The 135,786-nt window shown below is 62.3% G+C and overlaps 8 protein-coding genes across 19 annotated transcripts; 4 read left to right on the top strand and 4 right to left on the bottom strand.

Moving 5' to 3' along the window:
- Window positions 1–12,246: 12,246 nt before the first annotated feature.
- Window positions 12,247–14,620, top strand: LINGO3 (leucine rich repeat and Ig domain containing 3). Its single transcript, XM_047849367.1, has one exon. It carries the CDS (start codon window positions 12,628–12,630, stop codon window positions 14,404–14,406), a length of 1,779 nt encoding a protein of 592 aa, XP_047705323.1. The 5' UTR covers window positions 12,247–12,627; the 3' UTR covers window positions 14,407–14,620.
- Window positions 14,621–20,738: 6,118 nt separating this feature from the next.
- On the top strand, window positions 20,739–25,255 carry PEAK3 (PEAK family member 3). Its single transcript, XM_047850114.1, is given in 5 exon segments — window positions 20,739–20,873; window positions 21,383–21,465; window positions 21,942–22,483; window positions 23,806–24,160; window positions 24,163–25,255. Coding segments are annotated over 4 exon segments (1,404 nt in total). The 5' UTR covers window positions 20,739–20,873; window position 21,383; the 3' UTR covers window positions 24,588–25,255.
- A 1,916-nt stretch (window positions 25,256–27,171) lies between these two features.
- Window positions 27,172–29,665, bottom strand: OAZ1 (ornithine decarboxylase antizyme 1). Its single transcript, XM_047850115.1, is given in 6 exon segments — window positions 27,172–27,588; window positions 27,763–27,848; window positions 27,938–28,110; window positions 28,349–28,435; window positions 28,437–28,503; window positions 29,427–29,665. Coding segments are annotated over 6 exon segments (693 nt in total). The 5' UTR covers window positions 29,573–29,665; the 3' UTR covers window positions 27,172–27,454.
- A 7,517-nt stretch (window positions 29,666–37,182) lies between these two features.
- Window positions 37,183–41,425, top strand: JSRP1 (junctional sarcoplasmic reticulum protein 1). 4 transcript variants are annotated; one of them, XM_047850102.1, is made up of 8 exons: window positions 37,183–37,277; window positions 37,624–37,736; window positions 38,666–38,896; window positions 39,281–39,318; window positions 39,478–39,607; window positions 39,958–40,134; window positions 40,691–40,791; window positions 40,894–41,425. In XM_047850102.1, the coding sequence occupies exons 1-8, from the start codon at window positions 37,267–37,269 to the stop codon at window positions 41,341–41,343; spliced, it is 1,251 nt and encodes a 416-aa protein (XP_047706058.1). In that variant the 5' UTR covers window positions 37,183–37,266; the 3' UTR covers window positions 41,344–41,425. The 4 variants fall into 4 exon arrangements, with proteins under 4 accessions (XP_047706058.1, XP_047706057.1, XP_047706056.1 ...); XM_047850101.1 differs by having other exon boundaries at window positions 37,194–37,736; window positions 38,762–38,896; XM_047850100.1 differs by having other exon boundaries at window positions 37,194–37,736.
- A 252-nt stretch (window positions 41,426–41,677) lies between these two features.
- On the bottom strand, window positions 41,678–45,166 carry AMH (anti-Mullerian hormone). The gene is made up of 5 exons (XM_047850099.1): window positions 44,059–45,166; window positions 43,337–43,479; window positions 43,011–43,119; window positions 42,761–42,920; window positions 41,678–42,684 (listed from the first exon to the last, which is right to left on the bottom strand). The coding sequence occupies exons 1-5, from the start codon at window positions 44,495–44,497 to the stop codon at window positions 41,760–41,762; spliced, it is 1,776 nt and encodes a 591-aa protein (XP_047706055.1). The 5' UTR covers window positions 44,498–45,166; the 3' UTR covers window positions 41,678–41,759.
- Window positions 45,167–45,239: 73 nt separating this feature from the next.
- Window positions 45,240–55,861, bottom strand: SF3A2 (splicing factor 3a subunit 2). Of its 7 annotated transcripts, none has more exons than XM_047850111.1 (10): window positions 55,624–55,861; window positions 51,486–51,545; window positions 50,954–51,117; window positions 49,645–49,716; window positions 48,627–48,673; window positions 48,089–48,198; window positions 46,882–46,931; window positions 46,653–46,793; window positions 46,259–46,327; window positions 45,240–46,154 (listed from the first exon to the last, which is right to left on the bottom strand). In XM_047850111.1, exons 3-10 carry the CDS (start codon window positions 51,077–51,079, stop codon window positions 45,354–45,356), a joined length of 1,416 nt encoding a protein of 471 aa, XP_047706067.1. In that variant the 5' UTR covers window positions 51,080–51,117; window positions 51,486–51,545; window positions 55,624–55,861; the 3' UTR covers window positions 45,240–45,353. The 7 variants fall into 7 exon arrangements, with proteins under 7 accessions (XP_047706067.1, XP_047706064.1, XP_047706066.1 ...); XM_047850108.1 differs by having other exon boundaries at window positions 51,462–51,545; window positions 55,624–55,859; XM_047850110.1 differs by lacking the exon at window positions 55,624–55,861 and adding an exon at window positions 55,408–55,530 and having other exon boundaries at window positions 51,486–51,548.
- A 141-nt stretch (window positions 55,862–56,002) lies between these two features.
- On the top strand, window positions 56,003–58,238 carry PLEKHJ1 (pleckstrin homology domain containing J1). The gene is given in 7 exon segments (XM_047850112.1): window positions 56,003–56,033; window positions 56,036–56,095; window positions 56,208–56,275; window positions 56,369–56,435; window positions 57,303–57,393; window positions 57,487–57,550; window positions 57,632–58,238. Coding segments are annotated over 7 exon segments (447 nt in total). The 3' UTR covers window positions 57,698–58,238.
- Window positions 58,239–58,801: 563 nt separating this feature from the next.
- Window positions 58,802–122,709, bottom strand: DOT1L (DOT1 like histone lysine methyltransferase). 3 transcript variants are annotated; one of them, XM_047850096.1, is made up of 29 exons: window positions 122,386–122,709; window positions 105,323–105,366; window positions 96,813–96,887; window positions 94,733–94,796; window positions 93,185–93,413; window positions 92,291–92,385; window positions 91,870–91,932; window positions 84,993–85,048; window positions 82,847–82,926; window positions 79,070–79,138; window positions 78,330–78,436; window positions 78,037–78,078; window positions 77,051–77,161; window positions 76,667–76,901; window positions 76,155–76,268; window positions 75,434–75,525; window positions 75,017–75,118; window positions 74,615–74,752; window positions 73,798–73,923; window positions 72,343–72,827; window positions 72,030–72,165; window positions 71,487–71,633; window positions 70,263–70,377; window positions 68,749–69,311; window positions 68,305–68,507; window positions 65,898–65,962; window positions 64,494–65,417; window positions 63,175–63,727; window positions 58,802–61,692 (listed from the first exon to the last, which is right to left on the bottom strand). In XM_047850096.1, the coding sequence occupies exons 1-28, from the start codon at window positions 122,464–122,466 to the stop codon at window positions 63,210–63,212; spliced, it is 5,079 nt and encodes a 1,692-aa protein (XP_047706052.1). In that variant the 5' UTR covers window positions 122,467–122,709; the 3' UTR covers window positions 58,802–61,692; window positions 63,175–63,209. The 3 variants fall into 3 exon arrangements, with proteins under 3 accessions (XP_047706052.1, XP_047706053.1, XP_047706054.1); XM_047850097.1 differs by having other exon boundaries at window positions 68,305–68,426; XM_047850098.1 differs by lacking the exon at window positions 63,175–63,727.
- Between the last annotated feature and the right edge of the window lie 13,077 nt (window positions 122,710–135,786).

The following is a 135,786-nucleotide window of genomic DNA, read 5'->3' as shown; positions in this document are numbered from 1 at the left end:
GTGCAGGCAGAGGAGCAGCCGTGCAAAGGTCCTGAGCTGCGTGTGGGCGAGGCCTGCCCCTGCCCTTCAGCCAGGCTTGGGAGCAGTGCCCACACACCGGGCAGAGCAGCCAGCACCCTGGTGTGCCCTCTGTCATTGGGAGTGGCGTCTGTGCGGGTCTAGAAGATGGGGACTGTTCTGACTCCCGCGTTACAGGTGTGGAAACTGAGGCTGGAGGGGCGTCTCCCACAGCCCCATCGCCAGGCAGTGGTGGCAGGATCTAGACTGGAAGCCTGGCCCCCACTCCAGGTCACCTCTCAGCCTGCTGGACTCATATCCAGTGCCCTTCCTCGGGGAAGCGTCCCTGTCCCCCACCCGGGTTGGGCACTGGGTGTCTCTGCTGATATTTCCACCCCGCTTCATGGCTATTCCGTGACTCCGCTTCCCCCGCCAGTCTTGGTGAGCCCCCTAGTTTCTCTGAGGGTCTCCTCCCTCCAGCACTTTGCCTGGTATACAATAGGTGCTCAGTAATGCTTTCCGCCGAGAGCACTGAGAAGCAGGTATCAGGAGAAGCAGGCATCAAAGGGAGACACAGAAGCTCAGAGAAGGGAAGTGACCTCCCCGAGGTCACACAGCACATACGCGGTGATGACTCCTCTGTGCAGTGTCCTAGGCTGGTCGTGGGGGTGGGGAACCATGAGGGACGGCCGCCCACATCCCCCTTCCGGACCTCTCTGTGGCCAGGAAAGGAGCCATCCCCCCACCCCCCGTCCTGTGGCGGGGGGCGGGGGGGGCCTGGCCTGCAGCCTCCTGAGATGCGGTTTCTGGGCCTCCAGCCAACGCGACAGTCTGGGAACGGAGCCTGCTTGAGTCACAGGTGGCTGAGCTGACAGCAAGCTGCCATCGGAGCAGCTGGGTGGATGCAGAGGGCAGGGAGGGCTGGGGTGCCGTCTCTGAGCCTCACTTTGCTCATCTGGGAAATGGGGATGGTAGAAGGGTCCACCTTGGGACAGCGAGCGCAGCAAGTAGCAAAGGGCCTACGATTGAAATGAGCTGGGCACTGGCGTTATTAGCCAGATGGGGAAGAGGACGCCCCCAACCCCGTCCTCTGCCCCCGGGGCCCCCGACCTGCAGAGATGTCCACCTCCCAGTGAGCGAGCCCTAGACAGGGAGGCCCCCCTCCTACCCGGAGGCTCCCAAGCACAGGGGCACCCACTGGTCCCCAAACTGTTCGCGGTAGTGACAGTGAAAGGCTCTGAGCACGCTGCCTCCGCCAGGCCGAGGGTGTCGGTGGGAGAGCCCTGGTACTCAAACACACACAGGTGACTGCAGACTAGCCAAAGGAAGGATGAAGGGAACGGCATTGAAGGCAGAGGGAACAGCAAATGCAGAGGCCCTGAGGCTGGCAGCAGCTCGGGTGCTTGAGGAAGAGCAGGAAGGGGAGGGTGGGAAGAAAGGGGGTGCCGCGGATCCAGAAACACACCCTCAGTTTAGACACGATCCTGAGGGCAATAAGGAGCCACGGTCGGTTCTGGAGCACAGTGGTTCGGTTGCCTCTGGGGCCCATGTGGGGAGCCGGCTTGAGCGGAAGAGGCTGGGGCAGGTGAACACGTGCCAGGTGGCGGAGGCCCGGACGGAGGAGGAGGCCTCGAGGAGGGGGCAGGTCCCCGAGCGGCCCAGCCGGGGCGCCCCTGCGTTTCCTGCGCCACCGCCTCAGCAGGCCCACCAAGGCCACGGCTCCAGGGGTCCTCGGACTGGCGCCAACGCGGGCAGCGCGCACACTGACCGCACGCGCCCCGAGGCCTGCTCGCGTCCCCGCCCTGCGCCCCGGCGCGCGTCCTGGCACCTGCGCGCACGTGGTCCCGCGCACCCCGCACACCTGCGGCCCCGGCGCCGTGCACCCCGCGAGCGGGCGGCGCGCACGGCCCGGCGCAGCCCCGCGCGCCCCCGCCCCGCCAGCCGGGGAGAGCGGCGGGCGCGCGCGGCGGGGGCGCGCACGGCGGCCCGGGAGGCGGCGGCGGCGGCGGCGGCTCGTGTCGGCTCCGGGCGGCCCTCGCGCCGCAGCCCGCGCCGTGTCCGCGGCGGAGCCGCCCAGGTGAGTGGCCGCGCGGGCCGGCGACCCCGCTCCGCCCGCGCGCCGCAGCCCCCCACCCCACCCCCGCGCGCCCCCGTCCTCGCCCCGGGGCACTCGCCCTGCGCCGCCCCTCCTGGGCGCATCGCTCCCCGCCAGACCCCCGGCGCTCCCCCTGGAAACTTTGGGGGCCACTCCCCACGCTGGGGTCCCCTCGTCCCTCCCCTGGGGCGCTGAGGAGCGCGGAGCCGGGTGGGCGTCTCTCTGGGGCGGCGAGGACACCAGGAAGGATGCGCTCCCTTCCAGGGGGGAAGAAGGGAGCACTGTCAGGGTCCTGGGGTCGGGGGGGGGGGGGGGGTGCTGTTGGAAGACGGCGCGGATAGGGGCTTCACCCCTGCAGCGAGGTCTGGGCCAGCCTGGAGGTGCTGAGATGCCAGGACGGAGAAGGGGGCGTTTGGGGTCCACACCAGACAGGCTCCCTCTCTTGGGCTGGGGACAGCTCAGCCCGGTGGGGAGGCATTTGGGGGTGCAGGGCTGAGCCCTCTGCGCTGTGGGCCTGTGTCCAGACAACACCAAGGATGGGGCGGAAAGCTTCTTTCTATCCCCTGAGTTTGGGCCTGGGTGCCCCCTGGGCCGTGGGGCCTGGCCGGTGAGCCCCATTCAACAAGTTGGGGCGAGGGGGGACAGTGCCCTGTGCCTCGGTCTGGGCCCAAGAAGAGACCCGGTCCTTACTTGCAAACCGCTTTAGTAACTGGTTTCCTCAAAGCGTGCTCTGGGCGCGAAAGACCCAGGCACCGCAGCCCCCCAGTTCTGAGGTTCGGGCCCCGACGCTGCATTACGAACAAGGGGAGTGGGAAGGGGGTGTCTGGTGTGACGTGACATCGGGCCAAGGGACCGTCTGGGACTTGATGGGTGAGGGGACCTCTGGACCGGCAGGGCTGTGAGACCCGGAGCAACCCAGGAGGCCTCCCTGGACGGGGTGTGAAGGCTGCAAAGAGCGTGGTATTTGAGGGACAGAAGGCAGGGGACACAGGGTCTCAGTGTGGATGAGGCGGTGGGCAAGGAGGGGCTTGTCTGTGTCAGGAGTATCGGCCGAGGCGCGCTACGGGCACCTCTGAGCCAAAGCAGCTGCCGTCTGGGGCAGGTTGTGAACTGGGAGATCCCAGAGACGTCCTGCACTCCACCTGGACGGCACGGGGTGACGGCCCAGCCCCGGGACGGGGGTTCGGAAGGACCAGAGCCAGCCTCCCGCACCCGGGCTTTCCTTCCGTTCCCCGTCCCGTCTGGTGACTTCCGGCATAGGATGGCCCCTCTCTGAGCTCCAGCTCTGAGGCTGACCTAACAGACGGGTGCGCGCCGGGCCCGGTGGCTGCTGGGTCCCCACAGCTCTGCCTGGTGTCTGCTCAGCCTCAGTGTGCTCTTCTGTACAATGGGGGTGGCTCCTAGCCGCCCCCAGACGGAGCCCGGGATCTGAAGGTGCCTCGCCGAGTGGGCACGGAAGGCAGATGTGAGCCAGCAGCCCTGCTGCTCTTCCCACAGTGCTGTCATTCCTGGGCACCCCTGAGTCACCACGTCGTCACCAGGTAGACAGCCTCTCGGGGAACTCTCCAGGCAAAGCTCGCCCCAGGTGGGCCTGAGTGAGCCGTCGTCATCTTCCCGTGTCAGTCCCGGGCCTCAGAAGAGCGTCCTCTGCCCTCCAGTGGGGCTCTCGCACTTAACGGAAAGGAGCTGGCACGTCCAGACGTTGACTCTTAAGCTTAGTGAGGCTAGATGCGCCAGGGATCACTCTGACCCTCAGTCTCCTTTTCTCCGAATGGGCTTCATTACTGCCACCCTCGCGGCTGGGCTGGCGGGTGAGCGGCCACGGTCTATGGTGAGCATTTCAAAAAGTAGTTCCGATCTAGAAGCCTCACCTGTAGAGGGCAGTTGACAGTGCTCGTGCACAGGCTGCAAGGAAAGTGGGTCGGGAGGCCCCCAGCCCCCCAAGGGGTTAAGGGACTGTCGGCAGACGGGAGACTAATTAGAGCTTAATGAATTGTCATGGATGAAAGCCCCAGGAGGGTGTGGATCTAGGACGCACGGCTCACCAAACGGCAGCGGGGGGGTCGGCCGTGTGTCCCCAAAAGCAGGGCCTCCGAGGGCCGGGTGCTGCTGCGGCTGGGCCCCCACCTTCCGAGTCTGTCTAGAAGCTTAAGTGGGGGACGTTTCTAGACCCTGCCAAAGCAAACTCCCCGTGCTCCCTCCTGCCCCCATTGTGGGGGGGGCAGGGGGTCCAGCTGCCAGCTTCCACCGTCTCCACCGCCCCCCCCGCCGCCAGCTGCCCCGTGGGTTCAGCTGTGGCCTCCAGGGGGACCTTGCCCGGCCTTGCCCTAGGCAGTCCTCAGCATCCCCTGGCCTGGCAGGTGGATGGGTGGGAGGATGTGTCTCCTGTGGCCTGGACGGGGAGCAGGCTCACTCAGAACAGAGGAGGTGGGTGGAAGGTTCTGGGGGCCTGGCCAGGCCGCCTCTGTCCCAGGGGAGGGGCGCGGGTACCCCAGCCACACTCTCCTCCTCCTTGGCCTCAGAGCTTGATGGCAAATTAGTCCCCGGACAGTTTGGGGGTGGGGGGGTGGGGGGGTGGGGGGAGGGCTCTGCAATTGCCCAGGTCCCGCCATGATGGACAGATCTCAGGGCCCCTCCCCGTGGGCCCCCCCACCCGTGAGCTGGTGCTGAGGCACCCCGTGGGGAGCTCAGCCGCTTGCTCTCCCCAGCCCCTGGAAGGAGGCCCACAGCTCCGCAGGGGACCTCCGCCCACCTCTTCAAGACCACACGCCTCTCCCGGGCCACTGTCACAAACGGCCACCAACCTAGGGCTTAAAACCATACACACTGGTTCTCTGACAGCTCTGGGCTCAGAAGTCCTAAGACCCAGGCGTGGGCAGGGCCGGTTGCCCCCGGGACCCCAGGGAGCCCTGTCTCCCCCCTTTTCCGGCTTCCAGAGGCGCCGCATCCTGGGCCCACGGCCCCTCCTTCCTCACGGCCGGCGGCATGGGGTCCGCCCGGCTCTCTGCCTCGCTCTCGTGGGGACCTCATGGGGATGCTGGGCCCCCCCACCCCAGTCGTCTGGGACAGTCTCCCCATCTTGAGGTCAGCTCAACAGTATCCTTAAGGTCATTGGCAAACGGGATCCTGGTGGCCACCTAGGGCGACATTCAGGGGTTCCAGGGAGTAGGGCGACATTCAGGGGTTCCAGGGAGCAGGATATAGGCATCGTAGGAGTGGCCGTTCCGCCAGCCCTCCCATTCAGGTCAACTCGGCGAGGCCTCCCCAGGCCTTGTGGGACCAAGCAGCAGACCGTAACAGACCCCCCCACTTTTCCCAAACCATCCTGCTGCCGGTAACCATTTTCACGATTCCTGTCTGCTTGCCTCCCCCCACACGACGCCCCGGGAGGGAACCGGACACGAGAGGCCACACGGGGTGTGAGTCCACGTGTGCGAAACGTGGGGGCTGGGGAGGGGGGCGGAGGTGATGGCTGATGAGGACGGGGATTCCTTTTGGGGAGATGGAATGTCCTGGAATTGCAGAGAGGTGATGGTTGCACGACACCGTGAGGGAACTAAAGACGCTGAGTTAAAAACTTGAAACGGGACACATGCGGCCACAAAGGCCCAGCCCCGGTCGGGACCTGCCACACAGTAGGTTTCAGGAGGAGAAATGGACACACAGGGTGACTGGCTAGCTGGGTGTCTCCACGCCCCAGACCCCCGTCCGCGGTGACCGCAGCCGCCCTGCAGAGGGCCTGGTCATGGCAGTGACACTCTGTCCTTGCAACACAAGTCACCTGCCCACTGGACACGGGGCCGGGATGGCTCGGCCCCCGAGGGATTTGCATTTAGGTGGGAAGAAGGGCGGGGAGGTTCCGGCGACCAGCCCCTGAGTGCTCGCCCGGCTGGAAAACGAGGTGGCAGAGGCCCTAGGTCTGCAGCGGGGAGGGGCTCCCGTCACCTGGCCACAGCAGGGAGGAAATGCCCTTTGGCCCTCATCCCGGCGCCCAGGCTTGCCGACCCCAAAGCTTTGTGGGGTGTGGGAGGAGGGGCTGCGGTCCCGGGGGCCCCACCGTCCTGCCCGGCTGGCTCAGGGCAGGCCCCTGGGTCTGCGGAGCTGACAGAGGTCATGGTTCTGTGGAGGACGGGGGTCCCCTGACCCTGGGAGAGCCGTGGAGAACGGGGCGTGGGCTCGAGTCTTGGATCTGCTTGTCACCTGCTCTGTGGCCCTGGCCGGGTGGCTTCCCCTCTCTGGGCCTCTGCTCTCCCGTCTGTAACACAGGCTGATAATCAGCTCACTTCCTCCTGGGGCGTCAAGTGCGCGCCTGCCGTGTGCTGCGCATCCGTAGATGGGGCTGTCACCTGGGGTGGTCCTGCCTCCCCGTCTGGGGACATCTGTGGTTGTCATGACTGGCGATGCCCCTGGCGTCGAGCGGGTGGGGGCCGGGGACGCTGCTGAACACCCCGCAGTGCCTGGGACGGCCCCCCGGAGAATGACGTCACCCCTCAGTGGTGACGGCTGTCATCCAACCCTCCCACATCCCCCGGTGTCATTGTGCAGATGGGAACCCTGAGGCCGCAGAGGACGTCTGTTGAGAGCTCAGGTGTGAGCTGGCCTGCAGTGGGTTGGCGGTGGCCCAGCAGTGACAGGAGATCCAGAGCGAGGGGGAGCTGGGATGTGCTCGGAGGTGGGGCTCACGGCACCTGCTGACGGACTGGCTGGGGGCGGGGGGGTTGCCACGATCCCAGCCTGTGCGGGAGGCGGGGCGGGGGGGTGGAGCGGGGACGGCTCCCCGTTGCCTGGGTGCTGCACCTCCCCCCCAGGAGAGGTCGGGCATGCGGCCGGGTCCCCAGGACTGGAGCTCAGGGGAGACGTGCTGCCCGAGACACAAAACCAGGGTCATCAGCTAACAGTGGCAGTTAGTCTGGGCAGCCGGGAGGAGGGGCCCCAGGTGGGTGCCAGGTGCTGGGCAGGGCGGGGACGCAGGGTCTGGGCACAGGTGGGCGTCACCTCCCCCAGGGCCGCGGCCCCAGGGGGCAGAGAATGGTGAAGCGGTCCCCCCCCCCCCCCCCCGCCCCGCCTGTGCCCTGGCCCGCCCTCCCTGCAGCATCTGCTCTGCTGACCCTCTCGCCTCCCGCAGGGAACGGGCCCCGGGCTCTAACGACCCCGCAGAGGCAGGACCCGAATCCGGACCTCTACCGGAGAGGGAACCCAGGGTCCCGGCCTCCTGACGCCGCCCTGAGGCCCCGGGAGAGGAAACCGGTCTGCAGAGGGGCCCTTCCTTCCCGGGGTGCCCAGCCCCTCGACCATCCGAGAGCGACAGACACAGGGGGTACCCAGGACCTCCGGGGGAGGCGTCAGAAGCTCCGGCCCCCCCGCGCCCCCGCGCCCCCACCCCCGAGGAGGCGACGAGGCCCCGCCTGAGAGGAGGTTTCGGGTGACGAGCTGGGTCCCAGCCTGCGCTGCCCCGCTCCTGTGACAGGCAAGGCACAGAGAGGGTGCACTGCTCATCACAGGTCACAAGGGGCGGGGACGGACAGCACCTGCTGTACCGTAGAAGCCGGGCCGACCTCTCGTCGCCTGATGCCTCCTTCCAGATTTCGTCCTTACCCATATCCTGTGCCGGCTAATTTTTGAGAATTCTTTCCAACTTGAAAACAACTTAAAATTTTTAAACAGTCCGCCCTCCTCTCTGGCCTCAGCGCCTTGCCTGGACCGCGCGGCCCCCGCTCGCGGCGTTTGCCCCTGATGTGCCCTCCACCCGACCGCCCCCCCTGAGCCATCTGCTCGGTCTCTGATGGAACATTCCTCTCTCGGTAGATTAGATCTTCGCAGCCCCCTCGCCACGCCGTCCCTTCCCTGGATATACGTTTCTCCGCCGGCGGCCCCGGGAGGCGGGAGAGGGCGCGTGCATTTACCTCCTTTGATATCGTTCGGCTCCGAGAAAGCGAGCTCTCGGTCTTCCGTGCTCCGTGTCCCCCGGACCTGGAAGATGTTCCCCACATGGTAGGTGTTTGTTGACTGACTGGTGGACAGAGGCAGTGAATGAGGGGAAACAGCGTTATGGTGTCTCCAGAGGTGACAGCAGAAGTCATTCTTAAGGACATCCCCGAAGCTAAGGTAACGTTGTGTGTCAACTATACTCAATTAAAAAATTCTTAAAAACCAGGACCAGGAGAGCCGTGTTGCAAATCGTAGCCGGCTTCACCCGAGACCGTCCCCTGTCACCTCTGATGTGCTGTGTGGACCAGAGCAGGTGACTTAGCTTGCTTTGAGCCTCAGTGTTCCTGTCTGTAAAGTTAAGGTGACAGCAGCGTGTCCCCCCTCCCCATGCGGTTGTTGTGGGACCATCCAGGTGGAGCCCTGACCCCAGGGCTGGCACAGAGCAGAGGCCTTTGCCCTGAGGAGGAGGAGGGGGAGGTTCACAGTCCGGCTGACGGTAGACCAGCAATAAACAAGGGTTTAACAGCATTTAGAGAGACTAGGAAGGGGGCACCTGGCTGGCTCCGTCAGTGGAGCGTGCAACTCTTGAGTTTGAGCCCCGCTTTGGGTGTGGAGCGTGCTTAAAAAAAATAGACGAGGATGGGGACTGTAGTACAGAGAGTCACCAGGGGAGTGACATTAGGGGTGAGACCCAAATAAAGTCAGGGAGAGAGCCACGCAGGGAAGGTGTTCCAGGCAGAGGGAACGTCGTGTGCAAAGGTCCTGGGGCAGGACCTGTCTGGCGTGTTGGAGGGACAGCACGAAGGCCCGTGTGGCTGGAGCAGAGTGAGCAAGGGGGAGAGAGGGAGGAGGGGAGGGCAGAGAGGGGACGGGGGCAGGTCGTGCAGGGCCTTGGGGGCCTCAGGGAGGACTGAATTATACTCGAGGGGGCTGAAATTCTCTGCTGCAGAAAGAACCAAGCAGGCAGTTCTGCCCGCACAAGGAATCTGTTTGGGAGCTGAGCCATACCGCCCATTTCCTCGTTGGGGCAAAGCCAGAGAGGCCCCAAGTCCTTACAGTCAGAGGCCCTGTCCCCAGTTCCCCGGGGAGAGGACAGTTACCCCTTGACCACAGGGAACAGCACAGGCTGGGACAGGGACCTAGGAGTAACCTCACACTCAGGGACTAGTTTAAGGTAGGAAGTTGCCGGAATTGTGAGTCGGGCAGCTGAACAGGGGACCGTCCGTTCTGGCTCTCTTGTCCCCTCCTGGGACACGGCCTCTCCGTGTGCTGTTCAGGGCAACGACATGGGGAGAATGACCTAGAAAACAGCCTCAGAAGGAAGTTTGCCTTGGGGAAAGACCGTGTCCCTGCAATGCCCAGGTCAGAATTAAGGACAGCTGCCGGGGGAGGGCACAACCAGCCAGCGCTCCCTCCCTCCCACAGCCTCCCCACGTCCGCCAGCCGGGGGCAGGGAGCGGGGACCCGTGACATCCCGGACACCGGATGATGCTCGCTTTCCTCGCCGTGTGAGCTGAGAGTGAGCAACCCCCTTCCCACCGCTCACGGTGCTGTCCCGTGCGGTGTGCGAGTCCCCAGGCGTTTTGGGGGGGCACCGGCCCACGGATTCACGCGTCCGCCCGAGTCGAGAATTCCGTTTGCTGTTCTGTGTTCCCGTATTTTGCCATGAACAGGGCTATGCTGTCTGTAATTGCTTGGCAAGCCGGTTTGTCTCTAAGCCCCGTCTGACTGCACCCCAGCTGCCTTTCTCTGCGGGTCCATCCGTGTCTCCCAGAGCCCCGCCACAACCGGGGGTCACAGCTTACTTCCTCCCCCGCTGATGGACACGTAGGTTAGCCCCAGTCCGCGCTTTCACGCGACAGGCAGCAAACCTGCCTGGCCACGGCGTCTGCTCCCGCGCGGTCTTTGTCAGGGGTCCACGGCCCCTCTTGAAGTCTCGCGCCAGTGCCCCGAGGCCTCCTTCGCAAAACGCCACAATCGCGGTGGCTGAAAACGACAGGACTGTGTTCTCTCTGTGTTCCGGAGGCCAGAAGCGCAAACTCAAGGGACCCCCCCGGGCTGGGCCCCCGCTCAGGGTTCTGGGGGAGGATCCTCCCTTCCCTCTTCCAGCTCTTGGGGATGACCGGTGACCTGCGGTGTCCCGTGGCTCGCGGGTGCACCCTCCAATCCGCCAACACGGAGCCGTCTTGCCCACGCGTCTGCGTCCGAATCTCCGCTCTTCATCAAATCGCCAGTGGCTGGACGAGGGCCGCCTTGCCCCAGGGTGACCCCATCTTCACTGGATGGCACCTGCAGAGCGCAGACTCTCCCCCCGTTACGTGACTCACCCCCAGCGTTCGGTGGCAGTTACTCGGGGGCTCCGTGTGTACCTTCCCCAAAGGGCCCAGGAAGGCAGGCGCTGGCCTCACAGATGTTGAGCCGACAAGGATCTGCTGCCTGAGCCCCTGCCGAGCCGGGCCTCTGGGGACAGCGCGGAAACTGGCAGCCTCTCCTGGGACGAGGGGAGGTCGGGGGGAGCCTTGGGGGGCTGCAGCTGCTAAGATGCCGAAAATAGCGGACCGGCTAACGGGACAGCCCCCATCCCTGCCATCTGGCTGGAGCCTCCCCACCCACACCCCACCTTGACCCCCGGGATCTGGGCTGCAGCCCAGAAGAGTGGGGGGAGGGGTAAGGGGTGGCGGGGCCAGCAGGCGAGATGGGCAGGCCCGGGGCCCTGCACGCCCCACACCATCTGGCCTCCCTCCCCCAACCCCTTCACTCACTCCTTCTGCCTCAGGGCCTTTGCACTGGCTGCTCCCCCAGCCCGGCCCTCCCTTCCCCGGACACCGTGGGCACTTCCCTGACCATCCTTTGTGTCTGCGTTAGCTTCCCGTGGCCGTCACAACAGACTATCACAAACGGAGTGGCTTAAAACAACAGAAATCTATTCTCTCTCAGCCCCGGAGGCCGAGTCTGAAGTCAGTGTGTTGTGGGGCCCCGTCCCCTCCGAAGGAAGGCTCCACGGGAGGATCCTCTCTGCCCCGTCCAGCTTTCGGGGGCTCCCCACAACCCTTGGCTTACTGACCCATCACTTCAACCCCTACCTCGGTCTTCACGTGGCCTCACTCCCTGGGCGCATCCGTGTGTGTCAAGTTTCCCTCTTATGATAGGACAGCGGTCAGTGGAACAAGGTCCCGTTCACAGGTACCGGGGGTTAAGCCCCGCATGTGTCTTTTGGGGGGGGGGACACAGGTCCACCCACATCTGGGTCTCAGCTCACGTGTCACCTTCCCAGCTGCACCTCCTTCCCCCCGGGATCACCGACTCTTCCTTTCAGGGCACCCGGGGCACATTCTCTGGTCTTGCTGCTTGTGTTGACTGAGCCCCGAAGGTCATCAAGCAGGTGCGGGGTCTAGGCTCTGAGAAACCGGAAGTGATGAAGACAAGTGCCTTGGAGAGGTTACAATCCACAGGGAGCAGACAACGAACAGGGCTTTAACCTGTAATTTCATGTGCTGGTTGGACCGGTGTAGACACAGGGAACCGAGGAAGGGCAAGACGGGTGGAGGGGGGGCCTGGTAAGGCCTCCGGGGGGGAGGGCAGGGGGGAATATTTAGACCACCTGTATCCCCACAGGGTGGATGTGAACCCCAGGAGGGCAGGGCCTACATCTGCCTTGTTCATCAGTGTGTTTGGAGACTGGTATACAGTAGGCAGTCAGTAAGTGTTCTGGGGGGCTGTACCCCAAAATTTAACCTATATTTGTGAAGTTCTTCAGTTCAATAAATGTTTCCTCTTGCGATTTATTTATTTTGATAAAATTCACATAACACAAACTTGCCCTTTTAAAGTATACATTTCAGGGGCGCCTGGGTGGCTCAGTCCGTTAAGCGTCTGACTTCCGCTCAGGTCATGATCTCGTGGTTAGTGAGTTCAAGCCCCACATCGGGCTCTGTGCTGACAGCTCAGAGCCTGGAGCCTGTTTCGGATTCTGTGTCTCCCTCTCTCTCTCTGCCCTTCCCCCGCTTACACTCCTTTCTCTCTCAAAAATAAACATTAAGAAAATTTAAAGTATACATTTCAGCGGCTTTTAGTATATTCACAGAGCTGTGCAACCATCAGCACCATCTAAATCCAGAACATTCCATAACCCCCAAAAGAAGTCTCGTCCCAGTGAGCTGTCACCCCTCACCCCCTCCCCAGCCCCCAGCCCCCACGAGCCCCTTTCCCGTCGGTGGATGAGCCTGTTCTGGACGTTTCACACCCGCGGACTCACACGCCGCGTGGCCTCTCGTGTCCGTTCCCACCCTGAGCGCCGTGTGTTCGGGGTGGTCCGCGGGGCGACGGGGGCAGGCGCCTCGCTCCTGCTGGGGACCGAGTGACGTTCCGTGTGGATGGAGCACATTTTTGTTCTTCTGTTGATGGGCGTTTGGGTGGTTTGCACCTGTTGGCTGTGGTGGGTACTGCGGGCACAGGTTTTGTGGGGGCGCGCCCAGGGGCGGGACTGCGGGCCCCACGGCGGATAACCGCGCCTTGCGCACGCGTGCTAACGCTGCCCCCCCCCCCCCCCCGCAACCCTCAGGTGCCCACGAGGATGGTGGCGCGGCCCTAGGCCCAGGCTCCGCACCATGACCTGCTGGCTGTGCGTCCTGAGCCTGCAGCTCCTGCTCCTGCCCGCGGCACCGCCCCCGGCCGGCGGCTGCCCCGCCCGCTGCGAGTGCACGGCGCAGACGCGCGCGGTGGCCTGTCCCCGGCGCCGGCTGACCGCCGTGCCCGACGGCATCCCGGCCGAGACGCGCCTGCTGGAGCTCAGCCGCAACCGCATCCGCTGCCTGAACCCGGGCGACCTGGCCGCGCTGCCGCTGCTGGAGGAGCTGGACCTGAGCGAGAACGTGATCGCGCACGTGGAGCCGGGCGCCTTCGCCAACCTGCCGCGCCTGCGCGTCCTGCGCCTCCGGGGCAACCTGCTCAAGCTCATCCCGCCCGGCGTCTTCACGCGCCTGGACAACCTCACGCTGCTGGACCTGAGCGAGAACAAGCTGGTCATCCTCCTGGACTACACCTTCCAGGACCTGCGCAGCCTCCGCCGGCTGGAGGTGGGCGACAACCACCTGGTGTTCATCTCGCGCCGGGCCTTCGCGGGGCTGCTGGCGCTCGAGGAGCTGACCCTGGAGCGCTGCAACCTCACGGCGCTGTCGGGCGAGTCCCTGGGCCACCTGCGGGGCCTGGGCGCCCTGCGGCTGCGCCACCTGGCCATCGCCGCCCTGGAGGACCAGAACTTCCGCAGGCTGCCCGGCCTGCTGCACCTGGAGATCGACAACTGGCCGCTGCTGGAGGAGGTGGCCGCGGGCAGCCTGCAGGGCCTCAACCTGACCTCGCTGTCCGTCACGCACACCAACATCACCGCCGTGCCGGCGGCCGCGCTCCGCCACCAGGCCCACCTCACCTGCCTCAACCTGTCCCACAACCCCATCAGCACGGTGCCGCGCGGCTCCTTCCGCGACCTGGTCCGCCTGCGCGAGCTGCACCTGGCCGGCGCCCTGCTGGCCGTGGTGGAGCCGCAGGCCTTCCTGGGGCTGCGGCAGATCCGCCTGCTCAACCTCTCCAACAACCTGCTGTCCACGCTGGAGGAGAGCACCTTCCACTCGGTCAACACGCTGGAGACGCTGCGCGTGGACGGGAACCCGCTGGCCTGCGACTGTCGCCTGCTCTGGATCGTGCAGCGCCGCAAGACCCTCAACTTCGACGGGCGGCTCCCGGCCTGCGCCACCCCCGCCGAGGTCCGCGGCGACGCGCTGCGCAACCTGCCCGACTCCGTGCTCTTCGAGTACTTCGTGTGCCGCAAGCCCAAGATCCGCGAGCGGCGGCTGCAGCGCGTCACGGCCGCCGCGGGCGACGACGTGCGCTTCCAGTGCCGCGCCGAGGGCGAGCCCGCGCCCACCGTGGCCTGGGTGACGCCGCGCCACCGCGCCGTGACCGCCGCCAGCGCCGGGCGCGCGCGCGTGCTGCCGGGGGGCACGCTGGAGATCCGCGGCGCGCGCCCGCAGGACAGCGGCACGTACACGTGCGTGGCCAGCAACGCGGGCGGCAACGACACCTACTTCGCCACGCTGGCCGTGCAGCCCGAGCCCGCCGCCAACCGGACCCCGGGCGAGGGCCGCAACGACACGCAGGCGGCCGCGCGCTTCCCGCTGGACCTCACCAGCATCCTGGTGTCCACCGCCATGGGCTGCATCACCTTCCTGGGCGTCGTCCTCTTCTGCTTCCTGCTGCTGTTCGTGTGGAGCCGCGGCCGCGGGCAGCATAAGAACAGCTTCTCGGTGGAGTATTCCTTCCGCAAGGTGGACGGGCCGGCCGCCGCCGCGGGCCAGGGTGGGGCGCGCAAGTTCACCATGAAGATGATCTGAGGGTCCGGGCGCCCCCACGCGGGCGCGGCTGGCACCACCTATGCATTTCCCGGAGCGGGGAGGGGGAGGGGCCTCCCTCCCTCCCCGCGGCCGCCTCCTGGCGGAACTTCCCCTTTTTTTGTAGAGACCCGACCACAGGACTTTTTTCATCAGGACGCATCTTTGCATTGTTTCGCAAAGCATTTTCTAAAGGTTTCACCCCGTCTTCCTGCCCCCGCCGGGGTCCCGAGCTGGGCGGGGTGGGAGTTCGGAGCCGCGCCCCCCCCCCCCCCCCAGCCGCAGAGCAAGTCGTTCACACGGGGGGGGGGAGATGGTCCAGCGCGCGGAGGGCAACCCGGCCCCCGGGGGGAGGCCCGCGAAAGCCCATACGGGCCACACCCGGATGCCCCACACCGCACCTCACATCCAGCGGCTCACACGCGTTCACACCAAGGACACACAACCGACACCCAGCTCCGAGACCGAGCGCTCACACCTCCGACCCGGCTGATCCTGAACAGGTGCGCCCGGCCGCTGAGCTCCCGGCGGGCCTGCCCGGCTCTCGGCTCTCGGGAGACCACCGCTCACACCTGGGACACACCCCACTCGCACTCAGGACACTCGCAGCTGACACACGGCCCACCCGAGACACACAGCTCACCCTTGGGACGTGCCCGGCCTACGCTGGGAACACAGTCGGCTCCTAGCCAGGACTCGCTCGGCTCACACCCAGCTCCTGATCCACCGGGCATCTGGGGCCGGAGGAAAGTCTGGCTGAGCACGTAAATGCTCCCCCCAGGGGCCCAGCACATGGCATGCTAGCCCCCCGTCTCCGCCCCCAGACTCCCTCCCACCAGGACCCCTGGCCCAGCAGGGCGGGCTGCCCACTAGAAGCCATTTCCCTAGCGCCCTCCGGCACCCCTAACGGCTGCCACCTGCTTCCTGTGCCCATGCCACACGGGAGGCACAGCTGCCCTGGCCCCTGGCTCGGGAGCATGGCCTCTGGAGTGACCCTTCACCCTGAGTTCACACGACCGCTGAGCCAGCCTCAGATGAGCCCCGAGGGTGGCCCTCCTGTGCCCAGCCCTGTGACCCACCACCGGTGTGGGGAGCGAGGCCAGAGAGTGTGGGAGGTCCTTGGGGTCCCCGTTAGGTGCGCTACAGGGGCAGCCATGGGGAACGAGGCCAGGACAGGGTGCAGGCTGCAGGGAGGGTCTGGACCCGGCTGGTGGGAGCAGAGGTCCCTCGGTGTCTGCCTCTTTGGGGCAGAACTCGCGCTAAAGATCAAGGGAGCCGAGGGCCGACTACAGCTCAGGCTGAGGAAGAGCTTGCCCAAGGTCACTGCCCCTTTACTCTTCAGATAGCGAGTTCCCCGTCACTGGGGGTAAGCAACAGGAACTGAGGTTTTGCAGAAATATTCAGACACCACACTGGCTCCATCCATGACCCTGCCTCTCCCAGGCTGATTATTGCCCCCACCCTCCACCCGGGCCAGATGACAGGGCATCATCGGAGGAAGGGGCGCGGGAAATGTTGTGGGACCCCTCGACTAGTCAGGAGCTTGGCCGCCCGCCAGGAGGTCGGGACAGTATTCTTAAGGACCTTATAGGAAGGCTCGAAACCAGCCCTCTTCCTGCCCACGTGGGTAATTTCATCTGGTGACTGCGAACCACCTGGACTACAGTGTCCTCATCTGTAAAATGGGTCTGGCATATACAGAGGCCAGGCCCATGGATGGGCTTCACGGTTGACTGGGATCCTGGATCCTTCAAGATCTTTCCGAGAGGAGCCAGAGACAAAGCTGGGTGAACGCTGGGGGTTTTGGGCAAAGGATTCACACGGAACTCGGAAGAGGGTATGGGCCGTTCTCCCTGGGCTGTGTGGCTGGAAGCGTCGGGACGCCCCGGTCTTTCTCCCACGGCCGCAAACGGGCCAGCGGGGCCGGGTGACGGGCCGCTGACCCCGCCTCAACCTCACTCGTGGCGGACATAGTGACGGCCGAAGGGGGTGTCCTGCGACCCCAAACCCCACCCGAGTTGGGCAGAACTGACTAGTTTTCCCCCTTCACATCCTCCTAACCTTGGTTGCCATAACAACCCCAAGGGCCCCTCAAAATGACATCCAAGTGCCTTTACCATCATCAAAGATGGGAGGGGTGTGTTCTCACAGCAGCATTAGGACTTGACCGAAAGTCAGCAAAGTGGGATCTCCCACCCCCTCTGCCCAACCCCCATCCCAACATGAACCGAGACCCCCCCAGCCCCCCATCCTAACAGGAACCAAGACCCCCAGCCCCCCAGCACCCCCCAGCCCCCTAGCCCCGCAGCCCCCTCCTGCTGTATTTGGTTGGAATCTAATAAAATGAAGCTGATTTAATAACAGACTCAGTTTTTTTGTTTTGAATTCTCATGGGAGGAGTGAGGGCAGGAAGCAGTGGCTTCTGGGGTCCCCAGGGGGAACTGTCTCGTTCCAGCCCCGGAGCTGGCCCCAGAGCTGGCCTTGAGCCACAGGTGTTTGTGGAGTGACAGCGGCCTGCTGAGATGACGTTACAGTAGCACTGCGGGAGTGCCCGAGCTGTTCCTGCGTGCTGTTCCCCAGCTCCTGCCATGCAGGTGACACCCTGGGAGCCGGGTCCTGTCATGACCTCACTTTACAGAGAGGCACAGGGAGGGCCAGAGGATGGAGGGCATCTGCCCAGAGCCCCCAGCTAAGGGGAGGTGGGGCACTCCTGCTGTGCCCTCACAGCTGGCAGCTTCCTCCAGGCCGGGGGTGGGGGTGGGGGTGTCTCTCCTCTTCTAAGGGGTCCCATCAGTTTCCCTGTTTCTGAGGCCTCTGAGAGAAAGCAGGCAGCTTTTTTTTTTTTTTAAGATTTATTTATTTAAGTATGTTATGTTCAAGGTGGGGCTCGAACCCACGACCCCGAAATCAAGAGCCACGGGCCCTTCCGACGGAGCCAGCCAGGCGCCTCCAAGAGCAGGCAGCTTTATCCGCACTGCAGAGTGGGGAAACTCAGCTCCCGAGAGCCTGCGCTCTTTCTGGAAAGAGGCAGGCCGAGTCAGAGTGGTCAGCAGACTCTGACCTGGGCGAGGTGGCCAGGGGCAGTTCTCAAATGCCACTCGGTGTCACTCCGGGTCTCAGTTCCCCATTTGAAGCTGGGGACATGTCAGGGCTGTGGGATGCACCCCCCCCCCCCATGCCTGATTTAAAAGGAGCCGGGAGGGGCGCCTGGGTGGCGCAGTCGGTTAAGCGTCCGACTTCAGCCAGGTCACGATCTCGCGGTCCGGGAGTTCGAGCCCCGCGTCGGGCTCTGGGCTGATGGCTCAGAGCCTGGAGCCTGCTTCCGATTCTGTGTCTCCCTCTCTCTCTGCCCCTCCCCTGTTCATGCTCTGTCTCTGTCTCAAAAATAAATAAACGTTTAAAAAAAAATTTTTTTTTAAAAAAAAGGAGCCGGGAGGCGAGGGTGCTGGGCCACAGGACCCTCCCTCAGAGCCTCCCTTCCCCTCGAACCGGGTTCAAGGCCCACGATTTCCTGAATCCCGTCTTATTCCGGGGCCGTGGCTGAGGGGTCCTCCTTCCTGGGGCAGCCTAGGCCCAGCTAAAGAGGACCCGGCCTGTTGGTGGCTGGAAACCGGGGAGGGGCCCCTCAGAGGGTGTCCGTGGGGTCCCCCAAAACACAGGACACAGGTCCAGGTAGCACACGTGGGCCCGGGGCAGGGACGCTGAACATCCCTGTCTCGATTTCCCCTCCCAGATGGAGTTAGGAAGGAGGGCAGTTTCCTCCAGCCAGCACCCTCTCCGGGGAGTCCCGGAGCTGTGACCCCTCGTGACAAAACTTAGGGGCTTAAAACAACTGAGATTCATTAGTCCTGGAGCTCAAACCTGTAAAATGCGTCAGCAGGGCCGGCTTCCCCCGGGGCCCCGTCTCCCCCCTTTTCCGGCTTCTGGAGGCACCGCATCCTTGGCCGTCGGCCCCTCCTCCACCCTCACAGCCAGCAGCACGGGGTCCGCCCCGTCTCTCCGCCTCCCTCTTGTGAGGACCTGTGAGGACGCTGGGCCCCCAGGAACCCAGGGTCGTCACCCTCTCGTCTAACAAGCAGAGCCTCAGTCACACCTGCAGCCTCAGTTTCCCTGCCACGACACATAGCAGGTTCATAGGGTCCGGACATCTGGACCTGGACATCCTGGGGGGCCGTGACCCTGCCCACCGCAAAAACTAGAGCGTTTTTCTCGGGAAGGCCAGCGTCACGTGAAATCGTGAGCACTTAGCATCCCACGGCCACGCTGGGCCACGCCAGACGCGCAGAGCCTGGCTTGGGCTCCCGGTGACTGCTTGTCAGACGGAAGATGACAGTCCCCAGAAGGCCCGACACGGAGGCCGAGCGGCTGGCGGGGGCGGGCACGGGACGACTCACAGGCGGATGGCCAGTTTCGTGGTGAGCCGAGGCAAGCGGTCCCCGTTCCCGAGCCTCGGGGGAGGCCTGCCCAGTGGGGCTCAGGGGGGTGCCGGCAGTAGGCCCTGTGCTCCCCCCTCCCGCGGAGGGTCGGGGGGGGGGGCACTGCGGGCACAGGCCGGCTCGAGGCAGGCAGGGGATCCCCATGCGTCACCTGCTTGTCACCCTGCCCCGTCCTGGTGGAGAAGCCCCTGGAGATCTCACCCCTGTCCCAGGCTGGCCATCTGCTCGCCCCTCCCCCATGCCACCCCCGGCCTGGCCACACGGCTGTCACAGCAGGGCTGGGACCGGGGCGGGGTGGGTGAACTGCTCACCTCGGGCACCGCATCTAAGGGGCGCCCAGAACACTCATCAGGACCAACATTTCATAAACAAAATTAGTTCATGTCCCGTATGCACAGTGACCAAAACGGTCATCTTTTATTATTTTTTTTTCAACGTTTATTTATTTTTGGGACAGAGAGAGACAGAGCATGAACGGGGGAGGGGCAGAGAGAGAGGGAGATACAGAATCGGAAACAGGCTCCAGGCTCTGAGCCATCAGCCCAGAGCCCGACGCGGGGCTCGAACTCCCGGACCGCGAGATCGTGACCTGGCTGAAGTCGGATGTTTAACCGACTGCGCCACCCAGGCGCCCCCCGAAACAGTCATCTTTTAGATAAAAACAGGATCTGCCCTGGCATGACCCCGCCCGGCCCCGGTTCTTAATAAAACTTCATTCACGAAAACAGACCGCCAGCCCGTGGCCAGAGCCAACGAGGCTTCGTAAATATGACGGTAAAATGTTCTCCGGATTGCCACGCGGGGTTGTTTTGGCCTCGCCTTAAATCCTGCGCCTGAGGGGAGAGTGTGGCACGGCCCCCCTCCCCCCTGTCGTCGTGGCTCAGAGCCGTGACCTGGCTGCTGGCCCCCAGGGTCTCGTGAAGGGAAGGACGAGAACCCGCGATCAGGGTTTGGGCAGTGAGGAGGCCGCCTGCTCAGCCCCGCTGGTCCCAGCTGGGACAGCCCAGGACTCGTGGGATCCGGCCCCGAGGTTCCTGGAGCCCACACCCCGCCTCCCGCCGCCGGTTTCGAGGCCCACCCAAATCGCAGCTGGGTGTGGCAGGGGACCCGCGAGGAAGGGGTTCACGGAGCGGCTTCATCTGCTTCCGGTGGGGAGTGAGATGATTCCGGCTTTTAAAAGTTTTTAAAAATATTTGTTTACGTTTGAGGCAGAGAGAGACAGAGCACGAGTGGGGGAGGGGCAGAGAGAGGGGGAGACCCGGAATCCGAAGCAGGCGCCAGGCTCCCAGCGGTCAGCACAGAGCCCGACGCGGGGCTCGAACCCATGAACCGCGAGATCACGCCCTGAGCCGAAGTCGGGCGCTTAACCTCCTGGGCCACCCAGACGCCCCTTTGTTTTTTAAGGAAGAATCCAGCTGGTGTGACTGTCGTGAGGCAGCACAAGAGAACTGCTCTCCTTTATTCCCCGGAACAGAGAGGGGTGGCGATTTGCCCAACGTCACACAGCGAGTCAGAACAGAGCCGGGTTCGGTGGAGCTGGCACGGGTGGGGGGCTGGTGCGCTGGGGGCTTCTCAGCCACCCTGCACAAGGGACAGTGACAGCAGAGAGAGAGGAAAGAGCCACCCTGATGTCGGTGGTGTTTCTCGCTGCCCCAGTGCTGCCGGGGCTCTCTGCCCTCCCGAAGGCGGGGAGCCTAACTTGTCTGGCCGCCGGCCCCCTGGGGTGACCCCTTGGACCTTGCCCATGTCACCCCCCCCCGCTCGCAGCCCTGGGGCCCCCCTTCCTGGCCCAGGCGGCGCCCTCTGCCTGGAATGCCCTCCCCACCTTTGAGGGAGGTGTCCTGGGAGGGCGGGCGGGGCGCCAGCCTGGGGAAGTGGCACAGAGGCCCCCACACCGGCCTGCGGTCTGACAGTTGCACAGCACTTCCGGACCACAGCGGCCGCAGGCACACTGTCCGGGCAGGCCGGGGTGGCGGCTGCCCGGAGTTTGTCCCCAAGGCCCACCCCCTGCCCCTGGTCACTCCAGTTCTGCAGGTAGGGGCTCCTGGAGGGGTGCTCGGCAGGGAGGGGGCAGATGCTGCACCTTGCAGAGGTTCGGGTGACCAGGAATCTGGGGGGGGGGGGGCAGCCGCTGCCCACTGCCTGGCTCGAGGGGGCTAGAGGAGCTGAGCTCTGGGACGGAAGCCCGAGCGGGTCCCTGGCTACTGTCCCCCCCCACCACCAATGGCCCGCATTCGAAGCTGGACATTCTATTCTGTCCGTGTCACAGAGGCACAGGGTCCTTCCCCCTGCCCTGAAAAGTCGATGGGTGACTTTCCTACCTGCCCCATGAGGACAGGAGTCCAGAGAGGGCGACAAACCCTCCCAGAGAGAGCCACACAGCAGGTCAAGGCCAGGCAAGAAGACCAAGACCGCCCCTCTTGCCTGGGTCCCTGCACCCCCACCAACGCCATGGAACCCTCCTGACTCCCGCATGGGCCCGCCCGCGCACGCCCCCTGGAGTCCTCCTCCCGCCCACGCACGCCCCCAACTCTGACCTTCAGCATGAGCAGCCCCCCGCCGCCCACAGAGACCCCTGCACCTGACGCCCCCACCTGGACGACTCAGCCTACCTACGGCAACCTCGGTGAGCCACCCTGGGGCCCTGGCTGGGGGACACGGGCTGGCAGGGGCGGGTGGCTGAGCTGAAGGGCTGAGTCTCTCGTCACCCTCGAGGGAGCCCCCTGCCCGTTGGCGGCTGAGCTCACTCAGAGTGGTTGTTTCCACATCTTTCATAAAACTTTGTTAAGAAAAGGCTGGGATCATCAGCTTGTAAAAATAAGGAAGCTGGAATTCACGGCGGGGGGGGGGGGGGGGGCGATCATCTGGCCAGAGCCATGAGGCAAAGGGGACCACCTGCTGTGGGCTGGACACTTCTCGACCGCTGATCTGTCACTCCTCTGGGCCTCGGTTTCCTCCTTTGTAAACTGGGGGTAGTGTTCGTACCCCCACGGGGCACCGGACGTTGTTGAGGCAGTCGAGGCTGAGGGGTGGAGTCAGGTTCCCGAGGCCCCAGACTCTGCGAGGCCTCACCCCCTCCCCGCTCCCCCTCCCTCCCCCCAGGTGAGGTCCGCGCCCACCTGCTGCCCTCCAAGGCCTGCCGGCCCCCCCGGAAATCTGGGTCCTCCTCAGCTGACCCGCAGCCCCTGCCCCCACCCCTGCCCAAGAAGACCCTGTCCAGGACCCAGTCTCTGCCCAGCCACAGGGCCCCCAGCCGCAGCCCTGCTCCGGAAAGGCAGCCCCGGAGGCCCTTTCTGGGGTCCCACAGTGTGGACGAGCGCCAGGCGGATGACGGCCAAGCTCGGCCAGCCTGTCCCCTTGCAGAGCCGCCCTTCAGCTCCCTCGACACCTCACTGGGCCTCTCCTGGCACGACCTGAATTGCCCCGAGGCCACGCGCGCCGTCCTGGAGGCCCGGCAGCTGGAGGGTCTCCGCACTGTGCACTCCCGGCTCGAGGCCCGGCTCCTGGGGGGCCACCCGGGCCCCTGCCACCCCGGCCACGACTTCCGCCTCCTGGACAGCTCGCCCTACGTGGAGAGTGGGGACGCCCTCTACTACCGCGTGGTGCGGGTGGGCGACGAGTCGTGGCACCTCCTGGCGGCCAAGGTGAGCCCTGCCCCCACCCCACCTCCTCCGAAGTTTCCAGTTTTCCATCTTAGGCACAACCCAGGACACGCACGGAGGGGGCTCAGCTGCCTAGTCTGCAGCGAGCATGGCCTCACACAGCCCTCAGCGCCACGTTTCTCAAGCGTGGGGCCACTGACATGCAAATGGCTGGGGGTCTTGTCTGCCGCCCCCCCCATGCCCCTCAGGAGCCTAGGAATCTGCATTGTAACCAGTCTCGGACGAACCCTGCAGCTAGAAAGCTGCTGGGTTCACCGCACTGAATAATCCTCGTCAGGAGCTGCCCAAACGTATGGAGCGTTTCCTTTGTGCCTTGAGCATTTGCGGGGAGTCCCGGACTCCTGGGTGATGCGAGTATCACCACATTTGTCCTAAGGGCGCGTCTGTCTTTTATGCGCCACTCAGGAAAAAACAAAAACAAAAACAAAAACAAGATTCCTGTTAAACCACACCACCAGGGAACCTCACCCATTTGACAAAACGGGCTAGTGCAGGCCCGGAATTTTTACAGACTGGAGCGTCGTGGGGAGAAGGTTCTCGCTGCTGTGTGTTCAGTTGACGGTTGGATCCTGGATCCACAAACAAACACAAAAACCCTCCCCTGGCGATTCGAATCTCATTCCCGGAGCTGATGCTCTCCTGACCTGCTAGAAAGAGCCGTGTGCTGGCCGGTCCTGCAGCCACCGGCCACGTAGGACTTATGAGCACTTGAAACGGGGCTGGTCCGGCCCGGGATGTGCTCTGAGGGCCAACCATACACCAGATCTCCAAGGCTTAGTATCTAAAAATTACTGTCATGTAAACCCCCTCGTTCATAGATTTGATGTTGATGACCGGCCCGTGGTAACATCTTGGATATATCCGGTCAAATAAAAACTACTGTGAACATTACGTTCACATCTCTTATCGCTTTTTAAAAATGAGGCTTCTGGAAAGTTTTAATTATACCGTGGCCGCAGTTGCGTTTCTACTGCAGGCCCATCCCTGGCGCCTTTGCCGCCCCTGCCCCTGCCCCTGCCCCTGCCCCTGCCCGTGCCCTTGCCCTTGCCCTTGCCCGGAGCGATAAGAAACCGCGCCTTTGGCAGGCCGCACAGCCTGACCCCTAAACACCACCCTCCTTAGCCTCACTCTCTCTAAAATCACGTGGGCCACGAACATCCCAATTCACATTGAACCCCTGCTTCCGGAGGCCAGGCAACCCACCTCCGCCACCGGAAACCGCAGCGGGGGCAGGGCGGGCAGGTGGAGGCGCTCCGCCGGGGTCTCGGCGGTCAGGCCCTGACGGCCCCCCTTTGCCCCCGCAGGTGTCCAAGTCGGGAGCGGAGGAGCCTCGCCCGTGGGGCCTGGAGCTGCAGGCCTCACTGCCCCCACACTTCAACCTCCAGGGGCTGTGCGGCCTGGTGCCCGAGGGCGCACTGCCCGGGGTGCCCTGGACGGGCCCCGTGGTGCTGGCGGCCGAGGTGCCGGAGCGCACGCTGACCCAGTGGCTGGCAGAGGTGGGCACGCGGCGGCGGCCGGCGGAGTTGGCCTGGACGGCGGCCCTGCTCCTGCTGCAGCTGAGCGCGGCCCTGGAGCAGCTGGAGGCGCGCGGCGCGGCCCTGGCGGAGCTGCGGCCCGAGAACCTGCTGCTGGCGGCGCCCCGGGGCTGTGCGGCCGCCGGGCCCCGCGCCTGCTGCTGGCCGACTTCGGCCGCGTCCGCCCGCAGCCGCCGGGAGCCCCGGGCGCCCACGCGCCGCAGCTGGGCCGCCTGCTCCGCACGCTCCTCGGCCTCGCCGCGCCCTCAGCCACGCCCTTGGCCCACGGCCTGGAGACTCTGGCGGCCCGGCTGGCCCGCTCCCGGCCCTCGGCGGCCCAGACGCGCGGCGCGCTGCAGGCGCTGCTCTGGGGGCCCGGGCCCGATCTGCACCGCCAGGGGGCGCTGCTGGGGCCCTGGCTGCAGGTGCGCCGCGCGCTGCTGGTCCTGCACCTGGCCGAGTGGGCCTCGGGTGGGGAACTGCCCGGCCTGGAGGACTGGCTGTGCTGTGAGTACCTGGCCGAGGCCACGGAGGCCTCGCTGAGCCACGCCCTGGCACTGCTGTGGGACTGACGCCTCCAAGGGCCGCGTGCCTGTCTGTTCGGGGGGGGGGGGGGGGGGGGGGGGGCAGGCACACAGGGGACCTGGGCCGGAAGGCCAGGCGACAGTGAGGGAATGTGGACGCCTCTTCTGGGGTGCCTGCCCCCTGCCGTGCTGGGGACTTAGGCCCAAGTCGTCCCCAGGAAGGCAGGGGGCTAATGGCCGGCGCCTCCCGAAGCTTCCTGATGCTGGACGGCCCAGCCCTCCCCCAGCTGTGAACACTCCCTATCAACCGTCTCTGTGAGAGGGTGGGACCCCTCCGCCCACCTCCCGGCAGAGGCGAGGAGGATGCCCTTCTAGTGCTGGAGTCTGATGGTCACTGTCTTCATGAGAAGGTGCCCACGGTCCCTCCGTCGCCGGTAGCAGAGGCATCTCTGGCCCTGGAGCACCCCCTTGTGCTGAGGACGGCCAGTGATCCTGAGTGTGAACGTCCTTGTCAAGAATGGCTTAAAAAAAAAAAAAAAATGGCTTGGGGTCTCCAGGGGGGAGGGAAAGCTCCCCAGAACCTGAGACACCAGCCCACCCGGCAGAGCCCCCCCCAGAGGAGTCTGAACTCACCTGCCCCAATGCCACCCTGCCAGTCTCTGCACCCGCCGTGGCCCCCTCCCTGGTGCTCCGTGAAATTAAATTTTGTCCAGCCACCAAGCCTTTCCATGGGCTGTTCCCTCTGCCAGACCGTCCAAATCTCACCTGCTCCAAACAAAGTTTCCCCTCCTGGGCCCACCTTCGCCCCTCACTCTGCTCCCACCTCCTCCCAGAGCACCTGTCGCCACCTGGAAGTATTTATGTCATTATCTGTCACCTAAGAACTTCACCCATCAGGCTGGGAGCACCCTGAGGGCAGAAAGCCAGGCTTAACACACAGTAGGTGTTTTTAATTTTTTTTAACGTTTATTTATTTTTGAGACAGAGAGAGACAGAGCATGAACGGGGGAAGGGTCAAAGAGAGAGGGAGACACAGAATCTGAAACAGGCTCCGGGCTCTGAGCGGTCAGCACAGAGCCCGACGCGGGGCTTGAACCCACGGACCGTGAGATCATGACCTGAGCCAAAGTTGGACGCTTAACCGACTGAGCCACCCAGGCGCCCCCATAGTAGGAGTTTAATTAATAGCATAGGATGATGCAATCACCTGGCAAGAAGACTCATCAGGGAACCTAAGGAAAAGAACAGAGTATCTCTGAAAAATGAACACAGAAGCCCCGAGGGGGTCCCACTGCCCTTGCCTGGGGACTCCAGTCATGCCCCTCACTTCCCTTCCCCCACCACAGCTAATCCCCCGGTATGACCAGGGTCTTCTCCCGCTCAAGCATCTCCCATGGCTCCCTAATACCCTCAGAATACAGTGGGGCTCCTTCCAACATTCCACGAGCTCTCTTTGGCCAACCCCTCCTGCCACATTGCCTATCCTCGGAGCTTTCTGGCCACCAGACCTTGCCCAAGTTGTTTCCTCCCCTGGATCGTTCTCCCCTCAAGGCCTGTGCTTGACTCCTACTCATCCTTCATTCAGTACCCCAGCTCGAGCCCCTTGTCCACACTCGCACTCCCCGCACTGGAGTGTTGTCCAGCTTTGTCCCTTCACGCCTCTGAAGAGCGGCCGCACCCTCAGGTAGCTGAACATCCCTCTCCAGCCCCAGAGACGCTCCAGTCCCTCCAAGTACCTGTCCTGCTCCGTAAAAGATGCCCCCCTTTTCCAGCCTGTCTCCCAGCCAAGGCCTGGATGTGAATCCCTGGGCCACGCTCCCAGACGCAGCCAGCAGGTGGCACTGCGGTCCCGCCGATCTAATGCCTCAGGGCCCCTCCCCCTAGCCCGCCTACTGCTGGCCCCTCCGGCTTCCCCACCTCTGCCCCCCACCCCCACCCCCACCCCCACCTGCCAGGACCGGGCAGGCCGCAGTCCGGCCCCAGCACAGCCCAGCCCAGCACGCAGGGCCTCTCCAACGGGTACTGGTGCACTCGGGGTCCGCACCGGTGCTAAGGTGGGGCCACGTCCCAGACACTCCCCAACACCTTAGCCTGGACAGTCCCCTGGGGGCCGGCCTGGGAGCCCTGGCCACACCTCACCGGGGCCGCGCGCCAAGCCACCATAATAAGCCCAGCCTCAGGCAGAGGGAACACTTCAGGGCCAGCCAGCATCCCAGCAAAGGGCACCTAAGGTTCAAGGGTGGGGCTGCTGGGAAGGACTGAGAGCGCGTGGGGTTCAGAGACGGCCCAAGCAGGGCCCGGGAAGGGTCTCCCGGCCCACAGGAACCCGGCCATAGCCCGGAGGGCGAGACCTCAGCCTTGGCTCCCCCCCAGCCCCCCGGAACAAGGGTCACTCAGCTCAGGACACACTACGCCCGCCGCCCCAAGTCGCAGGCGGCGGGGACAGTGGCCGGCTGAACACCACTGAGCCAACACGGGTCTTGGAGGCGTCATCACTTTTATTCAGGTTTTCGAGCACTGGAAGAGCAGTAACACCTATCTTCTCAAGATCAGAGACCGAAGATTTCCAAAAGCCTTCAAATAAACTCCTTCTCCAAGTACAGGGACAATTGGAATCATCTTAAACCAGCAATAAAAAAGTAAAATATAAACTTTTATTTAGAATTAAAGCAAATACTTCAGTATCACAAACACAATATTAAACTTCAGGAAATATACTGCTAATTTGGAGTGAGCATTTATTTGCACAATCACAACATGCGGACACACCCAGCAGAGGCGAGCACCCTGCCGCCTGCGCCCTCGGCCAAGCAGTCGGTCACGCCGGCCACGCAAAGCAAAACACGCAAAGGGACCGCAGCGAAGGCCCCGAGGGCTCCGGCGGCAGAGCGCCAGGGCGGCGGGCGGCGCTGCCACTACTCCTCCTCCCCCGAAGACTCTCTCTCAAACGTGTAGGCCATGAAGCAAGCGTCGGGTCTCTTGGGGACAAGGGGATGCCCCGGTCTCACAATCTCAAAGCCCAAAAAGCTGAAGGTCCGGAGCAAGGCAGCTGCGGGGGAGACACCGTCAGAGACCCGGCCGCCCTGGGGCCGCGCGCGCCCATCACCAGACGCCCGGAGGCCCCGGTGCCTGGCGGCAGCGACACCCTCCCCCATCACCTCTGCAGACCCAGTCGCGCCCCCCGCCCCCCACCCCCCACCCCCACCCCGGGGAGGACCCCCACCTCTGTCATCGCGGTTCTTGTGGAAGCAAATGAAGACGTGGTCGGCGTGGAGCTGCTCCTCCGCGAACTCCAGAAGAACTGCGAAGCTGAAGGGCCCGCGTGAGCCCGCTGGCCACGCCCCCGCCCCTCCCCCCCCCACCCGGGGGGGGGGGGGGACACAGCCCGGGGCCCCTACCTGTCTTTGCTCCCCTCGGGCAGGGCCCCGCCTGGGATCTCGATGTAGAGGCAGCCGCCACTCAGCACCGCTCTCCAGTCGATGTGCTTGGAGCCCGTGAGCCTGGTCTGGACGCTCAGGACCCTCGTCTTGTTGTTAGACGTTAGTTCCTCTGTTACATTCAGCCGATTATCCTGCCGGGCGCCCCAAGTCCGCACCTGGTGTCTGCGCAGCAGCCAACCCGGAGAAGGCCCCGCCCCCCCACCGCCCCCCTCCCCCGGGGGCGCGCGGACATCTGGACGCGGTTGGGGGAAGGGGGAAGGGGCAAGTGGCTCGGGGACCTCGGCTCCCAGCAGGCACCGCGCGGGGAAGCAGGTGCGCCCCCTCTCCCCACCCCCCACCCACCCCCCCCGGCGGCGCGAGCATACTCACGGAGTAAAATAAATTAGCTGAAAGATTGTGATCCCTCTGACTATTCCCTCGCCCACCTGGGATCTTCAGGGGTGGGTGAGGGACATCAGGAGCACCACCGAGGCCCCGGACCCAGGTGACTACAGCAGTTAGAAGCGGTGACGGAGGCCCTGGAACTGCAGCCCACGGCGCCGGTGAGCCGCGCCGCGGTGACACCGGCGCCACTTCCGCCTGTCAGGGCGGCGCCGGCACAGCGACCCCGCCGCCGCCGCCGCCCCCGCCCGGCTCCCGTCCCCCACCCCCGAGGGCCTCAGACCCGGACTCGGCCCCCGCCGCCACTTCCCGTTTCTTCCTCAACCCGCTCCACTTCCCCTTCTCCCTCCGTCGTCGGCCGGCCCCGCCGGGCTCGTGGGGCCCGGGCAGCACCCCGGGCGGCCAGCGGGGCGCCCCCACCCCACCACGCCCCCCCGCCGGCCCCGGGGTTGCGTCATCTCGCCGCCGCGGCCCTCGGCCCCGAGGGAGATTTTCACAATCGGCGCAGCCCGAGCGCCAGCAGCCATTTGCTGCGCGGCGTAAACAGGCTCCGTGGTCGCCTCCATCTTGCGCGGCTCCCATCCGGGGCCCCCCGAACCGCGGCCGTCTACGTGGCGGGGTCCCGGGGGTGGGGGTGTTTCGAGGGCAGCCGCGCGGCGGGGGAGGGGGGGGGGTCCCGCGGTCAACGACAGCCGGCCGCGCCCGCACAGCACGCACTCGCGCGGGCCTGACTCGGCCTCGGGCCAGCCCGCCCCCGACCCGCCCCCCCCCCCCCCCCCGGCCCCTGACACCGCGCCCGCCCCCCAGATCAGCGCACAGCGCCCCGCGTCCCAGGGACTCTCGCGCCCCCCAAATCCGATCGCCGCCGGGCCCCGGGGACCCCTAGGGGCCGCCGGGAGTAGCGGGGGGGGGGGGCGGAGGACAGTGGGCACCCGCCCCGCCCCCCGCCGCGATTATGGCCTCGACAAAGGGGCGGACCTCGGGCTCCCCGGACTTCCGTGGCCGGCGCCCCGCGGGCCTGCGCGGCCGCGCTTCTGGAAGCTTCGGGCGGGGGCGGGGCGCTCACCTCTCGCTGCTGCGGCCGCCGCGGCTGTGCAGGCTGAGGAGCGGCATGGTGCGGCTGGCGTGGACGGTGGCGCTGGGTTTATCCCCCTCCTTCTCTCTGGCGAAGCAGTGGCTGTTGAGGATCCGCTGCAGGGAGGATTTCACCATCCGGCCGCTGGGGTCCGAAACCAGAAAACCTCCGCTGCGCTTCTCCGCGCCGCCGCCGCTGCTCGCCGTTCGCAAAATGGCGCCGCCGCCGCCGCCCGCCTTTATAGGCGCTGTGTCCGGGCCACGCCCCCTCGCCGTCGGGAGCGCGGCCGCGCGAGGGGGCGGGGCCACGGGGGCCCCCAGAAACGCAGGCGTGCCCGCCCCTCTCGGCGTCTGATTGGCGGGAGGCCGGGGTTGGGGCGGGGCCTCCTTGGGCCCTGCCCCCGCTGCTGACGACGCTCTGCGGGCTCTCGGGGGGCGGGGCGCCGTGGCCCGGAGAACGCATTGCGCGTCCCCCCCGCCCGCGTCAGCTGGGCCTGGGGGCGGGGCACCTCGCTCAGTGCGACTTCGGGAGGCGGGAGGCTGCGTCTCCGCCCTGGTTCCCCGTTCCTCGTCCCTTCCCTCAGCGGGGCCCCTCCCCCGGCCGGCACGGGCGACGACAGAGGCCCCCGGTATTTGCGGGAGGGGTCCCAGAGCCACCCCCCCCCCCCCCCGGGCAGGATTACCTGCAGGAATCACCCCGAAAGGATCGGGCCTAACGAGGGTTTTCTGCTTTCGTGTTTCACGTTTTAAGACGGCTGCAATTAGAAAGCGAAGCTTCAGGGTTAGAGACGCATTTGGCGGACTCGGACGGAGCCTTACCCTCGGGAGCTCCGATGCGGGGCGTCCCCGCGGGGAAACTCTTCGTTTGACGCGTGCACCAGGCCCGCCGCGGGCAGAAGTGCCGCTCCCCGCGCTTAAATGCAGGAGCGCACTCTCTGCGAGCTAACTCTGGGACTTATCAGGGAAAATGCTGATTTTTGCAGGTCCTGCTTCGTTTCATGGTCTTGGGTTTCCGGCACATTTACATAGAGGCTCCGAACGAAGCGTTACGTAGCATTGAAGCCGCTCCTATTTGGTTTTTGTCTTCACAATTCCTGCCTCTCGTTTTAATTTCATTCTACTATGTCCATTTGGGTTAGAGCCACAAACTTTTCCCCAAAGGGACCTTGAATGATTGCCAGACCAGCAGGAGCTCACTCTCCAGAGCACGTACGCTGAACCCCTGTGTGTTTCCGAATTCCTTTCCATGCCCATCGCACTGTTAGTTATACAGTAACTCCCAAGGAAAACAATGTCCAATTTACAGCTTCCCTCCATGCATCATCAAGACTCCCTCTAAACTGTTAAGGATTGCATGTAGTGGGCCAACCAAAGAATTTTCCTGGGAAAGAATATTTAAGCCATGACTTCGTTTGGAGTTGCAGCTCCCAGTGAAAATTAAAAGCAGGTGGATTGCTGATCGTGAACTTTCTAATCGTTTTCCATTGTTATGCAGAGACGCGTGCTTTGGTTGTGAGGGCTCCCTCCCACCCACCCTGGGGTGCTGCTTCAATATTCTCACTATTTGTAGGGTTAGTATCTTTGTTCTAACGAAGGTCCTGTTTTCTTGACGCCAGAAGAGCCCCTGAGCTTTGAAATCTTTTTTCTTCCTTTTTTTTTTTTTTTTTTTTTTTTTTGGTCTCTTGATGGCTCTCCAGTGTTTTGCACTGACGAGTGATTCTGGGCCAAGAGTCCGGAATCCAGACCTGCCACTGGTCACTGGGTCACATGGTGTTTACTCCCCATGCCTGAGGCCAGAAAGTGACAGAGGTCACAGTTGAGCCTCAGCCCCATGGGTGACTGTCTTGTGCCGGGGCTGAGTCTGGGGAATAAGATTTAGCCCTCTTCAGCCCACAGGGAACCAGCAGGAGCCTCGAGAGGAGAGACCCAACACCCAGGTGGGGAGGGTCCCTTCTTCATTGACAGGTTTTGTGCCCTTGCTGGCCAAAGCACTCTTCTAATTCGGAATCGTTGTGGGTGGAAAGCTGGGGCGGGGGCTCTTAAAAAACAAGTTGCAGCACCTTGCAAAAGAGTGGAGCTTGGAGAGAAAAGGGGGTACGTGTGGGGTGGGGTAGGACAGGCCAGGGAGAGCCAGGGAGAGTAGCCGCAGGGGGCAGGGCATCCTAAGGCCTCCCAGCGCCGTGGCGGGGATATGGGAGCAGTGTCACTCACCCTCTCGGGTCTGGATCTGGGGGACAGCTCCCTCTGCATGCTGTCAGGGAGGTAGGGGTGCCCGGGATGAGGAACATGTTCATCAGCCTCACTGACTGTGGTGGGGGAGGGGACCCAGGCGCCTGCCTCCACCAAGACTGCAAACACTGAGGCCGGGTCAGAACATCCTCCCAGATCTCATCTGGCACGAAAAGGCTTGCTTGCTGTCAGATCTTGGTCACCGCCCGCGGCATTCAGGTGCCGAGGCAGAAATTGATTCCCACTATGCACAGTAGGGCCGGTCACGCCTGGGGGTGTCCCAGGCACTGGCGGGGGGAGGGGGTTGAGCATACCCCCGGTCCCCACCACTCGATGCCGGGAACCCCTTCAGTTGTGACAGCCACAGATGTCCCCCGAGACACCACCCCGTGTCTCGCAAATGTCATGTTTTCCTTTCTGTCTACTCTGGGCGCACCTGCAAATGTTGTCTGTGAGGGAGGAAACTCCTCTGTCAGAAGAGCACGGTGGAGGAGAGCTCCCGATCAGCACAGGTGCTCAAGGCAGCCCCCCACCCCGGGCTGGGCTTGCTGGGGACCAAGACGGAAATCAGACTGTGGGAGCCTGTGAGAGGCGAGGGACCCCCAGACTGCAGGGTAGGAAAGAGGCATATCAGGGAGGGCCTCGTGGAGGTGGTGAGAGCAGAGCTGCTGGTAAGGACAGCAGAGGATGTGGTGCCCGATGGCGAGCCCAGGCTTCATGTCCCCATGAGATCAGTGTGGCGAAGTCCGATATCTGGGGGCGCCAGGGAATCTGAGGGTCTCACTCTGATTTTTAAAAAGGATGTGTAGAGTATAGTTGGCTGATTAACAACCTCCCCTTCAACATCCTCGTCCTAAAAAGGGGAACAAGGCAAGGCCCCCGAGGCGGGGGTGGCCCTGGGGCCCCAGGGGGGACCAGCCCTGCCCAGGCCTGGACATTAGGACTTCTGACCCCAGAGCTGTCAGAGAATCGATGTGTGTGGTTTTAAGCCCTCAGTTGGTGGCGATTTGTCACATTGGCCCCGAGGGACTCCCACTTAGAATGATGTCAAGGTTCAGTATGTGGGTCAGTGACGTGGGGCGTGTGGCCATGTAAATTCCGTCCAAACGCACGGATCTCTGGCTCATGCTGAAGCATTTCAATATCCGCAACCGACTTTGCAATAAAAATTCAGGGGGCGCCTGGGTGGCGCAGTCGGTTAAGCGTCCAACTTCAGCCAGGTCACGATCTCGCGGTCCGTGAGTTCGAGCCCCGCGTCGGGCTCTGGGCTGATGGCTCGGAGACTGGAGCCTGTTTCGGATTCTGTGTCTCCCTCTCTCTCTGCCCCTCCCCCGTTCATGCTCTGTCTCTCTCTGTCCCAAAAATAAGTAAACGTTGAAAAAAAAATTAAAAAAAAAAAAATAGAAAGAAAATGATCCACAGGCTGCCACCCGAACGTAACGGTGGCACCGTTCTTGGTCCCGCCCCGTGTGGCCCACACCTCTGTTTTTACCACGCTTTATCTTCGTTTCTGTAGAATTTCTGTTGCTAAATACAAGAGCAGCCGGTGGGCGTGACTCTTGATCTCGGGGTGTTGAGTTTTTTTTAACTTTTTTTTTTTTTTAATTTTTTTATTTTTGGGACAGAGAGAGACAGAGCATGAACGGGCGAGGGGCAGAGAGAGAGGGAGACACAGAATCGGAAACAGGCTCCAGGCTCTGAGCCATCAGCCCAGAGCCCGACGCGGGGCTCGAACTCATGGACCGCGAGATCGTGACCTGGCTGAAGTCGGACGCTTAACCGACTGCGCCACCCAGGCGCCCCACGGGGTGTTGCGTTTGAGCCCCACGTTGGACCTAGAGATTACTTAAAAAGGAATAAATACAAGAGCAGAGGAAACTAAATACATACAGGCGTGTTTCTTACAGACATTTCTTTATCTATATGTACATATATGTTTTTTTAATTTTTTTAATGTGTATTTATTTTTGAGAGAGAGAGAGAGAGCGCGTGAGCTAGGGGAGGGGCAGAGAGAGGGAGACACGGAATCCGAAACAGGCTCCAAGCTCCGAGCGGTCAGCCCAGAGCCCGACGCGGGGCTGGAACCCATGAACCGTGAGATCGTGACCTGAGCCGAAGTCAGTCAGCTTCACCGACTGAGCCCCCCAGGCGCCCCAAACCATAACATGCTCCTAAGAGAAAAGAAAGCGTAGTTTATTAAACAAGATGTTCAGATCCTCACGGATGATGCTGGTTTTTAAAAAGTGAACACGTAAGTGACGTCACCACGGAGGGTCACGGAAACAGCGAGGAAAGAATCCTCAGATGTTGACAGTGTCTGGGTTGGGACGGGAGTATGCTGAGCTTGCTAAACGTTGTCCTCGCCGAGCTCGTCTACGTTTTCTAAATGTTCGGGCTTTGTCGTGTAATAGGAAGAATGTGCTCTGTTTGGGGGGCGCGGGGGGCCGCTGGCCTCAGCTATGCGGGTGGGCACATTTGTCAGCTTTCACGGTGGCTCCTGGGGGGAACTTACTCGCTCAGGGTTTATGCTGCTGGTGACCCACTGCTCCAATCCACCCCCCCTTAGGGTCCCAAAGGGGCTCTCGCTTTCCAGCTGCAAACCCCTGGGTCCAGGTCTCAGGATGAGCCTTCGAATATGGAGAAGAGAGCCTAGAGCCCCCCAGAGCAGGGGACCCCTGCTTCTCTGCACGGTCACGTGGAGAGAAGGAAGTTTGGGGATGTAGGTGTTTCTTGCAGCTGCCGTAACTAATAACCACAAAATGAGGGACTTTAGTCTGGGGGCAACTTCTGGGGGCAGAGTCTGGAACCCAGGCATCCGCAGGGCGCCCTCCCCCTCTCTCCCCTAGAGGTGGGGAGGGAAGGGGGAGGGTCCTTCCTGCAGCTCCTGGTGGCTCAGACATTCCACCGGTGGCCGCGTCCCTCCGTGTCTGCCCCCCCACCCCCCGCGTGTATCTACATCATCTCCTCCCCGCGCGTGTCTGTTTCCAAAGTCCCTTCTCCTTACAAGAGCCCCATCCTGAGAATGTCACAGACCGGGGGGTTTGTAAACAACAGAAATTTATTTCTCGGTTTCGGAGGCTGGGAGTCCAAGGCCCAGGCGTCGGTAGATTTGGTGTCCGGTGGGGGGATCCCATTCCTGGTTCGTGGACGGCTGTCTCCTCCCTGTGTCGTCATGTGGGGAAGGGATGGGGAGGGTTCTCTGGGGTCTCCTTCATGAGGGCATTGATCCCATCCGCGGGGGCGCCAGCCTCACGACCCAATCACCACAAAGGCCCCACCTCCAAATACCGTCACGCTGGAGATTAGGTTTCAACATACAAATTGGGGGTGGGGGGGAGACACACGCCTTTAATCTGCAGCGGACCCCAATTCCCAAGTAAGGCCACGTCCTGAGGTTCTGGGTGTTAGGACTCGAGCATGTGTTTTGGGGGGGGGGTACAGTGAACCCAGTACCGGGGTCAGAGGCGTGTCCCAAAGATCAACCTTCGTCAAGGGGCCTCATGTGAGCCGTGGGGGAAATGTAGGGACGGGTCCCGTAGGGCGAGGGCCCTCCTGACTGAGTGCAGGCATATTTCCCACAAGTGGATGACTTTTACAGCAACCATGGGAGCCCGGCTGTGTGAAAATTGATTGGGATTCCACGCGGGGGCTCTCTGAGCCCAGAGACCCCTGTCCCAAGTCCTGATGCTCCTGCTCCCATGCTGTCTCCCGGGAGACCTGTTTACACTGGGAAATTACTATGACAACCAACGTGTGTCTGGGGTGGAACCCACTCACCAGGCTCTGTTCTGATGGCGCGATATATTCCACCGTGTTTTGACAGTTTATATTCAACAGGGTCTCCTCCCGGTGCCGCTGATGTGGGGGCGGGTCACTCTGGGGGCAGAGCAGCGTCCCCGGCCCCACCAGCCACAGATGTCCCCCCCCCCCACACACACACATGGCTCAGCATGGGGCAGAGTCACCCCGGCCGAGAACCACAGACCTACGGTTACAGAAATCGTGTCTTTTCACACATTTTAAAATATATGGCTCATCTACGGTATTTAAAAGGTTTTGGAGGCTTTCAAAATAAGCTTATGACTTTTTTACTCTGACAGTTCACGTTAGTTACTCAGTTAGGGTTCCGTTTATCCAGACAGCTCCTGTGGAAGGTGGGGACATTTTTTTTTTTTTTTTTTTTTTTTTACAGGTGATGAGTCTGGCATTAAGAAAAAAAGACTTCAAAGCAGGGACTCCAACAGGTATTTGCACCCCCGTGTTCATAGCAGCATGACTGCCGTCCTTCGGTGGATGAAGGACAAACACGCTGTGTCCACTTACACCCCGGAGTATGACCCAGTCCCAGGAAGGAAGAACGTCCTCCCACCTGCCACCGCGTGGAGGGACCCGGAGGCCACTGTGCGCAGTGACAGGAGCCAGACACAGAAGGACACGTCCCGCGTGACCCCACGCACAGGGGGTCCCCAGAGGAGTCCCGTCCCCAGGGACAGAGAGTGGGTGGTGGGAGCCAGGGCTGGGGCAGGGGGCGGGCAGTCCGTGCTTCCTGGGGGCAGGGTCTCAGTCTGGGGAGATGGAAAGTTCTGGAGACGGGTGGCAGGGGCGGGTGCAGGACAGCGTGAGTGCCTGACGCCGCTGAGCTGTGCACTTAGAGAGGGTTACGATGGTGAATTTCAGGTTGTGTGTTTTTTACCACAATAAAAAAATCAACGTATAAAAATCCACGATGAACATGATCTTGACCTTTTCTTTCAACGTTTATTTATTTTTGGGACAGAGAGAGACAGAGCATGAACGGGGGAGGGGCAGAGAGAGAGAAGGAGACACAGAATCGGAAACAGGCTCCAGGCTCCGAGCCATCAGCCCAGAGCCCGACGCGGGGCTCGAACTCCCGGACCGCGAGATCATGACCTGCTGAAGTCGGACGCCCAACCGACTGCGCCACCCAGGCGCCCCATCTCGACCTTTTCTTTTCTTTTTTTTTTTTTTTTAATTTTTTTTTCAACGTTTATTTATTTTTGGGACAGAGAGAGACAGAGCATGAACGGGGGAGGGGCAGAGAGAGAGGGAGACACAGAATCGGAAACAGGCTCCAGGCTCCGAGCCATCAGCCCAGAGCCCGACGCGGGGCTCGAACTCCCGGACTGCGAGATCATGACCTGCTGAAGTCGGACGCCCAACCGACTGCGCCACCCAGGCGCCCCATCTCGACCTTTTCTAAAGACGGGATCTGACCCGGGGCTTGACCACCCAGCACCTCTTCTCCTTTCCCTAATCTCACCCTGTTGGATGCCAGTGAGCGGATACACGCGGCGGGTCCGCCACCGCGAGCAGGAGCGAGGCGCCCGCCCCCGCCGCCCGGCGGACGGACCCGAACACGCGGCGCCCAGCGAGGGAACCCGACAGAGCGGCCACGCGGAGTGTGAGTCCGCGTGTGTGAAACGTCCGGAACGGGCTCATCCACGGACCGGGAAGGGGCTCGTGGGGGCCGGGGGAGGGGCGGTGACGGTTAACGGGGAGGGGGTTGCTGTTGGGGAGACAGAATGTTCTGGAGTTGGTGGTGGTAGCGCCACCGCGCCCATGGTTGTGAGCGGTGATTTCATATGGATTCCAGGTGCGGAAACAGAGGCCTCCCAGCTGGCGACGTGCCCTCACGCCCCTGGCCCCACAGGCCCCAGGAGCAGGGGTGCAGCTGAGCCCCGCACGTAATCGGTGCTCCGCATGCCTGCTGATGGAATTCGAGGGACCCTCCCTGGGTGCTCCCGCCTCCGGGACCTCCCTTCCTGGGCTCCGGGACGGCAAGCAGCTTTCCCAGGCCACCGTGGCCAGCCCAGCAGCGGCTCTGTGCTGCAGCGGGGGTGGGGTCACCCTTGGGCCAATGCCCAGTCCTGCTCTGAGCGTGGGGGCCACCCCAGCAGCAACCTCGTGGCCGGGCCTCCCCCCCCCCCCCCTCCCTGCAGACTGCTGAGCTCATTGGCCCAGGCCGCGGCCTCCAGGCACCTGTTGCTGTCTGTCTGGGGGCCACCCTCCCGGTGCTCCATCTGTCCAGCGGGCTCACTGTGGCGGCTGTGCCGTAAGTAGGGCAGGGGGCGGCCTGGGCAGAGGTGGGGGGTCCCCTGGGTCTGGGGGAGGCCATCTCGGAGGTCCGCGGGAGTCCCCAGCTCTCGTGGCGGCCCCCCGACATACCTGAGGGCACATACCTGCGGCCTGGCCTGTCGGGGCCCCTCCCCCAATGCCCTGCTCCAGCCCCAGGGAAGGGTCACTTTTCTGGCCGGAGACGTGACACAATGGTGCTGGCAGCCAGGGGCGCTGGAGACCCCAAAGGCTTGGGGAAATCGGCAGGTCTGGGTTCGACCACAAGCTCCCTCCAACCTCTGGCTGACGGCTGTCTCCAGAGACTCAGTTTCCTCATCTGCCCTATGGGAGCAGAGGCAGTGGGAGGAGGCAGGGGCCCCAGCATTGGGGTCAGGAAGCTCCCGGGGGGCCCCTGCCCCTCCCTGCCTGTAGTGGCCAGAGTGAGGCTGGTCCTGACTGCTGCAGCGTGAGCTTCTAGATTTAGGGGTGGGGGGGGGGTGCAGCAATGGCAGACGAGGATGGTCCGGAGACCCCATGTGGACAACAGCCTGGGAGGGGCTGGCACCACGTTGGCCTGTCGCGCTGGCTTCCGGCGCCGGATAAAAATAGTCCCTGCTCTCAGAGAACATGAGTCGACCCTGGGGCCAAGGGTTCTGGTCTGGGCTCTGTCTCATCTCCGTGTGACCTTGGTGGGGGGTGGGTCCCAGCCCTCTCTGGGCCCCAGCAGCCTCCTTGTGCTCAGGGAGGGTGGGCTATGGGGAGGGGTCCCAAGGCGGGGGGGGGGGGGGGCCATGAGGGCAAGGCTGTCCCGCCACGCCAGCCTGAGTGTGAACTTGCCAGGTGAAGGGGGTTCCGGGCAGAGGGACCAGTAATGGCTGAGGTGAGAGGCGGGGGCCAGTCGATTCGTGTACACGGGGCGCCCCCCAGGTCAGGCCCACAGCAGGGCCTCAGCAAGTGCAAGCCGCCTCTCTCGGGGGAGACGCCTTTTCTGCAGCCCTCCTCCCGCCCAACTCCGGATCCCAGGCTTCTCAGACGTCTCCATGACAACCAGGGCCTTGCAGGAGCTGGATGGGGGCCTGGGCAGCTGCCAAGCAGGCCAGGACCTCTCCACGCTGGCTGACCCCTGCCCTGACCAGCCCCTGGAGGACAGAGCTCGAGGTACCCGCAGAGGCCCTGGCAGGATGGAACCCAAGCCCCTGTCTTCCCATTGAGCTGGAGGTTGACCTCCAGAGACCGGGACCTAGACTCCCACGTTGGGCTGGTTTAAACTATGCTCCCTGTTTCCGGCCTCTGTCCGTTAGTGCCTTGGGGATCTATAAAGAGCCCCAGAAACATAAGCGCGGGGCCCCCCGGGCCAGGAGTCAAATCCCCGCTTACCCGCAAAGTGCTGTGTGCCTGCGGGCAGGGCTGCCTGTGAGCCTGTTTCCTTTCTAATCTGCAAAATGGGAGGCATCACCCACCCTGAGCCCTGCAGAGCCCAGCAGAGGGTGGGATGGGCCCGGGGGTCTCACGACCTTGACTCTCTCTCTTTTCCTATTACAGCAACACCGAGGCTGGCCGACTCTAGCAGCTGGTCCCATGTGAGCAGCCGGGGCCCCGGGGTTTCAACCTCCGATGCCCCTGCAGCCAGGGATACGCTGGCCAAGGGGGTGGCTTGCTATACTCCGTGGGAAGGGTGTGGGCTCCCTTAGGGGAAAGAGACAAAGGAAACACCCCAGGTGACTGGTGACTCCTCATAGGATTCTCAAGAGCCGGCAGCAGAGGGCAGCCCCACAGGCAATGTGGATGCCAGGCCCAAGAAGACAGAAAAAGAGCCTGTGACCAAAGTGGCCCTAGGAGCTGGGAAAGAGAGGCTGAAAGCTGGAGCAAGTAGGCTTGCAGAAGGCAGGGGTGAGGTGGGGGCGTGGGTGCGGCCCAGCAGGGCGTCAGATCCTGGGCTGCTGGGGCTTTGGATGTAGGGGGAAGGGAACGGGGCGCAGTGGGGCTGCTGGCTGGGTTCTGTCCCGGGTGTCACCAGCGGTCACTAAAAGGGCTTGGGACCCTCTGCTAAAGCATAACACAACCTCAGCCTCGGTTAATTACCTTCTAGATTATTCTCCCCATCCCAGGGAAGCTCCGAGGCAGGCATGCAGGGCCGCGTGGCCAGGCAGGGAGGAGCTGAGATCAGGACCCAGGTCTGCCCCGTGGGGCTGTGCCCAGCCCAGCACTTGCTCCCGCAGCTCCCCGGAGCCCCGCCCGCAAGAAGGCGCAGGCCGCCCCTCCCCCGCAGCGGCCACCGCCGCCCCCGACCCCGGCCCTGAGCGAGGAGCTGCCCTGGGGAGACCTGTCACTCAACAAGTGCCTGGTGCTCGCCTCACTCCTGGCGATGCTGGGTTCGGCCTTCCAGCTGTGCCGCGGTGAGCCTGCGCCCTCCGGGGTGGGGTCTTGAATACCCGCCCCCGCCTCCCCGGGCTGGTCCCCTTCCCCCTCCCCCCCGCCCCCGCCACGGTGTGGACCTCAGAGGAGTGCTCGTCCCCCCACTGCCCCGCCTTGTGCAGGCACACTGCTCAGCGACTGACCTTGGGTGCCCCCAGGGCGGGGCCTCCTCCCCCACCCCCACCCCCACCCCCACTGGGTACCTGACCCTGGGCCCTTCCTCTCCCCCCGTCGGATTTTGGCGCTCCTCCCCCCTCGGTGAACAGGCCCTCACCCACCTCGGGCCCTGCCCCTCCCCCCGCCCAGGACTCGCCCTGTGAGCCCCCTTTCTAGTGTGTGCGCTCCGGGCAGCTCTTGTGGCCCTTTTGCATCTGGAATGAGGGAGACTGGGAGGGAAGGGGGCGCCCCAGCAGTGAAACCCTGGAGCCTTCCCTTCGGAAGGCTCGGAGAGGGGAGGGGGGAGGGCTCCAGCGGGGAGGACGCGGGTGGAGGGCGCGGTGTGCGCCGTGGCCTGGGCTGACACTCCTCCCCTCCAAGATGCTGTGGCGGGGGAGACAGGTACCCCTGCACCTGTCCCCGAGCCGTGGGTACCGCCCAGGTCGGCACCGGAGCCAGCGTCGCCCCGGCCCCCGCCCCCGGTAAGCGCCTCCTTTAAGTGACCGCGGGAGGTGGGGGGAGGGGCCTGGGCCGGCAGAGGAGGCGTGCGCTGACCCCACCGTCTCACACCGCCGGCGTGGCAGCCGAAGCCCGAGGCCTGGGTCCCCCCATCGGGACCGCCCGCGCCCCAGGTGGAGGCGGAGGAGAAGGCCGAGGTTCCTGGGAGCCGGGAGGCTGCAGAGAAGGCTGCTGGGGAAGAGCGCGCGCCCGAGGAGACGCCTCGGAAGGAGGAGAGGCCTCGGAGGGAGAGGCCGCCGAAGGAGCAGAGGCCGCCGAAGGAGCAGAGGCCGCCGAAGGAGAGGCCGCGGAGGGAGGAGAGGGCTCGGAAGCAGGAGAAGCCACGGGCCGCCAGGGAGCCCCGAGGAGCCCTACCGCGGCGCTGGGAGGCAAGCGAAGGGGGCCGTCGGCCTTGGACGCAGGACTCTGGAGACCCCGGGCGCAGGAAGAGGCAGGCCTGGGGCTCCCCGCGGCGCCCGGACGGGGACCGGCCTCCGGGCCGCCAGAAGCAGCGGGCCGGCAAGGGGCGGGACTGAGCCAGGCCTCGGTACTGTGACACACAGTCCCGGGACCCCCGCTCGGTGGCCCCCGCGGTTCAGTGAAATAAATTGAGTGCTGCAGCCCCCGGGCCACCTGCTCCTTTGAGCCTCGACGCCGGAACCTGCCTGGGCCCGAATGGCGGAGATGGTAGCTCTAAGGGGAGATTGGGGGGTGGGGGGAGGGCGCCGGCCAGGCAGCGACCCGACCCCGCCCCGCCCCTCCTACCAGGGGAGAGCTGGCCGGGAGGAGGCCCCCCCGCCGGTCCCCAGCGCGGGCGCGCGCGCGCGCACACACACACACACACACACACACACACACACGTCAGCCTGTGCTTGCTGGTCTTTATTGGGGCGATGATGGGGGTCCGAATAAATACGGGCGGGGACGCCACTCGGGGGGCACGGAGCGGGGCTCACCGGCAGCCGCACTCGGTGGCCACCATGTTGGGCACGTGGTGCGCGCTGATGCGCTCCTCCGACAGGCTGATGAGGAGCTTGCCCGCGTAGGCCGTGGGCACGCAGCAGGGCGGGCGCGCCAGGGCGGCGCCGCGGGCCTGCATCTTGAGCAGCAGCACCACGTGGTTGCCGTAGCGCGGGTTGCGGTCGGACTGCGGCCAGCCGCACGCGCCCTGGCAGTTGTTGGCCTGGTACGTCTCCGGGATGAGCACGGAGCGCTCGGCGCGCAGGTCCACGCTCAGCTCGCGCAGCGCGCACGGCCCGTCGGCCGCCCCGGCCCCCGCGCTGCGCTGTGCCCGCGCCGGTCCGCCCTGCTCGCGCCCGCGCCACTCCGCGCGCAGACCCTGCAGCGCCTTGAGCAGCAGCAGCGCGCGCAGCGGGCCGCCCGGGCCGCCGGGGGGGGCCCCCGGGTCCCCCGAGTCCCCCGAATCCCCGGGGCACAGCGCGAGCAGGCGCGCCAGCAGCGGCGTGGCGGCCGGCGGCAGCCCCGGGAGCCCGCGCAGCTCGGCGGCCGCGGCCTGCAGCTCGGCGGCCACGCGACGCGCTAGGCCGGCGGCCCAGGGCGCGGACGCCGGGCCGCGCGGCGGCGCGGGGTCCCCGGCGGCGGCGGCGGTGGCGGCGGCGGCGGTGGGCGTGGCGGGTGGCAGCAGAAGCAGCAGCAGCGGCTCGTCGCCGCCGTTGAGCAGGCGCTCCTGCGCCGCGGGGTCCGACAGGTTGACCAGGCCCTGCGGGAAGCCGGCCAGCGCGCCGGGGTCCAGGGCCAGGCGCGGCGGCGAGGCCTGGGCCGGGGGCCCCCGCAGCGCGCGCACCAGGCGCGTGAGCGTCTCCAGGAAGGGGTCGGCGCTGGACCGTGGCTCCTTAGGCGCCTGCTCCTGGGAGGGCCTGGAAGGCGGAGTTGGGCGGTAGGGGCAGGTGCAGGGTTCCCCTCCCGACACCCCCAACGTGGGCCTGCGCACACCTGGGCGGCGGGAGAGGCACTTGGTCCAGCAGGCCACGCGCGGGCAGCGGTGCAGGCGCGGGCCCCGGCAGCAGGAGCAGCGCCGGGGTCATGCGTGTGAAGCAGCGGGGGTCGGGGCCGAACAGCAGCTCCTGCAGTTGGGCGGTGCTCAGGGGCGCACCTGCGTGGCGGGGCACGGGGGCCTGGCTTAGCGGGGGCCGAGGACCGCGGGCCGCCCACCCTTGCCCGGTGCCTCTCTCGGAGAGCCTACCGTCTCTGCGGGGTTGCAGGGTCAGGGTGAGCCCGGGGCTGCGCCAGGCCCCTTCTGGGTGGTCCACCGCCAGCACCAGGTAGCGGGTGTCCCGGGACTGACAGAGGCTCTGTGGAGACGGGGGCTCAGCCTAGCCAGGTGGGGGGGGGGGGGGGCGAGGACACCAGTCCTGCTCTGCCCATTGGCCTTGACACCCCCCTTCAAGGTTCCAACCAGCGGACTTGGAACCTTTCTGTTCAGCACAGTTAAAAAACCCCATTCCCCCTCCTCTGCTGGGGGAGGGCTCCTGGAGGCCCCAGAACTAACCCCCTTCAACACCCCGGTACCTGGGTGCCTGGCAGCCCAGCCCCTGTGACCGTGACCTCGGGGCCAGGGCCAGGGTACAGCACCATCATCGCCAGCTCTAGGGGACCGGCCCCTCCAGGCGGGGGCTCCTGGAACTTCAGTGAGGGTGTCGGCTCCCATGTCACTGTGGCCAGGAGGGACAAATAGGGAAGGGGCAACACCTGAGTCACCGAGGCCCCAGCACCTCCCCGAAGCCCGTCTTGCAGTCCTGCGGGGAGAGCCCCCACCCGTACCGGGAGAGGCTTGACATCCAGACATCGGGTGCAGGGCCTTGCCCCAATACGAGGAGCCTGGAGCACCCCATGGGGTCTCTGTCTGGGGCTCTCCTTAGCGGGGGAGCCCATAGGGTCCCCTGGGAAACCATTTCCTCCAGCAGCTCCCAGGAACAGGCCACACACTACCCTTGGAGGGGGGGTGTGGGCAGAGCATGGCTCTGCCCCGACTCCCTTCTGCTCCTTCATGGGGTGGGGGGGGCGGCGAACACCTCCCAGGAGGGCTGCAGGAGGGTTGGGCTTGGAAGCAAAGCATCGGGGGGTTTGCAGCCCCCAGACACGAAGGGCCCCCACTTCCTGGGCCCTCAGCCTCAGCCTTCCCAGGAGGCCAAGATGGGTCTAGAGTTGGGCTCCGGCAGGACCCGGTCTGGAAAGAGTGGTGGCAGCGTGGCCCCCCCCCCCCCCCCGGCCGTGGCCCCCTCCCTACGTACCTTCCTCCAGGTGCAGCACCACCAGCCGCCGCCCCCCGGGCTCCCCCAGCCACGCCTGCAGCTGCCGCAGAGAGAACAGGGCGGCCTGCCTGTCCCTGGGGGTGCAAACTCCGAAGGTGGCCAGGCCGTGGGGACCCCAGCGGGCCCGCCGCACAGCCTCGAGGAAGGCGCGCTCGTAGCCTCTCAGCGCCCCCGCCACCCGAAGCGGGGAGCCGCTCCCGTTACCACCCCTGTCCAGCGTCACCAGGCACAGGGGGTCTTGGGGACTGCCCGGGGGCTGCCAGTCCCAATCCGGGTGGAAGATGAGACCCCCGGTGCCTGTGGCTGGCCCTCCAGGCAGGGCCGGGGTGCTGGAGACCTCTTCCCCAGGGTCCCCGGCCATCAGCAGAGCCCCCATCACCGACAGCACCAGGGCCGGCGGAGAGAGCAGACCAGGCATTCTGGCTGCTGTGAGGGGCCGTGTTGCTCTGGCTTATATGGAGGAGACCGGGATGTTTGTGCAGGAGCAAAGCCCCTATCTCCTTCTGGGGTGTGACCTTGGGGGCCAACGTCTGGTGCCCCACTGTGGGCCTGGGCAGGCAGAGGAGCCTCTCAAAGCCTCTTCTGTTCCAGCCTGACCGCCTATCTTTCTACCCGTGATACAGAGTGCCGCCCGTGCCCAGTTGGTCCAACGACTGTCCTTGATGAGGTTTTCCCCCTCTGCAGGAGGGAGTGGGAACCAGACCAGCGATCAACAGCTCTGGAATGGGGGCAGGCGCCCTGGAGGCCTCCGGCACCCGGCTCTGATGGGGACCAGAGATCTTGGTGTTCAGACCGCTGGGTGCATGTGGGCTTGGCCGGAGGGTGGTCTCCCAGCGAAGCTGGGGCTCCCCAAGTGCTCGCTCACACTGCTTCTTGGCACCCTGGAGCTGCAGAAGCACAGCCATTTGGCTGGAGACCCCAAGGAGGGTGAGCGGCCGCAGGAGAGAGCCCAGACCCGCTCCTGACTGCCTGGGTCTGTCCTTCACCCACCGGCATCCTGGGAGGACACAGGGACACCGAGGCCCCAACCCCAAGCTCCCCACATATATGGTGGGGGTGCACGTGGGTGTTCGCCAGCAGCGAGTGAAGCTACCACACCTACTGACCCACAGAGCCTCCCCCCGACCCCCGTTCCCCCACACAGCAGGTCACTTCGGGCATCAGGGGAGACCGTTTAATGACTGTCGGGGACATGGCACAACCCTGCACAAAAGCACATAGCTCGGAGAGAAACAGGACAAGACAGAGAACTGGCCTGGAGAAGGGGCAGCTTTTTAGTTGGCTGGGGGAGGGGGCGGAATGTTCCCAGGGCCCTCGGAGGGCAGTGGGGGCCTCAGCATCGGAGGCATGGGAGTTGGGGGGTGCACCCCGGGATTTGAGGGGTGAACTCCAGGAGGCTGGGGGTGAACCCCAGGAGCTGGAGGATGGACCCCAGGAGCAGATGGGTGGACCCCAGGAGGTGGGGGGTGAACCCCGGGAGGCTGGGGGTGGATCCCTGGGGCTGGGGGGTGGACCCCAGGAGCTGGAGGGTGGACGCCAGGGGCCTGGGGGTGAACCGCGGGAGCTGCGGGGTGCACCCCCGGAGCTTGGGGGTGAACTGCAGGAGCTGGAGGGTGGACCCCTGGGGCCTGGGGGTGAACCCCAGCAGATGGGGGAGGATGGACACCCGGGGCAGGGGGGTGGACCCCTGGGGCTGGAGGGTGGACACCCGGAGCAGGGGGGTGAACCCCAGATGCTGGGGGGTGCACCACTGGTGTCGGGGGGTGGACCCCGGGAGCCGGGGGGTGGACTCCTGGTGCCGGGGGGTGGACCCCAGATGTTGGGGGGTGGACCCCAGGAGCTGGTGGGGGCAGCTGGGGAGGGCCCGGAGGCCCGGAGGGTGCAGGCCCGCTGGGCGGCATGGGCGGAAGGGGCAGGCCTCCTGGCGGTGGCGGGGGCAGAGACTCTGGCAGCGGTGGCCGGGGGGGCAGACCATTCATCAGGGGGGGCGGGGGGCGCTTCACCCCGGGGGGCCCAGCAGGGAGGCTTGGCGGGGCTGGAGGCTTCTCCATCTTGAAGTGGAACTGGAGGAAAAACTGGAGAAGACGGAGGGGGCTGAGCGGCGGTCCAGAGGGGACAGGCCGGCCAGGGCAGATGCCCAAGGCCCCACGAGCGCCTGGACCCAGACCGACTCACTCACCTGCTTTGTTTCCCGATTCCAGTGAGTCCAGAACTTGCCCTCGGCCTTGTCGATCTCCCTGCTTGGCACCTGTGTGGGGAGGGGCGTGGAGCGGGGCCTTGAGGACCACGCCGGATCTGGGGTGGCGGCGGCTGATGTCCCAGCCCGGCTACCTAGCAGCCCCTGGGGCCCTGGGGAAAGGCTGTGCTCTTTGCCCGGGACGGGGTTACGGGTCCCCAAAGAGCCTGGCCACACAAGGGTGTCTTCCCACCAGGGTCACATCAGGCTCTCTGCCCTTTGGTGGGGACCCACCTCTGGACGCCCAGCCCCCGGCTGTCGGTTCACACAGCTCCCCCGCCTTCCAGAGGCCGCGACCCACTGGGGGACGGCTGCTGGGGGACCCCGTGGGTGCTACCTTGAAGGCGATGGTCTCGTAGGGCTCGGCGGCCATCAGGAGGTACTGCCAGCGCCGGTCCGGAGGCTCGATCCTCTGCTCGTAGGCGGACATAAAGCGGTGGCGGGGCATGACGCCCTCGGCGATCTCGGGGTAGTCGATCTGGGGGGGGGGGGGGGGGAAGGCAGGTGGCAGTGCCGCCGTTCAAGGGACCCCCTCCCGCCCCCAGTCGGGCTCCGGCTGCCCCTACCTGGAAGAGGAGACTCTGCTGGCCCATCTCTGTGTCCCTCTGCTTGGTCACTGCAACACACGAAGGGATCAGGTCTAGGCCAGCTCGTGCTCCCGGAGGCTAAGGGACCACGGGTGTGGACGAATGCCACCCGCGAACGGGAGGGCAGGACGCTGGGGCCCATCATCTGGCTGGAGAACCAGGGCTACGTGTAGCTGGGACGGCTACCGCCCAGGACCGTGGGGTCCCTGCCTGAGGTCACAGAGTCAGGGGTGCGCGTGGGCAGGATGCGGGCCCTGTGGCCCTCACCTCGAGGCCTGGAACGACACTCCACGGAATCTGAAGCGGGGGCACGCTGTGCACACACAGCAAGCGGGGTCTGTGCCCCTGCTTCTGGGAGGACGCCCTTCACGTTAGAGCCCTGCAGCAAGGCCTCCAGTGGCCCTGTTCTCACTTGCAGACTGCTCTCCATACAGCTCTGGAACATGCCACGCTCCCCCCCAAGCTCTCCAGCGTCTCCCCATGACACTCAGGACAGAGACCAGGTGGCCTACCATGGCCCAAAGGCCTTTGGTGGCCTCCACCTGCCCCCCACCCCCTCAGATCCTGTCATCCCAGCCCTAGCTTATCAAGCAGACCTGCCTCAGGACCTTTGCGCTGCTGTGTCGGGCTTGGAGTGCCAGTCATGCACAGATGTCGCTACCTTTAGTTAGAACAGCTGCCTGGTAACTTTTTCTTTCTAACTCCCGGAAACGTAGTCCTCTATGTTCCACTGGAGCCACTTAACCTACTTTCTGGCAGGTGATCCAAGAACCCTCCTCTCTGCCGTCAGTTCCACTAAATAAGTGGTCTCTTACACAGACCTTCACCCTCTCCTCCTTCAGGCTGAAGCACCAACACCCTGTCCCAAGGTCAAGGAAAGGGCCTCCCCTCCATGGTCACTCATGTCCCCCAACAGCACAGTAAAGAACCACCTGCTCCCAAGACACGGGGACACGGGGCCCGAGAAGCCGTGACACTCTGTTACGGCTGTTTGGGAAAGTTCACAGGAAAGGGGGGGCCGCTGGTCCCAGCCTAGTCCTTCCGATGGGAAACAGGAGAGGCACGGACAAGTGGGGGTCTCCTCAGCAAAGGGCCAGAGAACAGCAGCTTCTGTGTGGCTCAAGGACAGGGCTGGGGGTCACGCCCAGCCCCGGCTGCGGGCCAGACCGCCCCCAGACAGAATTACCTTTGTAGCCCGGGCGGCCGATCTTCACAAACTTCTTCACCTCCACCTTGACCTTCTCTGGCGCCGGCTGGGCGGGGGCCTCTTTGGCCTCCTTGGCGGCTCGCCGGGCCCTGCAGGCGGGACAGAGACGGCACTGTGGCCCCCCACACGGGCCGCCAAGGCCACAGGCCCAGGTGCTGGGAGCTGTCCAACCCTCACAGCGACCTTGGGAGTTTGAGAGTCCAGGGGCACGGGGGTGGGGGTGCTGGTTGGGGGTCCCAGGGTTCGCACGCAGTGGGGCTGGGACAGGCTTGGGGCACCTCTGTCCCCATCACATTTTGTGCTGCCCCTCACTAGGAGGTCTTCTGTGACCCTCACCTCTCTCCCCGCGTTACAGAAGCCCCAGGCTGCAGCACGATCAGCTTGACCGCTGGGGAAAGAGCACCTCCCGCCCCTCCTCGCGCCCACCCTCTGCTCGGCCCCAAGGCCCGGGAGACCCCGTGAAGCAGCTCCTGGAGGGGCTGGACCCCGGGCGCCGGAAGGGGGCCCAGGTACTCACAAGTTGGTCTGATGCTTCTTCCCCTGGGTGTGTGCCAGGTAACTCCCCTGCAGCGGGAAAAGCACACGGGTGGTTCGAGACCAGGTGAGCGAGGGCGGGGAGGGCAGAGAGGAGCCGGCCTCTGTCCACAGGCCCTGCCTCGAGGCGGGCGCTGGGTGGCTGCCGGACAGACAAGCTCCGGCACGTTCGCACGAAGCAGAGCTGGAGAAGGCGTCTGCGAGCGCCCGCTGTCACGGCGCGTGGGGCTCGGGAAGGCTCGCCGCCCACCGCCGCGGGGGGTGATCAGTGGGCCCGGCTGCACGGTGGAGGCTGGTACCCCCCAAGTGACGTGCCCTGTCGACCTGACGACAGCCCAGGGGACCTCTCCACACGGAGCGGGGCGAACTCCCCGTTTCTCGATTGCCAGGGGAGCACTGGTGGCATCTGGGGAAGTTTGTGGTGGTCGTGACCGGGGCGGTCCCGGCATCGAGCGGGTGGGGGACACGGCTCAGCACCCCCCGAGAACGACCCGACTCCTCTGTCGGCACCGCCGAGGGGGACAGACCGTGCGACTCGGCACCACTTGTGACCGCAAACAACCCGAACGCTCAACAACGGGAGAGGGGGAAAGCCGGATCTACTTGCTCTGGAGTGGATCCGCGCACCGTGCGCACGCGGCGGACTACGACCTCCCGTCACTGAAAGAGCCCAGTTGGAGCCACACCGACGAGATCCCAAAAACCGGATCTAGAACTCCTGGGCATGGGCCTGGCCCAGGGCCGACGGCGCGCTCCCGCGGTAACGGTAGCAGCGGGGTTACGGCGCAGCGGGGGGGACCGGGGACGGGGTGCTTGGCCTGCGCCCGGAGCACGCAGGGTCTCCCCTAAAGGACGTGCCCGAGAGCGCAGTCTGCTGAGGTAGCAGGCCCGAGCCCCTCCACCCTCGGGCGGGCTCTGAACGACGTCCCGGAACTACAAAGGGGGCAGCGCTGCCAGGCCAGGCGGCGGGGGACCCCGACGCGCAGCAGCCGAGAACACACCTCGTTGTTGTGCAGGGTCAGGCACAGCTTGCACTCGTAGGAGCCCAGGTGGTTCTTCATGAAGTAAGGGTCCTGGGGAGAGAAACATCCGTCAGCGGCGACCGCGGCCCCGCACGCGCCGCGAAGAGCCAGAGCCTGGTCTTTGTCCAAGCAGCAGAGGTGGCCGCTTTCCCTCGGGCAGGCGTTCGAGGACAGGGGGCTGGGAGGAGCCGTGGCCCAGGCTCCGCGGGGCCCTCCTGAGGCAGCACCGCGGCACCCCCCCCCCCCCCGGATCCCGTGGACACAGGCCGCTCGGCAGGGTTGGGGGCCCACGATACTGGTTCTCCACCCCGCCCCGGTGGCGGTTCCAGGTCCGGAAGGAAGCAGAGCCAGGACGGCACGGCTGGGCGCCCGCCTCCCAGGCCAGGCCAGGCCAGGCCAGGCCAGGCCAGGCCAGGGGCCCGTCGCTAACCTCGCCGGCTTTGCCAAGCTCTGCGGCACAAGCCAGACACCAGAACAAAAGCAAACGCCTCAACAAAGGCCCGTGGAGACCCTGGTCTCTGCGCACGGGTTCCCAGGCCAGCCACGCAGCCTTCCACGAATAGGGGCGGCGGCACAGACCCACGGGGGTTCAAATCCTAACTCGCTGTCCCGTGACTGTGTCGTCGTTGGCCGTGACGGTTCTCCCTCGTCTCCTTGGGAAAACGGGGACGGGAACAGAGCTGACCTCACAGGTGAGGCCTGGCACAGGGTGAGAGCTCTGGTCTCAGAGGAGTTTGAAGTCTAAGGGGCACCATGCGTGGACCCAGGGCACACTAGGGGACGTCTGGGGACACTGGAGTTTGTCACAGTTGGGGTGATCCTGGCACTGAGTGGGTGGGGGCCGGGATGCTGCTGGGCTGCCAACAGCACCCAGGATGCCCTGGCCCTAAATGTCCGCAGTGCCGACGGGCAAATCCCGGCAAATACCGATAGCTCTGAGCCGCCAAATAAAACGTTGCCCATCGCTGCTCGTGGCCGGAACGTCAATCCACGCGACGCTGTCTTAGTCCTCGCCACTTCCCCGCGCCTCTGGTCAGCCAGTCACACAAAAAGCTCACGCGATAACCCCCCTCCCCCCCCTCTCAACAGCAGGCGGTCTCTGGGGTGGACAGCTGGAGCTGCTCCAGGTCAAGTTCCCTCGATTACAGACCGGGACCCGAGGCCCAGAGCGCTGGGCAGCGGGGCGAAGGGCACCAGGTGCGGGTGTGCTGAACGTGGCTCCACTGACAGAAGGCAGAGCGAGGGGAACACGGGACGGAGGGGGCTTCCTGCCCTCGGTTCAACCCACCTTGTTGATGTCAATGGTCTCCAGGGCCAGCTGCCGGAGGCGCTCCCTGCGGTCTCGGTTGCTCTCTGAGGAGGAGGCCACGCCTCCACTCCCCGTCTTACCCCCAGGGCGGTGCTGGAAGTCCATGGTGATGGCCTTGGGGCTTTACCAGACCCCGGAGAAACCTGCAGGGGCAAAGGAGAGGCTGTGACAGTGCAGGGCACAGCAGGGGACAGGGCAGGAGAGACACCCCCCCCACCCTCTACGGTCTCCCATCCCTCCCCCTGCCCCCGACCCCAGAGTCTCCCACCCCCCCCAACTCCTGATGGGGACAAGCCTCATCGCCCCCCACCCCCGCCAATCTTCAGGTAGGCTGAGGGCCCAGAATGGCCCAGGCACGCACAAACCAGGAACAGGATAAACAGGCTGCCTGGCCCTGGCGGAGGCCTGGACAGGAAGCCCCCGCAGCCCGAAAGGTGTAAAGGCTCAGAGACCCAAAAGGGCAACGAGGAAGAAACGGCCAAGCCACCTGCTTCAGGAAGCCTTCCCGGACCTGGGCCCGAAGTCTCTGTGTCTGCTCACGTCTCCGGAGTCCTGTAGCTCAGCCGAAAACCTGCTGAAGAGGAGGCAGAGCATCTACCTGTTCCTCCTAATGCACAAGAGTCAAGACCTGACTGTGGCCCAGGAGGGCTCCCCTGAGCCCTCGATACCCTGTTCCACTCCCTGCCACAGTGCCTCCCACGTTCATCCAGACTCGGCTCAAACCCAACCCCCAGGCACCTCTCTCTCGTCTCTGAACACTCTCCCTCTTGACTGGTCAGTATCAGCCCCGCTGGCTTAAACCCACACTATCTTGTCTCCGCAGAAGTGAGCTCACAGGGACAGGCCCAGCAGTGAACATGACTGCACAAAGACGCCCCCATTCTAATCCCCAAAACAGTAAACGTGGAACCACATATGGCAAAAAGGACCTTGCGGGCGGGATCGATTCAAGGTCCCGAAGTGGGGGAGACCCTGGGTTCCCCAGGGGCCCAGTGTCCTCACGAGGGAGGCAGAGGGTTGGAGGCAGAGAGCCGGACAGACCCTGTGCTGCCGGCCGCGAGGATGAGGAGGGGCCACAGGCCGAGGACGTGGTGCCTCTGGAAGCCGGAAAAAGGGGGAGACGGGACTCCCTGGGGCCCCTAGAAGGAGCACAGCCCTCCATTTTATACTTCTGATTTCCAGAACCGCACAGTAATAAGTCTGTAGCCCTTAAACCACTAACTTGGTGGTGATTTGCTATAGTGGCCACACGCAAGGAACACAGGGGGTACAGACGAGCTGTGCTGTGGACCTTGGAGTCACCCTGTAATTCTAGAGGAACCTCGACCTCTCCCTGGCCCGGTTCTTATCCTCTGGATGAGCACACGAAGACCTCACACCCGGGAACCAGCAACGCGACCTTCCGGATGGCTGCCGACTCAGGGCAGTTATACGGGTCACAGGATCAGACCCTGTATTACAGAAGGACGCCTGGAGCTTCCCACTTTGAAACGCTGTCAGGCCAAGTGCGGAGGCCAAGCACCGCCAACTATCCCAATCACTCCATCACACGGCACTTGGTCCTGAGAAGAGGGTACAACGCCAGGAGCACCCCCTGCCAGGGAGGCAAGTGCATCGGCCCACGGAACCCCCGCTGCCTCGCCACCTGTGCCGTTTGCGGCGAGCCCAGGGAAAGCTGCACCCCAACCCTCCCAGGGGGGATCCCCGTGGTCCTGGCTGCCAGACCTGGTCACAGGCTCCGCGGGGGAGGCCCTGCCAGGGGCTGAGCTGTGCCGGCATCTGCCGTGAAGCGCCCGCTGTGCCTTGGGAGACTCCAGCATTTCTGGGGGAAGTGGTGAGAAACTCCTGGGGTCAGGGGGGGAGGGGGGAGCACAGAGGGACACGACTGGCCCTCGCTGCTGCCCGCAGCACGGCCGGGGCTGGGGAGGTCTCTCCCACAGGTCTTGAGTGACTTACGGGCCTCTGTTGGGGAGCCTCCCACCTTCTCAAGGACATTACGGGAGAGCGTTCACCCAAACAATGAAATGGGGTGCCTGTGGGGGAGCGTGTGCTGATCAAGTGAGCAGCAGCTGACAGTAGATGAAAACGTGCTCAACGTCACTGTCCCCAGGGAACCGCAAATCAAAACCACACGGACGCACTGCCTCCCGCCCATCAGGATGGCTGTTGCCAGAAGCAGAAAACAAAGGAACTCTCCGGAGTCAGGGCCGGACTCAGGAGGAAGCGGTGTCCCCCCCCCCCCCCCGTCTGCAGAGGAGAGGACGACACAAGCTCAAGGCCCAGGACACAGTTTGTGCTGATGCCTTGTTTCCCGTCATGTGTTACGTGGGGGATGCTTCCGGAACACTCCACGGACCCAGTGGGAGCAAAGAGCTGCCCAAGTGACTCGGAAGGCAACGTTTTAACAAAGCCAAGGGTTCCCACAAGTTTGGTGATGAGCCCGGTTCCTTCTTAATGGTCAGATAAGCCCCTCGAATGCTAGAGGCCGGCTGGGGAGTGTGCCCCGCGGGTGTCAGCTCAGGGAAACCCGACTCAGATACTGAACTGGTCGCCACGTCAGAGGGAAACCAGTGACCACTAGAGACCCAAACTGCTGGTTCCTAGCAGCGCACTGCACACATCATCCCTGTCCCTGCCTCCATCCCCAAGAGATCTCGTGCCCAGGGGCCTCGACAGACTGCTCGCACAGACCAGAGCTTCATCGTCAGAAGGACTGGAACGAAGGGACACTACACTTGGGCTGGCACTGTGGGGGAGAGTCCAGGAGAGGAGGGAGGGCCAGGCCGAAAAGAGGGAATCCCATCAAAACCTGCCCACCAAACAGCAGGCAGCCTGCCCTTCCCCCACGCCTTGCCCAGCAGGGCCAGCTGGAGGCCCCCAGCAAGAGCACCAGAGACCGCATTCTCCTGGGAGCACCAGAGACCAGCTCCTGGGACTCTGGCCGCTGGGGTCTCGCACGCCCCAGAGGAAACACCAGCGCCTTCCCAGGCCGGCCGGGCAGTGAGACTCACTAAGTGAAGCTGGCAATTCAAACATAACCAGATACGAAAAACCCCACGTATCAAGAAAGGAAGGAAAGGAAAAAGAAAAGGAGGAAAGGAAATGAAGAAAGGAAGAAAAGGAAGAAAACAGAAACAAAAGGTCAGACACCAAAGGAGAATCAGACCAGAGATAAGCAACACTTTCTCAGTCTCAAGATGAATTTTCAACCTAGACTTTTACACTCCGGTTTCCAACCGCGAGGGTAAGGAAATAACCAAGGACTCAAAATCGATTCCTTTGAAAGCTATCTGGAGATGCATCCCGACACAACGAAGGAAAACAAACAGATGATCCGACTGAAAACAGAAGCCAACTCAGGAGAACACGCACAGAAAGTTCTAGACAGCTGCTCCGCTGCAGGGGACAGAAGCAGGCACGTGCCAGCCTCTGAGGGGATGCTTCTGTGGTGGGGGTGGAGGTGGGTGAGGGACGAGGAAACAATTTGTTTAAACCCAGGGAAAAATACAATCAATACGTGTTGAGATGTTGGGAGCTTCGAGGAAAAAAACTTAACAGGTCAAGAAAACCAGGCTAACAGGAAAAATGCAGAAGTTAGGGGGTTTTTTTTGGGGGGGGGAGGGAGAACATTGGAAGAAAAGCACACAAGTGACCCCGATAATTGCCTTCACAGCAGAGAATACTTTCAGCCTCAGGAAACAGGTCTAACGATGTCGCTAAAACTGCAGAAAACGCATTCAGAGAGGGGAAGGGGAAGCTGCCGTGGGTGGGCGGGAGGCAGAAAACAAGACCCACCAATCATCAGAGAAGTCAGCAGGTCAGGCCCCAAACCCACACGGCCAGAGAGACCCGCTCCTTACAAAAGCAAGGGCTCGCTTTACGGAGAGGGAGGCGGCCTCCGGGGCCCAACGAGGGAGCGGGAAGCTAGCAAGCGGATGATCAGCGCCAGCTCCTCTGGGCCAGGGAAAGCAGCCCCGGACACGCGAGTCTGACCAGGGCCAGTTAACGGGCTCTGGCCGCCTGGGGGCGGCGCCGAGCGCCCCGCCCCCAGGACCGCGCGCCCTACTCGGCGGGCCCGGCGCGGCCGTTATATCCCCCACACAACAGGGGCGGGCATGGACGCTTCCCGGACCCGAGAGACTCAGGACCGCACAACCACGGCGAAGAGCCGCAAATCAGTGCTCGCGGGGGTCCTAGGGGCGCGGAGGGCACCATGTGAGCCGCCACCCGACCCGATCCCACGGGCCTACGGAGAGACTTCCGAGGACGCGGGACTCGTTTGGCTCTCCTGGCGCGCGGCCGTCGGGAACCCCAAAGCCGCCCGGCCCTCGCTCGCACCCCCCGCCGCCCGCGTAAGCTCCCGTCCAGGGAAGCCAGGGCCTCGGGGCCCCCCCGGGCCCCCCCCGGGCCCCCCCCCCCCCCAAGGCCCTCACCGTGCTCCGTTCCTCACTCCGCGCCCGCCGCCACTACGACTACGTTACGCGCAAGCGCATCTCATCCTAGGGAAATACTTCCGGGGACGAAGCGGGCAGGGCCTCCCGAGTGCGCATGCCCGCCCAGGCCGGAGAGGTGGGCCGAAGGCTCGGGAGGCGCGAGAAAAGGGGGCGGGACTGAGAGTACGGGCCGGGATTCTAAGTGCGCGTGCGCACCAGCCTCTTGACGCCTTCTCGGTGGCTCTAATTCGCGCGGGCTCAGGTCTCGCGGGAGGTCGGGTTGCGACTCGTGCCGCTCCGCCTGCTTCTGTCCGCTTCGGCAAAGGGCGCCACTGGTCGTGAGGGTACCTTACTCTGGTTCCCACCCCGGATCCAGCTTGTTGCGCAGTTATATGTGACGATCGTCTGTTTTGTTTACTGTCTCCTGCGCGCCGCGCGCCCGAGGTCGACGGGATGGGTGGTTCGGCAGCGCGCAAGCGCAATGGCTGCGGTAGTACTTCCGGGAGGACGACGCTGTGGGACTTTTTTGGCGCGAGGGCGGCCGGCGGCCCGGAGGGCGCGGCTCGCGCTCCGTGTTTTGGGTCCGGGCGGCGCCATGCGCTACAACGAGAAGGAGTTGCAGGCGCTCTCCGGCAGCCGGCCGAGCTGGCGGCCGAGCTCGGCATGCGGGGCCCCAAGAAAGGCAGCGGTGAGCGGGCCGGGTCACCGAGGCGGGCGCAGGGGGACGCGGGCGGGCGGGCGGGCGGGCGGACGGGGGTGGGCGGCCACCGAGCCCGCCCGAGCCTGCCCTGTGCTCGCAGTGCTGAAGCGGCGACTGGTGAAGCTGGTGGTCAACTTCCTTTTCTACTTTCGGACGGACGAGGCCGAGGTAGGCCGCCCGGGGGGCGCCCTGGAGCGCACGGGGGCCGGGGTTCCCCCGGAGGCGCGCCCCCACCCTCGCCTGCTCCTCCTCTTCCCGCAGCCCGTCGGAGCCCTATTGCTGGAGCACTGCAGAGTCACCCAGGAAGAGCCCAGCGGCTTCTCTATCAGTGAGTGTCGGGCGTGGCGGACGAGGCCGGCCGCGACCCCAGCCCCGCCCTGCCCCGCCTGCCTCTGCCGAGATCAAGTCCACTGCCCCGGGCTGCCCAAGGTCGAGCTGGGCCTTCCCGCTGGGCGGGCGCCGCATTCTAGCGCCCCGCGGTGCCCGCCCCAGATCCACTAGGACTTTGTCTCTCGCTGGGGAGCCCCGCAGCCCTCGGGTGCCGTCCTCTGGGCGCTGCGGAGCATCCTCCTGGGTCCTGAGGGGGTCGGGTTGGCAGCGAGGAAAGACGGAGTTTCTACAAGTTTCCCGTGCCACACGTGAAGGGCTTAAACGGCAGGAACGTGTGCTCCCCCAGATCTGGAGGGCGGAAGTCTGAGATCAGGGTGTGTGCAGGGCTGGTTCCTTGTTAAGAGGACGTTTTGCCATGCTTTCCTGACTTCTGGGGGTCGCCAGCGATCCAGGGTGCTCCTTGCCCGCGCTTCTCTGTAGAATCATGTCCCCCCAGCCTGTGTTCATTCTCACGTGGTTTACTCTCCTTGTTTGGTCGTGTCCAGATTTTCATTTTTGACAAGGACACAAATTCTGTTAGACTTGGTGCCAGTTTTGTTGTAGTCTAATCTCATAGTAAGTCATTACGTTGGGAACTGTCGTGTATTCAAATAAGGTCACGTGTTTAGGTTCTAGACTTGAACGTACCGTTTTAGGGACAGAATTCCATCCAGGGCACAGCTGGTGAGAAGTCCTGAGCCTGGGCTTGGACTGGAGGAAGGGACAGTTTTGGACAGAGGTCGCGGGAAGCTGAGGCCGGAGGGGGAGGGGGAGGGGGGGGGGGCGTTGAGCCGGGGAATGAGATGGGGACTGCCTCCCCCTGCAGGCTTCATCGAGGATCCGGAGAGGAAGTATCACTTTGAGTGCCGCAGTGAGGAACAGTGTCAGGAGTGGATGGGGGCTCTGCGTCGAGCCAGGTGGGGTGTGGGCCCGGTGTGTGTGTGTGGGGGGGGCGGTCTGGGCCGGGGGCAGAGCAGGACTCTGTGAGCACACGTCGCTTTCTCTCCCAGCTACGAGTTCATGCGGAGAAGCCTTATATTCTACAGAAATGAGATCCAGAAAATGACCGGCAAGGTGCACAGAGGGCTGGGGGCGGGGGTGGGATGGAGTGGGGCCTCTGGGGCCTGAGCTGACACCACCCGTTCACCCGCACAGGACCCCCTGGAGCAGTTTGGCATCTCCGAGGAGGCCAGGTTCCAGCTGGGTGGCTTGAAGGCCTGAGTGTGCGGTGGGGCTTTTCAGCTTTTCTACTGGGGCTGGAAGAGCCCTCCCCATCCTCACCAGGCCCTGGGGTTCCTGGCCAAGCCTGGATTTGCTGCAGCAGACTTCAGAAACCCAAGACTGGTGGAGGTGGGCGGGGGCAGGTTGGAGAGACAACCCAGTGACCCCACCCCCACCCCCACCCTGGTGCCTCAGGCCCACCCCCTGACTCCCAGACTGGTCTGGCACCTGCTGGTGCCACATGCTGCTACCGGGGGATGAGTGTCCCCTCCCAGGAGCTGTGCCCAGCCCTTGGGTGTATCCATCTGGGGCCTGAAGCGCCCAAGGCTGGTGCAGCCCTGCTTCCCTGTGCAGGCTGAATGTACGAAGCTAGATGATGCTGTGAAGGGCGTGGGGGCCGGGCCTCCTGGAGCCACTGTGAATTCTACTCCTGCCGACGACGGGCAAGCCCTGGCTGGGCGCCTCCGGGCGGGGAGCTGCGAGCATTGACTCAGCCCAGCGTGCTTGTTCTGTTCAAATAAAGGTACCTCTTTTCCACGTGGGACGGTGCTGCAGTGGACACGTGGAGGGCTGGCGGGCCGGGTGGTTGAGCCGGCTCCAGAAGGAAGCAGGGCCTAAATGGAACAGCAGTGCTCTCCAGGCCAGAGGTTTAAGTTCCCCGGGAGGAAGGGCTGGCCTGCCTGGATCAGAGAGACCTAGAACCAGACCACGGAGAGACGGGGAGGCTGGGTGAGGAACCCTAAGGTGATCCTGACTGGACCCCACTTCCAGGTCCCAGGCCTCCCTTGAGTCCAGGCAGGACCTCAGGAAGCATTTTGCCAACGTAAAAGTCCTAAATTAGTTGGTTTTTCTTCAAAAGGGAAGCGTGCTGGGTGGCACTGACCTATTCAGGTGTAGGCACAGGCAGGGTGAGGCTGGGTGGGGTGGGGCGGGGCGGGCCCTCCCTGAGATGGGTGCTCACGGTCGTGGTCTCACGGCTGCCTTGGGGGGCTTCTTCTGCGAGCCCCAGTCCTCCCACTTGGGGAGTGGGGAGTGTGGCCCCTGGCCCTCATGCCTCTCCCTCACCCTGTCGTAAGCAGAAAGAAATGGTTCCAGCAGACCAGGTTCAAATGAAAAGTATTTTATTACAGCGCCTAGAGGTGGAGATGCAGAGTGCCTTGGGGTTCTCTTAGGACAGGAGGAGGGTCGAGGCAGCAGCCCGGGGAGGGACAGGCCATGCCAGCACCCACCCCCAACTGAAACACAGTCTACCAGAAACACAAAGCGAAGCCCCATCTGAGTTACAAATTAAGGTGGACACACGAAAAACGAGCCAGCGTGGCTGGACCACGGGGAGGAGGACAGGGGCCGGAAAGGAACCGTGTCCTGCCGCGGAGCGAGCGGTGTGGATCGAGAGGGGCGCGTGAGGCTCACACGCGTCAGTCTGTAGCTGTGAGAAACGGCGACTGCCCGGGGGGCCGTTTTCCTTGGTGGGTTTTCCTGAGCAGAGCCACCCTGCGGCCCACCGGACTTCCCTGAAGGTGCCCGCAGTCAGCGGCGGCGCCGGGGCCTTGCGCGCCACCGCCGCGCTGCCTTCCCTCCCACAGCCGGCCTTGCTGTTGGCGGCAGGGGGGGGACTGGTCCCGCGGTCAGGAGGGCCGAGGGGCTCAGGAAGGAGACTCCCTAGCCTGACCCGCCAGGGACAGCGGGGCCGCTGAGATTGCACACCGACGCTCGTGTGTGTGCGCCGTTTCTATCGGGAGGGTGCATATGGCACGTCGCTGGGGACCCCCCGAAGCGATGCAGTGTTTGTGTACAGGGTTGCCCTGTTCTAGACCAGGGACTTGTGCCGTGACCTCTCCGCTGCTCACCCTGTAGTTTTTAGGGAGCCCTGGGCTCCTGACACGGGGTGGGAGGGCACCCTCTCAGAGAGGCTGAGCAGACACCGCCTTGTCCAGGAGGCCAGGGCTTGGGGTTCACAGGGGCGAGGCACAGCACCTTCACACGCCGGGGAGCACCGGCCCAGAGGGAGGGAGCCATGACCACCAGTTACAGGAGGATGAGCCAATTTCAAGAACCCATCACGAGCACCATCTTCTGCCTCAACTATTGGTCTGGACCAGCGACGTCACCCCCAGGGCAAGCAGGAAAGCAGGGCTCTTGCAGGGAGGGTCTGGCTGGTGGAAACCAGGGGTCCGGCCAACTTCCAAAGCTGAGCCAGTGGCCAGACCTGCCCTGCATAGACTGGTCCGCCATCTTGAGGTGGCGGGAGGCAGAAAACCATCCTCCAGCCCCGCCCCCGGGGGTGAGGAGGAAGTGGGGCCTGGCCTCGGCCCACCACACCGACCCTCCCAGGTAGGCAGAGGACTCCTGACATCCACACTTGGAGGGAGGCAGCCTTGCTGGCCAGACCAGACGAGGCAGGAGCTCAAGGCCTTTACTTGAGCAACAGGTTAGACCCTACACACAGCCCACCTTCAGAAAGAGGCAAGCTGCCTGTGTTCCTTGGTGGGTGCAAGCACCTGAGGACAGGGCTCTGACCCCTCCCCCGTCTTGGGGTTCAGGTCCCCTCCCAGGACCTTTGCTGACGTTGGTCCTTTCAGGGGATGGAAGGCTTCGGGGGGGGGGGGGAGGGGGCACCCTTCTGAAGACTGTGGAGAGACACAGCACTGGTCAGCTGGGGGACCCGGGACCAGTCACAGACTGCTATGCTGGACCCTGCTGGCGACCTCTGGAAACATCTAAAACGACTCTCCTGACTCTTCCCTGGTCGCCTGCCCCCCCAGTGCATTCATTCCCAAGCACCATCAAGGCTGCTCCGGGGTAGGGGCCGGCTGAGACCGGGAGCAGCAATGCCAACTGGCCAGAGAGACACGGGCAGGACGCGGGGCCTGTCCGCTCCGCCCCAGGAGCCGCGGTGACGCAGAGTCCGGGGCTGAGGGCCGGCCCTGGGCCCCTGCCACTGTGTGCACTTGAATAAATAGAAAGGTTTCCCCCCTCACTTTTTTCTTTTTTAGTTTACTGTGCGTTATACAATCTAAAAATAAATGAAGTCAAGTCTATGAAATTTATAAATTTTCATCACATCTCTATAAAATACTGTCACTCATCAGCGTGACTCTCTTCTGTACACACACACCAGGCACCCGTGACTAACCTGCCCCACGTCACCGGCCAACGTGCCGTGAGCTTACTACGCGCTTTGGTGGACGGCGGCGTGAGCCCCAGACGAGCAGAGACGCACAAAAGTAAACGCACTTGCCGCGCCAGCTGGCCGCGCCAGCGGGGAGTCGGGTACCAGACCTTCCTCGCGAGCACCACTCAGAACGGGCTCCGTGCAGGAGCGGGGAGGGCCTGGCCCTCCCACGCCCACCGGCCGTTCCTATGCCAAAGGCGCTGATCCCGGGGCGGGGGGGGGGGGGGGGGGGGGGGGCAACAGTGTGGTGGGAGCCGTTCACAGTGATGGGGAGGGAGCTTCTTCTGAGGAATGTCACAACAGAGCGAGCCACCCCCCCGCCTGGAGACAGCCGTGCCTTTGGTATAGGAAGAGCGGCGGGGACAAACAGGGCAGGCGCCTCACGGCCTGGGTTTGGCGTTGGTCAACCTCCAGTCAGCACCAAGAGGACGAGGCGGCAGCGAGGCCCGCGTCGAGATAGCACCGGGACCGGCGGTCAGCGTGTCCGCGGGCGGGCCAGTCCTTCGGGTGGGCGTCTTTATATAGATCCTCTCACATATAGTATTTACATTTCTCGATAGGTCGCCTTTACGACTCCGGTGGAGTAAAATAAGTCAGAATGTTTATACTTTTTAAAAAACGATAAATACTTTATCTAAAACTATCAACAGTACGAGCTGGAGCCAGGCCCCAGCATCTCCCGCAGGTGTGCGCAGCGCTGATTCACAGTAGAGCCTCGTCCCCTGTCCTCGGTCTGTCCCGCCGTCCCGTGGCCGCTGCCGCACCGCCGGCCCAGCCCGTGCGTGCATAGGTCTCACGGTTGAGGTAGAATCCTAGTTACCTGCGGAGACCAGCGCGGGAGGAAAGGCAGCATTAGCGTTCCGCTCGGGGGACCCGCACATTCCCCCAGGCCAGGGAGCCACAACTCCTACAGACAAACGGCGGCGCACGGTCAGACAGACAGGCTGTGGTCGCTGCAGGCCCCACCTCTGCCGGCAGGGACCGCCCCCTCCCCAGCCCCGCCCCACCCCCCAGTCCACACCCCCTGGCCCTCCTCCCCAGGAGCCTTGGAGCCGAGGCCCTCCCAGGCCACCACCTGCCAGGCACTGCTCACAGTCCCGCCCCGGGGGATGGGGTGGGGGGGACCGCGTGCCACAGCAGCAGTGGTCCACTGTGGGCCAGGACCGGAGCCTGCTGCCCACACGCTTCCACGCGTACACCTCTGACCTCTTCGAAGCCAGTCTCGGCCGCACAAAACGCCTGCTCTGACAGCGTGAGGCCACCACACGCGAAAGCTGCTCTACCTTCTGGACTTTTCCAACAGGACTGAGGCACAACCTCAGTCCGGGCTGTCTACCGACCTGCACTCTGACTGGGAGGGCATCAGACTCCAGCGGCCCCCGCCCCTCCCGTCTGTTTCCACTTAAACACGCGGCAGACGGTTGAGGACGGCCCGGCCCCAGCACCCTGTCAGCGCCCGGCTTCCTTTTCTCAAGTCCTCGCCTGGAAGGCCCCTCACCCCCAGGGACGCCAAGCAGCACCAGAAGTGGCCACGCCAGCTGCACCAGGGCCTGGCTTCCTAACGCGGGCACACAGCCGGCAGAGGAGCGGACGCAAACCCTCCCCGAACAGGCCTCACAGAGACCTTCCTCACCCGTTTCCAAGCACGGGCCCTTCCTACACTGCCCTCCGCTGAACCTCCACTGACCCCCCCCCCCCCCTCCCAAGGCAGGGGCCGCGTTCCTCCTAGCAGGAGGGGCTGTGTGCTGCGGCCACCAGCACAAAGCACTGCCCACAACCCAGGCAGCCCCTTCCTCTCTGGCCGGTGCCACGCAGCCCCATACCCACTGGCTCCCAGGGCCTGCAGGCAGGGGGCTCCAGCTCAGGAGCCCGAGGCTCGAACGCCAAGTTTGGATGGCCGTCTACACACTGCCTTTTCCTTAAGACCTACAAAGCGCACCGGGGAGACAGGCTGCGGGAGGCCCAAGAGCAGACAGACGGCGAGGCTGAGCTCCGAGCTGCCCCTGTGGCCGGGGGCCCGTGGGGCTTGCCCTAAAGGTCTGGGCCGGGCAGCGAGAGCCGGCCACTCCCTCGAGCTCCGTGGCGGCTGCTCAGCCGTCCTGGAGGCTGGTACACACGGCCAGCCCCGGTTTCCCTGGCTTTCCCTTGCACCTCTCAGAACCGACCGTCTCCACCCGAGGCAGAACAGCCTGGGTCCCCTGGGCCCCTCCTCGGAGCCCTGCGGGCCCGTCCACTCTCTGTGGAAGGAAGGACAGACAGTTCAGGGTCTCATACGGGCCCCCTGGTTGGGCTCTAGCCTTACCTTACAGAATACGAACCGCTAGCTAAGCAAGGTCTTTATCTTGGCTTAACCCCCGCAAGGCGCGCGGCATACGGAGGCGGCATGCCAAGGGAAACCCACACGGCGGACGGCCCCGTGGAGCTGGCCTGTGGGATCACGGGCGCGGCCTGGGCCAGGGCCAGCCCGGGCAGGGGCTGGTGGTGCACCGTGAAGGAGGGGCGGGGGGCCTTGTGCGGGAGGGAGGCGAGCTTGATGGACAGAGAGGCGTTAGCAGGCTGCAGAGAGGCGGCAGAGGAGGCGGGTAAGAAAGCCTGGTTAGCCGGGAGGGACGCGAGGTTCTGCAGAAGCGCGGGCTCAGAGTTAGCCGGGAGCAGCGCGGGGGCGGGAGGCAAGGCGGCGTTAGGGGGAGGGGGCGCGGGGAGGGCAGGCTGCCCCGGTGGGGGCGGGGGCGGGGCGCCGGCCACCGCCTGCAGCGGGGTTAAGCTCAGCGTGGCGCTGCGACACGCAGCCCCGCTGCCGAAACTGGCTCCAAACGGATGAGCGGAGGCGGAAGGCACCGCGTGGTTAAAGACACCTGCAAACAGGAGAGAAAAACTCAGCTTCAACAGGGGGGCACTCTCCAGTCGGGCGAAGAGAGCGAGACATCGGGAAGCAGACAGCGGCCGCAGCTCCGCGTGCGACGCGGGGGGAGGGGGGTGGGGGGGGGAGAGGGGGGCAAAGCAGCAAGCAGGGGGGGGGAGGGGGGGGCGCGGGCGGCCGGTGTGACTCACCTGCGGGCGCACCTGCCCGGGGCTCCCAGCCGCAGGACGGGGTCCTGCCCGCCTGCGCCCACCACGGAGCTGGCTGGGACCCCGCGGTGGGCCCGGCCCAGCCCAGCCACGCGGCTCCTCTCCACCCCTACACGGTGCCACCACGCGGCAGGCGCCGCGGCCGCCGGCTCTCGCCCAGCGCCGGCCCCCCGCGGCCGCCCGGACCCATGGGCCGTGTCAGGTTCGACAGGTGGCCTCCACGGGGATGAGACAAAGCCCTAGTCTCGTGGCGCCAGCTCTCCCGAAGGTACAAGGGACACCGTCACGGCCCGAGGACCTGACACAGGCCGACTCACGCGTGGGCGCTCTGCCCACGCCACAGGCGCGTCTGCAGCTCACGAAAAGGAACGAGGTGACGGGTGCAAAGTGGACCCGAGGGGACACACGGGCACAGCCTCTCGCCCCTTAGGGGGCCCTGCAAGGGAACCTGGAAAGCAGTTGTCATTAACCCGGCGGTCCAGGAGGGCGTCGGCGACGGCGTGCGGCCCACAGGACCCGAGAGTCACACGAGAGAGACGCGCGTCCGCCTACCTCCAACTGCGCCGCCTGCCACCCCGGAGGGAAAGCTGCCCATGGCGTGCGAGTTGGTCAGTCTGGTTGCGGCGGACGAGACGTGCACCAGGCCGGCGGCCGGCACGGAGCCAAACAGGGACTGCAGCACAGACGAGCCCAGGTTGGCCTGCAGCGACATGGGGCCCAGGGCGAACTGCGGGCCGGGGGCAAATGTGCCCAGGAAGGGGCGGTGCGCCTGGGTGGAGGGGGCCGCGCTGACCACCGAGGACGCCGCCGTGGCGAGGCCCGGGCCACTGAGGAGGCCCCCGGGGGGCACGTTGGCGGCCGCAATGAAGAGGTTGTGGCCGTTCTTCAAGTCGGGCTCACGGTCCCGGCCCTTGCCCGGCTTGCCGTGCACCAGCGAGGCCTTGTCCGGGGGCCCGCACGCCGGGGGGCCCGGCTCGCCTGCCTCCCTGCCCTTGGGGCCGCCCGCGCCGTCCAGCTGCCTCTTGTTCACAAAGGGCCCAGGCTCTGCAGCGCTGTCCTTGCCCCGGGGGGCGGGAAAGCTCAGGGGGGCGCCCAGGCCTGCCGCCTCGGGGACCTTGTGGGAGAGAGAAGCACCATCACTGAAGCTGTGTAAACTGAGGTCGGCGGCCAGGCCCCCGCTGAAGGCGAAGCCGTTGGGAGGGTTGCTGCTTGGGCTCAGCCCGCCTGCCCCCGACAGGGCACCGGGAAAGCTTTTCCTGGGGTGGGCGGCCAGCTTGGCGTCGGCCGAGCCGGGCTCCTCCAGGGGGGGCCGGAAAGCGAACAGGGAGTTCTGGCTCAGGGCGGAGCCGGCCTGCAGCGGGCTGTCGGCGCACTTGGCCAGGCCGAGGTCGGAGATGGGCGAAAAGGTAGACTTCCACTTGCTGCTGTTGGCGGGCTCGCCGGCAGGGGTCGGCTTCCTCCCAGCCAGGCCACCACCTGCCGAGGAGACGTGCAGCCCGTGAGGCGCAGGCACCTCCGAGGGCCGAGCGGGGCAGGAGACGAGGTGCTGGGCCTCTGAGGGGCCGGGGGCTCAGAGACACCCCTCCCACCCAAGGGAAGCGTGCTGTGGTCCATAACTAGGCCTGTTGGGGGGGGCCGGGTGGTGCCGAGCAGGCCGAGGGTGGGGCGGGAGGGGAGCTGGGCACCAGAGCCTGTGCGAGAGGGGACGAGGCACGCGTGTAAGCAGAGAGAGTCAGACTCCGGCCTGGGCCAAACAGGAGGGGACGGGACTGCCGCTCGGCAGCACCGGGACCAAGAGCCGTGGGGACGGCTTTCCAGGTCCCGCTGTCCACGCAGGTGGCACTCAACACTGCCCAGAGACCATTCTAGAAGCCGAGCGTCCAGGCCACGCCCTGGGGCTGAGTCACCTTCAGCCCGGGGGAGATACAGGACAGAACGGGGAGGAAAGTCACTCACCGTTTTCCAAGGTTTTCGAGGGAGATCTGCTTTCTAAGGAGATTGTCGCAATTTTTCTCTCAATTCTATCGAGAAAAACATAGGCGGCAGATGTTTGAAATCCATTTGCACGGCAGAGGGCCGTGTGTGCACGCTGCTGCCTGGGGAGGCGGGGAGGCAGGAGGCACGCAGCCTGCCTGCCCTCAGACCCCTTTACAAGCAACTGTGGCTCCCAGGCCTCTCGTGTGCCGTGCAGGACGCCGCCAGTGGCAGGCGATACGGCCGAGGCTCAGGCACAGGGGCGCCACCTCCCGACACAGAGAGACACCCACAAGTCCCTGCTGGGGCCACCTCGGTGTTAACTTGCCTCCCAAGCTTTGTCAAATCTCGGGGCCGGCTGTGGCCACAGGCGCTGCCTCATCTACGGCGTGTCCCCTGTGACCGGTAGCACGTGCTCACAGGAGCACCAAATCCGTATGTTCTACGTGTCAGTATCTCCAGAGCACGTGCCAAGAATGCCATGACCTCCAGAAACGCAGGAAAAGTTCCAAAAGTGTTTGGAAACTACTAGGTTGGACATTCCCAACACAAAACAAAAGCACTCAAGTGCAAAATTCCTAGAAACATAACTTAGGTATGCGGAAGAGGAACAGAATGAATCACCCGAGACGAGAAACCGAAAGCACAGGCAAGAAACGCAGGCAAAGAGGAATGGGGCTGGACCAAACTCTAACTCTGCCCTTCGAAGGACACCAGCAAGAAACTGAAAAGAAAACCCAGAGAAGGGAAGACAACGTTCAAGGATCAGATAGATCTCTGATAAAGGATGGCGTCTAGAACACGTAAAGAACTCTGACAGTCGAACAAAAACCCACCCAACGACGCCACACACAAGGAGCACCTGGACGCACGTTTCTCCAAAGACGCACAAATGGCCAAGCAGCGCACGAGAGAACGCTCACCGTCACTGGTGATTGAAAGAGAAGGAACCCACAACTACGAAACGCTGTGCCCGTATGAATGGCTGTTACGTTAAAAAAAAAAAAAAAAAAAAAAAAAAGAACAGTTGGGGCGCCTGGGTGGCTCAGCTGGTTAAGCATCCGACTTCTGCTTAATTGTGATCTCACGGTCCGTGAGTTCGAGTCCCGCGTCCGGCTCTGTGCTGACAGCTCGGAGCCTGGAGCCTGCTTCGGGTTCTGTGTCTCCCTCTCTCTTCCCCTCCGCCCACTTGTGCTCTCCCTCTCTCTCCCTCCCTCTCTCTCTCTCTAAATTAATATTAAAAAATTTGTAAATAGGCAGGTAGATGGCAAAACCAGAAAATAACAAGTGATGCGGAGAAACTGGCACCGTCACCCGCGGCCGGGGGACGTGAGACGAGGCAGCCACTGCGGAAAAGTCTGGAGGTTCCGCAAAAAGCTAAACAGAGTCACCGCGTGACCCAGCAATTCTACTTCTGGGTAAACGGGAAACACTATTTTTTTTTGGAAAACACTTTCAAACAAAAACACGTGTGTGAAACTTCACAGCAGCATAGTCCCCGTTAACTGAAAAGTGGCAACACCCACCCCAGGGTCCCTCCGTGGATGAAGGACAAACACGGTGTGTCTACCCACACGCTGGAATGTGACCCAGCCCCAGGGAGGAAGGACGTCCTGCCACCTGCCACCACGTGGACGGACCCGGAGGCCACTGTGCGCAGTGACAGGAGACGGACACAGAAGGGCACGTCCCGCGTGACCCCATCACAGGGGGTCCCCGGAGGAGTCCCGTCCACAGAGACAGAGAGTGGACGGTGGGAGCCAGGGCTGGGGCAGGGGCAGGGAGGGGAGTGACGGATAAGGGGGCTTGTTTTCGGGGTGACAACAACCTCCTCCAATTGGCACTAGCGACGTTTGCACCACTCTGAACACGTCCCCGACCCCCAGATCGCGCTCCAGAGATGTGCTGCGGGAATCCGCGCCAGTAAGACCGCCACGCACAAAAGAGAAGCCCTTCGTGACCCATCACGCCGTGGGTGAAGCGTTCACCAGCAGCGCACAGCTCGGCCTCCTCGAGCGCTTTCCTGCCGTGGCCGCCTGCGCCCCGGACGAGAAACAACAGAGCGGCCCCCACGCCGGGGCCTCCAAACCCAGGTGGCCGGCCCTGCCCTGGACCTTGAATCTCAGGTGGGTGGGAAGGCGGCCCGGGCCCTTCACAGACAGCAACTCACCGAGCGGAGGCCAACACCCCGGAGACACTGTCCGCCCGAGGACGGCCGCTCTGGGGGACCGCAGACAGCAGCCGAGGGGTCGTGCCCCCCGTGCCCCCCAACTAATGGCAGCCGGACGCCGCCTGTCCTTCACCCGGGCCCTGCCCCGGGAGGGGCCCCGCCGGATCACGAGGGCCTCTCCTCCCTCCCGCGAAAGCTGCCCTGCCTGGCCCCCCTCACCTGGTGCTGCCCGGCTCGTCCTCGGAGCCCTGCTCCTCGTCCGAGGTCAGTGGGGAGTAGTGGGCCCCGTTGGTCTGGCTCAGGGGCTTCTCCTTCTTGAGGACGGGCGGCTGGTCGCTGTCCTGGTAGGGGACAGGGGAGCTCTTCAGGCTCTCAGGGGACGAAATGGCCGTGATTTCCAAAGGCTGGTTAATGTTGCTAACCTGAGAGACCAGCACAGACAACAGCACGACCCCGTCAACAGGCTCCCAGAGCACCGACACCCAGGGCTGTGCTTGGGACCCTCCCACCCTGACCCGCTCCGGATCTCAGACCGGACCCTCCGGGGGAGTGCCGGGGCGAGGGGGCCGAGGCCTGGCTGTGCTCCGGGAGCCCTGCCGCCCCGGCCGGGCTGGGCACAGAACACGCCCTCCCACCCCCGCCCCCGCCCGTTCCCAGCCTTACCATGGAGTTGAGGTTCAGGGGGGACCCTGAAGACTGCGTGAAGAGGCCGGCCACGGACGGCAGGGCCCGGCGCTTGGGCGACACGCCTGAGCTCAGGCCGGGGGTCCCTGCCGCCGCCCGCTTCCTTCTGCCCCGCTTGCGGCTGTCCTGCCCGTGGCCCTGGCTGCCGTCCCCACGGCCGCCCGTGGGCAGAGGGCTGGGCTTGCTGGGAGGCGACTGCTTGGTGCTGCCCCCGCCGGCCGAGACGGTGAAGACGATCCTCCGCTTGGCTTCGCCCTCGGGGTCCGAGAAGCCGGCCTCGGGAGGAAGGTCCCCTTTGTTGGCGTCAGGGAGCGGACCCTGGGCGGCGCCGCCCAGGCGGGGGCTGGCGCAGAGCGGGTGGGCGGGCGAGGCTGCGCCAGAGCCGCGGGGCTGCGGCAGCAGGGGCGGGTGCTGCGGGGTGGAGCCACAGGACCCCACGCTGGCAAACAGACCGCCTGCGCTGGGGACCTCGTCAAAGGTGCCGGGATCTGCTCCGGAAGCGAGGGGGGCTGGGCTGACGGCCACCGAGCCCGCGTAGAAGCCTGCCGGAAAGGACAGCTTCTCAGGGGAGCCCGGCGCAGAGTGGCCAAGGGGACCCGCGCGGGTGCAGCTGGTGAGGGAGCTCAGCACCCACGAACCTGCCCTACATACACGTGGTTCCCTCGAGCACCCGGACACAGGCGCCCGCGAACCAAGCTCGGTGGTGCGAGAGATGCCCGCCCAGCCCCGGGCGCCCCTGGGCTCCCGGCACTTCTGGACTGGGGGCCCGCAGCTCCGGATGCGCGCTGGCACCCCCAGGGAACCCTTTCACGGCCCGCCCCGGGAGCCTCACCAAGCGTGGGGGAAGCCCTGAGCACGCGAACGTCTCTTGTGCAGACCGAGGCCCGGCCCCGGCGCTAGGGGGGCTGCTGTGCCAGGAACTGGAGGCAGGGCCTCCCTTCCTACAGGCCACGTGTCGGCACGGGGGCCGGCTAACTCAAGACCAGCCCGTGGGTCCAGCGGTCTGGGCGCCTGCTGCGTAAACGCTATCGTCGGCACACACGTCCCGGGCCACGCGCTCTCCAGCCACAGAGCCGCACAGGGGGGGCAGAGACCCAACGGACCGCGGAGTGCCACCTGGCTGCTAGAGAAAGTCCGTGGGGCCTCTGCCAGCGCGTGCGGCCTCAACCACTGGCGTTCCCTGAAGGAGAACCGGCACCGGGCTAGAAACGCCCACAGCAGCTTGACGAGGACATCACCTACCGGCTGAGGCCCACCTCCCGGGCTGAAATACAGCCAGAGCGAGCACGTTCACGTCGGGAAGCCCAGGCCCGAGGGTCGCGAGCCCTGCCGAAGCCCACACGAGAAGCCCCCAACCGCCTAGAGCTGGTCGTGTTGTGTGACGACAGCCCCAATGCAACACCTCAGACCCCACGGCCGGGAGGAGGTGGGCCAGCTGGGCCACGGGGGGAGGGCCAGGGGCAGAGACTCAGGAGCAGGAGGAGCCCACCGACCTGCAGGGGCTGGGGCGAGACTTTTGCTTCCGGCGCTGTGTGCATTAGCGCCCATCTGCTTTTCAAGCGTGGACAAGGGCTCTCGGGTCTGCGGCACGGGACTGGGGGTGCTTCTCTGTGGAGAAAAAGGATGCGCTGTCAGCTGAGCCTGGGCTGGCAGGTGAAGGTCAAGAAGAGTGTCCCAGATGTAAGCCACGGGAGGTGCAAAGGGCCGGAGGCCTGGAGAACGGCAGGTAGCTGAGAGCCGGCACATAGGAGGAGAGGGACCTGCTTGGGTCTGAGCACCGTGGGCAGTCACCAGAAGGTTCTGACAAGGCGACTCGGGTTCGAAAGGATAGCTGTGGCTAACGGCAAACGTCAGGCTAGCGACGGAGGGATCAAGGAGAGACGGGACGCGCTGCAGCTATGACGTAATCAGTGATTCCACTCCTCTATGGAACGGGGCGAAGACGCCACCCACACCAAACCTGTGCGTGCACGTTCACGGCAGCGTGATCCACAATGGCCAAAGGTGGAAACAAACGTCCACCCTCGGACAAACAGAGAAGCCAGCGTGGCCCTCCACACACGCACATGTCCCTCGGCCGCCAGCAGGAGCGAGGCGCCCACCCCCGCCGCCCCGCGGACGGACCCCAAACACGCGACGTTCAGGGAGGGAACCCGACACGAGAGGCCACGCGGGGTGGGAGTCCACCTGTGTGAATGAACCTGTGAACGGGTCCGGCTGCCTAACTGAACGTATCAAAACCACTAAAGTATGCTCTGCGTGGGTGGGCCGTCCGTGACTCGTATCCCAATTAACACAAAGAAAGGCCCGCATCACACGAGACTTTGCCATTTCTGCCACTCGCGGGGGCACACACGTGAGGCGGGAGGGCCAAAGGTGAGCCAGCAGGAGGGGAGACGGGCTGCACGCCTGTACCGAATCCAGACTTTTAGTCCCTCTCCGCCCGCGCGTGCCCCCCCTTTTACAAAAACAGACCTGAAACAAACACGGGAAACCGTCACCGTGAGGAGCCCCGGAATCTGGGCGTTCCAACGTCCCGGAGCAGGGCGGTCCGCTCCGCACGTACCAGCGCGCAAGCTCACAAAAGGGAACTACCAGGCCTTGCGGGCAAAAATAAAACGAGACCCCCTCTGCCTACACACCACACCCCTGCAGCACGAGGGCCCGGGCCTGCGAGAGCAGGTGGCCGGCGCCTTCCCCGCCCGGCGTCCACTCACCACTTTCTCGGCACGGCTGGGCAGCACCACGCTGGCCAGAGGGATGCTGACGGGCAGCTTGCTGGGCTGCACGGTGCTGAGCGGGATGCTGACGGGCAGGCTGGTGATGGCCTCCCCGCTGCTGGCGTAGGCACGCTCCTTCAAACCCTGCAGACACACGGCCACACCCTCCTTGCTCCCGCTGACCGCTAACGCAGGGCCGCGAGCACCACCGGAAGGACACGGGGACCTCCCGCCACAGGAGGAGGCCCCTTGTCCCAGTAAACCGCCCCCCCCCACGGCTCCTCCCGAAATTCAGGGTCCCGCCTCCCCCCAACCTCAGGTCCCCACGCCGTGACCCACACGCTGCCCCTCACACCTGCCGCCTTCCGCTCACGAACGAAACCACTGCCCTCCTCCTCGAGCCTGCGGGCAACAGCCTCCCACAGGGGCTCAGCACCGTTTCCAGGCTCACCCCCGGCCCCCCCGAAGCCTGGCGTGGCCCAGGATGCCTGGCTCAGCATGCCTGCCGAGCGCCCCGCACAGCCCACGCCCCGCCCTCACCTTCTCGCTGCCCCTCTCCCCTGTCATCTGTAAGGCCACGGGGGATGAGGGCCGGGGGTCCTGAGGGCTCAGCTTGATGCCGTTGGCGATGCCCGGGCTCTGGTACGGAAGGCCGTTCTCCTTGGCGTGCTCGGCTCTGGAAGAAGACGCATCTCTGGTTCGTTCTCCGGGGAGCCGCCAGAGCCGGGGTTTTGCACCCAGAGCCCAGCAAACGCCCCGAATCTCTTCTGAACCTCTGGGGTCTCACCCTAAGAACCCCAAGGTGGCCCCAGGGCACCAGAGCAGGGCTGGCGCGTGCCATGCGCAGACTCACCGCGGGTGCAGCTCCCCGGCCGCCGTCTTGCCGCCGGCCGCGTGGTCCTGGCTGAGGTGCCGCCTCAGCACCAGCTTGGCCGGGGACAGCCTGGTGTAGTCCGGCAAGGCCAGGCCAGACACCTTCTCGAGCCTTGGCCGGCTGCCGTGGCTAGGGGTGCAGGGCACCACCTCCTGGTCCAGCGGGGAGGCCAGGTACTGGGGGGTGTTCTGCTTGGACGGGGGCCGGCTCAGCGCACCGCAAAGCTCGTAGCTGGCCGCGTGGCCGTTCATGGAGAGTTCCGGGCTGGCGCTGCTGAAGTGCGGCAGGGAGAACCTAGAGCAGTCCAGGTCGAGGTGCAGCCGGCCGGGGTCCGCCTCCGGCTCCCGGCCCAGGGCGCCTTTCCCGCGCAGGTGCGCCGACAGGGCGTCGTCGGGCGGCACGCAGGACTTGAGCTGCAGAAGCTCTTGCTGCCGCTGGCTCTTCTCCAGCTCCACGATGCTGATCTGCAAGGGGAGGGGGGTCAGGCCTGCCGCCGCCACCGGCCTGGGGACCGGCAGGCCGGGCCGCGCCCAGCAAGGCACCCGAGGGACGGGCCCGGGAAGGTGGGAAGGACGCGGGCCGGCTTTGTGGGTGACGGAGGAGCCAGCGCCGCCGGCCACCCCGCACGGGTCGAGAGGCTCCGGGGCGTCCAGAGCAGCTCTGCCGACGCGCACTTGTGGGAAAGGGGACGGGACGGGGCGGCCCCGTCTGTGAAGGAGGCTACGGGCGCTCCGTCCGCGAGGAGCCCTCCCGCCGCGCTCCCTCTCGGTCACTGGGGACACGAGACGCCCCCTCTGAGGCCTCTCTGTTCTTTTCCCGTAAGGAAAGCACCTCGCTCTTTACTACGCGGAAGGGTCAGCGCCCAGCAGCTCCTCCTGCTGGTGTGTCTGTGGAAACAGGGCCCGGCCCGGCCGACAGGGTCGGCAGGCCTCTTCTCTGTGCCACGTGCTGCTGGCTCAGCAGGAGGGGACGCCTGGGCCACAACCCTTCAGAGAGCACAACTGGTCGTGGGGTCACCCGGTCAGCCAGCAGCCGGGGAACGTGAGGACACGCGGGCCCCTCTGGTCCCCCTTCCTTCTCGCCCTGTGTCCCCGCTGACCTGGACGCACACGTCACCGTCCTCAGCGAGCAGCAGCGCAAGCTCTGCGGCGGGGTGCGCGAGCACTGCCCTCCCCGGGGGCCGCTTCAGCACCCACCCCCAGGTGGGTAGGGGCGCCGAGGGAATCCCAGGTTTCTAATGGAACCTGAGCCGCCCCGGGAGCAAGTGGGGCCCCTCGGATGCCAAGCCCCCCGCGGGCCAAGATGGGGCATCAGGGCCGCCGTCACCGCAGCAACACAACCCGTATCCTGTCCTCGGGAGCAGGGTGGTTTCGGGGGGCTGGCGGGGGGCACTTCCCGCGTTCGTGATGCGTCAAAGCCCAGAGGGGCCCCCACCTGCAGCTCCAGGCAGTGCCTCTGCTTCTCGGAGATCTGGCTCCTCAGGGCCTGCTTCTCCTTCAGCAGGTTCTCCAGCGACAACGTGGACCAGTCCAGTTTCAACTCCTCACACCGAGCCTTGAGCTGCGGGGACGGGGAGGCCGCAGTCGTGAGCCCGCGGGGAGGGCGGGGTGGGCGCAGGTCCGCCCGGCGCAGGGCAGACACCGGACAGGTGTCCCTGAGGGCCTGCAGGCCCAGAGAAGGGACCCGCTAAGGGAAGGTGAGGCTGAGAAGGCAGCCCAAGGGGGAGACCGGGGTCCCCTGTAGGAACACCCAAGGGGGACAAGATGAGGGTCCTCAGGACCGAACGGGGAGGCCCCGTGAGAAGTGGTGCTCGGCCCGTCCAGCAACGTGCCCTGGGCCCCATGGGAGCGAGGTCCCGAGAGACCTGCGCCCTAGCCCTAGGGGCACATTCGGGAGCCCAGCATGGGTGGCAGAAACGCGAAAGCCTGGGCCACCTACAAAGCCACGTCTGGTGAAAGCGTCAGGGCCTTTGGCAGGGCCCTGGGCCCCGCTGGCTCCCGCGTCCTTTGAGAGCCCAGGAAGGGACCTCAGTGCTCCCAGAATGAGCCGGACTGGAGTCGGGTGAGGGGGGGGGGCCTGGGAAACCCGTCCTCGGGAAGGACGTCGGGCCCCACGAGCACCCTGTCATCCTGCCTGTCCAGGGTGCACACAGAATGACCGTTTCCAGGCCACCCCCTCCCCCCCGCCCCATGTGCCCCCTCCGCCGCCCCCTCCCCGCCCCGTGTGCCCCAGCAGGCCGCCCCCCGCCCACCAGCTGCAGGCTCTGGCTCCTCAGCTCCCTGTTGTCCTCCTGCAGCTGCTCTGTCTGCTCCCTCAGCTGCTGGTTATGGGCCGAGATCTCCTTCTGCGCCTGAATCAGGTCGTTGTAGGTCAGCGCCTTCACCCCCAGCTGTGGACACACGATAGCACGGGTGGGCTTTCATGCGGGGGTGCGCCATGGCGGGCAAGGGGCGGGGCCGGTAAGGAGGGGGCCGGGGGGCGGCCGCCCGGGAAAGGGGCGCGAGCCCTCCCACGTTCCGGAACCCGCCGTCAGAACAGGTGAAAGGTCAAAACCCCAGGAAGGAGAAGATGCTTCCAGATCTCCACTCCCCGGGCCGTGCCCTGGCCCGCACGCTGCCCGCCCAGGGTGGTGATGCGGTCTCGGCACCCCTACCTCATCCAGTTTCTGCTGGAAGAGCCTCTTGATCTCCTCTTTCTGGGCCTGGCAGTGGCCGAACAGCTGCTGTGCGGCCCCCAGCAGCCGGACGTTCTTCTCCTGCAGGGGCGCAGCACGGTGACGGGAGGCCCCGTCCCCCCACGCCCCTTCCCACGGCGGGACATGCCCCGGCCCAGAAGGCCGACGACCCTTGGCCCATCTCACTGGTTGAGAGCATCGCCGCTCGGTGAGGAGCAACGTCCCGCAGCCTCTCCAGACCCTGCAGGGGCAGGTGACTGGGCCTGCGGGGACCGTCACTGCTCCTACGGCGTGGGAGCCCCTGCCGGGTTATGCCTCCGGGCCCAGGACAGCCCGGCAGCGCTCGGGACCCAGGGGGCAGAACCGCTCCGTGAGGGTGCCCAGGGCAGGGCTCACCTTCTCCTGGTCCAGCAGCTGCTGAAGGCTGGCCTTGTACTGGGCCGTCTTGGTGTAGGCCAAGAACTGCAGGTACTGAATCTTGAAGGATTCTAGGAGGAAGCGAGAGGACTTCGCTGCACACGTGACCCCATGGGGCCCTTCAGAAACCGGTGTGGGAGGGCGTGGCCGCCGTCCCCAGAGGCTGCTGGAGGTCACCTCCTGCCATCAGGCCAGGGCCCTCGGTGCCCCCTGGAGCCCCTCGTGGCTCCTGCCACCGCTCCCCGGTGTCGTCCCCCCCGTGAGGCCGTGTTACTGAATCTGCCGGTTTTTTGGTAAACACGGGCTACTGATGTCGAACCGAGGGAACCGGCGACGCCCGAAGCACGGAAGGGGTTTCCTTCGCCTGATGTTTAGACGAGCAACAGGTCTACCCGGCCTAGCATCGTGAGCGCGTGCGTAGACGGGGCCTCCCCCACCCACTGCCGTAGATACGGCCCGGACTGTTCTCTGGGGAGCACCGCGCGGCACCCTGGGCCCCGCCCCCTCGATACCAGAAGCACCGCAGTCCAGACGGCCACAGACGCCCCCCCAGAAACGGCCCCACATGCCCTGGGGAGGAGCCCCGACCTCAGGCGACCAGGGGGCCGGGCCGACCCAAGGCCCGGGTGCCACCTGGCGGCACTGAGCCTGAGGCCCGGGGCGCCCAGCGTGGGGGCCTGCGGGCCAGGCCGCGGCTCACCTAGCAGCTTCTGCAGTGCGGGCGGGGTGGCTGCCAGCAGCGGCCGGTCGGGGGCGTGCCGCTGCACGCAGGGAGGTAGCTGATAGAAGGGGCTATGAGGTGACCTGTACGCATCTGCGGGGAGAAGCACATTCACGCGTCAGCGGCAGACTGACGCTCCCGGGGCCCGGCCAGTCCGTTCCACGGAACTGCCAGGTCTTTGTAAAGACACGACCGAACGCGGTCGGCCAAGGACGCTGGCAGGCACGACATCCCGGCAGTTCCGGAAGCAGAGACGCGTCCCCTCGCGACCGAAGAAACCCCAGCTCTTCACCAGAGCCTGGGTCGGCAGGATGCTGGCAAGGCCCGGAGCGGGACCCGCTCCGGGGCGGGGCGCCCGGGCGGAGACAGGCCCGGGGCACGCCCCAGTGCGTCTGCGGCACCGAGCCACTCGGCGCACGAGCCGTCACCGTGGCCTGAGCCCCGAGGAGGAGAGGTGAGGGGGGCTGTGGGCCCGCTCGCGGCCGACTCACCCTGTGGCGAGGGCGCCGCCGTCTGCGACGAGGCCGGGGCGTGCAGGAGGTCCAGTGCAGTTTGGCTCTTCCGGGGCTTGCGCTCGGGGTTGGCAGCGCTCATCTTCTTGGGGCGCCCGCGCTTCCTGCCGGCCATTTTCCGCCCCTTCTTGTTCAGCTTCTTCTTCCGGGCTTTGGAGGGGGACGGCTTTTTGATGGCGGTCGTCCCAGCCTTCTCTTCCTCGGCACCGGAATCCTAGCGGACAGCGGGCGGCGGGGCGTCAAGGGGACGCGATGCCCTCGTCGGGGACGCGCGTTCCCGGTAAGTCACGGGAGCCGCCCTCCACGGAGCACGGGGGGGGGGGGGGGGGGGGCGCGGGTGCAGGGCATGCGGCGAGCGCTCACCACGGGGGTGTCCGCGGCCACGGCAGCCTTGCTCTCGGGCACCTTGGTGGGAGTGGTCGTGTTGCTCTTGCTCTCTCGCTGCTGCCGGCGCCGAGCCGCCTCCTGCTCCTCCTGGAAAGCAAGCGGTGGGCGTTTGCGGATGCGCGGGCTCGGCCGGGCCCTCCCGCACGGCTCGCGGTGCGCCACCCGCACAGGCGGGGAGACCGAGGCACGGCGGAGTCCGAGCGTGCAGCCCCCCCCTCCCCCCGCCACCCTCTAGGCAGACCGTGCGGACCGTGGGGCAGAGGAGCCGCCCGACCGTCCCTTCCCTCCCGTGGGCGGCGAGCTTTGCCACACCGCCACACCGAGAGAGGCCTGTGCCCGAGGGCAGACGCTGCCGCCGGCCTGGGCTCCCGGCAACACCCGGGCGGGCCGGCAGCTGCAGGGCTGTGGGCACAGGTGCCCGGCTACGGTGGGAAGGACACGGGGCCCCAGGTGGCAGGAGCTGGCCGTCTGACAGGCCTCTCTTGCACATGGACTTGTCTGAGTCTCCAGAAAGAAAGAAAAGCTCTCGGACAGACGTACAGAACAAACGGACAGCGGCCACGAGGCCGCAGCGGGGAGGGCGTGAGCACTGGGAGGAATGCAGGAACCAGGCGGCCGGCGCAGTCAGGACCCAGGCTGGCGCCCCGCTTCAGGGGCGGCCGCTCTGCCCTCGGATGGCGACCCACGCCGGGACAGCACGAGGGCCGCTCGCCGCCCTTCAGCACAAATGCCCGCGTCACCAAAGCCCACTTCAGAGACCCGCTCAACCCGCTGCCGAAACGCGCATAAGAACCGTGGCCCAGCTGCGGCCGTTAAGGACGAGGCGGGTGTGCGCGGGCGGGGCCGTGACCCAGACCCCATCACACAGACCAGCACCTGCGCGTGTGTGGCCGCTTGCAACCCGCACACCCCAACAGGCAGCACACACACGCTGTTCAGGCGAGGGAAGAACACAGACTTACCCTGAGTTTTGGGTTTTTCAGACTAGAAAAATAGTTTTCAAGCTAAAAATACAAAAAGGAAAGGAACACTCTTATTAGAAGTCAGCCCCGACCCCTTCAGGACGAAAGCAACGTCCCGGATGCGCAGCCAGTGGGCGCTCCCGGGAGGGTGGCACAGAGGCCCCCAGGCGGACGTCTCCCAGCGTGTGGGGCCCGACCCTGTCACGAGCCACCCGGGACAAGGCCCGCCCCACACGAGGGCTGGGGCCGTGGAGAGCGCCGGGCCCCCCAGCCCGCACGCGTGGGGCACTCACTATGGTGCGGTCGATGGTGTGCAGGTAGTAGGACACTGGCTTCCCCGTCCAGGACACAGAGCCCTTCAGGGGCGAGAGCTCCACGACGCGCATGATGGTGCCGATGTCTGCGCACAAAGGGCTGCGGTTAGGGCCCCTCCTGCGCCCGAGGGGTGAGCGCGGGGTGTGCGTGGGTGGGGGGAGGCTCTGCGCGGTTTTGTGGGGACTCCCTCCCTCCTCACAAGAGACAGGTGGGAGGCCAGGTGAGGTGCTCGCATCAGTCCCACTCCCCCGAGGGGCTTGTCCAAGGAGAATGGCGACAAGCCCCCGTGGGGTCGGAGACCACTTAGAGGGCGACTGAAAAGCAACGTGGCTACAGGAGCCGCCAGCAGCACACAAGAGGTCATGAGCCCCGGGGCCCATGTGGCGTGGCCCAGGGGCCTGAGGTGCAGCCCATGCTATGCAGGACAGCCACCTCTGTGACAGACCCCTCCCTGAGTTCTCCTGACCTGTCCCGCCTTCGACACCCCTGGGGCCACTCTGCCCCCAGGGGACACAGGGCAGGTCTGGGGACGTCTGTGGTCATCACAACCAGGGCGGTCCTGGCATGGGGTGGGGGGCGGGGGCCGGGCAGGGGAGGAATGCCCCCCAGGGGGCGGTCTGCCCCGACGTGAGCAGTGCCGGGGGACAGACCCTACGCTGACACAGCCAGATGCCGGAAATCACAGATCTTAATACTTCAGCAACCAAGAACTTCTTACCGCTCAAGTTTCTGCTGTTTATTCTGAAGTTCAGAGGCGCAAAGGGCTTCGAGGACACAATTCTGCCGCCTGAAACACAAACCTAGTTACTGCCGTTCGTGGGGAAGCACCTGCACGCACACAAATGAGAGGGAGACAGACGTCAGGGGAGTAAGGGGAAGCCGCAGGAGGAGCGGGGACAGCGACCGCGTGCACAGCAGCAGGACGGAGTCCCGTCCGCCTCCTAAGAGGAAGAGCAGGACCAGGTGCCGCCTCCCAGCTTAACTGTGTCCCGCCAGCTGCTCTCCTGTGACAACGGTCCAAGGCCCCACGGTGCTGACCTCAGACCCAAAGGTCCCAGCTAGGGGCTCACCCATCTGTGAGGACAGACCGGGCGGGAGTGAGGACGGTGACTTGGCACGCCCCCCCCCCCACCCCCCCCCCCCCCGGTCTGCGTGCTTGTGGGACGCGTCCCTCAATCGACAGCCAAGGCAAAGCCCTAGAGCCCCAAAAGCAGCACCGGGCTGCGTCGGCGGGGCAGCCACACGGGCCGCATCATCCCCAGTGTGCGGAGTTCTAAGGAGAGAGGACTCACAGAGGAATCCGCGGGCTCAGGAGGGAGTCCGCGGCGCGTGCGTGACAAACACCGCGAACAAACACGCGTGCTCCCAGAAGCCATGCTTCTCCGTATGAGGGAAAAAAGAGCCAGTGGGGGAAGTCAAGGAAAACAATACGGTCACGTTCAAATTGGAAAAGTCCCAGGGCACCTGGGTGGTCGGTGGGCTGAGCTCCGACGCTTGATTTTTGGCCAAGGTTATGATCTCACGGTTCGTGGGACTGAGCCCCTCGTCAAGCTCCGCGCTGACAGCACAGAGCCTGCTGGGGATTCTCTCTCTGCCCCTCCCCTGCTTGTGCACCCTCCCTCCTCTCTATCAACGAATCAATCAATTGGAAAACTCCCTTTGAGTGCAGTTCGACACACGCACACAGGCACAGACGCACACGGGCACAAACACGCCAGCCCGCCATGACCCCCGGCGCCGGGAGCACCCACTGCCCCACCCGGTCCTGAGAACCGGCCCCCCGGGAGCAGGGGGTGACGGGCCCAGCGCCGGGCCAGAGGCGAAGTCAGGGGGCGGACGTGTCGTGCCAGGGCATGAGCCAGAGCTCACAGAGCGCGCGGGGTCGCATCAGAGGTCTCGCAGCCAGGGACTGAACAGAGCCCCGTGGGACGCTGGGAACCCAGGGCGCCTCTGAGAGCGTGGTGCCAAGCGGGATAAACGCCGGGTCCACGGGCACTCCCGCTAGGAGCCTGGCACCCCGCGCCGCCCACTCAGCAACAGCCGGTGCCGCGAGGGCCCGGGAGGAGGTCACGGCCGGCAGCTGGGACCGCAGGGCTCGGCAGGCAGCCCTCCCACGGGAAAGCACGATGCAGAGACCCGGAGAGCAACGCCGCGCGGGACGGCGAGCCCGAGTGCCCGGCAGGCGTCCCCGACGAGCAGGGAGGAGATGTGTTGGAGCCAAAGCCCGCGAGGCCCCTGGCCAGGGCAGGGCGGTGGGAAGGCAAGCTCTCGGGCGGGCAGCAGGCGGAGGGGCTCCCCGGTCCGTCCCGGGGCAGGTGCACGGCTCGGTCCCTACCCTGGGGCAGCAGCCACCGCTCACTCTTCCAAAATGACCAAGAGACACACGTGTGCACGACCTGTGGCCGTCGGTGCTGAAGACAGCCGGCAACCGCCTGTGTCTACGCAGAGCGACCCTCTCACGAGCTCAAAACCTTCTATCACGAGACACAGGGGACCCGATCCCGTTCCTAACAACAGGGGTGAAGAGGGCACCTGGGGCCTTCTTACAGCTAGGGACAGGACCCAGGTGGGAGGGGCAGGGAAGGTGCCACTCCCTGCCTGGGAGCACTGAGGTCACACGCAGGCCATCTAGGAGTCTAGAAAGTTCTTGCAGCTTTAGGAACTGCAGTGACCGGCTAAGAATGAGGGCACTTCCTGGGGCTTCCCGTCCAGGCCCCGGGGGGCCGACAGTGTGAGGATGGCATACACAACCTCACGGTACAGCCACAGCTCACGGCCCACTTCCCCCACCAGGGCACACCCCATTGGGCGCCCGCAGGCCAGTCGTGCTCATGCCCGGAGGACCCGGAGAAGGACGAGCACCTGAGGTCAGAGCTCTAACGAGGACAGCAGCAGCCCCTGGCCCCCCCCCCCCCCCCCCCCCCCGGAGCCCGGCCGCCGTGCACCCTGGGCGCTTGTGGGGAGGGGAGTCCCGAGCTAGGGTCTGAGCACTTGGCTGCAGGCTGGACCCACGAGCGGTGGGCTCCTCTCTCCTGAAACACCGTGCACGACGGCCAAGGACGCGGGGCTCAGTGCGTCACAGGGCTCGGCCCAACTGACTGGACTTTCTCCATGGGGAGAAACAGGTACGACCTCGACTCTTGGGTCAGTGAGGACGGATGAGAAACAGGCAGGAGGCCGCACACCGAGGAGAGCAAACGGCCAGGCGGCATGGCCCCCGTCCACGGAGACAGACAGGAGGACCCGCCGTGGCCCACGGTGTGCCCAGGGCAACCTACAGCCCACAAGAGTGCTGGCGTTTCTACCTCCCTCCGGGAGCTCGCCGGGTTCTCTCTCCCACGCTCCGAGTCCGAGCACAACATGCTGTGTGGCCCACCGGCACTTACAAAGGCCAAAGTTGGTATCCAAACAAATTAGCTGACTCCCACCTATTGAGAAGATTCCACACGGGATGTTCTCGTCCGTCTGACATTCCAAGCACACCAGGAAACCCCTGGCACGGCGAAGGGAGAGGAGACACCTAACCTGGGCCATCTGCGGCCTGAGCGGGCCCTGACCCCACTCCCGGGGCCAGAAGCCAAGAGCCGGAGGGAGCCTCCTTCCCTCGTCCCGCAGCCACAGAGGGTGTGGCGGGGGAGGGGGGGGGTGGGCACACGGCCCCATGGCACAGGCACCTCGGGCCGCCACTCAGGACGGCCGTTCCCAGGTGCTCCCCCAGAGGGAGCGGCTGGCTGTGCCAGGCCGTGAAGCGGCCGTGAGGCTGCCAAGAGGCTGCACCTCGGCACGCGGCCTTGACTCTCAGCTTGCCGAGATTTAGAAAACACACACTCTTCCCCGGGCGGCTCAGGCCGGACACAGTGGAGGGCCTCACACGCCACCAAAGCACCAACAGAGCTGCAAACCGAGAAGCCTTCACGGGCACGAGGGAAACACGACCCTAGGCGCACGTCTGGCTTGAGAACAAGAGTGCGGGCTCCCAGGCTCCTCCGCTGCCCCCCCCACAGCCATGCCGAGCAGCTGTGGCCGCGAGTTGGAGCCTCACACACAGCGAAGGGGCCGTCCCTCCTCCCCACCCCGGGAACGGAAGGCGGAGGCGGCCGGGCGGCGATGGGCCCAGACACAGGGAAAACCCAGGAAGAGCAAAGGGGCCAGTCTGGACGGCCCCGGTGCCCTCGCCACCCCCAGGTTAGGGCCAGCAGATAAAATGGGGACGCGAGTCAAATCTGAGTGTCAGGCACGGACCGAGCGATCCTGCAGCAGAAGCGGGGACATCCTCGTACAGAGAAGTCATTCGGTGTCTACGCGAAACGGGAACGTAACCGCACGGCCTGGGGCCCGCTCGTCAGTCTGGCCGCCCACCCGGGTCCCATCCGCGGAACCCCGCTCCCGAGGCTGACGGACACGGGCAAGGGCTCCAAGCCCCACAGCCGGTGCCGGATCCACAGACAGACCGGGCGCGGGGCGACGCAGGGCAGGGTTACGGGGAGCGCGTTACCTTCCTTCATGTTCGCAAACCGCTCCTTCAGCTGGTGATCCACCTCAGGACCAAAGGCAAAGTTATTCACAAATATAACACTGCAAAATAATATTCCAGTTGAGTACACCGAAGGCTCCATCCGCGCACGCGCACAGCACTCCGGGGCATACCATGCCACGGCCTCCTCCGCCAGCGCCCCAGCCCGGGGGGGGGGGGGGGGAGAAGGGGGTGCGACCGGGGCCCGCGGGCCAGGACGCTGAGCCCGGCTTGCTGCTGGCTCGACAACCAGGCCGCCCGCTTCCCTGGAGGAAAGGTGGACACCTGCTCGCCGGGAGGAGGCCCCTGGGGCCGAAACAGGACCGCAGAGATGTCCCCTGGGGACAGAGACGTGAGGACACCGAGGCAGCAGGAGAGGACCCGTGGGACCAGAAGCGAAGTCGTCCCCAGGGAGGGTGTGGCTCGCCCCTTCTCGGTTCTCCCTCGTGCCTGGCCGGACACGCCGCCCCACGCCCGCCCAGGCCCGGCTCTCGCCCACGAGAGGAACTCTGACGGCCGCGCTCGACGAGCAGCACGCCGCTGGCTCATCTGAGCCCACGAGTAACCCGGCTCTGTGCGCGGTCGTGTGGCTCCTGTCTCCCCACCTAAGGGCCTCCAGGTAAAAACTACGCCACAGCGAGAACCGGGCACAGCCGTCAGAACTGCGGACAGGGAGTTTACCTCCTCACCGGAACGTGACGGAACACAGAGAGAGGGCCGATGGCCGTCCCCTCGCTGCTCCATTTAAGTCTTGATTAAAATTAAAAAGCCTGGAAACCTGGGGCGCCTGGGTGGCTCAGTCGGTTTAGCGTCTGACTTTGGCTCAGATCATGATCTCACGGTTCACGAGCCCCGCGTCGGGCTCTGTGCTGACAGCTCTGTTCCCCTCTCTCTGCCCTTCCCCTGCTTACACTCTCCCGAAAAATAAATATTAAAAAAAAAAAAAAAAAAAAAAATCCTGGAAACTGTCACTGCACCCAGTAACAGAATGGTCCTGGGGAGCCTGAGCAGGGCGAGAACAGACAGCGCACCCAACAGGCATTAGAGACGCAGAAGCGCCCAGTGTGCTCCCCCCACAGCGCCGCATGGAAGGAGGGCGGGTGGGACTTTAGGCCGGGGCACAGGCGTCCCTGGGGGCTGAGAGACCGAGCCCCGACGAGAGAGCTGGGTGTGATAAGCCCTGACCGAAGAAGGGTGCTCTGAAGGCAGCCACCCTCTCATGTCTCGGAAGCCACCAGAAGCTCACTGAGGCCAGGCAAAGCAGGGGCGGACGCCCTAGCGATAAGGGGGCTGCTGGGGAGGGGGCCCAGAAGCAGAGAGCCTGGGGCACGTCAGGGGATGCTCTCCGGGCCCAAGGCCCGTCCTGCTCTCCCACAGGACCAGGGGCGGCGAGGCCCGGGGGGGCGGTGTGCTCGCCATGAGCTCTCACATCGCCAGCGCAACCAGAGACGAGACCCCTGGGCCTGGATGCTGCTAGCCAGCTCTCGGTGAGGATGGGGCTTCCTCTCCGCTGGAGAGCCCTCACATCCCTACCGATGGGGATGTTCATGGGGTCAGCACAAGGGGCTCAGGAAAAGAGGGAAGACCGGGTTGGCAGGGAGACCAGAGCGGACCCAGCACAGATAGGGGACCTGTCACAGGAGCGCCACAAAGGGACACACTCTGCAAAGAGCCGCCCCCCCCACCCCCCCCACCCCCCCCACCCCCCGCCTTCTACCTGCCCCCAGGCTCAGACTCTGGGGAACACAGGGCGGCAGGCGGTAAGCCTGCAGGAAAGGCAGAGAAAGGCCACACTGCCAGGTCCCCCAGACAGTGGCTGCTGCGGGCAAGGTTGACTTGTGTCCGGGGAGACCCACACGCCGGAGGCCAGAGAAGGGGCCGCAGACCCGTGTGGGGCCCAGGGCAGGCCCGTGGGCAACGCCGCAGCGTCCCAGCCGGCCGCCCTCAGGGGTCAGGGGTCAGGGGTGCGGACAGCCAGCCCCATGGCTGGCCGGGGGGCGGGGGATGGGCAGTGGGAGCCGGGGCCCCCCTCTGCTGTAGGCGAGGGGGGCCGGGAGAGAAAGACGGCTCGTGCCCCGTGGCCACGGACCCTCCCTCCCCTGGGGCACCTGCCCGGGCCGGACCCTACCTTGTGTTGGCAATCCGCTCTCTCCACTCCTCCGAGAGGAAGTCGCCTCTTTCCAGCTGGAAGGAAGAGAACAGGAGGGAGGCTGGTGGGGCCTCCCTGGGCGTCGCGCCCCGCCCGCCCTGCCCTCGGAGAGAGGATGAGATGAGCGCGGTCGCTAAAGTGGGGAGGACGTGAGACGGGGGAGGGGACGGCGGCTCCTGGGGCTACGGGACCACCCTCGGTCGGTCACTGCACGGCGGCCCGGAGCAGGGACGGGGCACACACAGGACAACAAGACGGTGGGCCGGAGGCTCCAGCTACACCAGAGGACACGCCGCGGGACCGCGAGGCACGGCCACTTCGCCGCTTCTGTTCCCACCCGCTGGCGAGGCACTCAGGAAGCGCCCCGGGGCACAGGTCTCCGCCAGGTGACAGCGTCCGCAGGGCTTGCTCTCTGCAACACACAAACACCCCCCGGGGCGTCCATCTGACCCCAGGCTTACGCCGCCCGGCTTGTCCAAGCCGCCTGCAATGCAAGGGCCCCGAGGCACCTTCCCTCCAGCTCTCCCTGCCGCTCGCGCTCGCGCGGCAGACGGACACGGCGACTCCGGGCCCAAGTCCGCCCGGGAGCACCCGGTTCGTGACAACCCACGCGGCCACAGCCATGGCGTTCCACAGGCCAAGAAGCCTAACTGTATCACTCTTTGAAAAGACAGTCATCACGGCTCCTCGGTGCCCACCGGAGAATGGAAAACACACATCTACACAAGATCCTGTGCACGCATGACCTCGGCAGCGTGAGTGATTCAGAAGAGCCAAACCGTGGAAACAACCCAAAATGTCCACCAGCGTGTCCCCCACACACAGGAAGGTCCCCCGGATGCCAGCAGGAGCCAGGCGCCCACCCCCGCCGCCCCGTGGACGGACCCCGAACACGCGACGCTCAGGGAGGGAACCAGACACGAGAGGCCCCGCGGGGTCTGAGTCCGCATGGGTGAAACGTCCAGAACAGGCCCATCCATGGACAGGGCGGGGCTCATGGAAGCCGAGGGTTGGGGGTGACTGCCCTCACCTGCACCCCCACACATGCGGTGAGGTGACCCGGAACCCCCACCCTTCTCGTGAAGACAGCAGCCCAACGGGGCACCGGCCCTGCAGGCTCTCACAAAGGGACGGAAGAGAGACCCCAGCAGAGAAGGTCCTGTGTGCTGCTGCCCCAGGGCATGAGGCCGTGAGCCAGGGCCCGAGCCAGGCCCGTCTTCCGGTGCACACGCGAGGAGACCGCCTAGGGCAGCATGCGGTGGATGTGCTGTGACAGCGCACGGCGTGGGGGACAGGGAGAAGGGGCGGCCACCCTAACGCGCTCTGGCACCTTGGGGGGGCTGCCCACACCCCAGTCGTCCTGTCTCTGAACCCCCTCCCCACCTGTGGAACTTTCAGGATCTGCACTCCCAAGGACAGCCCTGAGGTCCTCAGGAGTGGCTCAAGTCCAAAGTGCTTACTGTCCTGTGCAAGACAGAGCCCACACGGGCCTGACACCTCCCGCCCCCGAGGCCGGCTGACGAGGCCGGCCCTCAGGGGCGTCTGGACCCGGACTCCGGGGCTCCCACCACCCTCACCGGCGGGGGGCTCGTGTCCCGGAGCTGTCTGTGCAGACACAAGGTTTGCGCCGAGGACCTGCTCCCCTCCTGGGGTCTGGGGTCTCCGCCCGAGCCCGGCAGACGGGCCTGCTGACCGACCCCCGGTGAGAACCTGGGCGCTGGGTCTCTACGCCCCCTGGAGACCACACCTCACGTGTCGGTTTGGGGGAATTAAGCACATCCTGAGGGACACGCTGGGAGAGGGTTCTGGAAGCTTGGCCTGGTGTCCCCACCCCTGCCCCACACGCCTTTGCCCGGAGGTCATCTTGCTTCCTATCCTTTCTCTGTATAAACCACAGCCTTGGGGCTTGGGGACCACCATCTACTGAGCCCTGGGGGTCCTCCCGTAACACCTCCACCCTCGAGGGCCCTCCTGGCACATCCCTGCCCGTAGGGTGGGGTTCTGGGAACGGACAGGGGTGCCGCAGGTGTCTCTTGCCGCGGCCAGGTCCCTGACCTCGGAGGCCGGCTCACCGTCCACAGCAGCACTGTGGAGCTTCGGCCTCACATTCCAAGCAAGGAAACAGCCGGTGTCCAGGCTCTGCCCACCCAGCCCCTGCAGGCCTTCTCCGGGCACAGGCAGGCTGCGATCATCCAAGGGCAGTGACAGGCACAGTGACCAGCTGAGCCGGCCGTGCCGCTGGGCCCAGCGCTCCGGAGTTAACAGAGCTCAGAAGGACGTGCGTGGCCTTCCCGTGCGCCCCTGCCCAGGGGACCCCGAGACCTCCTTCTACAGAGAAGCGGGGAGACGCGTGAGAGGGCCCCGGCACGCACAGGTGCAGAGGGTTTCAGTCCCCATGACCACCTTTCCCCGCCCTTCCCAGAAACCACTGATCCGCCCGTGGCCCCCGCAGCCCCTCCCCAGGCTGCTGGTTCCCGCTGGAGGAACCCGTCTCCGGTGAGGGGACAAGAGCCTGCTTCCGAGAACGGAGAGACCCAGCTTGCCCCCACCCAAGGTCAGGTGGCCCCGCACGCTCCGTCACTCGATGTTCGCTAACCTGCAGCCCACCTGCCCAGGGGCAGCCCAACCCACAGACGGACACAGCGCAGCTCGGCAGGACGGACAGATCCTTTCCCTCAGCAGCACCGGGTCGCCAGCAGCTCGACCCAGACCAAGACCAGAGGGGAGGTGAGCCCAGCGCGGGGCTCCGGCTGACCCGGCCAAGGAGGAAGCTGCAGGCACCACGGCGCCCAGCCACCCCGAGGGCCGCACGGCATTGCCCGCCGGCAGCACTAGGCCGTCCTGACGCGGACAGCCCCGGAGGGGCGGCCGGCGCCCAGAGGGAGGCCCCCGCGCACTTCCTAGAGAGGCACCTGCCCACGAGGGCACGGCCGGTCCATAAAGACTCTGGCACCTTCCCCACGTGGCACTTCCACGAGGCCACGGGCACCCCAGGTACTGGACTCTCAACGCACGACACCTGCTGTGCGCCAGGCCCACCGCCAGGTGCCCACAGCAGGCGGGTCTCACCGTGAACTGTGTGATGGGGGCCCCGGGGGCTGGACAGAGCACCTCCCAGGCGGAAGGGACGGAGGGGGTGCCCTGAGGTCAGACAGACGCACAGACAGAAGCCAAGCAGAAGGGTGGGGGGGGGAGCGGCTCTGACAGGAGGGGTGCGTGGGGGGGTCGGGGGGGCCCGGCGGCTGGCAGCTGCTGGGCTGCAGGACGGGGGTGGGTGGGGGTGGGGGTGCCGAGGCTGGCAGGGTGAACCCTGGCTGGGCGGCGCCTCTGTGGTGGCGGGAGGGGGACCGAGGCGGCCGCCCAGGGAGCCTTGGCCCGGAGAAGCACACTGGGCTATTTTTAGACTCCCGTTGGCTTTGTTTCCTCTTCAGTCGGTAAGTAACGGGAGCGGGGCTCCGTCCGCCAACCAGGACGCCCGGTCAAAGCCACAGAAAGCTGGCAGGCCGGCCTCGCCAGACCCAGGACACAAGTTCCCGCCAGATCTGGGCGCTCACGGTCGGCACAAATCCACCACACCCTGCTGGAGCTGGGCCGCGCGGAGCCGGCAACAGAACGCCAGGGGCACGGCCAGCTGCTCGTCCACACACCACTCCGAGGCCGTGCCCCAGTGGCCTTCCAGCCAAATTCCATTCCCAGCCCCTTCGCCGGGGCCCCGATAGGGCCGACGAGTGCGGGAGGAACGAGAGGCCCTCCTGCGTGCCAACCACCGCACCACAAGGCTCTGACGCACCACCGACTCTGGATGGGGACGGGAGGAAGGGAAGAGGGGAGGTGGGGGGAGCAGAGGCCCGCCCGGGGCGCACCGCGCCCCCAGCCTCACCCCTGTCTCTTACTCCAGCCGTGAGGAACACGCCAGAGGCTAAAACCAGGCTCCAGACAAAGTGCCGGAGGCCGTGCGCGGATCCACACCAGCCGTTTCTGGGCAATCTCGGAACCTTTACGCTGTGGGCTGCAGCTGCCTGACCCCGTCACCAGAAACAGGAAGCGTTTGAAAACTTGAAAACCCAGGGCACCTGGTAGCTCGGTCAATGAGCGTCCGACTCTTGGTTTTGGCTCAGGTCACGATCCCAGGGTCGTGGGATGGAGCCCCGTGTCAGGCTGAGCGCGGAGCCTCCTTAAGATGCTCTCTCCCTCTGTCCCTCTCCCCTGTTCGCGTTCTAAGCTAAAACTTTAAGAAACAAAAATGAAATAGAACAATTTAGGAAGTCACAGCTTTAGGAAAACGATAAGCCATCTGGGAATACAGCCAGCGTTAACAGCAGATACGGGGACCGTGCGGGAAGAAGCTCCCTGGAAACAAACCCACTGGACCCACTGCGCACTCAGCCCGGAAAGCAAACACCAGGGGACCTCAGACACAGGGGCACAGGAGGAAGGCTGGACTGCTCGCCTTTCACGGAGGGGAGAAAACTCCGGAAGAAATCCCACCAGGAGACAGGGTGGGCAAGTCCCGGCCCAAGAGGAGCAGAAGGGCACGTCCCCACCGCGAGGCCGGCCTCACCCTGACACCAGAACCAAAGATGCTCCACAGGAAGGAAAATGGGCCGATATCTCTCAAGGACACGGGAGCGCCCCGGAAATCCGACACAGTGTGTGGAAACGACCGTGCGCCGCGACCGAGTGGGATCCACCCTGGCGGGAGGGCTGGCTCCGCTCACCGCATCAGCGGGCCAAAGAAAGAGCACAGGCTCACGCCAGACGCACAGAGGGCCTCCACGATGAAGCCTCTCGACAAAATAAGGCAGACGAGAACCACGTCAGCTTGATAAAGGGCACCCACGGGACACCTGCAAACGCACGTCGTCTCCACGGCGAGGAACCCGAAGCTTTCCCGATGCCACATCAGGACCAGGGCAAGGGGGCCGCTCTCTCTTCGTGACCGCGTCCTGCACACGTCTGCCGCCACGCTGGCGTGCACAGCAAGACAGACATACGGGACGCAGATCGAGAAGGAAGGCGTAAAACCGCCTGTGTTCACGGACGACAGGATCAAAAGAATCCAGAGAACAAACCAACAAACCTGGAACTAACCAGCCGTTACGGCAACAGTCACGGAGTAAGGGTATTGCTGCCCACGAACAAACCACACACAAAGGTCAGCTGCCTTCCTATCAACGGGCAACGAACAAGTGGAACCGGAGGCTAAAAAGACCTTCCCGTAAGCACCGAGACAGACAGACTGAGGCATAACCTTAACGGAACGTGTAGGACGCCCACACGAGGCTCAGTACAAGACCCTGGTGAACGACCTCAACGAAGAAGTCAACAGACGGACGGAGAGTCCCCGTGTGAGGGCAGGAAATACCGGCAAGATGTTGGTTCCTCCCGACCCAACGGGCAGATGCACACGTTCCCCCCGGCCCCGAGCCAGCGTGCTTTGTGACGGGCGCCCCCGGACGGACTCTCGGGTGTATCTGGACAAGGCAAAGACAAGCATCACGTCAGAGGACGGCCGGGCGCTGCGGGAGCGCAGACGCACTCCAGAGCCACGGGAACGCGGAAGGCACGGGCTGGTGAGGGAGACGGACAGCGGGACAGGACAGATGGCCAGAAACACTCAACTGCAAGGACGGGGCCCGCGTGCCCAGAAAGGATCCGGGAGCCGACCTCACACCTCACAGCTGCACACATCAAGCACAGAACCCGAACTCCCCAGAACGCCCAGAAGATAGCGAGGGGCAGGGGTGGGTGACCTTGGTTTGGGGAGTGCCTTTCCCACACTGCAGCAGAGGCACGAGCGTGAAAGCAGCAGCTGTCAGGCGGTGCTAAGGGAGCGGGAGCCTCCCCGCCTCCAGCCCCCCCCACGCCCCAGCCTGTCATCTCGTGACCAATCCTCATTCCCTAACACAAGCAGCTCAAAGCCCACGCCCCACGACGGCCCGCTTGGGGCCGGTGACTACGGAGAGGGAAAGAAGTGAACAAGGAACGGAGGGGCAACGGGGCCCCCGCCGCAGAGCCAAGTGGACCTCAGCGATCGGGGCCTCAACCTCTGGGTACGTGCAGGCGATGACCTGGGATGAGAGGAAGAGTCAAAGAAGCGGTTTAGACACACTCCGTCTGTGCCGTCCCCGCAGCAGCCCGGTACGGGGAGACTACAGGGCAGCGGTGTGTCCACGGCAAGAGAGTGAGGGACGGGGTCACGGGCCCAGACACACATTTCGAGGTGTGATTCAGGTGCCCGGGCGGAGGCAGACGGAGGCCCGGGGCCTCGAACCCTGGCCAAGGAGCCTGGGCATCGACAGGCGGGGCCGAGCAACGGAGGCCGAGGGGTGGCAGCCGGGAGAGCCGGGGGCGCGTGCGGCCCCAAAGCCGAGCCTCGCCAGGAGGGACTCACGGGCGGGGTCACGTACCACCACGAAGGCAAGGAGAAGGTGCCCCGGAGCGGGCCAGCGGGCGAGGGAAGAGGCCGTCCCACCCACACCCCACGGCCCAGCCTCGCACCGCTGCTGGCACAGACACGCGTGGAACGCCAAGGAGGGCTCCCCGAGAGCCCGCAGGGGCCTGGAGACACACGCACGACGAACTCCGTTCAGCGGCCGGGGAGAGGAGAGCCACCCCCGTTCTCGGACGGCAGGCGCAGGGGCCGCAGCCCCCGGGCAGCCCAGAGAGAGGGCGGAAGAGACCGGAGAGGGAGGCGGCGCTCCGGTGACGACACGCGCGCCCCACGCAGGGCCGGGACAGGCAGGGAGGGCGTCCCGTCCCGGGAGGGGAGAAGAACGGCGGGTCAAGGGGGAGGAGGAGGCACGGAAATGGAGCCGGGTCGGTAGCCGCGGGGGCATGGAGCGATGGCACTCACTGTGTATTCTGCATGCTTTTTTCCATACCATTTCATCCACTTCCTGAACTCTCGGTCCATGGTCTGCAAGGGAACGACCACACAGCCGTCAGCGGCTCCCCGTGGCCCCTTCCTACCCCCGCGAGACGAGTGGGGGGGCCGCCCGTGGACCAGGCCTCAACACGACCCCTTTGACAAGCAGCCCCAGGACAGCCCGGGGCCTGCAGGGTCCACGGGTCCGGACCACACACTCTAAAGGGGTTTCCGAAGACAGAGGCACTGCCCCAACCCCACTGGCCCCTCCCCGGGCAGCCGCCTCTGGAGGGCACGGGCCGCCCTGTGGGGAGCACACGGAGACCCGCCTTGTTCTGTCCTCTCTCTGTGCCCCGCAGGTCATGGCCAACAGGAGCCAGACCCTGCACCGTACTCCAGGGTCACTCACCTCCGCGTACTTGGCTGGGATGTCGGCTTTCTCCACGCCGTAGTGATGTTTGCAGTTGGTGGCCGCGGCCACCTGGAGCACGACCTGGCCCACTCCTTCAGAGACAAACACAGAGAGAGAGAGACAGAGAGGGGGAGGGGGAGAGGGAGAGAGAAGGAGGGAGGAAGAGAAAGAGGGAGGGAAAAAGAGGGAGAAGAAGGAGGGAGAGAAAGAGAGGAAAAGAAAGAGAGGAAGAGAGAGAGAGGAAGAGGGAGGGAGGGAGGGAGGGGGGAGAGAGAGGGAGACAGAGAGGGAGGGGGAGAGAGAGGGAGACAGGGGGGAAGGGAGAGGTGCTGTCACAGACGCGGCCCCTGGGTCAGAGGCGCGACCTACCCCTGGTGCTGCCCATGGGGGTCAACAGGCAGAGGCCACAGGCTCTCCCAGCTCACTGAGGACATTCTAGGGACACAGACCCTGAGCTGAGCCCCCACCCGCGGATGGGACGGCCGTCTCGCTCACACTGCCTCACACACACAGGCCACCGCACGGCCCCCGCGTCAGGACGCTGTTCTCCTGAGACCTAAGTGATCCGCGAGACACGGCTCCACAAGACGCGGGAGCACCCCGAAGGCTCCGGCCACCCGAGCCCACCCCCGTCGGCGCCACAGCGTGGCGGGGGCGGGCTCTGACGCAGGGCTGCAGGGAGCAGGCCCCGCGCACCAGAGACAGGCTCTCCGGACCGTGCGTCCTGACAAGTGGGCCGCACGCACGCAGGCCCAGCCGTCCAGGTCTCAAGAGGCCACGGGGGCTTGCTGCGAGGGGCTGCGGGCAGCAGGGGGTGGTGACCGAGCCACCCGCTCTGCCTCCGGGGGCCAGGGAGGCGGCGTGCTGCCGGCACGGGCTGCCCGCACTCACCACTGCCCAGGTCCACAAACAGGTCGTCCTCGGTCATCTTGATCTCGTCGATCATCTGCGCGACCAGGTCAAAGGAGGTCTCCCCGTACACCTCCGGGGAGAAGGGCTCGTAGTTGTTGAGCTTCTCGGGGTCCGTCACCGAGTGGTTATACACCTGCTGCAGGATGTGCCGCAGGAGCCCGTTGGACGGCCGGGTGTTCAGTTTCATGGGCTGAGTGGTCCCCTTCCACTAGGGCGTCAAAGGGAGCACGTCACAAGTGACCGTCCTCCCAGCACCGCGGACTCCGCCCGAGCCGGCTAAAGGCTCACACGTATGTGCCGTCCTGGGCGCCACACCCCTCGGGAGACGGCAGAGGCCGCTAGCTGTGCGGGCCCCGCAGCCCTGGCCTCAGAGCCCTCTGCCCTTACCCGGGAGCCTGGCTGGGCAGAGAAGTGGGCCGCGAGCCACAAAAAGGGCTAGCGCCTTGCGGGCCCTTCTTAGGGCCCCATGGCCGGGACCTCTGCCTCAGGGACAGGAGCTGGGCCCGAAGGGGCAGTGGGTCCTCTGACCCCTCACAGCCCACCCCCTTCCAACGCACAGCAGCTGCCCTTCAGCCACCTGCAGCCAGGACTGGGGCACAGAGCATCCCCGAGGACCATCCCCACCTAGAGACACAGGGCGGCCTGGAGCCAGGCCACCACTGGAGACCGCACGGCCCGGCCCAAACCTCAGGCCCCGCCTCCTGCCCAGGACAAAACTGAGGCAGTGGGGTGGGGGTGCCACACAGCTGACCCCAGAAAAACCTCTGAGCCCCAGTCCCTTTGCACAGGAGGCCCGAGGCCTGACCATACTCGACTGACTCAGCATCCCCCTCCCCCATCACTGCTACTAACGGGGATGACTGCCCTGTCCCAGGCCCCGGTGTCACAGGGCCTGTCACCCCACCACAGCCTCCCCCACAGCAAGGCTCCTGCCGGAGAGCCCCCACCCAGACCAAGAGCCCACACTGTCTGGACAGCAGAACGTCCTTGGAAACAGGAGTGACGCGCTCTTTGGAACTGCTTCCACAGCCTGGCCTGGCCCGGCTGTCTCTGTTCTTTGCCAGGCGAGTCCTCCTAAGGCCCCAGCATGGTGGGTCAGGAAAGCGAGGACAGAGCCTCAGGCCTCTCCCCAGTCAGAATGTCTCAGGAGGGCGGGGAGATGCTCACAACGCTGCTGGCCGAGGGGCAGGAGAGGCCCCGGGAAGCTCCTCAGCGTGTCCGCCTGTCACAGTCTGCGGAGACGGGGCACCAGCGGGAAGGTACGCGTGCGCCCGAGCCTGGGGACGACCGCTGGGCACACAGGGCCTGAGGACGCACCCCACCCCCGACAGCAGCTCCCCAGACCCAAGCCACATTCGTGCGCCCCTGCAGACGCCTCTCAAGGAAGCCCACACTCCAGGTGGCCTGCAGGCTCTGGGAGGCGTGTGGTTAAAACCACCCGGGGAGCGTGAGGGCAGCCGGGTCGGGCAGCCCAGCACACGCCCCAGGCAAGGAGCCGAGCGTGGGGGGAGGGCAGAGGCCACCTACCAGCTGGTGGATGCTGTCGATGGCGCGGTTGTACTTATCACAGAGCCTCTGCATGCTCTCGAAGCTGGAAGGCAAGGGAAAGGCTCCGGTCACGGTCACGGAGGAGCTCGGAACGAGCCGTGGGGGCCCAGCCGGCCTCTCGGGAGGGACAGCCCACGGCCAGGCAGAGCCAGCCCGCCCCCCGGTGGGCAGGCGGAGGACTCGGGCCCCCAGGAGAACCGCGCGTGGGCGACAAGGCCGAGCCAACAGTCTGGGGCTGAGACAGTCTTGGGCCACGTGCCGCGTGCTTGGGGCGGCCTGCGGAGGCCGAGGCTCCCGGGTCAAACCCAAGGTCAACGGCGCGCTCAGGAGGCGTTAGGTGAGGAGGTGAGGAGCCCTGCACAGACTTCACGTCGCGCTGTGGGCAGGACCCGGGCCAGCCGTCACTGCCCCTAGGGCCGGACAGCAGTCCCATCTGACCTGCCAGCAGGACCCACTGCCCCGCAGGGCTGTGCACCGGCCCCACACGGTCTTCCTTCCCTGGCCGGAAACAGCCCCTGCCTCAGCCCTAACTTGATGGGTTTGGGGACCACCCGGCGGCAGCAAGGGCCCCCTGACTCTCCTGGGCACTGCCCAACACCGGCCTCTGCAGAAAGCTTCCAGCACTTTCCAAGACATAGGTAGCACGTGTTAGATACCTAATGACAACCGGGCTGGGAGTCTGTCGGTGAGACTAGACTCTCCCAAACCCCACCATTTTTACTTCAAGTATGACTTTCAGTGAAATCCTCTAACCCAGGAGCCACCCCCACCCCCCCACCCAGGGCTGACTCTGCCTCCAGGGGACACTGCGTGACATCTGCGGATGCTCCGGGGCACTTCCGGCATCGACAGGGTGGGGCCAGGGACGCTGCTCAGCCTGTGACAGGGCCCGGGACGCCCCACAGAGGACGAGACCCGCTTGGTGTCAGCGGTGCGGAGGGGACGTGCTCCAAGTGTCTGCCCCAAACCGGAGGGGGAGTCACCGGCTCTTCCTACAACACCCACAAACGCACACAGAGCAAGGAGGCTTCCCGCCCTGAGCAGGACACCAGGAGCGTGGGAGAGGAGCCTCCACACCCAGGGCACGGGAAGCGATGGCCGCACCGTGTGCACCCCGAGCTTCCTGCCCCAGGCCTCCCTGCGTCTTCACCGACCGCCTGCCCCTCATCCTCGGCCGCGCCCCAGACCGGCCCCCCAGTGTCCACTTGCAATCTCTCCTAACCCACCTGGACACGGAAGGGAAAACCACCTTGAAGGAAAACCATCCTTAAAAACACTGGCCAGGCACAGAGCAATCAACCCTTTTCTGACGGTGTGCTTCGCTGGCCAAATGCCTAGTGTCCAAGGGTCAGCGCCCGTCCGCACCCTCGCCCTGGGATCGGGAGGGGCGTAACCCAGTCCTCGGCCGGGCCCCTGCTGCCAGAGGCACAGGCCACCAGAGCCCAGGGCCTGAGCGCTCGGGACGACGGAGGGTGAGCACAGCCCCTTCCTTGCTTCTCAAGTGCTGAGCTGATCGGGGAACGGGGTACGGGGCCAGGGCTGGCTCAGGCTGGAAGAGCGAGGCCAGGTCAACGACAGTGGGGTGCCAGGCCCCGCAAGGGGCTTCGGGGCTCCTCTGGGCCCAGCTATCATGCCCGCAGGTGACCCAGTCCTCCGGACAGACTGCAGGCCGCTTTCAAGCCTGCCCAGAGCTAAACCGGCAGGAGTGGGGAAGAAGAGAAACAAACAACTCCAGGCAGGCATTCCAGAGCCTGCCCCGCCCTTCCCCACCCACAGGACTCTCCCCATCCGGATGTGCCCGCGGGGAAACTGCCAGAAGCTGCCGGAGGGTGAACCCCAGAGACCCTGCCTGGAGCCGGCCGGCGCCCGCAGAGAAGGCAGCGCCCGCCAGCCGGGGCTGGCCCCGCACACACGGCAGGGGCAGCGCCCGCAACGCACCCCTCCCAATCGCGTCCTCCGGTGTCTGATCCACGTTTCCCCCAACAAAACCTCACGGAGGCGCCAGCCAACCCGGACGGGGAGTCTCAGACCAGAGACCACTCGGCAGAGCTCGGCTCACCTTTTGGTGTCGTAGTCGATTAAAACGTAGTTCTCCATAGCGAGCTTGAGGTCCGGGATCTCTTCGCAGACCCACCTGAAACACAAGTGTAGAGACAGCGGTGAAGACTGTTACGATCGTCTATTTTCACTCTCAACGGTCTTAAACACGGTTTGCTCCCAAATACTGAGGACAAAAACAACAACAAATCCTCATTACCGAACTCAAAACGCACAAGAGGAAAGGGAGGCATCACTTCAGAACAAATCGCGTAAAGTTTAGGACGAAGTTGTGACACACATGCTTCCGTGGCTTCAGTCGGTGTCGCCTACGGGGGGGGGGGGGGGGGGGGGGAGGAGGGTAACTGGGCTCGCTCGCGACGGAGCCTGGAAGCGTGCCTGATCAGGTCAGAGCTTGAAAAGCAGCGGGTGGACGGAGGGTTAAAGGCAACTATTTTTCTCTTAAGTTTGTTTATTTATTTTGAGAGAGAATGAGCGGGGTAGGGGCAGGAACAGAGAGAGAGGGAGGGACAGAGAGAATCCCAAGCAGGCTCCACGCCGACAGAGCAGGGCTCGACCTCATGAACCATGAGATCACGATCTGAGCGGACATCCAGAGTCAGACCGAGCCACCCAGAGGCCCCTAAAGGCAACTATTATCTCACGAGTTAACTGATCGCAAGACAAGGGGGTTTCTTCAACAAACAGGGGGAGCCTACAGATTAAAAGGGGCACAAAAATACACCAACGAACCCTAAGATACGACCCTTGTTGAATCATGATGCAACGCGGACAGAAAGCCAAGGGAGAAGTCACTGCTGTAGACCTTATAAAACACGGACGTTACGATTTCAAGCTTAGATGAAATGAACAAATTCCTTGAAACACACAAATAACCAAGACCTGACACAGGTAAGAACGAGTGACACCAACGAGGCTGGCCTTACCCCGGTGCCCAAACCAGAGGGAGACAAAGCCTCGTAAAGCAAACCCCGGGCAGAAAAAGGAAATCGACGGGCCAATTTCCCTCATGAACGCAGACACAAAAATCCTCTGCAAATATTAGCTGACAAGTTAGCAAGCTGTGTCAATCAGCTGAGCACCTGACTCCTGATTTCAGCTCAGGTCACCATCCCAGGGTCGTGGGCTCCAGCCCCGAATCGAGCTCCACAGTCAGCACGGAGCCCGCTTGGGAGGGATCCATTCTCTCTCTCTCTCCCTCTCTCTCCCCCCCTCTGTCCCTCCCCACAAGACCCCCTCAGGCTCACAGTCCCCAGGGCCAGCGGGGCATGCCCACCTCCAAGCATCAACTACCCCGTGCTCTCTCAGACCCAGGGAGCAACCTCTCCGTGATGCAGTCCGTTTGGCAGCACACGTGGTTGATGTCAGGAGACCCGAGGGTACAGGAAGGTGTGCACCCTGCAGCGGCCACCAGATGAGCGGTGCGACACTGAGGACCCCAGAAGGGCAGGGATAGGTGAAAGACACTTCCCTCCAGTTCTCAGTACAGGCTCCGGCCAGCACCACAGGGCAGGAAAAAAACAGCACAAAGACTAGAAACGCAACAACAAAACATCTCTATTCACAGGCACACAATTTAACACACAGACTAACCTAAGGAATTTACACAGGAACTTCTAGAACTCAGGTGGATTGAGCAAGGTCAGAACACATGGGGTCAATGGGCAAAAATGAAGTCTATTTGCATACGTCAGCAACAAAGAATTTTGAAATGAATTTTTTTAATGCCGTTTAAAATAGCAGTAAAAGCTAAATACCTAGGGATAATTGTTTTTTAATGTTTACTTATTTATTTTGAGAGAGAAAGAGAGTGAACTCATGAGCAGGGGAGGGGCAGAGAGGGAGAGTGTGTGCTCAGGAGGGGTAGAGAGACAGGAAGAGAGAGAATCCCACGGAGGCTCCAACCTGCCAGCACAGAGCCCGATGTGGGGCTCGAACTCACAACCCTGAGATCATGACCTGAGCTGAAATCAAGAGTCAGCCGCTTAACCGACTGAGCCACCCAGATGCCCCCCCCCCCCGCCCGGCGGAATAACTTTAATGAAAGATTTGTAAGACCTCTACACTGAAAACTGTAAGACACTGCTGAGCAAACGTAAAGACGAAAAAAGGGAAACTCTGCTCACAGAAGACTCCACGTTGTTAAAGTGGCCCTTCCGCCAAAACTGAACCGCCAACTCCAGAGTAGTGCCCAGCGCAAGCCCAGCAACTTCTGGAGAAGCAGACGACCTGGTTGTAAAATTGACACACAGGGCGCCTAGGGGGCTCAGTCAGTTAAGCGTCCAACCCTTGACTTCAGCTCAGGTCATGATCTCACGGATCACGGGTTCAAGCCCCGCATCAGGCTCTGCGCTGACAGCACGGAGCCTGCTTGGGATTCCCTCTCCCTCCCTCTCTCTCCCTGCTCCTACCCTGCTTGTGTGCACTCTCTCCCTCTCTCTCTCTCTCAAAATAAATAAACCTAAAAAAAATTTTGATACACTGAAGACTTCCACTAGTCAAGATGCCATTAAAACCACAAGCAGCTACGCTATGTGTAATGAAGTATCTCACGAGGCATTCACAGCCAGAATATGTCAAGAATTCTCACAACTCAGCAAGGACAACGCAAACAACTCAATCTCCAAAAACAGCACTGGGGCGTCTGGGTGGCTCAGTCAGTTAGGCATCCAACTCTGGCTCTGGTCATGATCTCATGGTTTGGGGTTTCAGGCCTGGCATCGGCCTCCCGACAGCTCAGAGCCTGGAGCCTTCTTCAAATTCTGTGTCTCCCTCTCTCTGCCCCTCCCCTGCTCGAGCTCTGTCTGTCTTTCTGTCTCTCTCTTTCTCAAAAATAAACATAAGAAGAGGCACCTGGGTGGCTCAGTCGGTTAAGCGTCCAACCGGCTCAGGTCATGATCTCACGGTCTGTGGGTTCGAGCTCCACATCGGGCTGTGCGCTGACAGCTCGGAGCCTGGAGCCTGCTTCGGATTCTGTGTCTCCCTCTCTCTCTGCCCCTCCCCTGCTCACACTCTATCTCTCTCTCAAAAAATAAACATTAAAAAATTTTTTTAAAAAACATTAAAAAGAAAAAAAGCAGCACAAACTATTCTCTCATAAAAGAAACCAGGGGCGCCTGGGTGGCTCAGTCGGTTGAGCGTCTGACTTCGGCTCAGGTCATGATCTCGCGGTTCATGAGTTCAAGCCCCTCACTGGGCTCTGTGCTGATGGCTCAGAGCCTGGAGCCTGCTTCGGATTCTGTGTCCTCTCTGCCCCTTCCCTGCTCATGCTCTGTCTCTCAAAAATGAATAAACGTTAAAAAAATAATTTAAAAAAAAAAAGAGAAAGAAACCAGAGCTCCTCAGAGATGTTGCTGATTCGAAGGTTTGGAACATGGGAGATTTCAGGTGACTCCAGAGCATCTGTGGTTCTAGAAAACAAAGATGTGCTCAGGAAGGCAGGGGGCATGCCAAAGGGACACGGGACGAACCGGAGAGCCCTCGGTGGCCAGCACAGGAACAATGTGAAACAAGGTTGTAACAGCAGGAGTGCAGCACGGCTCATGGGATGAAACATGAAAACGGAGTTCTGATCAGCAGCCGAGGAGAGGATGAGGCCTAGAACACAGCGGTAAGCAGTGGCGGCAGGTGAGGTCCACCTGTGGTGCGGAAGTCCAAGTGGAACCGCGATCTCTGCATAGTTCCCCAGGACCTCACCCGAGGTATGTATTAAATAGGGGGAAACGGGAACTACACCCCAGAGAAGCCTGGTGGACGCCACCTCAGCCGGGTGGTCAAGCCTAACGTCACTCCACAGTAAGGCAGAATTAGAGGCCGTGTGCCTCTCGCGGCACTGAGGCTCTTGCCAGGAATGGACGTTTTTTGTCACAACCGTTTTCCACACCCGTTCCACATTATTCAGAAGCAGGCCACAAATGTTACCAGTGTGTCCCTCAGAAACACGTCAGCATTCCTCCTAAAAGTGACAGACTGTTTCTTTCAACATAACTACAATGCTGTGGGCGCACCTAGTAAAAACAACATCAGGAATAGTAAGGAATTTCCTCAAATTCACACAGGGCATCTGTGAAAAACCTACAGCTTACGTCATCTCTGTGAGGAAAGGCTGAAGGGCCTAGTCACCTCAATAAGACCAAGGAAAAGAAATAAAACCGTGAAGACTGAAAGGAAGAAGTAAAACTGTCCCTGCTCAGAGATGATATAATTATTTCTGACAGCAACTCCTAATAAATCTACCAAATCAAGTACCAGAATCAATAAATTTAGCAAAAGATCACGGTTAATGTATGAAAATCAATTGCGTTCTTTCTTATGAGCAGCAGGTAACTGGAAAATAAAATTTAACGCAGAATCCCATTTACAGTGGTGCCCAAAGCTTAACTGCCTGAGAACAAATCTAACAAAAGGTGTCCACGACCCCACACTAAAATAACAGAGGACTGTTAGAGAAACACGGAAAGACCTAAGTAAGTAGAAAGATATACCATGTTCATGGATTGAAAGACCCAATACTGGAAAATGCAACAGCAAATCTTTCCAAACGACCTATCGATTCAACGCAATTCCTAACAAAACTATGCAAAAACCAACAAGCTGATTCTAAAATTTATATGGAAATGTGGGGCACCTGGGTGGCTCAGTCGGTTAAGTGTCCAACTCTTGACTTTGGCTCAGGTCATGATCTCACGGTTCGTGAGTTCGAGCCCCAGGTTGGGCTCCGTGCTGATTCTGCTTGGGATTCTGTCTCTCCCTCTCTCTCTAACCCCTCTCCCACTTACTCTCTCAAATAAATGAAAATAAACTTTAAGATAAAATGTACGTGGAAATGCAAAGGAGGTAGAATAACCAAAACAATGTTTTAAAAGAAAACAAAGAGAAATTATTCTAACACTTCCAACACTTACTATACAGCTAAGTAACCAAGGTCTTCTTTGGCCAAAGGACACACATGGGGGTCAGTGAAACAGAACCAAGTCTATAAATAAACCAACTCCTACACTGTCAACTGACTTTTGCAAAGGCGACAAGGGTATTTTATAGAGAAAGGACAGTGTCATTAACAATGGTGCTGGAACCAGTGGACATCCACATGCAAAATAATAAACTTTCAACTCATACACTGCACCACATGTAAAAATTTCCTCAAGATGGATGAAAAGATTTAAAAGGAAAACCTAAACTGTAAAACTTCTAGAAAACATACAAGAAAGCCCTTGTGAGCTCAAGAGCAAATATTTAGGCAATATTTAGGCAAATATTTCTTAAGAGGCAAAAAACACAACTTATGAAAGAAAAATGTGAACAAGTCGAACTTTTATTAAAAATTAAGCTATTGGGGAGCCTGGGTGGCTCAGTCGGTTAAGTGTCCAACTTAAGCTCAGGGCATGATCTCCCAGTCCTGAGTTCGAGCCCTGCGTCGGGCTCTGTGCTGACTGCTCAGAGCCTGGAGCCTACTTCAGATTCTCTGTCTCCCTCTCTCTCTGCCCCCGCCCCTCACACTCTGTCTCTATCTCAAGGTGAATAAATGTTAAAAAAAATATGTTTTTTAAAAAGAATACTCAAAATTCAATAGTGAGAAAAAAAATCAGTTCTTAAAAACAGGCAAAAGGCGATGAACATTATCAGTGATTAGGAAAATGCAAATTGAAACCACAATGAGGGGCACCTGAGTGGCTCAGCTGGTTAAGCATCCAACTCTTGGTTTCAGCTCAGGTCATGATCTCACGGTACGTGGGTTCAAGCCCCGAGTCAGGCTCTGTGCTGACAGTGTGGAGCCTGCTTGGGATTCTCTCTGTCCCTCTCTGTCTCTGCCCCTCCCCTGCTTGAGCTCTCTCTAAACAAACAAACAAACAAACAAACAAACAAACACTGAAACACACACACACACACAATAAAATACCACTACACAGCTCAAATCAGAAACCGCACGACCAACCCACCGCAACACCACATGCTGGTGCACGGGGGGGGGGGGGGGGGGGGGCTACACAGAGGTTCCTGAACTGGTGGTGTGGTGCAAAGCAGGCAGATCCCTTTGGAAAACACCTTGGCAGTTCCTCTTCGAGAAAGTTATCATAAAACCCAGTAACCCCACTCCCGGGTATTTGCCAAAAGAACCAAAGACATGTCCACACGAGACCCCCATGTGGATGTTCACAATGGCTTTGTTCATAATCACCAGAGTCCAACAGGACCCGAACAGTCGTCAACAAACTGCAGTCTATCCTCCGAGGGAAACTCCTCAGAAACAAAGAGGAAACACGACCACCCGAAAATCGTGTGCTGAAAGGAGTCAGGAGAAAACAACAGCACTACTGACCAAGTCCACGTACGTAAAATTCTAGAACACGCAAAGTAACCTGCAGAGGCAGAACGCAGCTCAGGGCTGCCTGGGGACAGCGGTGGGGGGACGCAGGTCAGAGGACACGAGGGAGCCCGCACAGGCGACGGAGATGCCCGCTCCCGAGGCTGCCTTGCGCATGCATGGACACGTCCACGCCCGTCAGAACGTGTATCTTACCTGTGTGTGGCTCTTGTACGCCCACTATATTCCAAATTTTCATAATTCTCCTAATCTTTCTTTAAACGTTTACTTTTGAGTGAATACGAGTGGGGGAGGGGCAGAGAGACAGGGGAACAGAGGATCAGAAGTGGGCTCCGTGCTCACAGCGGTGAGCCCGACATGGAGCTCCAACTCAAGAACCACGAGATCGTGACCTCAGCAGAAGCGGGAACCTCGACCGACTGAGCCCCCCAGGCGCCCACAACTGCACTTTTAAAACATACAACTACAGGAAGGACTAGAAGTGTGTGCAGGTACAGATGACACTTAGGTGGCGATGAGCTGGTCGCTGTCAGGCTGGGTGACGGGAACCTGGGTTCAGTATACCCTCTGTCTACCTCCGTATCTGCTGGAAATTCCCCACCGCGCAAAGGAAAATAAGAGAAAGAACACTGAAGTAACTGACCATCTGGCCAACGGACAGAACGGGTCTGCAGGGACAGCAAGGAAGAAGGTGAAGCCGTTTTGGGAGCCCGATGTGAGGCTCCCGCAGAACGGCCTCGGGAGGGAACGAGGCCACAGGGGACTGCAGACAGAGGGCTGGCTCCAAGGCCGCAGAGCCGATGCTGAGCCCCAGCACCAGGGACAAGTGACCAGCCCTACACACGAGAAACGGCTTCCAGCCCACCTGACTCAGAGCCGCTGTGTTAACCACCACACTCCCACTTCCTAACCAGCAGACTTTTAAAAAAATAACAAATCAGGGGCGCCTGGGGGGCTCAGTCGGTTGAGCGTCCGACTTCGGCTCAGGTCGTGATCTCACGGCTCGTGAGTTCGAGCCCTGTGTCGGGCTCTGTGCTGACGGCTCGGAGCCCGGAGCCTGCTTCGGATTCTGTGTCTCCCTCTCTCTCTGCCCCTCCTCCGCTCATGCTCTCTCTCTCTCTGTCTCAAAAATAAATAAACACTAAAAAAATTTTTTTAATAACATCAATCAAACTAAGCCAACCAGTTAACGCTATTGACTGGTTTCAGGCCCACCCTACAAGATCTACACAGATTATTTCACTTAAAATTGCAAACACTCTTGCAAGGAGGCTCGGCTTGGCCTCAGGAGCAAACCAAACGGGCTCAGGCAGCCGGAGCGCCGGGGGTTCGGTGGCCCCGCCAGGCGGCAGGGAAAGCACTCCCGTCACAGCCGGACCTCACGTCCTGACTTTCTCACCAGCCCCGTCCTGCCAGCAGCCTCGGCAGGTTCATGCAGACTTCACGGCTGTGGCCTGGGGGGTGGCTGTACGCTTACGGACTCTGAGGGACAACACAGCGAGAGAGGCCAAAGCCACGCACAAACAGCAACGGCCCTGCCGCTGGAGCTCAGAGAAGAACGGGGTTTCTGACCGTGGAACATGCAGACAAGAAGCGGTCCAGCCACGACAGCATTCGGGACGTCCTTCCAGACCCCAGGCCAGCACGGGAGAAAAGGCCCACGAGAAACAGAACGGCTGGCAGCCTCCCCCGGGTCCTGTCTAGGTTGCCAACCTACTGGCCCAGGAGGGCCCGGGGGCTTTTCTCCCCTGGCACGCAGGACAGGCCAGCAAAAGGCCAGCAAAAGGCCGTCCCAGGTACCGAGGGGAAAAGCAGCCGCAGGAAAGCTGAGTCGGCACCCAATCCAAGAGGGAGGAGAGGGAAACGAGGGGGTGAGGGGAGGAGGGGAGAGCCCCCGAGGGCCCTGCCGGCTCAGCATTTCCCTCCCCTTCCACAGGAAGGCACCAAGTCTCAGAGAAGCACCGAGACCTGTTCCGGGCCACACGTGGACAACCCGGACTCCTCTGACCAAGCGGTCACTGCCTCTCAAGTCTTCCGGAGGTGCTCCCCGGAGGAGCCACGCAGGGCAAAGTAGGGTCAACCCGCAGACCAGACCACATGCCCAGAGAGCACAGGTGGGGTGGCCTGCACGGGGTGGGGGGGGCCCACCCTGAGACCTCACCCACCCCAGCAGGTGGCACACTCACCGGATGGTCTCGATGATTTCGTGAGCAGCATCGTGGTGTTTGTCCTGAAAAACAAAGGGACAGGTTTTACACCCTCCGGTGGTACAGGGTGTGGGGACCAGGCAGGGCCTACCAGCCAGTTCCCGCCCCTGGCCCGAGCTGGACCTGTGGCACTCCCTCCCAGGCGGGCAGGGAGGAGGGACCCGGGGTGACGTCCATGCCCCGACCCTTCTCTCCCCACCTCGCACCCCCACCTCTGCTGACTCTTCACCCACAGCCCCCATGTGCTCCTAACAGCCTGGAAGCCGCGGGCCTGGCTTTGAGCTACTGAACATCTCCAGGCCTCTGTTTCCCCATCTGTAAAATGGGGAAACACGAGTACCACAACCACGGGGAAAGCTCATGTGGCGGTCCTCCCGCCAGAATGCAGACACCTCCCAACCCCACAGTTGATCACGCCAGGTTCCCACAACGCCTGTCACACGGGGCGGGGCGGGGCGGCGGGGGGCTCACTGTTGCTCCTTCCTCACAGAGGAGGCCAAGGGCTCGCTCCAGGCCTCTCGCCGGGGTCCGGACAGCCCCGACCCCAGACCTTGAAAAAAGCAGGACCAGGTGCGGCGAGTGGCCTTTCTCTGGCCCCCTGCTTCTCCGATACGAGCACCGCACCTGCTGCGGCACAGAGAAGGCGTGCGCGGTGCCGAGAGGTCAGGTTCAGAGCCGCGAACAGCTGCTCTGCGGCAGTGACCGCACCTCTCGGGCCAGGCTTTACAACAGACCCTGGGGGTGAGGGGGGAGAGGGGGGTGGGCGGGGGGCGGGTCCCGTCCCGCACTCAGTGATGGTCAAAACAACCCCAAGGACCTTGGGCCCTAACCTCAGTTTCGTGGCCACGGCTCTCTGGGGACAGCATTCTCCCAGAAGGGGGCTCGCCCGCCCCACGCACACAGCCCAGTGGCTGTGGTACTTTCAGAATTTGCGACCAAAGCACTATTGCAGAACTCTTCTCACCCCAAACAGCTACCCCGTCCCCACTATCTGCCACGGCCCATCCCCCCGGCAACCACTGACCCACTTTCTGTCTCTCAGGATGTGCCTGTTTCTGGACATTGCACGTGAATGGAATCACACACCGTGTGGCCTTTTGCGCTAAGCCTTACTTCTTCTTTAAGGTGAAAGAACCAAGCTCGCAGCGTTCTCAATGCCATCCTCCAACGGACGAAGGATCAAATGACAAATATTAATTGCCTGCGCATAGCGGGGTGCAAGACGGGTCACAGGCCGTCCGGCACGGGAGACCCCACGCAGGCCAGGGGTCCCCACTGAGGGGAGCCTGACCAGCAGCATGGGTGCCACCCACTGAGTCGGAAACTCGGGGTGGGGACCGCTAACGGGAACCAGTGGCCCGGACACCTCGCGGTAAGTGTCAGAAGACAACTGGGGGGCAGGTCTGCTGGGCGCGTGCGGTCACACCGGTCTCACGGGAACCACGGGAACTGGCAGCAAGGAGAGCCGCCCTGCGGGCCGCGGGGACAGACGGCCCAAGGCCCAGCGCCACACGCCCCGGTGTTCTGGGGAGGGCACGTGGAGCCGGCAGAAATCCCAGGCCTCGGACACAGGGGCCCCACGCCCGCCTGCGCCACCCTCTCTGGGCCCCCGCGGGCGGGAACACAGACCAATGGCCCGATTCCCCAGGAGGCTGTGCAGGATGAGGAGCCGGTGACACAAGGAATCGCGGCAGCTCGTCTGCCGTCTCAGCCTCGACTCCACACCTCCTGGCTGGACGGACACAGAGCTCCTCTTAGCTGAGCACGGAGGAATCTACCCCGCTACCTTCGGGGTCCCCACAAACTCCTCGTGGGCATTTCCCTGTTGTTTGGTGACACAGCATCACGAACAAGGGGGAAGCCACGATTCCTGCTGCTCCGACCGCTCGCCCCAACCGTGCAGCGCCCGGGCCCATCGCTGAGCCGGCCCGTCCGCTCAGCCCTGGGCCCTCTAGGTCCATACCCCCCCATCAGGATGCTAGAGAGGCGTAAGGTCTGATGGCCACAGCAGCGGGAGGCGTCCACGGAGCTCGGGAGAGTAAATGGCAATGCAGGGGAGTAGGTGACACATCCAATGAGCTCAGATGGCACCAAGCCCTCTCCACCCGTGGCCGGCATTGCTCCCAAGTACCAGTCCATCCTGCAGAGGGGGGCACAGGCTTCGGTGATGAGTGAGAGGGCTAATCAGAGTCCCTGCCGGGCAGCGACACACCCACCCCTACAATGACCTCGTAAACCTCCGGGGGAGGAAAAACAGGTGGGGTACATTTCATCAAGATGAAACGATTACACGTAAGGACATCGAGGAAGCGGAAAGACAAACCACAGAAAGAGAGAAAAACTTTGCAAACCATCCATCTGGAGAAGGACCTTATCTCTCACGGACACGCCTCACTTTGCCGCCCTGCGCAGGCACGGCGTTCTCACAAACCGAAGGCGGCGCGGACCCCGTGATGAGCGCGCCCCGCGGCACCCTTTCCCCAACGTGCTCACGCGGAGTCCGTGGCACGTCTTGGCCACTCTCGCATCCTCCAAACTTCATCACTGTGGTATCTGCCGCGGAGATCAGCGGTCAGTCTCACCGAAAGCTCAGGCGATGGTGAGCGTTTTTGCAAATCGTTCGTCCTTTAAGGTACGCACGCTGCCTTTTCTTCAGACGTCATCCCGCTGCACACTCGGTGGGCCACGGTGTGGCCTAAACCTAACTTGTATGCGCACAGGAAACCAATCTGCGTGAGTCGTTTTATGGACACGCTCGCTTTACTCTGGGGGCCCGGGACCAAACCCACAGTACCCCCGACGCGTGCCTGTGTGTACAGAGAACTCAGGAGAGCTCAAGACAAAATAACAAAGCCACGAAAACATATTGACACTGACACGGTTACAGAGAAAATGCTCCAGTGGCCAGACAGTGGCCAGACAACGAGGCTAACGAGGCCACGGAAAGATGCTCTGCCAGCTGAGCGAGGATGGGACCCGAATCAAAGCCACGAGGACAGCTAGAATGGGAGTGACAGGCCTGAGTGTTGGGGAGGAGGAGTAGGAACCTTCACACCTGGCTGGTGGGAACGTCACGTGGAGCAGCCACTCTGGAAAGCGGCCCGGCAGCTCCTGTGATGTTTAAACAGAACATCCACGGGAGCCAGCGACTCCACCCCCCCCAAGTATACGGACGCCCAAAACAACCAGCACGCGTCCAAACACCTGTGCGCAGGGGCCTGGAAGGGTTGGGAGGGTGATGGCTGATGGGGATGGAGCTTCTTTTGGGGTAATGGAAAGTTCTGGAATTCACAGTAGCGATGGTTGCACGAGTCTGTGAATATGACATTCTACATGGGTCAGTTGTACGGTATGTGAATTATACCTCAAAAGAGCTGCTAACAGCAAAAACATCCACAGAAGAAATGGTCCCCACCATTAAAAGCACCCCCCGCCCCCGACCTCAGTAGGAAAACGCGGAGTTCGTAAGATTCTCACACGACGATTCTGCCCTGTTGCCGCTCAGTAACGTTTAACGAAACCCAGACACACAGTCTTGGCAAGAGCTCACCAGACTCCTGCACGGACTGACCCTGAAAAGCGGAGAAAACGCCATACTGTATCGCAAGGTCTACGAGGGCAGTTAGTCTAGAACTTTCCACCAATTCTCTCTCGGATCACACTCTAGGAAAGCCAGCTAGCTGCTAGGTCACAAGCAGCCCCACAGAGAGGCCCATGTGGAGAGGAGCTGAGCCCTGCCGCCAACGGAGGGCGTTGGCATCAAGAGCTCCTCCCACCTGGTCCAGCGTTCAGACGAGGCGGCCCTGGTGGGTCTGTGTCGACCACACCACGGTGTCTCGTGGGAGACGCTGAGCTAGAGCCACGCAGCTAAGTTGCTCCCGGACTCCTGACCCACAGAAATCATGACCTAGTAGACTGTGTTGCTTCCAGTTACTAAATCTGGGGTAATCTGTTATGCAGCCGTAGCTAACCGATCCAGACTTGGCGTTAAGGCTAACAAACCTGCCTGGGAGCACACTGCCTAGGAGAAAAACCCTAGAAATGCCCCTCACCACAGGGCCTGATTCAAGTCCTCACCACAAAGTCACGAAACGAGCTGCACACCCTTGCGAAGCCCCTGGACGCGGGCACAGAGCAGCCCGGCCTCTGTCCTCACAGGAACCCGCCACAGCCTGCCAGCTGACTTGTCTCACACCAAATCCTGCACACGTGGGGAGGAGCCTGGAATGTGGGCTCGTCTTGTTTGTGAGAAGAGGAAATCCAGCAGAAAAAAAAGGAGCACCTGGGGGGCCCAGTCAGTCGAGCGTCCGACTTGGGCTCAGGTCAAGATCTCACGGTCCGTGGGTTCGAGCCCCACGTCGGGCTCTGTGCTGACAGCTCAGACCCTGGAGCTGCTTCGGATTCTGCGTCTCCCTCTCTCTCTGCCCCTCCCCTGCTTGTGCTGTCTCTCTGTGTCTCGATAACAAATAAACATTAAAAAAAAATTTTTTTTAAGCAGAAAAAAGGAAGGAAAAAAGTTGACAACTATGCCTCCAAAGATCGCAGAATGACCCTTTCAGGGACTGGCCAGCCTCCACTGGCAGCTGTGAGCTGTGTCATTTAAGAAGCGCCGATCGCCATAAATGATTCAGAAAATCCAACTTCTTGGACGTGGCCTCCTCCTACTCCTCGGGCCTTCAGGGAAGACGCCAGACGCCGACCGGGAAGGGGGGACTGAGAACAGCCCCGAGGAAGCCTGGATTTAGGAGAGGCCCTTGTCTTGTTACCCAGGGAAAGCCCTCCCCCATCCTCCTCCGCCGTCCCAGGAGCCCCAGAATCCCAGGTCTGTGCCCCAGGTCCGGTCTCCCTGTAGGGGCCCCCAGCCTGGCGCTGGCCCACGGCAGGAACGTCAGCTTGTTGCGGCAGGGACTGACCCGCTCTCTCATCACTAAGCGCATCAGGGCGCCCAAATGAAGCAACCAGAGACGTTTTTCCACGTAACACCTGTTTGGCGAATGCTGCTACCTAGGAAGCTGGCAACGGGCACTCAGCTTCACTGGGTCCCCCGCTCTGGGGAGCGCACGCAAACGTCCATGCTAAGTACAAGCGCTCGTGTCTTCAAGTGCACACCACACGGAGAGCAGTCACCACACCGAGATGACGCCATCACCCAGCTCCCCAATCGGGTGCTGATGTGAGGCCCCGGCTTCATTCCTTCAGACGCCCTGACCCCACTGTCCTCAGCACCACCCAGCACACACCGCGGACAGAGCGCGGGTGTGGGGATCCCCCGCTGTCGTGCTCGGCCCCAGCCCAGCCTCCTCTTACGCCCTGAGGACAAAGCTAAGAACAAGCACCCCTCGAGTCTCACCGCAAGGGATCTGCACAGGGGCGTCTGATGCCCTCCCCCCTCACCGCCTCGACTCGTTCACTCTGCGCGTCCGCACGGCTGGCGGGGGCTCTGTGCTCAGGGCGCGGAGGCAAGGGAAGACCAAGAGGGGGACAAAATGACACGGGGAGCCCGCGGTGGACGCTCTGTGGACGTACTACTGCGACGAACCCACCCGCCAACTCCACTCTCCCGATCCCCATTTCCGACAAGAACGCCGCCCAAGGAGCACCGGCCGCTCCCATCAGGGATCACGGTAGGAGGGCAGACCCCGAGAGGTCCTGGGAGGCACTAGAACCCCCCGGAGGGCTCGTCAAGTACAGATGAGGCCCACCCACAACGTTTCAGAGTCAGGGGTCTGGGGTCTGCGTCTCTAACAAGTTCCCAGATGATGCCGAGGCTGCCGGCTGGGGGACCCACTCTGCGAACCGCAGCCCTAAGGACACAGAAGGCTACACTCACGCACGCCGTGACGTGGGAATTGCCGTGGACAGGAAGGCGGCGTGTGGACAGAGTTCCCAGAGTGGAGAACAAGAATGAAGGTGGGTGACGGGACACGGCCCAGCTTGGCCGGCAGATGTCTGCCGGAGGGCGAGAAAGGACACGGCCAAATCAACAGGCGTCCCGAAAACTCAGTCCGGGAGGAGGCCGGCGGGGCAGAGAGCACAGGGCCCGGGGGGCCCGGCTGGGGCGCTCGGCCTCATCCATCCGCCTATACGCCTGCGCACCTGGGGGCCGGGGCTGCGAGCGGTGGCGAGGACGGCGGGCCAGCACGACGCGGCACGTGCGGGGCCCGAGCACCAAGAAGGGGAAGGCTGTCATGTGGAAACGCGTGAATTCACGCAGCAGCGGCAGCAGAGAATCCTAGCAGCCGGGTCCACCATCAGCCCCACATGTCCGCACGCCCCCGGCAAGGGGACAGCACGGTGGCAACAAGTGCCCTCGCTGCAGACTCCAGGAAGGCAGTGGAAGCCAGCCCCGCCAACCATACCTGAGGAGAGGACAGCCCACAGCTGAGGTCTGCACGAGGGTGACAGGCCTCATAAGAACAGAGTGCCGGGCCAAGCCAGGGCCATCGCAGGCAGGGCAGCCAGGCGTGGCCTAGTGAGCTGGGTCTCCAGCCAGCAGACTTCAAAGGATAAGAAGCCAAATTAGGGGCGCCTGGGTGGCGCAGTCGGTTAAGTGTCCGACTTCAGCCAGGTCACGATCTCACAGTCTGTGAGTTCGAGCCCCGCGTCAGGCTCTGGGCTGATGGCTCGGAGCCTGGAGCCTGTTTCCGATTCTGTGTCTCCCTCTCTCTCTGCCCCTCCCCCGTTCATGCTCTGTCTCTCTCTGTCCCAAAAATAAATAAAAACGTTAAAAAAAAAATTAAAAAAAAAAAAAAGAAGCCAAATTAGGGGCGCCTGGGTGGCTCAGTCGGTTAAGCGCCTGACTTCTGCTCAGGTCACGGTCTCAAGGTCGGTGAGTTCGCGTCCCGCGTCAGGCTTTCTGCTGTCGGCACAGAGCCCAGTTTCAGTCCTCTGTCTCTTTCTCTCTCTGCCCTCCCCTATGCGTACGCGCACGCTCTCTCTCTTTCCCTCTCTCTCAAAAGTAAATAAATGTTATAAAAGATAAAAAATAAAAAAAAAAAGACGACGACCGCAAACAAAGACACCAACGCGGAAGCACTCTCAGGGCCGCTGGAGGGGCCAGGTGGAAAGACAGAGAGACTGTAAGGAGCAGAACATTTGTGTCCCCAAATCCCCATGCTAGGGCCCCGACCCCAGCAGAATGGTCAGGAGACAGGGACTTTGGGAGGTGGGGAGGGTCAGGGGAGGTCATGAGGGACGGTGGGAGGGACGATGGGAGGGACGGTGGATGGGACCCGCCCCCACCCCCCATGGGATTAGTGCCCTTGTTAAGAGGACGAAGGGACTGGAGTGCTCTGTGTCATGTGATGACACGGCGAGACGGTGGGGCTGCCGGCCAGAAGTGGGCCTTCCCCAGGCACCAACGCCGCCAGCCGTCATCTTGGCCGTGAGAGGCCCCCCACACCCCTCTCCCGCCGCAGGGTTCTATTACTACAGTCCAAGCAAACTAAGACAGAGACCCCCAGGGCACACACAGTAAACAGCCAGTGTTCACAGGGTGACTCGGGGGGAAGAGAGGAGACAAGGAGTGGCCCAGGAGGAGCAGACCTCCGACCGAAGGCAGGGAGAAGGACACAGGTGGGAACGCGGAAGTCCAACCAAGAGTGCCGGCCGGAGGCGCGGAGTTCCCCGCGGCAGCAGCACACAGAGCCGGACGTGGCCACGGACAGCAGTCACTGACGGAATGAGCTTCTGCAGCGGGACCAGGGACCCTGGGGCGGGCGGGGCAGCCCAGCTCTGAACCCAGGTGCGGAGCACCCCGAGCCACCCGCCCATGCCCCGCAGAAAGACGGCCACAGCCAGGAGGGCGGTCCCCTCCACCCCCGAGGACCCGTGTGGAGACAGCCCCGGCCCCGTAGCAATGAAGAGGGCTGCATGGGTTTAAGATCCGGGTTTACAGCACCGCGCCTCAGCACCGGTCCCCCGCTCCACAGGGCTCTGAAAAGAACTGGGCTCCTTGGAGGGAGGGCTGCTTCCAGGGCCAGCGCAGAGAACACACAGGTGAGCCCGAACATCTGGCACAGCAGGCAGCCAAGACGTGTCCCAAAAAGGGGCACAGGCATGCCAAGGGCCCAGGACAAAGCCCGGGGGCGCTCCCGGTGGCCGGTTCTGGAACACGAGTGACAGGGTACTGGCTCACAGACCGGACAGACTGGACCGTGGCCCGGAGACGGCATACACACCCAGGAGCCATGCGGAGGCTCCAAGTGCAGAAGCAGGACGCGGGCAGGACCCAAAGCGGATGCAGGAGCAGCTGAAGGGCGGGGGGGGGGAGGGAGGGGGCGCGAAAGCCCCACCACACCAGTGCTGCAGGCCAGGCCCCCCTCGGGCCAGAAAGCCCATGGGCCAACTCGAGGACCAGGGTCCCCGACAGTCTCGAAGCGCCCCTCGCAGGGGGAGGGGGAAAGTGGCAGCAACGTGCCGGCGGGACACCTGCCGAGAACACACAACCACTTCCGACCCCACACGAGAGCCCCTCTGCAAGGACGGGCCGTTCTCTGCAGGGCACACAAGGCGTGCAGGTCGGGACGGGTGCCGGCCTTTCCTTGGACGTGAGGAGCAGCGGCAGGTTCAAGCTGAGGACACACGACAACTGAACACAAAGGCGACCCTGGGCTGGGCCTGAGCAGACAGGGACATGAGAGGTGAAGTCACTGGTCTCCTCAGCGCCGGCCCCACTCTGATCCCGGTGTCATGGGAGCTGAGTGAGGCGCAAAGGAACCCTGTTCTGTTTGTGCAACGCGCTTTCAAGTTCAAAATCTCTTCCAAGGAAAACGGACAAAGTTGCACAGGGAGGTCGGACCCAAGAAGCTCCCGCTGCAGTGCAGCTGGGCCCTTCCCTCAGCCCGCCCTCCCTGGGAGGCCCCCCACCCCCAATCCGCCTGAGGGAGACACCGCCGGCGCCTTTGGACTTGGCAGGAGCAGCACCAAGACACTCATGACACACCTGGGGCTCCGGCAGGCCCAGGAAAAGCACGCGGCTCCTGATCCTGAGGCTGTGAGTTCCAGACCCACGGTGAGTGCAGAGGTCACTCAGAGAGAAAATCTTGGGGGCGCTTGGGCGGCTCCGTCGCTTAAGTGTAAGACTTCGGCCCAGCTCATGATCTCACGGTTCGCGAGTTCGAGCCCCGCGTCGGGCTCTGTGCCGGCAGCTCGGAGCCTGGAGCCTGCTTGGGATTCTGTGTCTCCCTCTCTCTGCCCCTCCCCCGCTCATGTTCTCTCACACTCTCTCTCTCTCTTTCTCTCTCAAAAATAAATGTAAACATTAAAAAGTTTTTTTTTAATCTTTAAAAAAAAATATAGCATACTCGAAATCTTTTGCACATGTTAATGATTCCGTGAACTTCACGGTACCTTTCCCCAGCTAAAATTCTATATTCCTCAACACAAAAATAAGAAAAACATGTAACATAACACTCACATTAAGGAACATATCACAGTCTGAATCTGTTTAAACATCTTAAAACTCAGTGTGGACAATTTGCTATTTTAATAGTCACCTTAAATTTTATCCAGAAGCTTCCCTTTGACAGGCCCATCCACTTGAGCAGAGAAGGTCCTGTGACAAAATGAACGCTCATTCTTGACCACTTTATTTTTTTAATATTTTTTATTTATTTAAAAAAATTTTTTTAACTTTTATTCATCTTTGAAAGACAGAGCGTGAGCAGGGGAGGGGCAGAGAGAGAGGGAGACACAGAATCCGAAGCAGGCTCCAGGCTCCGAGCTGTCAGCACAGAGCCCGACATGGGGCTTGAACTTGCGAACCGCAAGCTCATGACCCTGGCCGAAGTCGGAGGCTCAACCGACTGAGCCCCCCAGGTGCCCCTTGACACTTTAAAACAAAGAGCACCACTTCAGTCCGAGCTCCTGCTTAAGATCACCGGACAGGAGCAAAAGCAATTAACTTGTGGTTTGTCCTCCCAATGACCAATTCAAGAATCACAAAAGCACTTTTACCAGCTCAGAATAAGAGGAACTCAAAACGAGAGTCCACATCTACAGATAAGAGCAAAGACAACGGGAACACGGCTGGGGTAGGAGAGTATTGGCCAACCCTGGAGATCAGCCAGGAGAGGGTTAGGACTCAGAGCAGCAGAAGACCCTGGGAGCCCCGTCACCCACCCTCTGGAGGCGGGGGGCAGCTACTGGTGAGGCTCCGGGAGGGGAGCAAGGGGCGGGTCTCTGGCTCACGCTTATCGTCAGGCCAAAGTGCAGAGTGGGGCAGGGGACCAGGGCAGGCTGCCTCGGGCCTGGGCAAAGACAGCCAATCAGGCCGGCGAGGGCACCCCTGTTCAAACGTGGTCAGCCGTCTGCACTGAACCAAGCACGGAGCCCTCCTGCTGGAAGGCCTGTAGTCAGGAAGGACAGGACCTGGGGGGGGGCACGTCTGCGCGGCTCCCTGGTCTGTGAACTGGAGCCTGTGCTGGAAAGCCCTCCTCCTAGTCACACCGGTCCTTCTCCTCTGCCCTCAACTAACTGGCTGGGTCTTCAGACACCACACGCCCACACAGAGAGCTGCGCAGGGAAGGCAGCCCCGCGGCTCACAGCCCTGGCGTCTACGCAGCAACGGAGGCCGCTGGGGCTCTGGGCCTGCCGTACGTCCGTGGCGGGAGGCGGCGCGGGGAGAGAAACGTCTGTTCTGAAAGACCCACACGGCGACTATGGCCACACGGGGGCACCCGCGTGGGGAGTGCCAGATCTGGAGCCGAGTGAGGGGACAAGCCACTACCCCGCGGGGAAGCACGGCACCCGCCGAGAGCGGCCAACGCACCTCCAGGAGCTGCGCGAAACGTCAAGGCTGCTCGTCACGGCTTTGGAGCTTCGCTAGTTTTAAGGACTAAACTTAACGTGGCCCCCGGAGTAACGTCACGCTGCAGAAGGGGCCAGAATGGCGGCAGCTGATGCTGCTCAGGTAACCTCCCTCCAGGGAGGAGGGTGCTGGGCCAGGCGCTCTCAGGGAAGGCCTCTGCTCTGAGACTCACAGGGAGGGAGGGCGCGGCCCCCTGCCACCACCTCCACCGCACCCCCTTCCCGGCGCCAGCGCTGACCTGTACAGGCCTTGCGACGGACAAGGGTGCTCAGAGGCCAGGGCCGCATCCAAAAGCACCCTGCCCACCACCCCGGCAGCCCCAGCTCCAGGGGGCAAGGGAGTCCTACCGGACACCCTCCCAGCAGTGCACCAGGCCTGCTGCGTGGCCCTCAGCAAACCATCATGAAGAGCGGCTCCGGTGGACGAGTTAACATTTGAGCCCCTCGAGTCTCCGTGGGAAGAAGAGCCACAGGGGTGCCACGAGGCCTGAGTCCAGCTGGAGGAGAGAAGGGTGAAAAACCCAGAGGGCGTGAGGAGAGCTCCGGCGGTCCCAGGAGCCAAGCACGGCATCAGGGACGCCCACCCTACCGAGCAAGCAGGCCAGAGGGCCGGGCCGGGCCCATCACAGCTTACCCCTGCGCAAACTCGGTCCCATACAGCCCCGCACGCCGTGCTCTGCGGACCCCAATGACCAGGGGGTCCGGAGGAAGGAGCCCCCACAAGGCAGGGGAGTCTAGAGCTCTGCCATCCCAGCAGCAGCCGCTGGCCACCTGGTGCTGCGAGATCCCACGACCTGGTCCATCCACGTAGGGGAACGACCCTCGGCCGCGAGCAGGAGCGAGGAGCCCACACCCGCTGCCCTACGGATGAACCCAGAACATACGACGGGTCCGCTGCGCACGCGCACGTCCACAGATGAGCAGGTCCGCTGTGCATGTGCACGTCTGTCGGCCGCAAGCAGGAACAAGGCGCCCACACCCGCCGCCCCGCGGACGGACCCTGATCACACAACACTAAGGGAGAGAACCAGAAACGAGAGGCCTCGCGGGGTGTGAGTCCACATTTGTGAAACGTCCAGAACAGGCTCATCCATGAACAGGAAGGGGGTTCATGGGTGTCAGAAGCTGGGTGGGGTGGGTGGGGTGCCGGGGGGGGGGGGGTGGCTGTTGTGGGCAAAGGTTTCCTTTTGGGGTGATGGAATGTTCTGGAATTAGAGGTGGTAACTGTACCACCCCGTGAATGGACTAAAATCCATGGAATCATACTTTAGATGGATAGATGGTACAGCGTGTGCATTATATTGCAATAAAGCCGTTACTGATGAACAAAAACCACAAGACCCAGCACTGCCCCTGAACCCCACCCCCCCACCCTCAACTGTCATCCTGGTCCCTCCTGTGTCCCTCCCCATCCAGCCTGGCCTGTGCCCGCCCCTTCATGGGAGAGCAGATCCACCCACAGTGAGCCACAGGGAGACCAGGGAAACAGAACCCCGTGAACCACGTTAAACACGTCCCTGCAAAACAGCCATCCAGAGCAGCCTGAGCCCTCCGGAGCCCCTGTGGTCCCGCAGGTCACAGCCCCCCACCGCCCCAGCCCCACCACAAAGCCCCGGAAGCCCTGTTCCCCGACTCCTAAACAGAAGCTTCGGGTTTTTAAATGATAGAAGCATTATCAGAGTGAACATCCACGAACGCTCACCCCCGCTTGCACCTGGAGTGAATTTAATGCTCTCTGTGCACTAGCCCACGCACCCCCGTGACTAACTGAAGGGAGTTCAGGCTGAAGCCTCTCCAGAATGAGGAAACTGGGGCTTAGGGAGACTGCACGATGAAGGCCAGAGCCCCTGACCTCCCCACTCCCGCTAGCAGCACCCCGGGTGCTGTGCACCAGAAGAGGGGCTGGTCCAGCGCAGGGGAGAGGGCCTGCGAGGTGCCCAGGGGATGCAGCTAGGGGAGAAGAGAGAATCCGGTCCGGGAGAAGAGCACGGGGCAGAGGAACAGCAAGGGGCGTGCAGGGAGCTGAGGGGCACACCAGAGCCACATGCGGGCTGCAGAGCGGCAGACGCACCCCGGCACCCCCCACAATGCGGCAGGTCCTCGGCAAACAGAATCAATGCCATGGGCAGGCGCTAGCAGGAGACACGCTGTGGAATTGGTAGGGACAGCTCGAGGGGACAGAGAAGGCAAGGGAGAGGCTTCTGGAAGTACAACCCTGAGAAAAAGGAAGCAGGAATGTTATTCCCACAGCTGGGGAGACGAAGACACAATTGCAGGGGCATCAGGCAGAGGAAGAAGTTTCCCAGGAGAGAGGCATGGGGCCCAGGACCCACTTACTCCCAGCTGCAGACCGGTGGCACCCCGCAGGTCCCGGCATTCAAAAGAGGACCCTGGGCACCTGGGTGGCTCAGTCAGTTGAGCACCTGACTCTTGGTTGCAGCTCAGGTCACGATCCCAGGGTCGTGGAATCAAGCCCCACATACCGGGCTCTGTGCTGCACTGAGCCTGTTTAAGATTCTCTCTCTCCCTCTGCCTCTCTCCCCCACTCACTCACTGAAAAAAAAGAAAAAACTCCTAAAGAAAAGAGGACCCCAAAACGCTTTGTATCTGGATTGTACCAATCTCAACGATACGATCGTTCTCCTCACTGGTTGTAAGATGCCACCACTGGGGGAAGCTGGGTTTAAGAACGTGGAATGTCTCTGTTATTTCGTATGGCTTCCAGTGAACCCACGATTATCTCGAAATTAAAAGTTTAAGAACAGAGGCGCCTGGGTGGCTTGGTCGGTTGAGTGTCCGACTTTGGCTCAGGTCATGATCTCACAGTTTGAGGGCTCGAGCCCCGTGTTGGGCTCTGTGCGGACAGCTCAGAGCCTGGAGCCCGCTTCGGATCCTGTGTCTCCCTCTCTGCTCCTCCCCTGTTCATGCTCTGTCTCAAAAATAAACATATTAAATTAAATTAAATTAAATATTAAAAAATGAAAGTTTAAGGACAAAAAGGACAGAGCTCCCAGAGGGAGGGTAGAGTGGGCAGGCAGGTCCCCTGAAGCTCTGCCACCGCCTCCCTGGAGAACCCCTGAAGTTCCCAGCTCCCTCTGGCTCCCACCCATGGAGAACAGAGCACCAGCAGGCATTTGGACCTCAGGGACCACATAGGAAATTCAGCCCTTTCCGATTATCCCTCCCCCCTTTAAAGTGGCTACTCCACCCACACGAAGTCATCTAAGGGTTAATCTGCCTTCCACCTGAGTGTGGATTAGGCAAAAGGCTCACACCAGCGAGGTCAGTGTCAGAAAATATTTTCTGAGTCACAGGGAAGGATGGCTCACTCTGCCCGCCCACTTCAGCTACTACTCACAGCCCCGCTGAAAGGGCATGACTGCTGGAGGGCATTCATTCGTCAGAGAAGTCGTGGGCTCCCGGGGAGGAAGCTGAAGGCGGGGACAGTCACGCTGGGGCCGCTCCCCCGCCCACAGGCTTAATAAGCCAAGGAGGGGAAGGGCCACTCCACACCCTGCCACCAGGCAACCAAAAATACCACAAACTCCCCTCCGGTGGAGACCTGGTTTTCCCACCAAAAGCAGGGCCACCGTGAGCAGCAGGCGGGTATCCCAGAACTCTGAGTCACGGAAGGAACAAAACTCAGCCTGCCCCCTCCCCCTTGTCAATTTCCCCAAAAACCCGTTTCTGAGACTGGACATTCCCAGTGTGGGTGGCTGTGGCTGTTGACACTTCCTCCTCCAGATGCCCGGCCACCGCCTCCGGGAAGCCACCCACACCTCCCCCCAGGGTGAAACCAGCAGCCCTGCCCTCTAGGACTAAGTCGGACCATAAGTGCACTTCTGTGCGTGTGAGTCACCTACCTCCCTGCGTTTGTAGGTTTCTGGAGCAGAACACTGCCCAGTGCCCTCTGGGTCCCCAGCAGGTGCTTGCAGAACGGGTAAATCAGTGAACAAATAAGCCCCGTCATCTCACACATGCGGTCAGATGAGTAACGTGACCTTCTGCAAAGTTAACTCACCAACCGGTCCATTTTCCTAACGTTCATCATCGAGCCGTCACAGAGTACGAACCCTTCCAAAGGTACCGCCTCCCCCTTCCCACGAGAAAGCACAATCCCTCAGTAGGGGTGTGGAAAGGCCGCAGGCATCACTACAAAGCGGTGACAAGCGGGCTGCTGCGGGCCACTGCAGGATTTCACTGGGCCCTCCTGCCCGCTGGCCCAGCAGTGGCACAACTATGCCAGGAACGGGCCTGCTCACGTCAGGCAGAGCGCCGGGCCAGGCGGGCAGCACAACCCTGTCCCCTGCCAAAGGAGGTCGAGGCCAGTGAGGGAAAGAGGCTCTGCAGTTCAGAACCACCCACCACTGGGAAGCCAGGTCCTGCCAGGCCCAACACAGAAGGGCCTATTTACAGCAGGTACGAATCGCCGTGGCCTTGCTCCGCTCCAAATAAAAGGCAGCAGTGGGGACAGCGTGACTGTCTCCGGATGAGCTTTCACCGTAGTGTCAAATGCCTGGAGAGCGGCCCACAGTGAATTTCCTCACTCTGCCAATACTCAAGAACACCCATCTGTAAGATGTGCAAGTGTCAAACACAGCAGAGCGCCCCCCCCCCACTCCCCAATACTTCCCAAGGGGAAAACTCAACTTCAGGTAGAAACCTGCCCCCACACGTTCATAGCAGCTTTATTCGTAACCACCCCCGCCACCAGGAAACATCCCCCGCGTCCCGGCACCCGCCTGCCAAGGGGGGAAGGAAAACACGGAATACGACATGGCAAGAAAAAGGCGTGACTTCGGATACCCACAGCAACGTGGATTAAGTCTCAGAAATGCTCAGAGAAAGCGGCCAGAATCCACTTATCTAACTTCCTGCAAAAGGCAAAACTGCAGGGATAGAGAGGAGATTAGTGGCGGCCGGGAGGAAAGGGGCGAGTTGGCAGCGAAGGAGCAGCAGAAGGGAAGGCCGAGGGGCGAGGGATCCGTCAAAACCCCCAGAGCTGCGCTGTGCTAAAGAGAGCGGCCGTAGTACGTGGGAGCCACCGCGGGTAAAAACCAGTTCCGTTTCAAAGAACGCGCTGGCCAGCCAACTGGTGCATGCCGAGCGCTGTCACAAGGGCCGAGAGAGGCGGAGGCCCGTGCGACGGTTGGAGTTTTGAAGGTTCTCCCCGCTCGCGCGTCGTCACCTTGGACGTCTCCCCGCCCTGCCCCACTGCTCGGGCCGCCGGCCCGGACGGACGGACGGACGGACACACACACACACACACACACACACACACACACACACACACAGACGGGCGCTGCCAGCCGGAAAAGCCGGAGCCCGGGCTCGACCCCGCCTCCGGCCGCAGGATAAGCAAAAATAGAAAGCTCCGGAGCGCGCGCGGCGGGCTGGCAACCGCGAAACCCTACGACCGCGGAGCACCAGGGGCCGGGAGCCAACACCCGCTCCCGGGCGGTCCCAGCGCTCCGACCCCGCCCCTGGCCGCGACGTTTCCAAAAACTGACACACACGGAGCGCGCGTGAGGGGCGGGGCGCGCGGGCTTCCCCGCCGGGTCCCCCGGAGGCCCTGTCTCCCCGCGAGGCGTTCGCGCCAAAGGGCGCCCCCACGCCGCCCGCCCGGGGGGCCCGCCGCGCCCCCCCGCCCAACGGCACACTGCCCGGCCCGAGCCGCCCCGGGGCCGCGGACACCGCGCCACGCCGCCCACCCCGCGCCCCGGCGCCCCGCGGCCGCCTTGGTAAATTTCCGCTCGGCCTGTCATCTTCCAAGGGTCACTCGGCACCGGGGGACAGCGTGTCTCGTGCCCCAGGTCCGGCCGGCCCACCCACCCGGGACCCGGGACGTCCCGTTTGCAAGGGTCCGGCCAGCCCACCCACTCGAGAGCAGGGGGGCTAGAAAACCCGGCGCGGAGAGAAGACAGGGCATCCCCCAAACGGAACAGCCGGGCACACTGACAGCGCAAAAAATAAACTACCCCAAACAGAAGGAAACCCCGGTGTCAGCGCACACACCGCGGCACGGCCGGCTCGCCCGCCGGCCCGGACCCCCCACCCCCACCCCGCCGCGGGCACCGGCAACGGCAGCCCCGCGCCCCGCCGCCCGGCCCCGCAAACGGCCACGGACCCGCAGGGGGGTCCGCGGGACCCCGGCGGCACCGTCGGCGGGCGGGCGCGGCGCGCCGCGGGGACCCGGGGCCGGGGGGCTGGGGGACGCGGGGGGCAGTACTCACGTAGACCGGCAGCGGCCACGGGTAGACGGCGGGCTCGGCCCCTACGGGCGACTTGAGCCTCAGCTCCAGCTTCTCCCCCATGTCGGCGCGCGCGGCCGCCGCACCATGCTAGTCGGGCGGTTGGGGGAGGGGCGCGGCGCCGCCGGCGGGGGCGGGGCGGCGGGCGGAGGAGGGCGGGAGGGCGGGAGGCTGAGGGGAGGGGGGGGGCCCGGCCTGGGCCTCGGCCGCCGCCGCCGCCGCCGCCGCCGCCGCGCTCCCCGTCCGGCCCCCGGCTCCTCTTTGTGGTCACAGGCCCGGGGCCTCCAGCGCCGCCGCCATCTTGGGCCGGCGTGAAGCGAGCACAATGAGCCGGGGGCCGGGCCGAACCATTCGCCGCGCGCGCGCGGGGGGGGCCCGGCGCGAGGAGGCGGCGCGCGCCCGCTGCCCCGCCCGCCGCGCCGCGCGCGGCCCCCCCGCAGCCCCGCCCCGTGGGCTCGCCCGCACGCACGCACGCACGCACGTCCTCGGCTGCCCTCGGCTACCCACGCCAGCCCGACGCGGGGACCCGGGGAGACCCCGCGCGTGTGGGATGACAGGTTCGAGCCCCGCCCCTGGAGGAATGGGGCCCGCCCCCCGCGCCGGCAGTCAAGCCGTAATTCCTGGTTAAGTAGGAGGGTCGGCCTCCAGGCCGCCGCCGCCGCCGCCGCCGCCGCCGCCGCTCGCCGCTCGCCGCTCGGAGCACCCGACTCGCCCAGCAAGAATGCAGCTTGTTGAGTACCCGCTGGGCGCGGGGCCTGGACACTCGTTAGTGACCAGGGGGAAATGCCCTGCCCGCAGGGAGCTGCGCTTTCCGAGAGGATCACCCAAGAGCGTGCCTAATCTCCTGCGTCCACTACATTACTCCACATGCGGCCAGGAGCTACTTTTCAAATCGGTGGACTTTAGGTAAAGGACGTGGTTACCCGCCATGGCGTGGGTGGGCCCCGTCCAATCAGGTGAAGGTCTTTAGGAGGAAATAAGTAAGCTTCCCCACAAGGAGGGACGTCTGTCTGCAGTAGTCTTCAGACTCCAGTTGCAACATCAGCCCTCCCTGAGGTTCCAGCCTGGGGGGCCCACCCTGGAGATTTGTGACTTGCCAGCCCCACCTCCGAGTCCCGTCACCCAATTCCCTAAACTAAAAGTTCGTATGGATCTATAACGTGTACATACACTGAGCATATGCACACCTATGCATTTATGTGTGTACGTGTATGCATGTAGTATATGTGTAAGCAAGTCTATTTACAGGTGCGTGTGTGTGTGTGCGTGTATGTATTATATATGCATACAGACGAGCATACTATATGCACGTGTATGTTAGCTGTGTATACCTATATATGTGTGTGTATACATGTATTGCAAAAACGTGCATATGTGCATTGCATATTGTATATGTACACAGTACATCTGCACACCTATATTTTCCTATATGTGTGTGTAAATACACACACACAGACATTCTCTGCTTGGCTGGAGAGCCCTCACTAACACAGACACTTGTGATAACTGAGCACCTGGCATGTGCTGGCCAAGGAGCCAACCGCCTCTGCCTTTTCGCTATGTCCCTTAAGTGTCACAGCCCCCCGGGAGGGCGGGTGATGGTGTCTGCTCTTCCCAGGTGAGGCGCCTGACGTCAGGGAGGTGCAGTGACCTGCCCAGTGTCACACAGGTGGAGAGATGGAGCTCTGGCAGGAGCGCGGCACGGCAGTGCCCACACCCCCGTAGGGGCTTCTCAGGGGCGATGTGGAGGGAGAGAGGCAGGGTCCGAAAGACAAGCTGTTGGGAGCTCTAGACCAAGGCCAACTCACCGAGGGCATTAGAAGTCTGGACAGTGGTTACCCCTGGGCGAGGGGGGTGGCCAGAGGACTTACACAGGGACATTCACCTGTGAAAAAGTAGCCATCATGCACTCTTTATATGTCTATCAATAAAGTTTTTTATTTTTTAATGTTTTTTTTTTTTTAATTGAGAGAGAGAGACTGAGCACCAGCGGGGGAGGGGCCGAGAGAGAGGGAGAGACACAGAATCCGAAGCAGGCTCCAGGCTCTGAGCTGTTAGCACAGAGCCCGACGCGGGGCTGGAACATACAAACCGTGAGATCATGACCTGAGCCGAAGTCGGACGCTCAACCGACTGAGCCCCCCAGGGGCCCCAATAAAAAACTTTTTAAAACCAGATTCTCCTGGTTGCTATGCTAGCACACTGGAAGATTGGGGCGGGGGGGGGGGGCAAAAGAGGAACGAATACGAGGAGTGAGGAGGCCAGAGGGTCACCCAGGCGACAGGAAAGTTGGGCTCAGACAGGGACAAACCTCCCATGGATCACGCAGCCAGCCTGGATTCCAGCTTCGTGAGCTGAGGACACCTGCCAGCCCTGGAGATAAGGGGTAGGGTCCCCAGCCTGAGAAGCCCAAAGCCCAGATGCACCCCTTGTCCTCCCAAGGAGGGCCAGTCACCCTGGGCTCCAGGGCCCTCAGGCTATTTTCAGCCTCCATCCTAGAGGGCACGTCTCAGGAAACACCCTCCCTCCCTTTCTGCCTCCCACTCCCTCCATCCCCCCCAGAGCCCCCCAGGGACCTCTCACACCCTGTCCAGCAGCCAACCAGGGAGTGCCTACTCACAGCTGCTTCCGTCCACCCCTCCCCTGCCCACCCCCCACCGGCTGAGGGATGTCAAGGCAAGCCCTGAAGGAGTGTGACCTTGGCCCACGGCCATCAGCAAGTGCTGTTCCCTGGCTTGGAATCTTCCTAAGATTCCTGCCTCTGCCATTAGTCTTGTTCTCTGCTCGCTTCCTCCAGAACGTTCCTGGGCTCCGCAGCCAAGGTGGGGTCCCAGACTATGCTTTATACTTGCCTTACGCCTACAGAATTCCAATCCCCCCCCTTCCCTGCGGGGTGACTTTGAGTGAGTCTCTCAACCTCTGCGGGTCTCCTCGTTTGAGCAGCCGATGCCAGCAGTCCGTGCCTCGGGGTGTTCGAGAGGGTTGAGTCAGTTACCATAGAAAATGCTAGAACAGTGCCTGGCACACGATTTGCCATCAGCACCGCTGTCGGTACTGTGACGGCGGTTTGTAGGGTGACCCACAACCCCGTTTGCCCAGTCTTGGCTCCGGAAACCCGGGGGACCCCTCTGTTCTGGGCAAACAGGGATGGTTCGTCATTCCATCTAGGACTTACCTTCCACTCCCACGCAGCCGGAAGGGAAAACTTCCCCCCACTTCCCCTCCTTGCCCGTAACCCTTCATTCATCTACTCGTCTCTTTGCTCATCTACTTTATTCACCGAATGTTTCTTAAGCATCTACCACGTGGTGGCGCCTCTTCCGGGCGCTGGGCACAGAGCAGCCACGACGGGACCGCGGATGGAAATCCCTGTCTTCATAGAGCTTACGTTCCAGAAGGGACGGCAAACGATAAGTTGCTAAGATGTAATTTATGATACGGGAACGACGTCTCGGAGACCACTCAAATAAAAGGACAGGGGGAGGGGGGCGTCTTCAAACGCAGGCCCCCGCCGGCCGCCTCAACACCACCGTTCTGCCCCAGAGGGATCCTGCCCCCAGGGGACACTGGGCCAGGTCTGGGGACATCTGTGGTTGTCACGACTGGGAGTGACGCTGCTCAGCCCCCCCACAGCGTCCAGGTCACCCCTACAGAGAACGACCCAGGCCCAACATCAGCAGAGCCGAGGGGCAGAGACCCTGCTCCAACATTACTCTGACCCACTGGTTCCCCCAGAGTCCTGCAAGGGCGGGGACTCTCTCCTGGCCACTGGTACACCCTCAGAGGTGACCTGGAGTGAGGCAGCCAGGCAGGGTTGCCCCAAGCCTCGGGGATGAAGTGATAAGTGTGTGTGCCCATCCACCTGGCACTCAGAGCTGGGGAGGTGGCACCCCCACACGTGATGGCCTCTTTCGCCCACCTTGTGCAGCTAGCCCTTTCCAGAGTCACCTCTTCTGGCCGCTGGCCTGGTCTCTGTGCTGGGTTGAGTTCCCTGGAGTCGAGGCAGGTCGATGATTTGAGAAGTGCAGAGAAGAGTTGGGGGGGGGGCGGGGGGAGACAGGAAGAGCCAGTGCCTCTGACACCAGCTGCCACAGTGGGAGCCCCAGCACCGCAGAGGCTGTGGGGTGCGCAAACCCGTCCCTTGGGATTAGTGTCCCCGGGGAGCGAAGGGGATGTCATCGGTGGAAGGGGGGCTGTGAGTTCCCCGGCACTTCTGGCCTGCCACAGTCCTGGACAGTCCTCACGCACGAGCGAGGTGCAGATTCTGGCTGCTGGAGTCTCGACACCGAGGTCATGTCCAACAGAAAAGGTCAGGGCGGCAGCAGGGGCAAATCCGGTCCCCAAGTGACCTGACTCATCCTGTCCTATGGTTCTAAATTCTCCCGGAGCCTTCAGACTTCCACCCACGATTTTAGTCTTGAGCTCTAGAGTAAACCACCAGCGGACGACCCACACCTTCTCAGGGGGCTGGTCGGCAACTCCTGTCATTGATCGTAAGATGCACCCAGATCTCAAAATTGTGAACACGGAAGGAGACTGGGACATGTTCAAATCAAAGACATACATTATTCTCTTTGTTAAATACACGTTTAATTTTAGAAGAGTTAAGATTGACAAAAAAGTTGCAAAGTTGGTACAGGATATTCCTATGCCCTGGCATCCTGTCCCCTCCCGCCCCCCCCCCCCCAATTTCACATGTTACGTTAGTAAGATGTACTTGTAACAGCCAAGGAACCCATATCGACACATTATTACTAACTAAAGTCCAATGTTTATTTGAATTTCCTTAGTTTTTCCCTAGCATCTTTTTCTGCCCCCATGTCCTCTGGGCTGTGAAGGTTTTGGTACCTCGAAAGTTTTCAGGAGGACTAGTCAGGCATTTTGTCCCTCAATTTGTTTGTTTTTCTGATGTTTGCTGTCTTTCTTTCTTTTTTTTTTTTAAGTTTACCTGTTTTTGAGAGACTGAGAGAGTGAGCAGGGGAGGGGCAGAGAGAGAGAGAGAGAGAGAGGGAACCCCAAGCAGGCTCTGAGCAGACTCAGAGCTTGAACCCAGGAACCGTGAGATCATGACCTGAGCAGAAATCAAGAGTCTGACGCTTAACCGACCGAGCCCCCCAGGTGCCCCATTTTTCTTCTAGTTGGTGTGGGGTTATGGGGTTTGGGGGAGGAAGACCCAAACAGAGATAGAAGGCTGTTCTCACCAGATGACATCTCAGCCGGTAGATACCTATGACCCAGATGTTGACATTGGCCGCCTGGCTACTATTGCCTTTTAAATTATGGTGGACGTTCCCCTCCCCCAAAACTAAAGAGGCTGACGATGTCTAGTGTTGGTAAGAACGGGGAGCCACCAGAACACCTTTCCTGCTGATCCCAGCTGGAGTGATCACATTGGAAAGCTGTCGGCCGGATCCACTGGAGCTGACTGCACACACCCCACGTCTCTGGGATCCCCCCCCTCAGTGCATGCCCAAGAGAAATGTGTCTGAGTCCACACTAAAAGACGTGCACTGGGGCGCCTGGGTGGCTCAGGTGTTGAACATCTGACTTCGGTCACGTCATGATCTCACGGTTTGTGAACTCAAGTTCAACTTCAGGTGAGCCCCACTTCTCTCTCTCTGTCCATCCTGGGATTCTCTCTCTCTCTCTCTCTCTCTCTCTCTCTCTCTCTCTCCCCATCACTCACTTGCACCCCCCTGTCTCTAAAGTAATAATAATAATAATAATAATAATAATAAAAGACATGCATTGAAATGTTCACAGGGACTTAATTTACAATAGTCAATCACTGGAAATGATTTTTTGAAAGTTTTTTCCACCTCATTTATTTGAGAGAGAGAGAGAGAGAGAGAGAGAGAGAGAGAGAGAGAGTGAGTGGGGGAGAGGGGCAGAGGGAAAGAAAGAATCTTAGGCAGACGTGGGGTTCCATCCTAAGACCCTGGGATCGTGACCTGAGCCAAAATCAAGAGTGGGACGCTCAACCAACTGAGCCACCCAGGCGCCCCTTGGAAATGACGTAGATGTCCTTCCAGAAGAGAGTGGGTGGAGAAGGTGTGGGGGTATGCAGGGAAAGGGATGCCACACGGCGCTGAAGAGGCAAGAAGTGACACACGCCAGCGTGGGCGGGCCACCGACGCGGTGGCCAGGTAAAGGCAGTGAAACAACATGACAGGGACTTACCTTTTTTTTTTTTTCTTCTTTTTTGAGCAGTTAGTTCATTTGTTTGGCTGGTGTTTTGTTTATCACCAAGTTTTAACTTTTCGTTCCAGTGTAGCTTCCACACAGTGTTACATGAGGTTCGGGTGTGCAACGTAGCGATTCAACAATTCTCTGCGCTTCTCCCCGTTCATCGGAAGGGTGCACTGCCCCTGTTTCATCCACCTCCCATCCCCGAAAGGGACGGACTTCTTAACTCCATTTATGCGAAGGTCAAAACCAGGAAAATGAACGAACGGTGTTGGAAGTCAGGTACAGGTTGTCTCTAGCGGTTGGGGTGTTGACTAAGAAGGGGCTGGCTGTGTTCCAGCTTGTGGTCCGGGTGCTGGTGACTTGGAGATGGAAAGGGGGGGTGGGGATTCATCAAGCTAGAGTCACTTGAGAGTAGCGAGTGCACTTGTGTCTGTTTTGTACGTATGTCACCCCTCATATTAAAAGAAGAAAGAATAGGGGCGCCTGGGTGGCTCAGTTGGTTTGAGTGTCCGACTTCGACTCAGGTCATGATCTCACGGTTTGTGGGTTCGAGCCCCGCGTAGGGCTCTGTGCTGACAGCTCAGAGCCTGGAGCCTGCTTCAGATTCTGCGTCTCCCTCTCTCTCTGCCCCTCCCCTGCTCATGTTCTGTCTCTCTCTCTTTCTCTCTCTGTGTCAAAAATAAATAAACATTTAATTTTTTTTAATAAATAAATAAATAAATAAATAAATAAATAAATAAATAAAAGAAAGACTAGAATAAATGAAACCAGGTCTGGGGTGGTGGGAATGTAAAATGCAGCTGCTTCTATGGAAAACAGTTTTAGAGGTCCTCAAAAAATTAAACATAGCGTTACTGTATGATCCAGTAATTCCATTCCCAGGTATATACTCAAAAATATTGAAAACAGGGACTCAAACAGACGTTTGTACACCCATGTTCACAGCAGCGTGATTCACAATAGCCAAAAGGTAGAAACACCCAGAGCGTCCATTGACGGACGAGTGAACATGGTGTGTCCATCCACATGCCCGGGTATCACCCAGGCTCAGGAAGGAAGAACGCCCTCCCACCTGCCACCACGTGGACGGACCCGGAGGCCAGTGTGCACGGTGACAGAAGCCAGACACAGAAGGACACGTCCTGCGTGACCCCACTCACAGGGGGTCCCTAGAGGAGTCCCGTCCACGGAGACAGAGAGTGGATGGTGGGAGCCGGGGGGTGGGGGGAGTCCGTGCTTCATGGGGACACAGTCTCAGTCTGGGGAGATGGAAAGTTCTGCAGACAGATGGTGGGGACGGCTGCTCGACAGTGTGAGCCTGCCTGATGCCACCGAGCTGTGCACTTGGAAACGTTACAATGGTGACCACATTTACGGGGGTGAGCAATTCATAATGTATATAATTTTCAAATCACTATTTTGTACACCTGAAACTAACATATAGTGTATGTTAATTGTGCTTCAATAAAAAAAAAAATTAAATGGTTAAGATGGTAAATGTTAAGTGTATTTTATCACAATTTTTTATTTATTTATTTTTCTAAATGGCTGTTTTATTTTTGAGGGGGTGGGCAGAGAGAGAATCCCAAGGCGGGTCCGTGCTGTCAGCACAGAGCCTGATGCGGGGCTTGAACTCACAAACTGTGAGATCGTGACCTGAGCCAAAGTCAGACACTCAACCGCCTGAGCCACCCAGGAGCCCCATCTCAATTTTTTAAAAAGTGGTAGCAAATATAATCACAACAGCCAGATTTTCAGACAAGGGTAGGCTTCTGCCTCGGAAATATAGAACCCTCTGGGAGTCTGCATTCCTGTTGTGTCATTTGCTTGCTCCTAGGGTCAATGAGATCACTCTTGGCAAGACGGGATGCATCTGTGTTGCAGGGAACAAGGATTACAAAGCTGTATGCCAAGTTAAAGGTCATCTAGCAGATGAAACTGTTGAAAGATGTCCTCGCGGAGAAAGATTTACACGATATGTGATGTGAAAAAAGCAAGGTGCGGGTTAGCGAGCTGAGCAAGTTCATATCTGTATTTAAATATATACATATATACATACATAAACACGCTTGCATATAAGTAGGCTCTTTCTGGCTCACAAGAAACACATCGCAGTGGTTGTAACTGGAAAGGGACAAGTCGTAGACTGTTGGAGTCTCCCTACGATGGGCCTATGCACGTGCACGCTCTTGGCCATGTGACTTTGCAGGGTCTCCCGGTAGAGCTGTCAAAACATACATCCCGGCTCTGTGAACTCTAGGCCTAACGACGTGTATCAGTCATCCACTGCTGCATAACAAGCCGCTACGAAACTCAGTGGCTGCGAACAACCATCATGTAGTTTGCTCCTTGCTCTGTAAGGTCAGCACTTTGGACTGAGCCCAGCTGGACAGCTCTCCTGGCGGTCTTGCCTGGGTCTTTTTACACACACGTGGTCATTCAGTGGGTCAGCGGTAGGCTGTTTGGTCTAAAGGGCTTTAGGTAGGCTGGCTCATCTCTATTTTCTGGCCTCATCCTCCAGTAGGCGAGCTCATGGCAAGAGGACAAGAACGGAAGCGTCCAGACGTCTAGAAGATATTTTGGGAGGGGCTTTAAGGGCCCATACTTTCTCCTCTAAGGAGAGTTGGCTTAGGACAGGGTCTGATCCAGTCCACCCCTTATTTTTGTAAATAAAGTTTTATTGGAAACAAACACACGCATTCACTTACACATCATCCAAGACTGCTCTTCCACCACCACTGGACGGTTGAGCTGTTAGAGCCAAAGTATCGACTCCCTGGTCCTTTACGGGAAGGGCGCCAGCCACTGACACAAGACATAACGTGTGCCTTTTGGAAACAGCTGCCTAATCATGCCTGCCATGCTTGCAGGGGGCTGGGGCAAAGCACCCCTGGACCCCCAAATGTAACAGAAAGCTCCCCCAACTGGACCCCCAAATGTAACAGAAAGCTCCCCCAATGTTCTCCTGCTGGACTCGGCCCCAGGGACTGTGGTTTGCTGACCCCCTGCTTAAGATTACAGGAGCTTGGGGCGCCTGGGTGGCGCAGTCGGTTAAGCGTCCGACTTCAGCCAGGTCACGATCTTGCGGTCCGTGAGTTCGAGCCCCGCGTCAGGCTCTGGGCTGATGGCTCAGAGCCTGGAGCCTGTTTCCGATTCTGTGTCTCCCTCTCTCTCTGCCCCTCCCCCGTTCATGCTCTGTCTCTCTCTGTCCCAAAAATAAATAAACGTTGAAAAAAAATAAAAAAAAAAAAGATTACAGGAGCTCAGGGATGCCTGGGTGGCTCAGCCAGTTGAGGGTCCGACTTCGGCTCAGGTCATGATCCCACAGTTCATGGGTTCGAGCCTAGCGTTGGGCTCTGTGCTGACAGCTCGGAGCCTGAAGCCTGCTTCACGTTCTGTGTCTCCCTCTCTCTCTGCCCCTCCCCTGCTCTCTCTCTCTCTCTCTCTCTCTCTCTCTCTCTCTCTCTCTCTCAAAAATAAACATTAAAACATTTAAGGTGTTTTTTTTTTTCATGCTAAAAACCAGCATGCACAGAATAACATCTGATTGTCAGGTGCTTTGGAAATCTCAGTGAATTCACCAACTTTTCCCCAGTGGGGAAATCATGGAGCTGCTGGCTCCTAGGGCTCCCTTTAAAGTCTCAGAAATGACAGCAGTAACTGCAGAGAAGTGAAGAACTATAGGTTCCTTCTGTTCCAGGATCCAGGCCACTGTCTGCTCTGAAGCCCAGGGTTTCTGAGTTCCCTGCAATGGGAACTCTACCATTTCCAGTTATTGAGCATCAACTCTATGCCCGGGCTAAGCCAGGCACTTTACACACAGTCTCTCTTGATCCTGCAAGGACCCCAGGAGGGATATTCTTTTCGTGTTAGTTTCCTGTGGCTGCTGTAGCAAAGGACCACAAATTGAAACACACAAATTTACTATTATATGTACATTGTATCTGGAGAACCCTGACTAACACACTGGGCTAAAGTCAAGGTGTCAGCAGGACCTCACTCCCTTCTGGAGGGTCTAGGGAAGGATTCATTTCCTTGCCTTTTCCAGCTTCTAGAAGCTGCCTGCATTCCTTGGCTTGTGGTCCTTCCTCCATCGTCAGACCCAGCAGCATCTCAGGCTGCTACCTTCCTGACCATCTTCTACTTTGAAGGAGCCTTATGCTGACCTTGGGTCCCCCCGGATAATCCAGGATAAACTCCTCATCTTAAGGTTGGCTAATTCACAACTGCAGTTCTATCTACAACCTTAATTCTCTTCTGTGTAACCTATTCACGTGTTCCTGTAATTAGGATGTGGACATCTTGGGGGAAGGGGCAGTTATCTACCTGCCATACGTTATAAACATTCCATTTTGCAGGTGAAAAAAGTCACCAAGGCTTAGATGGGGTTAGTGACTTACCTGAGTCACGAGCAGGTAGTCAGTGGCCAGGCTGGGTTGATCTAACTGCAGAGCCTGTGAACCAGTGCTGTGACACGCAGGACTCCAAGGGCTTGTGCGCAGAGGGAGGGCAATGGGGGGCTGAATATAGGGGTTAGAAAAGCGGGGACACAGTCTTGCAATAAGTGAAGTAGGCAGAACTATTGGAGGGCTCACCACGCCCCCCACAGTAAACTCGCTGTGGTCTGAGGTTACACCTCTTCTGTCCCCTCTGTCCCGTTCACTGCACCTGCCCCCTGCAAACTTTGACGGGATGTGGACCCTGATCTTTTTCTGGGCAGCTCAGAACTATCCGTGGTACTGAAACACCCCCCATTCCTTACCCCCACCACTTGCCTGTCTTGGCCAAGTGTTTGGGTCTCTAGCCTTCTAACTCCGGCTTTGTCTCGCCAACTACACCCCAGGACTCCTTTTTGTCTTTTCCAGATCCGTCCTTGGCATCGAGTTGGGGAGAGGTGGGGCGTCAGCCTTGAAATCTAGGGTGGCCCAAGAGCTTAGAGCTTTCCTGGAATCTCTAAATACTTTCACATTTGGAGAGTCCCAATGGTTGGGCAGTGAGTAGACTCATGATGGAAGAGTGCCCTCCCTTTAATGACACGTCTCTTAGTCACTCCTGGACAACCTCAAGGGTCCCCACGTTCTGGCTTCAAATTAGACCAGTTGGTTTGAGCGTGCTGATGAAAAACAAGGAGAAACAAACAAAAACAAAACTCTCTTCTGTGTTTTGACCACATGGCAGCCTCCAGAAGCCATCTGGTCAAGCACATAGGTTTCTTGGAGTCTGTTGTTGTTGTTGTTGTTGTTAATTGCGGCAAAATACACATACCATAAAATTCATCATTTTAAAAAACTGTTAAATTTTTTATTTATTTTGAGAGTGCGTGCTCAAGAGTGGGGAAGGGGCAGAGAGAGAGAATCCCAAGCAGACCCTGCGCTATCAGGGCAGAGCTGTACTCGGGGCTCAATCCCACAACCGTGAAGTCGTGACCTGAGCCAAAATCAAGAGTCAGGTGCTCAACCGACTGAGCCACCCAGGCGCCCCTAAAATTTACCAACTTAACCAGTTTTAAGTGTACATTTTAGTGGCATTAAGTACACTCACAGTGTTGTGCAACCATCACCACCATCGATCTCCAAAACCCTTCATCTTCCCAAATGGAAATTTCTCTCCCCATTAAACACTTAACTCCCCCCCCTGCACTCCCCCACCCTTTGGTCCCATCACCTACTTCCTGTCTCCATGACTTTCCCAATTTTATGTCACTTTTATGTTCCAGGATCCCATCCAGGGTACCGCATAATATTTAGTAGACATCTCTTCTTGAGCTCCTCTTGGCTGAGGCAGATTCTCAGATTTTCTTGCTTTCGATGACCTTGACAATTTTGAGGAGTGCTGATCAGGCATGTTACAGAATGTCTCTCAACTGGGGCTTGTCTGGAGCTATGGGTTTTAGGGAAGGAGGTCACAGAGGTGAAGGGTCATCCCATATCAAGAGTCCAGCTATCAACAAGACTTATCACTCTTGATGTTAATCTTTGAGGTATGTTGTCAGGTGTCTGCACTGTAAATTTACTCTCCCCTCCCCCCTTTCCATCCTGTACTCTTTGGAAGGACGTTGTTATGCATAGCCCACGCTTTGGAATTTGGAAGTTATGCTCCCTCTCCTTGAAGATGGAGTGTTGATGTGAATTGTTTCGAATTCTTCTGTCTGGGAGGGCTATTTTCCACGTATTTCCTTAATCATTTATTTACATCAATACGGAGTCATAGATATTCATGTCGTGTTTGGGGTTTAATCCAATATTGCTTTACTTCATTGCAAAAATCGTTTTAGCTTTAGGGACTCTTTCAGTGGGTTCCTGTGTCCCTTTGACATACCCTTCTGTGATTACAAGATGCTCCAGGCTCATACTGTGTATTTCCTCAGTCTAGAGCCCGCCATCTCTCCACGGAGCCCTGGTTCCTTTTGTTGGAGAATGGTGTTAGAAACCCAGGTCTGGGTGCTGGGTGTCGTGGATTTTTGTGTTACACACGATGGGACAGAGATATATGATGTGAGTCTGCACAAGTGGCTTCTGTTAAGCACAACAGAGTGTGGGACGATGTTGTTCTCTAAAGTCATAGTCTGTCCGAATTTTTGCTATTCTCAGTCTTGGTGGAAATACAACCTCTTCCTCTTGTCTGAAGGGTCTGAGCCCTCCAGGTCACTTTGACCCAGAGAAGTACTCTGGATTCCAAACCAGGTGCAGAGCATCTAGGCTGTCTAGACACAACATTTCACACAACGGTTTCCAAGGAAACAGGACCTTGCGTCGGTATCTTAGCCCAAGCTTAACGCCAGCCTCTTTACTCGTAAGTCTGCTGAGCTTCGAGCCCATCAGACTCCACTCCATGTAAATATCACCTAAACTCTGCTTTTCCCGTAAATCTTATCATCTGTTTCCTTTTTTTTTTCCTTTTCTGGTGAGACACTCCATTCCTCCCCTGTTATGTGGTCTCATGCCGTAGCAAGTTAAAAAACCAACCTTTCTGGGACCACAGTTGTGTCCCTGGAGGTCTTTAGATGGGTTCTAACAAGTGAAGGGGACGGTGGTGGGGAAAAGGCTATTTCTGAAACACAGAGAAAGAAGCTGGGATTAGCTTTTGCTAATGTCGGATGAGCCATCCATAGCTCGGGGCCACAGCTCTAGCCTGAGCATAATGGGGTCAGTAAGTTTGTTCATTGTTCAAACGTCCAGTGGATGTTGCGATAAT

Source organism: Prionailurus viverrinus, chromosome A2 (genome assembly GCF_022837055.1).
Source record: "Prionailurus viverrinus isolate Anna chromosome A2, UM_Priviv_1.0, whole genome shotgun sequence".
Lineage (NCBI taxonomy): Eukaryota > Metazoa > Chordata > Mammalia > Carnivora > Felidae > Prionailurus > Prionailurus viverrinus.
Note: the sequence above shows the minus strand (reverse complement) of the source record. Positions and strands in the feature narration are given on the sequence as shown.

Coding starts and splice junctions, on each gene's coding strand:
- LINGO3 (XM_047849367.1), top strand. CDS start 12,628: ATGACCTGCTGGCTGTGCGTCCTGAGCCTGCAGCTCCTGCTCCTGCCC.
- JSRP1 (XM_047850100.1), top strand. CDS start 37,385: ATGCCTGCTGATGGAATTCGAGGGACCCTCCCTGGGTGCTCCCGCCTC. Junction 40,135..40,690: donor GGCCTTCCAGCTGTGCCGCG/GTGAGCCTGCGC, acceptor CTCCCCTCCAAG/ATGCTGTGGCGGGGGAGACA. Junction 40,792..40,893: donor CGCCCCGGCCCCCGCCCCCG/GTAAGCGCCTCC, acceptor CCGGCGTGGCAG/CCGAAGCCCGAGGCCTGGGT.
- AMH (XM_047850099.1), bottom strand. CDS start 44,497: ATGCCTGGTCTGCTCTCTCCGCCGGCCCTGGTGCTGTCGGTGATGGGG. Junction 43,480..44,058: donor GGTGCTGCACCTGGAGGAAG/GTACGTAGGGAG, acceptor TCCTGGCCACAG/TGACATGGGAGCCGACACCC. Junction 42,921..43,010: donor CCTGCAACCCCGCAGAGACG/GTAGGCTCTCCG, acceptor CCCGCCACGCAG/GTGCGCCCCTGAGCACCGCC.
- SF3A2 (XM_047850111.1), bottom strand. CDS start 51,079: ATGGACTTCCAGCACCGCCCTGGGGGTAAGACGGGGAGTGGAGGCGTG. Junction 46,794..46,881: donor AGCAGAGTCTCCTCTTCCAG/GTAGGGGCAGCC, acceptor CCCCCCCCCCAG/ATCGACTACCCCGAGATCGC. Junction 46,155..46,258: donor GGAATCGGGAAACAAAGCAG/GTGAGTGAGTCG, acceptor CGTCTTCTCCAG/TTTTTCCTCCAGTTCCACTT.
- DOT1L (XM_047850096.1), bottom strand. CDS start 122,466: ATGGGGGAGAAGCTGGAGCTGAGGCTCAAGTCGCCCGTAGGGGCCGAG. Junction 91,933..92,290: donor TCCCAGCCAAGTACGCGGAG/GTGAGTGACCCT, acceptor GTTCCCTTGCAG/ACCATGGACCGAGAGTTCAG. Junction 77,162..78,036: donor TGAAAAACCCAAAACTCAGG/GTAAGTCTGTGT, acceptor CTTGCTTTCCAG/GAGGAGCAGGAGGCGGCTCG.